Below are 144179 nucleotides of genomic sequence, written 5' to 3' on the forward strand. Positions count from 1 at the left end.
CAGCAGCAGTGTCTATGCAGGGACACATTAGTGTGTTAGCAGCAGTGTCTATGCAGGGACGTGTTAGCAGCAGTGTCTATGCAGGGACACATTAGTGTGTTAGCAGCAGTGTCTATGCAGGGACACATTAGTGTGTTAGCAGCAGTGTCTATGCAGGGACACATTAGTGTGCCGGCAGCAGTGTCTATGCAGGGACACATTAGTGTGTTAGCAGCAGTGTCTATGCAGGGACACATTAGTGTGTTAGCAGCAGTGTCTATGCAGGGACACAGTGTGTTAGCAGCAGTGTCTATGCAGGGACACCTTAGTGTGTCGGCAGCAGTGTCTATGCAGGCACACATTAGTGTGTTAGCAGCAGTGTCTATGCAGGGACACATTAGTGTGTTAGCAGCAGTGTCTATGCAGGGACACATTAGTGTGCCGGCAGCAGTGTCTATGCAGGGATACAGTGTGCCGGCAGCAGTGTCTATGCAGGGATACAGTGTGCCGGCAGCAGTGTCTATGCAGGGACACATTAGTGTGTTAGCAGCAGTGTCTATGCAGGGACACATTAGTGTGTTAGCAGCAGTGTCTATGCAGGGACACAGTGTGTTATCAGCAGTGTCTATGCAGGGACACATTAGTGTGTTAGCAGCAGTGTCTATGCAGGGACACATTAGTGTGTTAGCAGCAGTGTCTATGCAGGGACACATTAGTGTGTTAGCAGCAGTGTCTATGCAGGGACACATTAGTGTGTTAGCAGCAGTGTCTATGCAGGGACACCTTAGTGTGTCGGCAGCAGTGTCTATGCAGGGACACATTAGTGTGTTAGCAGCAGTGTCTATGCAGGGACACATTAGTGTGTTAGCAGCAGTGTCTATGCAGGGACACATTAGTGTGCCGGCAGCAGTGTCTATGCAGGGATACAGTGTGCCGGCAGCAGTGTCTATGCAGGGATACAGTGTGCCGGCAGCAGTGTCTATGCAGGGACACATTAGTGTGTTAGCAGCAGTGTCTATGCAGGGACACATTAGTGTGTTAGCAGCAGTGTCTATGCAGGGACACATTAGTGTGTTAGCAGCAGTGTCTATGCAGGGACACATTAGTGTGTTAGCAGCAGTGTCTATGCAGGGACACATTAGTGTGTTAGCAGCAGTGTCTATGCAGGGACACATTAGTGTGTTAGCAGCAGTGTCTATGCAGGGACACATTAGTGTGTTAGCAGCAGTGTCTATGCAGGGACACATTAGTGTGTTAGCAGCAGTGTCTATGCAGGGACACATTAGTGTGTTAGCAGCAGTGTCTATGCAGGGACACATTAGTGTGCCGGCAGCAGTGTCTATGCAGGGACACATTAGTGTGTTAGCAGCAGTGTCTATGCAGGGACACAGTGTGTCAGCAGCAGTGTCTATGCAGGGACACATTAGTGTGTTAGCAGCAGTGTCTATGCAGGGACACATTAGTGTGTCGGCAGCAGTGTCTATGCAGGGACACATTAGTGTGTTAGCAGCAGTGTCTATGCAGGGACACAGTGTGTTAGCAGCAGTGTCTATGCAGGGACACATTAGTGTGTTAGCAGCAGTGTCTATGCAGGGACACAGTGTGTTAGCAGCAGTGTCTATGCAGGGACACATTAGTGTGTCAGCAGCAGTGTCTATGCAGGGACACATTAGTGTGTTAGCAGCAGTGTCTATGCAGGGACACATTAGTGTGTCGGCAGCAGTGTCTATGCAGGGACACATTAGTGTGTCGGCAGCAGTGTCTATGCAGGGACACATTAGTGTGTCGGCAGCAGTGTCTATGCAGGGACACATTAGTGTGTCGGCAGCAGTGTCTATGCAGGGACACAGTGTGTCGGCAGCAGTGTCTATGCAGGGACACATTAGTGTCCCTGCATAGACACTGGCTGCTTGTGTTGATTGATACCTAGTGGGTCACACATCATCTTAACCTATTGGCGCAGCTCAGCGGGAACTGAAACTATTCCCATTGGCGGCACATTGGCTCCTTACTGCACGTGTAGTCTCCTCAATTGGCTCGTGACTGCATGTGTAGTCAGTGAGTGGGATAGCAGTGAGTTTGCAGTGCGCGCAGCAGTTAGTCAGACTCGCTGAGCTCTAAGGGTGACAGCTTAAATGCTGAGCTGAAGTCAAAGGGTTTGTTTTTTTTGCAGCTAGTTCCCAGTAGTGCATTGCTGCTCCTGGTCTTGATATATGGATAGGAAGTGGAAGCTTAAAAATGCTTGATGATGAAATGCTAGGGTCTTTATCTAATATTCCACCAAATATTCAGAAACTGTGTTCATCCCATCAACCTCATACATCCCATTAAAATAGTAAGTAGCTATTGGTGTTATTAATTCTTGCACATACTTACTGTTACTTGTAAATACATTTCGTTATTATATAATTTATGTATGTGTCCGTATCTCTTAAAGCAAGTTAGTTTAACCTCCTGTTTGCTTGTACAACTGAATTACTGTGTCACAAAATTATGTGGGTCTAAAAAGTGTGTCACCAACATGAAACGTTTGGAAAGCTCTGATCTAGAGGATCAGTATTCAAACAATGCCTGCTCAGAGAGCTGCCGGTGGTGAGTATTGCTTCAGAGAAAAGTTAAAGTGATGGTAAATCCTAAAGTATCAGCAAGGCTGACTAAACCATGGGACTAAGTAAGTCCAATGGACCCAGGAAGCACTTGATAAAGGGGCAGCACGTCATTGACTGAGTCAGTCACTGTCAGACCCAGTGACAGAGACACAGAACTGGTCAGGGGTGACATTCAAGGTGGGGCAAGGGCATCTCTTCCCTTACTACCTTCTCACTTATTGCGCAATTGTGCATAAGCATTAGTTGCATGCAGGCTTAGTAAGGTCAAAGGCAAGGCTAGTAGGTTGATATGCTAATCAGTAATGTTACTACTTGGGGGGGGGCATCATTTTACTCTCGGACCCAGGCGGCACAATATCTTGAGCAGGCCTGCATATCAGTGCTTTAAATAAAAGGGACCTATAGTCAGGAAGTTTATATAAATGTATGAAACAAGTATTATTATTGTGTTGCAACATTATTCTTTTTTTCTTCAATGAGGTGGAATTCTTACCTCAATGAAAAAATGAGTTTTGCTGTGGGCGGCCAGAGGCGCACAATTTAGGAACAAATTTGCAACAAAATAAAGGTCCTTGTTTCATACATGCATTTAAACTTCATGACTGAAGGTCCCTTTTATTTAAAGCACTGATAAATCCTAGCAGTTTTGAAACACAAGGATTTATCATCACATTCACTTTAATGTGTGTCATACAAGCCACTGCTCACAGCTTATGTACATATGCCTATGAAAATAACAGTAATAACGGTTTACTGGCAGCATTTTTGCTAATGGAAGCATATTTAAGCTATTTAAAATGTTAATACACCATTGAATTTTAACGTTTATAGCCCTTTAATGGCAAGTGCATAACTTGGATAACATTTCAATCAAGGTCTTAACTTTGTCAGGCAAGCCTCTCTCATTTAAAATAATGTGTTCAATCACCAGGCCTTCAAAGCTAAAAAGCTAAGGTCTGTTGGTCTTGATGGAAGAATAAACCCTGATACAGCAGGTTTTTCCTGAGAGGCAGACACCATGGTGAGTGAGAAGATATCTGAACTATGCAAGACCAAGTCAGAGCAATAAGAATCGCTGCTACATGTTTCTGCTGGATCCTAGCTATCGGTCTGGGGAGTAGCATCAAAACAGGAAAGATTGTTAGCTTGAATGACAAAGGCACCACTAGGGCATCCACTAGAATTGCTTGTGGATCCGAAGATCAGGGGATTTGGCACACAAATGGTGAAGCTTGTGATTCAAATGAGAGGCCATCACATCTAATTCTCCCTTCCCTAGTGCTCCACAATCTGGTCGAAAACCTTCTGATGCAATAATATAATATATGATCAGACAAAAATAAATCCTAGCAAAGGCTGCATCAGAAGAAGCAAAAACCTCAAAATGTTAGAATTTAGTAAAAGTATGCAAAGAAGATTAAGTGGACGCCTTACAAATTTGGTCAACTGAAGCCTCATACTTAAAATTCCAAGAAGCGACAACTGACCTACTAGAATGAGCAGTAATCCGTTTCAACCAAGAGGCCAAAGAAACAGCAGAAACTGTGATAAGAGTGGGAAGTGACGTCACCGGATAAGGGCGGGGTTTAGGTCCGTTATTGTCTATGTCGAAGTTACTAAGTGAGATGTAATGTTCCAGATGTGTACTTCTATGCTCTGCAATAAAATAGCTTTGTACCTTCTATACTGTGTCCTGCATCTCATGACATGGTGTCAGAAGTTCTTGCCTGCGCTTCTGTTTCCTGATTGATGACGATGTTGAAGTTTAAACCACCTGAGCCTTTTGATTTCTCTCAGCCTGCAGCTTGGCCCACGGGGCATCAGTGGTTTCAACACTTCAGGATTGCTTCCAAGCTGGACAAGGAGAGTGGTGAAATGCAAGTTAATTCTCTTTTATACTCTATGGTGAAAGATGTGGAGCCAGTGTTCAATGCCTTTGCTTTCCAAGAAGGGGAAGAATTTGACTGTGAAATAGTTATGAACAAACTCAGTGCCCACTTTGTGCCCAAAAGAAATGTGATTCATGAGAGGGCTTGTTTTCACAAACGTGCCCAGCATGTGGGAGAATCTGTGGAGTCATTTGTGCGCAGCTTGTATAAACTAGCTGAATTCTGTGAGTTTGGTGTTGCTAAAGAGGAGCAAATCAGAGACAAAATAGTCATAGGAATTGCAGATGCTAAGGTCTCACTGAAGCTACAGTTAGAGGCTGATTTAACATTGGATGGGGCTATTAGGATGGCTCGCCAGAGTGAACTGGTGAAAAAGCAAAGTGCTGATCTGAGGTCTGAGAGTATTGTGGATGAAGTGCAGCAGTTCAGGAGAGCTGCTAGTGAAAGGCACAGTGCGAGCGGTAGACCAAGGGCAACAGATAGGCACAGAAGCGGATGGGCGCAGCATGCTCGCTGCACACAGTGCAACCGTGCCCATGATCAGAGTGTCATATGCCCTGCTAAAGACAAAAGATGTAGAAAATGTAACCGAATGGGCCATTTTGAAGTGGTGTGTAAAACTGAATATATTAAGGAGATGCAGGTGGATAGCAACCAGGAGGGTCAAGGAGTGTCCTTTGTAGGGTCTGTTATTCAACAGCCTGGTTCAGAAGAAGATTGGAGGGTTACTCTTACTGTAATGGGAGCCAAAGTTGCCTTTAAGATTGACTCAGGAGCAGACATCACTGTAATGTCCCTTGCAGCATTCATAAAACTGCCTCGACAGCCTCACCTGGCGAAAGTTACAACAAAAGTCCATAGTCCTGGTGGCCGCATTGATGGTGCGGGAAAATTTCTTGCCAGCTGCAAGTACAAGCAAAGGAAATTCACCATGTGGGTGCATGTGATTAGAGGTCAGTGTGTTAACAACTTATTGAGCAGAAAAGCAGCCTGTGGTTTGGGCCTAGTAGCCAGAGTGAATGAGATTTCAGAAGATATGTTTGGTGGATTGGGGCTACTGAATTGCAACCAAGTCCGTATATCACTTAAAGGTGACGCAGTCCCATACAGCATTACCACTCCAAGTAGAATTCCGTTCCCGCTCATGCATCAAGTGGAGGAGCTTCTGCGTATGAAGAATATGGGAGTAATTGAAGAGGTTGTTGAAGCAACTGACTGGTGTGCACCCATTGTGCCTGTTGCAAAGAAAAATGGTAAAGTAAGCATCTGCGTACACTTGAAAAGGCTGAATGAGGCAGTGAAGAGAAAGAGATATGTGCTGTCGACACTTGAAGACATAGCTCCGAAATTGGCTGGGGCGAAGTTCTTCTCTACATTGGATGCTTCTAGCAACTTCTGCCGGATACCTCTAGATCCAAAGTGCCACAAACTGACTACCTTCATCATACCGGTAGGTCGGTTCTGCTTCTGCAAACTCCCCTTCGGGATATCCTCTGCTCCTGAAATCTTTCAAAGAGAAATGAGTTCTCTCCTAAGAGACCACGTGGGCATGGCAGTCTTAATGGACGACATCTTAGTGTATGGGTCTACATTGGAGGAACATGATCAGCAATTGAGCAGTGTGCTGCAGACTATTAGAGAGTTCGACTGAAGTTAAATAAAGAGAAATGCAATTTTAGGAAAGCTGAGTTATGTTACTTTGGGCATATCATCAATGGGGATGGCATCAAGCCAGACCCCGAGAAAATTCGTACTATTGAACAGATGAAAAGTCCTTCTGATGTACATGAGCTGAGACAAATATTGGGCCTTGTAAATGATGTGGGCAGGTTCCTTCCAGATTTATCCACAATACTACACCCTATCACAGAGTTGCTAAAGAAAGATGTTGCCTGGGTCTGGGGACCTTCACAGGAAGAATCTTTTATGCAGGTCAAGTCCCTGCTGGGGTCTGCCCCAGTGTTGGGGTTCTACGACCCTTCCAAAAAGACTGTGGTTAGTGCTGATGCGAGCAGTTATGGGTTAGTGGCCGCCCTCCTGCAGTTGAAATAAGAACAAACTACAGCCCATCGCCTACTGTTCCCGTACACTGACGGCTGCTGAGTCAAAATACGCCCAAATTGAGAAAGAGTGTCTGGCTGCAGTTTGGGCCTGAGAGCGCTTTCAGCGTTACCTAGTGGGTTTAGAAAAATTTAGTCTGGAGACTGACCATAAACCGCTAGTTCCTCTAATCAACTCCTATGGTATTGATAAAACACCCCTATGATGCCAGATACTTCTAATGAAGCTGCTCAGGTTCAACATCCAGGCAGTGCATGTGCCGGGGAAACAACTGGTTGTAGCAGATACACTTTCCAGGCTCCCGCTGGCTGCTGCTGAAGAATCCTCAATGGAATCAGATGTGAAGGTGTATGTAGATTCAGTTCTGGCCTCCAAATCCATTTCTTCAGGGAAGCTAGAACAAATAAGGAAAGAGACATATTTAGATACAGACCTTCAAGAAGTTATAAAGTACATAAAAGAAGGTTGGACTGAGAGTCGGGCAGACTGGATGTCTTTAAGTTCTTACCAGTCAGAAAGGTCACAGCTCACAGAGCTGGATGGGTTGGTGCTGTTCCAGGACCGCATTGTTATTCCTGTTAGCATGCGGCAGGAGATGTTAAACAGGATTCATGATGGCCACTTAGGCATTACAAAGTGCAGAGAAAGGGCAGCTACGGCAGGAGAGCTGCTAGTGAAAGGCACAGTGTGAGCGGTAGACCAAGGGCAACAGATAGGCCCAGAAGCGGATGGGCGCAGCATGCTCGCTGCACACGGTGCAACCGCGCCCATGATCAGAGTGTCATATGCCCTGCTAAAGACAAAAAATGTAGAAAATGTAACCGAATGGGCCATTTTGAAGTGGTGTGTAAAACTGAATATATTAAGGAGATGCAGGTGGATAGCGACCAGAAGGGTCAAGGAGTGTCCTTTGTAGGGTCTGTTATTGAACAGCCTGGTTCAGAAGAAGATTGGAGGGTTACTCTTACTGTAATGGGAGCCAAAGTTGCCTTTAAGATCGACACAGGAGCAGACATCACTGTAATGTCCCTTGCAGCATTCATAAAACTGCCTCGACAGCCTCAGCTGGCGAAAGTTACAACAAAAGTCCATAGTCCTGGTGGCCGCATTAATTGTGCTGGAAAATTTCTTGCCAGCTGCGAGTACAAGCAAAGGAAATTCACCATGTGGGTGCATGTGATTATAGGTCAGTGTGTTAACAACTTATTGAGCAGAAAAGCAGCCTGTGGTTTGGGCCTAGTAGCCAGAGTGAATGAGATTTCAGAAGATATGTTTGGTGAATTGGGGCTACTTAATTGCAACCCAGTCCGTATATCACTTAAAGGTGACGCAGTCCCATACAGCATTACCACTCCAAGTAGAATTCCGTTCCCGCTCATGCATCAAGTGGAGGAGCTTCTGAGTATGAAGAATATGGGAGTAATTGAAGATGTTGAAGCAACTGACTGGTGTGCACCCATTGTGCCTGTTGCAAAGAAAAACGGGAAAGTACGCATCTGCATAGACTTGAAAAGACTGAATGAGGCGGTGAAGAGAGAGAGATATGTGCTGCAGACACTTGAAGTCATAGCTCCGAAATTGGCTGGGGCGAAGTTCTTCTCTACATTGGATGTTTCTAGCAGCTTCTGGCAGATACCTCCAGATCCAAAGTGCCACAAACTGACTACCTTCATCACACCGGTAGGTCGGTTCTGCTTTTGCAGACTCCCCTTCGGGATATCCTCTGCTCCTGAAATCTTTCAAAGAGAAATGAGTTCTCTCCTAAGAGACCACGTGGGCATGGCAGTCTTAATGGACGACATCTTAGTGTATGGGTCTACATTGGAGGAACATGATCAGCGATTGAGCAGTGTGCTGCAGACTATTAGAGAGTCCGGGCTGAAGTTAAAGAGAAATGTCATTTTAGGAAAGCTGAGTTATGTTACTTTGGGCATATCATCAATGGGGATGGCATCAAGCCAGACCCTGAGAAAATTCGTGCTATTGAACAGATGAAAAGTCCTTCTGATGTACATGAGCTGAGACAAATATTGGCCCTTGTAAATTATGTGGGCAGGTTCCTTCCAGATGTATCCACAATACTACAGCCTATCACAGAGTTGCTAAAGAAAGATGTTGCCTGGGTCTGCGGACCTTCACAGGAAGAATCTTTTATGCAGTTCAAGTCCCTGCTGGGGTCTGCCCCAGTGTTGGGGTTCTACGACCCTTCCAAAAAGACTGGGGTTAGTGCTGATGCGAGCAGTTATGGGTTAGGGGCCGCCTTCCTGCAGTTGAATAAGAACAAACTACAGCCCATCGCCTATTGTTCCCGTACAATGACGGCTGCTGAGTCAAAATACGCCCAAATTGAGAAAGTGTGTCTGGCTGCAGTTTGGGCCTGTGAGCGCTTTCAGCGTTACCTAGTGGGTTTAGAGAAATTTAGTCTTGAGACTGACCATAAACCGCTAGTTCCTCTAATCAACTCCTATGATATTGATAAAACACCCTAAGATGCCAGAGTCTTCTAATGAGGCTGCTCAGGTTCAACGTCCAGTCAGTGCATGTGCCGGGGAAACAACTGGTTGTAGCAGATACACTTTCCAGGCTCCCGCTGGCTGCTGCTGAAGAATCTTCAACGGAATCAGATGTGAAGGTGTATGTAGATTCAGTTCTGGCCTCCAAATCCATTTCTTCAGGGAAGCTAGAACAAATAAGGAAAGAGACATATTTATATACAGACCTTCAAGAAGTTATAAAGTACATAAAAGAAGGTTGGCCCGAGAGTTGGGCAGCCTGGATGTCTAAGTTCTTACCAGTCAGAAAGGTCACAGCTCACGGAGCTGAATGGGTTGATGCTGTTCCAGGACCGCATTGTTATTCCTGTTAGCATGCGGCAGGAGATGTTAAACAGGATTCATGATGGCCACTTAGGCATTACAAAGTGCAGAGAAAGGGCAGCTACGGCAGTATGGTGGCCTGGGATCAGTTCCGACATTGCAAGCCATGTGTCAAAATGTGTCTTTTGCCGGGAACGCCGGCCTACTCAGAGAAGGGAGCCCTTGATTTCTACTCCGCTGCCTGCAGGCCCGTGGCAGAAAATAGCTGCTAATTTGTGCAAACTGCATGGAAAAAAGTACCTAGTCGTGATTGACTACTATTCCAGGTATTTGGAGATTGCACCCTTGAATGAAATCACAAGTCAAGCTGTTATCACTCGTCTCAAGAGCTTGTTCGCCCGGTGGGGCATACCAATGGAGTTGGTGAGTGATAACGGAATGCAGTTTGCTTCCACAGAGTTCAGTTTTTACAGCAGAGAATATGATTTTGTACATTCCACGTCAAGTCCACATTAGCCGCAGGCCAATGGAATGGCTGAAAGGGCAGTTCAAACAACAAAGTTCATTTTGAAGCAATCTGAACCGTACCTGGCCCTCTTGTCCTATAGGGCGACTCCCATTCAAGTCACAGGATTTAGCCTGGCACAGCTGATGCTAGGACGCCAGTTTTGCACCACCTTACCCTCTGTGGGTGTCTTCCAGCCAACAAGCTCTGTTCCTCGTGATGAGGTCCTTAGGAGGGATGAAGAGGCAAAAAGGGGCTATTGATTCTTCTACGATAGGAGACACTCTGTGAGACCCTTGCAGGAGCTGAATGCGGGGCAAAGTGTCAGAATTAAACTGGGTGATGAGAAGAAATGGAAGAAGCCTGCTACGGTAATTGGAAGCTCTCCAGAACCAAGGTCTTATGTAGTCCTTACTGATGGAGGGACAGTCGCACGTCGAAATTGAAAACATCTTCAGCCTGTACCTGAGAGTTTAGAACTGGATGCCTTAGTACCACTGCCCGTGGGATGCCCTGTTTTAAAAGGGGTGCCTTCCCCTCAGCAAGATCACAGCGAGGATATGTCTTTGCCTCCAGCAGACTCTCAATCACCTTCTTCTGTATCAGAGGACAGTTGATGTAGAGTTACATCAAGTGGAAGAGTGGTGAAACTTCCGGCCCGTTATCGGGATTAGCACTAGTTAGAGCAGTGACCGGAAGTATGGGCAGAATAATCCCATGGTCACTGTGGACTAGGGTTGTCTACCTGATGTTCAAGTCAGGATGTAATTCATGTTGTTTATACAGATATTTTCTTTAACCTGTTATTTGTTATATACTATACAAAATTGTTGTTGTATTCTTCTTGTATACCTTGTTATTTGTTGTATTCAAATGAAAAAAAAATATGCTTTGTCCTTTGAAAAGGGGGAAAATGTGATGAGTGGGAAGTGACGTCACCGGATGGGGGTGTGGTTTAGGTCCGTTATTGTCTATGTCGCAGTTACTAAGTGAGATGTATTGTTCTAGATGTATACTTCTATGCTCTGCAATAAAATAGCGTTGTACCTTCTATACTGTGTCCTGCATCTCATGACAGAAACTTTGTCATTTCATAGAACTAGAAAAGTTAAACATACAAACTAGAAGTTTGTCTGAAATTAGCATCAATGTAATACTTCAAATGCTCTAACAACATCCAAATTATGCAAAGATCTCTCTGAAGCATTCTTGGAATTAGGACAATAAGAAGGGACAACAAGTTCCCTACAGATATTGTCAAACTTAGTACTCAAGACTTCCTTATCCTGATGAAAGACAAGGAAGGTCACTAGAAAGAGTAGACAATTCGGAAACTCTTCTAGCAGAAGAGATCCCCAAAAGGAACAAAACCCTCCAAGAAATAAGCTTAATATTCACTTTATGCATAGGCTCAAAAGGAGGAGCCTGCAAAACCTTTAACACCAAGTTAAGGCTCCAGGTAGGAGAAATTGGCTTTATCACAGGCTTAATTCATGCCAAATCCTGAGCAAAACCATAAATGTCAGGAAGATTAGCAATCTGCTTATGAAACAAAACAGAAAGAGCAGACGTCTATCCTCTATGACTCAGATAGAGCATGCAATTTTAAACAACTTTCCAATTTACTTCCATTAACAAAATGTGCACAGTCTTTATATTTACACTTTTTGAGTCACCAGCATCTACAGAGCATGTGCAAGAATTCACAGAATATACGTATATGCATTTGTGATTTGCTGATGGCTGTCACATGATGCATTGGGAGTGAAAATAGACATAACTTTAAAATGTGTCAGAAAAAAAATCTACTAATCATAAGAAGTTCAGACTAAGTGCTATTGCATTGTCTTGATATTATGCATGTGTTGATTATGCAAATCTACTGTATTTACTGGTCCTTTAAGAACTAAACGTTCAATCTCCATGCATAAAGCTTAGAGATTTGAGATCCGGATTGAAAAGCGGACCTCGAGATTGAAGGTCTGGACGCAGAGGAAGTGGCCAAGGAGGGCAACTGGACATCTGAACCAGATCTGCATACCAGATCCTGCAAGGCCAAGCTGGAGAAATCACGATTACAGGCGATTTCTCTAGCCTTATTTTGGAAATCACTCTGGGAAGAAGTACCAGAGGAGGAAACAAATAAGCAAACTGAAATGACCAGTGAGCTACTAGAGCAAACACAAACTCTGACAGAGGGTCCCTGGACCTTAAAAAGTGCATGGGAAGTTTGTTGTTAAAAGGAGAAGCCATCAGATCTATCTTTGGGAGACCACAAAGATCCACATTCTGATTAAACACATCCTGGTGAAGAGACCATTCTAACAACTGAGAAAATCTGCTTCCTAGTTAACTACTCAAATATGAACTGCCAGGACTAGCAGGAATTAACTTCTGCCCATGAAAGAATTTGAGACACTTCCTTCATGGCTAGGGAACTGTGAAATCCATCCTGATGATTGATATAAGCCACTCCTGTGACATTGTCTGATTGAAAGCAAAGATGAGATTCCCTTTTCAATAGAGGTCAAGTCTGAAGAGTCATGAAAACAGCACAGAGTTCTAAAACATTTATTGGCAACCTCACCTCCCCTTCTGCTCTCAGAGATCCCCAAGCAGCTCCACTGTAATCCTTCTTATCCATGGGATCCTTTAAAGAGCAACTATCCTCTTTAAGAATGGTAGTTCTCTTAGCAAGAGTAGAAATAGCTCCTTCTACTTTAGGCATAGTGCGCCAAAAGTCGCGAATAGAGTCAGCAACAGGAAACTTTTTTAAAAACAGGGGAAGGGGATAAAGGAACCCCTGGCTTATCCCATTCCTGAGCTATAATTTCAGACATCTTTCTTGGAACAGGAAAAACCTCCTCAGTTGATGGAGAATGAAACTCTAGCCAATTTAGAAGACTTTGTGGGGTTGACAGCAACCGAAGGTTCAGTCATCTAAAGTAGCTAGAACCTACTTCAGTAATAAACGGAAGTGTTCTAGTTGAAATCTAAAATTTATTTCTTCAGATTCTGAAGATTTTTCTACCAAAGTGTCAGTCTGAGATTTCACCTTCAGAAGTTACTGAAGTATGCTCCTCATCAGAGAAATGTGAAAGGCTGACCAGCGCAGAATTAGAGGGGTCAGAGGCCTTACTAGCAGACAAAGGTTTAGATTTCCTCTTACGCTTACCCGAAGTAGGGTAAGCAGACAAAGCCGCCGATACTGCAGAAGTTATCTGTGCTGCAAAATCCCCTGGCAAATATACAACCCCAGGAGGTTGAGAGGACACACAAGGCACTGCCGCCCAAAAATATCGAAGACCACTGACATAATGTATGTCCCAATTTTGATCCACTAGAGGTTTTACCTCTAAAGTGCTATCCCTTCAGAACCTAGAAGGAAAATGTACTTACCTGGGAATCCAGCTGCAGGGCAGGTAACAGCTACATAGCTGTGAACGCTACTCCACTCCCCATTAGGAAACCATAGTAAAAGAAAGAACAGAGTAACTAACTCAGGCTTTCTACAAAGGGGTAGCAAAATGTTAGAAGACAGTGAGGAAGTCTTTGCTTTACTTCTAGGGTTGCACCGATACCATTTTTTTAAGACCGAGTACAAGTACCGATACTTGTTTTCAAATACTCGCCGATACCAATTACCGATACTTTTTTTTTATGTCATGTGACAGTTTACCAAGCACAATACAGACTAATTATTTAAGATTCCTTCTTTATAATTATGAAGGACTGTAGCTCAAAAGAAATGATGAAATAATAAAACAGGTTTTATTCGTCACAAAGTTCACAGAACATGTTTAGAAATAAAAATATTACAATAAAATATATTAACAACAACAATAAATAACATATAAAATTGCATCCAACCAAAAGTGCCATACAGTAAAAAATAGAACAGAATACTGTTTAATCATGGTGAACAACACTATGGGCTAGATTATATTTGACTGGTAAGCTTTACCAATGCTCTCATTACACGTCCTACTCTATTAAAGGATATGGAGTTGGAAATGTGAACAGAACATTGGTAAAGCTTACCAATCAAATGTAATCTAAATCTAGTCCTATAATTGCAGGATGAGTGTTCATTGGGATTAACTTAATTTTTCCTATGAGTACTCTTCCTGTAATTATATAAGCTAAGATGTTCCTCAGAGTACAGTATGTTTTGAACATAACTGTGCAAGATGAGAACTAGCAGTATAAAAGGCAATCTAGCAATTAGAATAATTTTTCAAAAGTTAGTGGCAAGTTCTTTTTAAGGAACAGAACAGAAGCATCTCTGCATGTTCAGCTATAAGTCTGTTTTTGCTATCAGTAAGGAGGTTCAACTTTCCAGACTACTGCATGGGGCAGAAAGATATTTTTGGGCCATTTTAGCCAGAGCTGGAAATCTCAGTTTATTAACTGCCCAGTACTTCAGGGGTTTGTCTGAACGCAGTACAGTGATCTCTCTTACAATAATACAAATAAGAGAAATTTGTATTGGCAGAACAGTAGTAAACAATTTTTAGTTTAGTCTCCACTCCAGCTTTAAATGAAATGGGAACATACAGTTTGAAAAAAAACACCACAAGATAGCATATGGGTAGTAAGTGGAGGTATCGGTTTAAGTATCGGTGCATTTGCACGAGTACAAGTACTCATGCAAGTACTTGGTATCGGTATCGGTGCAACCCTACTTCTAACTGCTAAAAGCCACCACTACTTTTACTCAAAAGAATGACGTGGACACAGCTAGACCCCAATCCTTGCTTGCAGGGAAAATACCGATAAAAGGATTACAACCTTCATTGACAGAGGCAAAGAGAATAACTAGGGATTATGGGTAAGGGAAGTTACACTTAACAGCTTTGCTAGGGTGCTTTTTGCTTCCTCCTGCTGGCCAGGAGTTGAATATCCCACTAGAAATTGGAATGGCATTGTGGACTCTCCATGTCATAGGAAAGAAATAAGTGTAAAGTTTTAGTGTCTATAAACCAATGGGCGCTGCCATGTTGTAACTTAGGTTATCTTCTCTGCTGTGGCAAATTAGGGACAGTTATAAATACACATTCGATCCTTGCCGCTTCAGTCCCTTGAGCGCTTAGTGTGTACATGAAGCGGATCTGGAATAAACCACTGGGTTTAGGCTGGAAGGGGTGCACGCTGAAACGGCCAAGCAAAGCACAAAAAGAGGGGAGTACAGCCGCACAGAAAAGAGGCACCAAAGGGCTGTAAAAATAAACAACAACTTTATTTATACAAAGTTAAAAAAAAAAGTACATAGTCACAGCCCTCCTGACTAGTTTCGTGCCACAACAGGCACTTAATCATAGGATACCATACACTGCGCAGACTCCCTATTAAAAGGGAATACAACAACCTACAATCAAGCAACAATTAAAAACATTCTTGGTAATATATACACAAACAGTATAAATTTCATAGTACTATGGAAAAAGGGAAAAACAAGAAAACAGAAAACTGGACAAATATAATATGTTAAATATTAAAAAAATAGTAATGATAATATTATCAAGTTAAAGGAACACAATAATATACTTATACAAAGGATATGGAGGCCACATCTAATATACAGGAATTTTTTTTTGTGTATGCGCACACACACACTATATCACATCTTCAAGTATAAGGCTATTTCAAACAAATCAATCAACTTAAAAATTTGAGTGTGTGCACATACACAAAGATGAAAAATCAATATGTTACATTGATATTATAGAAACAGAGAAATGATACATGTAAAAATGTATACACGTATGCACACATGTATGTATATGTAAAAAAAGGGGCTATTCTATGAAATAACTCACATCCCACTCTCTGAGTCCCAAAGGAGCTATGGTTCTTAATCTATAGATCCAATATAGCTCTTGCTTCTGTAACAATTTATATCTATCAATGTATTGAAGACATTGGTCATGTGAAATAAGTTATGATGTCTGGCCACTGCTGACTCTTTAACAAACTCCTTAGTGTCCCTAATGTGTTCTCTTACTAGAGACCTCAACTTGTAAAACCCCACAGGTAATTCACGTACTATTCCCACATTTGTACGTGCTTTTCCTTTTGATCCACTCACTATTGTCAATAACCCATGTACATACCAAACTGGCGGCTAATTTAGTGGATAAAGTAATTGGCTTTTTGGGAACAAAATTCCACTTATCAATAACATTAGCCTAAGCACTGTCAACTTCAAAAATATTAAGGTTCTTTTTCAATATAGAACACACCTCATGAATACTCTGTTGAGAAAACTTTATCCTGTGTGATAGTATTCACTATTGGATTTTGAAATCATATAATTTTGTTTGTCTTTTGACCTCATCAAAGGTATTCTCCAACTGCTTTTTATCATACCCTCTGGATTGGAGCCGTTCAATTAAGGCCCTGGCTTGCTTATCAAACAATTCATCAGAGTTTGTGTTTCTTTGTAAACTCTTTAACTGAACTCTAATGGATCACACTTAATGTGGTGGATGACACAACTTAGCATGCAAGAAAGTGTTCCCAGCTGTGGGTTTACGAAATGTGTCACTAATTATGGTACCACTCTTAACATCACCACAAAGGTTCAAATCCAAAAAGTTAACAGATTCACTTGGTGGGTCACCAACAAATCTCAAGTTGAGGTCATTACTATTTAGATAATGTAGGAAGCTCACAAAATTAAAAGGTTCTTTATCAATGAAAATTAAATCATCTATAAAAACACATATACATGATTATGCTATCTCAAAATGGGTTATCGTCAGTATATAGATAAGGTTTTCCCACCATCCTACATACAGATTTACTAAAGAGGGAGTGAATTTCGCCCCCATGGCTGTTCCGCAAATCTGTGTGTAGAATTCTGTCAAAGAAATTATGCTTCAACAAAAAATCTACTTTTTCCAATAAAAACATCTTGCTTTCCCTTTCTAAACCTGGTGTGGGTATCTAAAAAATACTTAACAGCCTTAATACCAAGAGTGTGGTATGCAGGAATACAGATAAGCTGCATGCACAACTATCCATTTAAAGCTACATTCCCATTTAATGTTAGAAATCACTTTTAATACATGGCTAGAATCTCTTAAATAGCTTTTAAGATTTTGTACAAGAGGATGGAGAATTGAGTCAATCCACTAAGAGGTGGGCTCAAATAATGACCCAATCCCAGAGATTATGGGATGACCAGGGGGGAGAAAAAAGAACATTGGAGGAATGAACACTAATGTTAAATGTGAACAGTATTTTTGTTAAACCAAAGTCCTTAATCCAATTAGGGTCTGAAAATAGACTTGTTTATACTGAGACATTTAGCGGAGGGTAATGCCCCTAGAGGATTCCCCTACCTCTGTGGGGTATAATACAAAGAGGAAGCTCACGGTCGATCAAAAACTGTACATCCAGGTGTAGAATCTAACTTAGCACTCTAGAAAACAGCAATCTTCAAGGCACATACCTGCTGTCCTCCGGGGACTCTTTCAACCTCCACTCGGGGCAATCCTTTCCTCTCAGAGTGTCAGGTGTTCGTCACATCGGGACTCCAGGCTGTGTTAGATCTGTCTCCAGAAACGGAAATGCCGGCTTCACTTCCTCCGGTGTAGGTCTTAGGCAAAGTGTGTGATCTGCGGTCAGAACCTGGCTCGCTTACAGCATCTGTGCTTGCTACAAATGGCCAAATGTGAATATTGGAAGAAAATAAGCAGCACAGACACTGGATTGATGCGAATAATGTGCAGGTTTATTTACAGGTAGCGCAAAAAGCGCTGCATGAGTGTGTAATTTTTTTTTTTTACAAATTAAATATGCACACTTGACGTGGAGGGGATAAACACCCCGGGGTTAGAATACTGATGTACAATGCGGGTGTGAAGGAGAAACAGGTAAACACGTTTCAGCACTTGGCCTTACTCATTGCCTGATTAAAATCATACAAGGTGTTCTATAAAACCAAGACAAGTAGCCCACTAAAAGGACAAGGTTGGAAAAGTTAAGGACAGTCGTCGGACTGACTAGTTTAGTATTTACTTGCAAGAACCGTACAGATTGAAATTAATACCTTGGTTGACTTAGTGCTTTATTAATAACTATTTCTGTGTTGGAAATGTAACTCTGTATTACGTTTAGTTTGGAGCTGCCAATTTGTATGCATTGTCCCATTGGTCTATCTCATGAAGGGGGAGTGCCCCGGTTGACCAATGGGTAAGTGGGCGTATGGTTTTATAGAACACCTTGTATGATTTTAATCAGGTAATGAGTAAGGCCAAGTGCTGAAACGTGTTTTCCTGTTTCTCCTTCACACCCGCATTGTACTCCATCAGTATTCTAACCCTGGGGTGTTTATCCCCTCCACGCCAAGTGTGCATATTTAATTTGTAAAAAAAAATTTTTACACACTCATGCAGTGCTTTTTGCACTACCTGTAAATAAACCTGCACATTATTCGCATCAATCCAGTGTCTGTGCTGCTTATTTTCTTCCAATAAACGACCAGGGGAGGTTAGACTTGTGGGTTTTGGGTAAATACTGAAAAATGGGTATACGAGGATTTTCAGGAACCAATGATTCCACTTGTGCTCTATCCAACAAACCCAAAGATATAGCCTACTCTAAGATCTTAAATAGTTTAGATCTAAATACATGAGTGGGATTGGTATGCAACTTTCTATACGTGCTTATATCAACAAGTTGTCTCAAACTTTCATTAACATAATCAACTTTATTTAGGACAACCACATTCCCAACCTTGTCTGAATATCTAATCACAATCTCTTTATTATTCTCCAAGGTTTTTAATGCTGCTCTTTACCTACATGTTAAATTATAAGTTTGTTTCTGTAGTTTAGTTTTTTCCTCCAACTGCAATATTTCCATTTCAATAGGCTTCTGATACAAATTCAAAGCAGAACCCCTAAACTGAATGGGGTAAAAATCAGAAGAGCGTTTGATTGGCAAGGGGATATCGCAGTCATTGGTACCAAAATCATCCTCTAAACTTTTTTACTGTTCCAAGTGATTTGAACCTTTGTGGTGATGTCAAATTAGTGACATTTCGTAAACCCACAGCTGGGAACACTATCTTGCATGCTAAGTCGTGTCATCCACCACATTTAGTGTGATCCATTCCCAGAGGTCAGTTTAAGAGGTTACGAAGAAAGAATTGTTTGAAAAGCAAGCCAGGGCCTTAATTGAACGGCTCAAGACAGAGGGTATGATAAAAACAGTTGGAGAATACCTTTGATGAGGTCAAAAGACAAAAACAAAATAGGATTTCAAAATCCAATAGCGTGAATACTATCACACAGGATAAAGTTGTTTTCTCAACAGAGTATTCTATTCAGCTTCATGAGGTGTGTTCTATATTGTAAAAGAACCTTAATATTTTGGAAGATGACAGTGCAAGTTTGTTCCCAAAAAGCCAATGACTTTAACCACTAAATTAGCCGCTAGTTTGTTATGTACAGGGGTTACTGACAATAGTGAGTGGATCAAAAGGAAAGGTACGGCCATTACCTGCAGGGTTTTACAAGCTGGTAATGGCTTTAAAAGCTCAGTCACCAATGAGGAATTTGCAAGTAAGTTTTATGCGAATTGTAGAAGCTCATTTGTAGTCTCTTTTAGAATGCAAAGTTTGTTTCCTTCAATATGTGGGTCAGACCTCCAGAGAGTTGAGGTCTCGAGTAAGAGAACACATTAGGGACACATTGATTATTCATCTCTGTGTATGTGCACACACTCAAATTTTGAAGCTGGTTGATTGATTTGTTTGAAATAGCCTTATACTTGAAGATATGATATATTGTGCGTGTGTGCATACACAATAACATTTTCCTGTATATTTGATGTGGCCTCCATATACTTTGTATAAGTATATTGTTGTGTTCCTTTAACTTGATATCATTACTATTTTTTGAATGAATTTACTATTTAACATATTATATTTGTCCAGTTTTCCGTTTTCCCCTTTTTCCATAGTACTATGAAATGTATACGGTTTGTGTATATATTACCAAGAATGTTTTTAATTGTTGCTTGATTGCAGGCTGTTTTCCCTTTAAATAGGGAGTCTGCACAGTGTATGGTATCCTATGATTAAGTGCCTGTTGTGGCACAAAACTATCTGCAGGACTAGGCAGACCCTGGGTTCCGTGCCCCACAAGCCACATATACTGAGGTGCTGTCTTCTAAACCACTTTTGAGGTGGTGGAACTTTGTATGAATAAAGCTGTTTTTTTTATTTTTAAAGCCCTTTGGTAACTCTTTTTGTACAGTTATAAATAGGTCACTAGAGTGTGCAGCCAATGGCTGTATGGAATATAACAGTGCTCTGCACTTCCACTTCTAACAGATCAATTTCAGAATGGAATTGCAGGAAAAAGGGGACAAAACAAATAATGAAAGTATATCGCAGAGTTGTTTTTATATATACAATTTATAATTTTACATTACCATCTCAAAGTGTTTAAAGGGAAAGTCTAGTCAAAATTAAACTTTCATGATTCAGATAGGGCATACATTTGTTAACAACTTTCCAATTTACTTTTATTATCAAATTTGCTTTGTTCCCTTGGTGGTATTTTAGAAAAGCAAAACCTAGGTAGGCTGAAACGGATTTCTAAACCGTGGAAAACCACCTCCTTGCTCTGAGCATTTTGAAAGTTTCACAGTTAGACAGTGCTAGTTCATGTGTCATATAGATAACATTGTGCTCACTCCAGTGGAGTTATTTAGGAGTCTGCACTGATTGGCTAAACTGCATGTCTGTCAAAAGCACCGAGATAAGGGGGCAGTCTGCAGAGGCTTAGACACAAGGTAATCACAGAGGTAAAAAGTATATAAAAAGTATATAAATGTGTTTGTTATGCAAAACTGGGGAATGGGTAATAAAGGGATTATATCTTTTTAAACAAAATTCTGGTGTAGACTGTCCCTTTAATAGTGCTAAACTAGGAGTTTCTAAGTTTTTAATACTGGATTTTTAGATCAGTAACTGTGCATATTCTTCTTTATAATAGTGTCTATTACATGCAACTATATGAAAATTTGTGTATACTGTCCCTTTAAGGTATTCATTTAGTATGTTATGTTATTTTGTAGAAATATTGAAGTACAAATAAAGACAAAATGGAAGAAAAAAAAAATATAAATCGGATGTCTGTGCAAAATATTTAACTTTTATTAAAACTTTTAATCATCCAAACTGTACAGTAACACGCAAAAGAAACATTAATGGAATACCACATATAGTATTTCGCAAATACGTAACAAGCTTTTATATAGTTACAACAATATGCAACTGGAACTATTTAGAGCAGACTTCAACAGTGCAATAAGCAATCTTAAAGGGACACTGAACCCAATTTTTTATTTTGTGATTCAGATAAAGCATGCAATTTTAAGCAACTTTCTAATTTACCTTATTATCAAAGTTTCTTCATTCTCTTGAAATCTTTATTTGAAAAAAGAAAAAGGCATCTAAGCTTTTTTCTTGGTTCAGAATTCGACAGCTGTTTTTGATTGGTGGATGAATGTATCCACCAATCAGCAAGGACATCCAAGGTTTATCACCAAAATGAGCCGACATTTAAGCTTATATTCTTCTATTTCAAATAAAGATACCAAGAGAATTATGAAAATTTGATAATAGGAGTAAATTAGAAAGTTGCTTAAAATGTCATGCTCTATCTGAATCACAAAAGAAAAAAATTTGGGTTTAGTGTCCCTTTAAGGAAACCAACCCCATAGATGTAATAATGAAATAAAGGGTCATTTCAGTCCAAACAAACCCACATCAGTACATTTCAATTCTGAATAGAAGTATTTTTGCAACACTTGTGATAGCTTATACTAGAAACATTTTGTTCTATCACTGAGGTTTTAACCCCTTAATGACCACAATGTACCCTGTATGTCACTGGTCGTTAAGGGGTTTTTCAGGACATAATAGCACAAGTCTAGCAAGAACACGCTATTAATGCCCTCCCTAGAGCAGGCTTTGTGGAATAGAGCAGTCTCAATGCTGGTGGAAAGACCGCGCTATAAAACAATCAAGTCCCAAAAAAAGGCCAGCGACATACAGGGTACGTTGCTGGTCCTTAAGGGGTTAATGTGCATATCAACTGCCAACGTGATACAAAGTGCAGGCTGGCTATGCAGAGACACTGCTAAAATGTGCAATGAGCATACCTAGATATGCACAGTAAAATCTCTCGCTGAAAAAGTGATAGCTTTTAAATACAAGTGCGTGGCAAAAAAAGAAAATGTTTTTATTCAAAATCTTTGTCTGGACAGTCCCTTTACAAGGAACATTATAGTGTAAAAACGACATGCTCCAACTGTTTAGTTTTAGTACAACTAATTCTGCAAATCTGTGTTAAACACAGTTAAAGTATTGTTTGAGAGACAGAGAATTGCTGATACTGTGTGGACATTGCAGATGATCCAATCAGCAGCTGTGTCCACTTGGGGACAACAGTTCTCTGTAGCTCAGAGCGGTACTTTAACTGTGTGTTTAACAATTGCAGTCAGAAGACAAAATTATGCAAAGTAGGGCAAGTAATTATTTGCATTATAAATGGTCCTTTAACATCTCTAAAAAGTGTTACATAATACGTACTGACAAACTAATATACAATCATTATACACAATACATACATACACATTATTTGCTTAATATTTTAGTAAGTATAGACCCTTTGACTTGGTTCAGATTAAGCACTACAAGATCAATGTGCAGGTCAGCACACAACATGCATACAAAATCAGAATCTGAATGGATAAAGCCGGCAAATGCAAAACAAACAAAATTGTTAATATTGTTTTTTAAATGCAGTAAATCATCCATAAGGCAGCAGGAACTAGAACATACTGATATTTTTAGTGCTTTATTGTTTTTTTTCCCGAGAAGCCAATAGAAGTATAGCAAACTCAAAAGTGCTTACTAAATTTGCAAAAAACTAAATCTAGATGCCTCCAATGGTGGGGTAAACATAAGATTTGATCACAGTCAGACAAAGAAAGCTTAACATACGCATTTTAAAAGATGTCATCAAAAGGAGGGAAATATTCCTCATCAGTGTTTAACAAATGCATTGCAGATTGAGAAAGGAAATCAGACACGGTTTCCTCTCCAATGGAACTGTCACTGCTGTTATGTTTCAGGCTGGATGTATTTTCAGATTTATCTTGCTGAAGAGACATGCTGATCATGGTATAGTCATGTTCTTGTATTTGGTGCAAGCTTTCATTAGAGGAGTGAGCTGTATGATTTGGTATGGATGAACTGTAACCATCAGCTAACATTTCTAAGAATCTAGTATCATCAGAGGCATATTTTGTGGAATCTGCTGTCGGAGAAAAAAGTTCTGCAAAGAATTCTGCATCCCCTGGACTACTACAAATAGATGTGCTAGAGCTCATCGTACATACAGATTCATTGTCCACATTATCTATATGGTCCTGTAGTTCCTGTAGAAAGTCATGCAAATTGCTATTATTGAGATGAGATTTAGGATTTGTGTGACCACCTTGCTTATTAGACTGAGCTTTTGCAGTCATCTCAAGAGATGCCAATTCATGTTTCTTTGCTTTTAATTTTTTTAGTAGCTTCACTCGAAGCTTTCGAATTTTATCCTCATTAGAAGAGGTGTCATTTGCTGCAGACTTACTGTCATCTAACACATTTCGTCCGTGTTTTAGCGGTTTTGAAACAGTGGGTACAAGAAAAGTTCCTAAAGGAGTAGAAGACTCATCTTTTGGGACAGGTAATTTAAGAGATGAATTATTCTTAATATCGATTAGGGATGTGTTGGAGTCTACTTTATTTTTCACAATGCCTTTGACTTTAAAGCCACCAAAATTTTCTGCTTTCTTAGCAATCACATTTACATCAGTTGTTTTTAGCAGTGGAGTTAACTTCTGATAGTTCACAGGGTTCTTCTTGCTTGAACAAGACAAACTGGTGTTCAGAAAAGAAGGATTTTTGTTTAGTAAGCTCTTCATCCAGCTGCCGACCACACCTTTTTTTGTACTGTGTGGCATTGGACAGGAAAAACCATTTGCAGATGATTTATCAGAGATGGCACTCTTTTTATCATCTTTCTTTTCATTAGCAACTGGCTTAGGATTTATGGTCTTAATCGCAAGAGATAAATGTTCAGTGTTGGTAGGTGGAGATTCACTTGCTGAAATACTAGATTGCTTTTCACCCATACATTCAGGCATAAGCATACAGTTATTAGATGTATCACTAGGTGCATTACCTGAAAAAGATTCTGTTGGAAAACCTGTAGCTTTTGATTGTACTTGTGATACAGGAATAGGAGTGTCTGGTATGACATTATCTTCGATTGGATTGCCCTGAGAGTCAACTGGAATTTCTACAAGAGTCAATGTTATGATGTCATCATCAGCATAACCCTCCATCCCTGAAAGCCAATTGGAATCACTTGGCATTGCTGCAGCATTTGAAGGTACAGATTTAGCTGGTAATGTGTTGCAAGCAGTTGGACTCAAGCCGTTATTGGGAGATGCAAGGACTTGGTTATTTGCAGTACATGATTTGTTTTCCGTATCCACTGTACAAGGTGACTTTCCTTCAGTAATTTGTGAGGACTCTCTTTCCCAAATGACAATATGGATTTCTGCAGGAGGGACAATAAAACTCTTGTGTGACTTGCAAAATGGCCCATTCAGATCATCAAACTCAAGCCAAGAATCTGAAAAGGGACACAAATGAAAATGAGTGAATACATATAAAAAGACGTCATTTACTATATCCTTAAACATAGCAACAAAAATACAAGTTGAAACCGAAAGCAAAAACAGTATATAGAAAGGTCCAAATTAAAACGCCTTGTTACCATTCAACTTTGAATAAAAAAAATTGCAGTATATGTCAATTAGCAAAAATGCTTCCAGTAAGAGCTATAACTTTTCAGCGGCACATGCACATATTCTGTAAGGGCCCAGGCACCAGTAACTACACAACAAACCTCTCAGAGTCCGTAGTGGCTTGTATGACACAAATCAAGCCTTCACTAATACTTTCTAAACAGGCACATTTCAATTTTGACCTATCCCTTTAAATCTTCTGGGCCGTTACACTGAAACCTCTACTAATTTGTCAAAAGTAGTACCATACATAAAACATTTCTGCGTACTAAAATATATATATTATATATATTATATAAATTTATATTATATTTACGGGTAAACAAATCTTGACTTTTTGGAGTTATTTTGAATATGGAAAATGGATATTACTAAGCAAGCAAACATGTAATATCCCCATAGACCACCACTTTTTTTAAACATATATTAAAACTGGTTTAACTGGTTAATGCCTCATAAATGCAACTCCTCTCAATTACGGGTCCCTTAACAATGCACGTTTTGTTCACAGAAAACTTAGAAATAGACCTGGGGGAAACCTAAATTGCCTGTTGTCTTTACACTGTGAAACTGAAATGTGTGTTCTTAAAACAAACATATTTGGTCTTTAAGACATCTACAAGCTTTTTTTTATCTCAGAACCACAAGTCACTAAAAAAGAAAAATAACGGAACAAGGCAAAGTTTTAAAAGCTTTCACTGCAAATTTATATTTAAAAAGGGACAGTTTACCCTAAACTTTTCGCCAGGTAATAATTTGTTTCCAGTGATCGATTTTACTTGCTGTAGTGTTTACAAAAAGTTCCTTTTACTTTATTCTGATATTTGAAATAGCAGATGTTTTTTTTTTTACTGTGATATCCCTACCTACTTCTTCTATACTTAAAAAGGGACACTAAGCACATTTCATGCACCTCCCTCTAATCATTGGTGCCGACATTTAACCTAGGTTACACTGCAGATATCTGAAGGAGAGTTGCTGCACATGTGCAAACAGGTCAGCACTGCATTGTAGTGAAAGATATTTCAATATGGCAGCACCCATGACTAGAGAGAGTAGGGGGTGGGGCTAACCTCAATATTATGCTTATAAAATGTATTTAGCGTTTAAGGTAAAGAAAAACTCCATTTATGCTTACCGGATTAATTTCTTTCATAGTGATGAGAAACAATCCATAACTCCTGGGAATTACTCTTCCCTGCCACTAGAAGACGCAAAGACTCCCAAACCCCAAGAGCTCTATAAAACCCCTCCCACCTCACCAGTTAGTCTGACGTACAGCTAAGAAAAAGACGTAGGAAAACAAAAATGAGCAAAATAAAAAAAACTGAGCAGGGTAAAATAAATGTGCCCAAAAACAAACCAACACCAAAAAAAAACAGGGTAACATCTTATGAATTTATCAGGTAAGCATACATTGTTTTCTTGTATACAGATGGTGAGAATCCATGATCAATTACTCCTGTGGACTAATACCAAAGATGTTAAGTCCACAAGCAATGAGAAATAAGGGTAAGAAAAAAAAGAACATATTTTCCCCCCACAGAGAAACTAAATCCACAACCCTAAATGAACCCAAATAAAAAAAAAAAAAACAGGGTAAATAATTTCTACCCCCCCCCCTTTTTATGCAACTATAATGACTGACAGGCACAAAAAATTAACCTGAGAGACAACTGACTGAAGGACTTCCCAACCAAAGGCAGTCTCAGAAGAAGCAAAAACAAAAATGTTAGACTATAGTAAAAGTATGCAAAGACCACCGAAATTTAGTCAAAAGATCTTGTGGAATGGGCAGTAAGCCGCTTAGGTGGAAGCTGTCTCACCACCAAGTAAACTCTGTGAATCAAGTTTCAAGCAAGAAGCTTAAAGAAACTGAATAAGCTAAATCCTTAGCATCCACATAGCACTTCAGGGCTCTTACAACAAAGTTATGAAAAAGCTTCTCTGAAGAACTCTTAGGATTAGGACATAAAGGGACAACAATTTCAAGACATTCGAAAACACAACCTTAGGCAAAAAGTCAAATTTAGTAAAAAAAACAAAAACAACAAAACCTTATCCTGATGAGAAATAAGAGTATCATATGAAAGAGCAGACAACAAACTCTTCTAGCAGAAGAGATTGCTAAAAGAAAGAAAACCTTCCAAGAAAGAAAGTGAAGTTAAAGTTACCTTCATGTTGATCTAGTAGTGATCGGCTTTATAAATTGATTTCTGACAGTATACAAATACAACTTTTTTTTTTTTTAAATCAGTCACGTTTTTACATTGTCCAATTAAAAATCTAGCAGTTAGGTGTCCGTCACTCGACATCATTCGCCTCCTTAATGATATGCCCTAATCCTTTTTTCTTCACATCTGAATACACATGCGCGCTCCGTTTCGCGCATGCGTAATTGCATGCAGTTGGAATTACCAGAGCTCGCCGAGTTGCGCATGCACAGTTCAATGGAGGAGTGTGAACGCCCTTTTGAGAGACTAATAGAGCGGGTGGGACCACTCTATATCTCACATACCAGAAAATCAGAAAAAAGAGATAGGGAGGAGTCACCATCGTAACGGTAGGGATTAATAAATATATATAATTTTCAAAATAATAAAAGAAAGTGAAAAAAAAAAAAGTAGCGATTAGCTTATGTAAATAATAAAGAATGCATGGATGTCTTCAAAATGTTAAAAAAAAACACACACACACAAAAAAAAAAAAAAACACTTTACCTTCACTTTAAAAGGGACATTATACACTACATTTTTCTTTGCATAAATGTTTTGTAGATCCACTTATATAGACCATAGTTTGTTTGTTTTTTAAAATGGATAGTTTTGCTTATTTTTTTATTTTCAGACTCCTAACCAAGCCCCAAAGTTTTAGGAGAATAGCGACGTATAACTACTCCAGCTTGCTTCTGTTTGTGTAAAGGGTCTTTTTATATGCAGAGGAAGGGGGAGAGTGTCTGCTATTTCCCACTTGCAGTGGGTGTTCCAGCTAATCTTTAACAGTGCTAAGCTGGAAGCTTCTAAGTACGTTTTTAAACGGTTTTATACTGGATTTTCCATGATTTTAATTTATAAATAATTGGGTGTTTGGATCAGCAATTTCATTTTGATCTATCAAATAACTGAAGGACACAGTAATATTTCAGTAGTGAAATGAGGTTTATTGGATTAACAGAAAATGTGCAATATATAGACAATATATTGACAATATATACACAAACAGGGCAGAGGACTGGCAAAAATCCTTAGTCGCCTGTATGAAGAATTTTAGAGCACGCACAACATCCAGATTGTGCAACAAATGTTACTTAAGAAGAATGATAAGGACATAGAGATGGAACAGCAAGTTCCTATCTGAAACTACTTTAAGGAAGAAAACCCAACTTCAAATGAAGAACCACCTTATCAGCATGAAAAATAAGATAAGGCACACTGCAAGGCACAGAATGGCACTCAGATTCACACCAATAAAGGAGTATAATCTAAACCCTATGGAAAGTCTTTCTACAACAGGTTTCTGAAACTGAATCAGGGTCACAATGACAGATAGGACTAAGCGTTCAATCACCAAGCAATCCGCTTCAGAGAAACGAGATCTGAATGAAGGAATGGACCCTGAGATAGGTCCTTCATCAGAAGAAACCTCCAAGGTGTAAGAGATGACAACTTCTCTAGGACTGTATACCAGGTCCTGCAAAGTCACGCAGGAGCTATTAGAATAATCTAGGGCTGTAACTATATTATTTTCATAGTTGATTAAATCGGCCGATTATTTTTTTGATTAATCGACTAATCGAATAAAAAAAATAAAAATAATTTTTTCTCTATATTTAAAATAAAAATCCACATACTGAGTGTTATAAATATAAACTTTAGACTAAAACTTGACATTAACATAACTGTTGGTCCAATATTTAAGCAGCAGAACAAATTTTTATAAATAAGCAAAACACAAACTGTTTAAAAAGAGGTAGAACTAGTAAGAGATTAACTACCACTGTTTATAACATTCTGTTATTCACTCTTTCAGAAACTTTGCATTGAAATGCAAAAAATGTCCACATGCTCCTGGCTGAGGCTGGCTCTCTTTTTTGCAGCTATTTTGCCTGCAGCAGAGAAGAGGCGCTCAGATGGTGTTGAGGTGCCTGAGATGCATAAGTAGGGTTTTCCAATTTCACCAAGGTGGGCTATTTATCTTTGTTAGCTCTCCAACAATGCAAGGGGCCTCAACAATGAAAGCCTGGACTTCATTCTAACATAAAAATATATTGAATATCTATATGCAATGGCAAACAACCAGCTATAAAGGTTAGGGGAAATAATATCTAGTCCACTCTTAAAATAACAGATATATACTAGGGGTTGAATTTGGTACATATGCCAATTAATTAAAAATATTAAAAAAAAAAAAAAAAAAAAAAAAAAAGGCAAAAGGGCTAAAGACTATATATATCAGTAACAGGACACAGCCTTACACATTTATCTATAGAGTACATATAATCAGCAATAGCAAGCGATCCACAAAAAATTGTGCAAACAGGTAATAGTGAAATCAATTCATTTAACAAATGCCATCAATTTAGGGCTAGGTGTAAATAAGCTCAGCACTATATCATGCAAAGCATAGTCCCAAATCACCTGATTTTATATAAACAATCCAAATGATGACTCCTGTTTTATTTCTGGGTTGCATATAAGCCAGGAGTAGTTGTAAACTTAAAAAGAAACTTATAGTGTCCTGAAAAAGTGAAAAGTAAAATGTCTGTAGACGTCCTTTAGGCTAAGGACATAACCATAAAACTCAATACCATGTGCAGGAGCTCACTGGAGTAAAGCACCTGGTGCTGTACACAGACCAACTAATTGCAAACCAACTAATCGATTATGAGATTCGTTGACAACTATTTTCATAATCGATTACTATCGATTATTCCGATTAGTTGTTGCAGCTCTAGAATAATCAATGCTCTCTCCTGAAGATAACGAGCAATGACACATGGAAAGAGAGCAAACAGAGGAAACAGGTATGCTAGACTAAAAACCCAAGTAACAGCCAGATCAACTATCAGGGCAGCCTGGGGATCATTTGACCTTGAACTGTACCTTGAAAGCTTGGTGTTCTGCCGAGACACCATCAGAAACAGCTCCAGCACACCCCCCCCCCCCCCCCATGTGAGGGTTAACCTGGAGAACACCTCCGGATGGAGAATCCACTCTCTGGGATGAAAAATCTGTCTGCTCAGGTGATTGGCAGATAGACAGCCATTGTGAGCTACCGCCCACTGAACAAAGCTGAGCCACCTCCTTCATGGCTAAGGAACTCAGTTCCACCCCGAACAACTGAGGTGATAGTATCCGACTGGAGCCTGAAAAACCAGCCAAGGACAACTGAGGCCAAGCCCTCAGAGCATTGAAAATCGCTCTCCACTCCGAGATGTTGATGTGGAGAGCAGACTCCTCTTTAATACAAAGTTCTTGCGCCTTTAATGAGATCCAGACTGCTCTCCAGCCCAGCAGGCTGGTGTCCGTGGTCACAATTGCCCAGGATTGTCTCCAGAAACATGCACCCTGAGACAGATACTCCTGAGAAGCCACCACTAAAAAGAATCTCTTTAAGCTGAACCAGATCTATCCTCTGAAAGAGATCCAAATGGTCACCGCTCCATTGACTGAGCATGTATAACTGCAGAGCACTCAAATGGACTCGAGAAAAGGGGATGACGTCCCTGGGACCCTCAGAGCCATTACCTCCATACAGTAGACACTGAAAGTGAAGAGAAAAATCAGCTACAGCTGGATTCCAACTCCCAACTTTGGTTACAAGATGGCTAAGCCATCTACCGGAGCACTATAGCTTGCTGTTGGCCGAACAGCAGACTGTAGAGAGAGGCAAGAGGAAGAAATCTTTGATTGTCTGACCTCCGTTATTAGATTTTCTATCTATGAGAATATTTCTAAGATCCCTCACCCTTTTAGTTGGAACAAGGGAACTTTTCCCTAAATTCCCATTCCCATGTGAACATAGAAAAGACAAGATCTCTTGAAAAAGAGCTTGCTCGAAGAAAGGATGAGGCCTGAACCATATAATGTCCAGGAGGGCACCCCTGCAATCCTCCAAGACCTAAAGAGTCTATCACTCCCATAATGGAATGACCTGAACCCAGTTCAAGGCCTCTCATACCTGGACTGCAGATACCCTAGAAAGGTGAAATCTGCCCCTGGGAGGAAAAAAAAAAACCAAACAAACAAAAAACTTAGATTGCTACTACAACACCTGGTATTCTCAGATGTCTACCATCCAAGTACTAACCAGGCCCAACCCTGCTTAGCTTCCGAGATCAGACGAGATTGGGCGCATCTCAGGGTGGTGTGTCCGTAGGCCCAAAAAACTTGACTTTTCTTTCACCATGTCTTAAGAAATAAATAAATAATACATCCATTTAGTTAAGACATCTTTTTATTTTTTATATAAAGAAAATACTTCATATACATATGAAACCTGATACAAAAGACTAAATAGAAGGGAAAAAAAAAAAAAAGGTGGCGTTATTCCTTAAAGTGATGGTAAACCAGAGCGATTGCTCAATCAAATTAGATTTAAAATAAAAAATTAGTTTAATTCATAAAAACAGTTATGCAATCTAACGTTTTCCTTTCTAACTGATGCTATTCTAATTATTGCTCCGGCAGCCCCAACATTACCATTTTTTTTTGTGGGCGGTTTTTCCTTTAGCTAATCGAATATCTGGCATTTTGCCATGTTTCATGGAAAACAAAAAAACAAAACATTCTTCTGCGCAAGTGTTCATCACGTCATTCTTAACATTAGCAATAGTTGAACGCATGCGCATCACCATTATTGAAGACTGATGCCCACAATGCTTGCGTTATGGATCATCTATTTGGCGATTCATTTTATTCCCAGTAGTGTAAAATCCTGCATATCGCTTGCGCAGAAGGTCAGTTTAGAAATTCTCGGCTTTGGATATAACATATATAACAATTAATTGCGTGAATCATTGTTACATTTTAGCCCGACAATTTGAATAGAGCATGCGCTAATTACGTAATATTAAGCATGTCATCATGCATAATTAAACAGCGGGTGGGACAGAAATCAAGATCACACTTCCTGAATAAGGAAGTTGGATGGGGGTGGAGCGTGTAAATTATCGTGAATTTTATAAAGTAAGTGTAAAACTCTATAATGAACTATTAGATTTTTAAAAATAATATAGCGACTGAAGCTTACATAGTATGAGAATTGTACAGGATTTTGATTGAAATTTTTTTACCATCACTAATTCATAAATGCTTGTATTATTATTATCATCAACAGGTATTTGTAGAGCGCCAACAGATTCCGCAGCGCTATAAACATTTAGTATAGAGGATAACATTTAAAGGGATCAAATGGGTAGAGGGCCCTGCCGAGAGTTGCACTTTTGTAGTCGGCTCTTATGAAAGCAATCTACAAACAGTTGGGCTCATAGGCTTACATTCTAAGGGGTTCAAGGGGAAAGCGATGGAGTTAGGAAAGGTTAGTGTTGGTTGTATGCATGCCTGAATAGAGTCTTTAGGGAGCGCTTGAAGCTGTTAAAACTAGGGGAGAGTCTTGTGCAGCGAGACAGAGTTTCCTAGGATGGGGGCCAGTCTGGAGAAGTCCTGTAAATGGGAATATGAGGAAGTAACAAGAGAGGAGGAGAGTAGGAGATAGTGAGCAGAGCGAAGGTGACGGAAGGGAGAGTATCTAGGGACAAGGTCTGAAATGTAGTGGGGAGCAGTGCAGTTGAGGGCTTTAAAATGTCAGCGTGAGGATTTTGTGTTTAATCCTGGAGGCAAGAGGAAGCCAGTGAAGGGATTGGCACAGAGGTGCAGCAGATGAAGAGCGACGTATAAGGAAGATAAGCCTGGCAGAGGCATTCACTATGGATTGTAAAGGAGCTAGGTAGACCAGAGAGAGGAGGGAGTTGCAGTCGTCGAGACGGAAAAGGATGAGAGAGAGTGGATTAAAAATCTTAGTTGTGTCTTGTGTAAGGAAATGTCTAATTTTAGAGATGTTTTTAAAGGTGGAAGCGACAGGCTTTAGCCAAGGAGTGAATGTGAGGAGTGAAGGAAAGGTGTCAGTCAAGCCTGACTCCAAGACATCGGGCATGCGGGGTAGGGGTAATGATGGAATTATCAACAGTTATAGAAAATTGGGGGGTGGAGATTTTGGAAGAAGGGGGAAAAGTAAGGAGTTCAGTTTTGGAGAGATTTAGCTTAGAGAGAGACATAAAACCCAACATTTTTCTTTCATGTTTCAGATAGACAATGCAATTTTAAACAACTTTCCAATTTACTTCTATTATTTAATTTGCTCTCTTCTCTTGTTATCCTTTGCTGAAAGGTTTATCTAGGTAAGCTCAGGAGCAGCAAATAAACTAGGTTCTAGCTGCTGATTGGTGGTTGCCAACCGTCATTGGCTTACCCGTGTGTTCAGTTAGAAACCAGTAGTGCATTGCTGCTCCTTTAACAAATAATACCAAGAGAACGAAACAAATTAGATAATAGAAGTTAATTAGAAAGTTGTTTAAAATTGTATTCTCTATCTGAATCATGAAATAATTTTTTTTTTTTTTTTGTCCCTTTAAGGTAGTGAGAGGACATCCAAGATGAGATATGAGAAAGACAGTCTTGTAAATCTAAGTCTATATTAGGCCCTCTTAGATTCAAATTATTATTATCAGGTATTTGTAGAGTGCCAACAGATTCCGCAGCACTATAAACATAGGCGGTATACAAAATGACATTTATAGGAATCAAATGGGTTGAGGGGCCTGCTGAGAGTTGCACTGTTGTAGTGTACTCTTATGAAGGTGACCTACAAACAGCTGGGTTCATATGCTTACATGCTAAGGGGTTCAAGGGGATAGCAATGGAGTTAGGAAAGGTTAGTGTAGGTTGCATGTGTCCCTGAACAGTAGAGTCGTTAGGGAGCGCGCTTGAAGCTTTCAAAACTAGGGAAGAGTATTGTGAAGAGAGACAGAGAGCTCCACAAGGTGGGAGCCAGTCTGGAGTAGTCCTGTAAAAGGGAATGCAAGTATGTAACGAGAGGAGGAGAGTAGGAGGTTATGAGCAGAGCAAAGGGGAAGGGAGGAAGAGTATCTGGAGACAAGGTATGAGATAAGGGCGAGCAGTGCAGTTGAGGGCCTTGTATGTCAAAGTCAGAATTTTGTGTATAATCCTGGAGGGAAGAGGAAGCCAGTGAAGGGATCGGCAGAGGTGTGCAGCAGATGAAGAGACATGTAAGGAAGATGAGCCTGGCAGAAGCATTCATTATGGATTGTAAAAGGAGCAAGGCAGCAGCTAGGGAGACCAGAGAGGATGGAGTTGCAGTAATCAAGGCCAGAAAGGATAAGAGAGAGTGGATTCAAATTTTGGTTGTGTCTTGTGTAAGGAAAGTTCTTATTTTAGAGATGTTTTTAAGGTGGAAGAGGCAGTTTTTAGCCAAGGACTGAATGTGAGGAGTGAAAACAAATTATGCTTACCTGATAATTTAATTGCCATCGAGGGGAGGAGAGTCCACGGCTTCATTCATTACTGTTGGGAATCAAAGAATCTGACCACCAGGAGGAGGCACAGACACCCCAGCCAAAGGCTTAAATACCTCCCCCAGTCATTCTGCCGAGGGAACCAGGAACAGTAGGAGAAATATCAGGGTATAAAAAGGTGCCAGAAGAGATTAAATTTAGGTCCGCTCCACGGAGATACAGGCGGGAGCTGTGGACTCTCCTCCCCTCAATGGAAATGAAATTATCAGGTAAGAATAATTTATGTTCTCCATCTAAAGGGGAGGAGAGTCCACAGCTTCATTCAGGACACTGAATGAAACCGGGAGGGTAAAAGGCGGAACCTAATTTGAGGGCACCACAGCCTGCAAAACCTCTCTCCCAAAAACAGCTTCCGAAGAAGCAAAAACGTCAAATTTGTAAAATTTTGTAAAAGTATGTAAGGCGGACCAGGTAGCCGCCTTACAAATTTGCTCCACACAGGCATCATTCTTGAAGGCCCAAGACAAAGCCACAGCTCTAGTTGAATGAGCTGTGATCATCTGCGGAGGCTTATGTCCCACTGTCTCGTAAGCCAAGCGAATCAAGCACCTCAACCAAAAAGACAAGGAAGAAGCAGAGGTGTGACGAAAGGCAAAGAATGACTGGGGGATGAGGGAAGTGGGGGAGGTATTTAAGCCTTTGGCTGGGGTGTCTTTGGGAATTAAGAACCTGGCCACCAGGAGGAGGCAAACAGTAATGAATGAAGCTGTGGACTCTCCTTCCCTTTTAGATGGAAAGAAAGATCTGAGTCAAGCATGACCCCAAGACATCGGGCATGCGGGGTAGGGGCAATGATAGAGTGGTCGACAGTTATAGAGCAATGGGGGGTGAAGAAATAAGGAGCTCAGTTTTGGAGAGATTTAGCTTAAAAAAAGGACCAGTCAACGCTCCAGGATACCATAATGAATGTGTCCAAAATATAAAAATATGTATGTAGAGCTGTACCTGTGTAAGTTGCATCTTTTAATCTTTAAAAACAATCGGTTTGAATTATTTTTTAGCTTTTCCCATATAAGTATATGAAGTTTTCTGCCTCTACGCATGCGCAACCGGAAGTGGCGACGTCACACATGACATCACTGGCACAACGGGACCGCGCTTCTTTGGAGCAGTGCACATAAAATATTGTGCACTGCCCACATAAGCAGAAGAGCACCTCCGTGCTATTATTGTGCAAGTAATGTGGAGTTCTAGTGCGACACAACAGTGTTTATTGCAGGATGCCTGTGTGTCTTCCCTGTAACAGTATTATTAGTATTATGACAGCCTAGCTTCTCGTATTTGTTAAGAGGGACATTTTTATATTAATTATATCACTACTTTCTTTTAGTTCAGGCTACAGCCAAAGTCTTCAAAAGAATGTTTGAATTATTCGTGTTTATTTTATTTTATATAATTTACTATTAACCTTGTAAACAGCATAAAACCAATAAAAGATCTCTAGATAACCCCCATGACACTATTGTCGCAGCTGTGAAAAAGTTATAAAGCGAACTGGCAGCCACGCTCTGCAGCAAGTTATATTGATGGAGTAATGTGAAGCCAACTTATTCGTACTCACGGCGGCCACAGTAGAAGCTACCAAAAGTCACCAGAGACCCCCAAGCAAACTGACAGATTGCAAGAGCAGCCAATGAGAAGATGCGCTGATAAGCAGAGACCGGTACCTTCAGCCAATAAGAAGAGGTAAAGCTAAAGAAGGGCGGGATTTAGCTCTGAGGAGAGCTAGACACCAATTTAAATACGAGCCGCAAATTGCCCAGTGTAACAGCTGGGGCGCCTTGGAAAAGAATGGGTCTTGGCTGCACGAGGCTGACAGGCACCAAGCTTGTGTAGTGAGTTTGTCACCTGTGGTCATTATGCAGTGATGCAGGGAGCATTCACAGGGGGCTGATGTGATCGCGGGGGGAATTGATGCGCACGCATGCACAAAAGAAAAATTATATGCTAATTAGCGATCTTCTGATATGCCGATAAATCTTGTCCACTAAATGAGGCACATTCTCCTCAGGGCAGGGGCGGTCATTATGCTGCTCCATAATTGAAAACACTGGAAATTATGTGTAAGTTTTCATAAAAGTTTACATTTACTATGATGTTCTCATGCATCAGATACGTTGTATTTTAACTTTACTATGCACTGGTACTCTTATTTTGGGTTGGCTTTTTGCTACGGTTGACTGGTCCTTTAAGGTAGTGAGAACATCCAGGATGAGATATGAGAGAGGTTAGCAAGAAGATAGGTCTGGTGCAGAGAGGTAGATTTGGGTGTCATCGGCATACAAATGATATTGAAACCCGTGGGACTTTATTAATGAACCTAATGATGACGTATAGATTGAAAAGAGAAGGGGACAGAGCATTAAGGTACCCCAAAATAAAGTGGTAACTAGGCAGACGATGCCCCAGAGAAGGCTACACTAAAGGTACGGTTAGACAGGTAGGAAGAGAACCACGAGAGAGAGCTGTGTCGCAAATGCCGTTGGATTCAAACTATCTAAAAGATAGATCCACCTTTTTATCATGCATTTGTTGATTATGCAAATCAACTGTATTTACTGGTGCTTTAACTTCCAGAAAAACAACTCTCGTCCGAGGAACCAAACTCCTCTTTGGAAATTGAATATTCTAACCATGCTGTTAAAGAAACAGTCTGCTATTGTGACATTCTGCTAAATGTAAAGATGGAGCTTGACCCAAAATATTGTACATGTAAGGAAACACTGCCATGCTCTGAGTTCTGATTAGAGACAAAAGTGTACCCAGAACTATTGAGAATATTCTGGGATCTGTAAGACAGACAAAATTGTAGAGCACAAACTGAAAATGTTTGTCTAGTACAGCACACCTTAGAAACTGATGTTACCTGTGAATTGGAAACAAAGTTAAGGATCCTTTACATTTATTGTGGCCAGAAACTGACCTTGCTAAACAAAAGGCAGCATAGTCCAAATAGCTTCCATTTTGAAAGTAGGAACTCAGAAAATTGTTTAAAGCTTTAAGATCCAAAACTGGTCTGAAAGTCCATTGCTTTAGCACAATGAAGATATTTGAATAAAATCCCACCAATCACTCCCATTTATTCTAGAGCTAGAACCGACTGAAGAAAAAAAAACTAACAAAAAGCTGAGCCTTCACCGGATTCTTTATAACATTGGACAGAATAAACCTTCCTCTGGGAGGCCTTCTACTGAAACCAATCTGGTAACCCTGAGAGACTATATTTAGAACCCAGGGATCCTGAATAGACTTAAACCAACCCTCCTGAAAAAAGCACAACCCTACCAAAGCCTCTGGGTAGGGGGCTGCACTTTACGCAGACCTGGATGAAGGAGAAGATTTTTTTGGATTGCTTAAATTTATTCCAGTTTGAACTAGGCTTCCAGACAGAGCCAGATGAACTTGGTGCTAGATTTATGAAAGGCTAGGGAACTCTGTATGGGCTTCGTCTAATTGCGCGCCCCAGCTCGCCTCCGGAGAAGCGCACGTGCGCCTGAATTCATAAAAAAAAATAGTCGTAACTTTGCGAAGGCGAGCTGGGGCGTAATAATAAATTTTGCCTGTCGCAAAAAGCATTTACTCCCTATTTATCACAGCACATCCCTATAAATATTTACCCCGCCATGTTTGAAAAAAAATAAAAATGTTTTTTAAGTAACTATTTAGCTTATATTTATATTAGATAATGTTTCTGTGCCGTTTTTGCCATATGTTGATAATTTAAGATCACAAGATCAATATATATATATATATATATATATATATATATATATATATATATATATATATATATATATATATATATATATATATATACATACACACAGATGGCCCTCGTTTTACAACGGTTCAATTTACACCGTTTCAGAATAACAACCTTTGTTTCCAGTCATGTGACTGCTATTGAAAAGCATTGAGAAGCAGTGCATTTATTAAAATAGCCAGTAGGTGGAGCTGTCTGTGTTGCAGCAAAGCCAAGCAAGCTGATATTTATCAGTTTAACCAGACCTGAGCTATTGAGCAGATTTCAAAGGAACAAGATCTTCCTGTCTATAATTCAGTCCAGATTGGAATGCATAGAAAGAACTGTTTGCAGAAAAATGCAAGTGAAGCCTGTGTTGTGCGATTATTTTATTAGGTTTATTATGCTATTTAGCAAATGTTTTTGTTCATTTAACTTAGTTTAATTATATATTCTGTGTTGTGTGATTATTTTATTAGGTTTATAATGCTGTCTAGCATTTAAAGTCTTCATTTCAAAGATTTTAAAATAATGTATTGGGTGTTACTTATGACAATTTTGAGAGGGGCCTGGAACCTATCTACCTCACTTCCCATTGACTTACATTATAAACTGGGTTTCAATTTACAACGGTTTCGATTTAAAACCATTCCTTCTGGAACCTAACCCCGGCGTAAACTGAGGGCTACCTGTATGTATGTATGTATGTATGTATGTATGTATGTATGTATGTATGTATGTATGTATGTATGTATGTATGTATGTATGTATGTATATATATATATAATATATATATATATATATATATATAATATATATATATATATATATAATATATATATATATATATATATATATATATATATATATATATAAATATAATATATATATATATAAATAAAAACACTTGGTACCATATGCGCCTGCGGAAGCGCAATTTTCTGGCAATAACAGTCTCTTCTTGGTGCTGAGCCTTTAAAAAAATTAGTTAAAAGAAGAAAGTACTGTATCACAAGATGTAAAAACATGTATTATAATGGTGTTCGCCTCAGTCTGTATGGCAAAATATACAACACGCAATTGAAGCCGAAATTTCAGTTCCCCATCGGCGCCAAGCAATGAAAAATAAGAAACTGTGCGTATTTGTAGGTCAGGCTGTTAAATTACCCCTATTATTAAATGTATATTGTTGCACTCGGGAGCGCGCCCGTGCACCTAGGCGAATGCAAATGGAGCGTGAAGAGGTTTCTTTCAGAATTGCGCAAATTATAGGCGCAGAGTGCTTTGCTGAATATGACGATCAGTTCGTATGCGCTATTTTGGACGGAATTATAGGAGAATGGCTTTAATAAATCTAGCCCTTAGTTTCTGAGAGGAGGAATCAGATTTCTAATCACCATTATGACAAAATGAATAAACTATTAAAAGCTTTTGATTTACCTATGGACTTCTTGTCCTGAGAAAGAAAAGCTCCCTTACGTCTAGTAACAGAGATAATAGAATCCAAACATCTTACCCTGAAAAGTGAGAAATAAAAGCCTGGATTTAGAAACCATATCAGCAGACCAGGACTTTAAAAGGGACAGGAAAGCTAATATTTTTTTTCATGATTGAGATAGAGCATATACTTTTAAACAACTTTCCAATTTACTTTTATTATGTAATTTGCTTCATTAGTTAAGTATCCTCTGTTGAAAAGCATAGCTAGGTAGGCTCAGCCTCTGTGTGCTATACATGCCAAAAATTATAACAAAGAAAATAAAAAAAATAAAAGAACCTATCTGGCTAATAGGATGCCCAAATTAAATAAACGGTGCTTACCAATAGACATCTCCTGGAATAAACCAGCAGAAAGCCAAACCAGTGCTGAAATAGATCAGCAGAGGATCTGGAATAGGAGTATATTGACGACCCAACAGGAGACTGCAAAGAAGAGATCCCTGCGACACTTGTCGAGGGCTTGTGACCAACTCCCAACATGTGAAAAAGATGTCACTACCCATACTCCAAATACATCCCTCCAACACACACTGCACTCTGAGGGCAAACTGCCTCAACTCAGTCTGAGAACCCTCTCACTGAAGAATAACACACATCTTCATTCTTCACCTTCCTCCAACAGAGGCAAAGACTAGACTAGTTTACCAGTCAGGAGTGAGGAGTGTTAGAGCTCTTGGGATTTGGGAATCTTTGCCTCCTACTGGCACGGAAGAATAATTCCTAGGAGTAATGGATCATGGACTCACCACCTGTATGACATAAACCTGTGTAATCATAGCCAGTAGAATAAATTACACTCCCAGTAGGAGGTAGAAGAGGTAAGCAATAAAATGCTAATTTCCAACTGTTCTAAGTATTGGGTTTTGATTTACAGAGATAATAAAAAAACATGTGTGTGTACAGATTTCCCTGGGTTGTGGTTTGAGAGAACAAAACCAGCTATTCCAGTAATAAAAATAAACCTAAAGGAACATTTGCTCATATTTTATACTGTGCAGCTGGTATAACAAATAATTAGAAACACAGCCTGAACTTCAAATGGAGTAGTAGATTTGTTTCTGACAAATTTCAAAGTTATGTCCATTACCACCACTCCTGTATCTTGTGACAACCATCAGCCAATCAGAAATGCATATATGTATATCTTGTGAATTCTTGCACATGCTCTGTAGGAGCTGGAAACTCAAAAAGTAGAAATAAAAAAGACTGCACATTTCGTTAACGGGAGTAAATTGGAAAGTGGTTTAAAATTGCATGCTCTATCTTAAGTTAAAGGGAAATGAAACCCAATATTTTTCTTTCATGATTCAGATGGAGAATACAATTTTAAACAAAATTCCAAGTTGCTTCTATTATCTAATTTGCTTCATTATTTAGATATCCTTTCTTGAACAGCAATACAAAATGGGTGAGCAAATCACACAAGGCATCTATGTGCAGCGACCAATAAGCAGCCCCCAACATATTTAGATATGCTTTTCAACAAAGGCTATCAAGAAAATATAGCAAATTAGAAAATAGAAGTAAATTGGAAAGTTGTTTAAAAATGTATTCTCTATCTGAATCATGATAGAGGCATGTCATTTTAAACAACGTTCCGATTTACTGTTATCACCAATTTTGCTTTGTTCTCTTTGTATTCTTAGTTGAAAGCTAAACCTACGACGTTCAAATGCTAAATTTCTTAGACCTTGAAGGCCGCCTCTAATCTAAATGCATTTTGATAGTTTTTCACCACTATAGGGCATTAGTTCATGTGTTTCATATAGATAACATTGAGCTCATGCATGTGAATTTACTATGGAGTCAGCTCTGATTGGCTAAAATGCTTGTCTGTCAAAAGAACTGAAATAAGGGGCAGTCTGCTGAGGCTTAGATGCAAGGTAATTACAGAGGTAAAACATGTATAATTATAACAGTGTTGGGTATTCAAAACTGGGGAATGGGTAATTAAGGTATTATCTATCTTTTAAAACAACAAAAATTCTGGTGTTGACTGTCCCTTTAAACAACTTTCCAAATTACTTTTATCATCAAATTTTCTTTGTTCTCTTGGTATTCTTTTTTCCAAGCTAAACCTAGATAGGCTCAAACTGATTTCTAAACGGATGAAAACCGCCTCTTAGTGTATTTTTGACAATTTTTCAGTTAGACAGTGCTAGTTCATGTGTAGTGTATTTTTGAAAATTTTTCAGTTAGACAGTGCTAGTTCATGTGTACCATATAGATAACATTGTGCTCAATTCTGTGGAGTTATTTAAGGGTAAGTACTGATTGTTTAAAATGCATGGCTGTCAAAAGCACTGAGATAAGAGGGCACTGCAGAGTCTTAGATACAAGATAATCAGAGGTAATAAAGTATTACTATCACAGTGTTGGGGAATGGGTAATAAAGGGATTAAAATGTTCAAGTAGACTTTCCCTTTAATGTAATCTTTTATTTAAAGATATTTAAAAAGCTAAATACTGCTCCTTAAACAGATGTAGTAATTTATAAAAACAATTTCAAAAATCTTACCATCATTTTTAATCCAGGTTGAAAAATGGTTGGCTTGATACTGAATCACAGCACTAACTTTATATGTGTATTCTTCAAATTGAAATGAATAACTATTTAGATCATTATGGGGCAATCCTTCCACAAAGTGAAGCATAAATATAGAATGTATCCTACAAAAAAAAAATAAAAAAAAAATATAAATAATAATAATAATAATGTGACCATCAAAGAAAACAGTAAACAAATCAACGTGGAAGTGGATACCACAAATAGATTTGCAGTTTAAAAAGGAAAGAACCCCCCTTCCAAAAAAAAGAGAGATCACTGAAAAATTATCAGTTTCCCTGGTTTTCCTATTTATAGGTATGTGAGTAAAATGAACGTTTTGTTTTATTATATAAACTGACATTTCTCTTAAATTCCAAATAAACATTGTCATTTAGAGTATTTGCAGAAAATGGCAACTGGTCAAAATAACAGAAAATATGCAGTGTTTTTAGACCGAGAACAATGCGAAGAAAAAAAGTTCATATTCATTTTTAAAAAACATTTATCTTTGTAAAAGGACGCATGAATCAAGCCACGTACAAAGTTATCCTGGAAGAAAAACTTGCTTCTGCTCTGACAAGGTTTCTTAACTCTGAGGATTGATTTTTTTCCCCAGCAGGACAATGCTACATGCCACAAAGCCAGATCAATCAAGGTGTGGATGGAGGACCACCAGACCAAGACCCTGTTCATGGCAAGCCCAATCTCCAGACCTCGACCCCACTAAAAACCTCTGGAATGTGATCAAGAGGAAGATGGACGGTCACAAGCCAAAGGCCAGCTGCTTGAATTTTTGCGCCAGGAGTGACAGTCACCCAACAGCAATGTGAAAGACTGGTGGAGAACATGCCAAGACATGAGCTGTGACTGAAAATCAGGTTATTCCAACAAATATTGATTTCTGAACTCTTGCCAAGGTAAAACATTAGTATTGTGTTTAAAAACTAATATGAACATGTTTTCTTTGCATTATTCAAGGCCTGAAAAACAGAATTTATGCTTACCTGATAAATTCCTTTCTTCTGTAGTGTGATCAGTCCACGGGTCATCATTACTTCTGGGATATTACTCCTCCCCAACAGGAAGTGCAAGAGGATTCACCCAGCAGAGCTGCATATAGCTCCTCCCCTCTACGTCACCCCCAGTCATTCGACCAAGGACCAACGAGAAAGGAGAAGCCAAGGGTGTAGTGGTGACTGGAGTATAACTTAAAAAATATTTACCTGCCTTAAAAACAGGGCGGGCCGTGGACTGATCACACTACAGAAGAAAGGAATTTATCAGGTAAGCATAAATTATGTTTTCTTCTGTTAAGTGTGATCAGTCCACGGGTCATCATTACTTCTGGGATACCAATACCAAAGCAAAAGTACACGGATGACGGGAGGGATAGGCAGGCTCTTTATACAGAAGGAACCACTGCCTGAAGAACCTTTCTCCCAAAAATAGCCTCCGAGGAAGCAAAAGTGTCAAATTTGTAAAATTTGGAAAAAGTATGAAGCGAAGACCAAGTTGCAGCCTTGCAAATCTGCTCAACAGAGGCCTCATTCTTGAAGGCCCAAGTGGAAGCCACAGCTCTAGTAGAATGAGCTGTAATTCTTTCAGGAGGCTGCTGCCCAGCAGTCTCATAAGCTAAACGAATTATGCTACGAAGCCAAAAAGAAAGAGAGGTAGCAGAAGCCTTTTGACCTCTCCTCTGACCAGAGTAAACGACAAACAGAGAAGACGTTTGTCGAAATTCCTTAGTTGCCTGTAAGTAAAATTTTAGAGCACGGACTACGTCCAGGTTGTGCAGTAAACGTTCCTTCTTCGAAGAAGGGTTTGGGCACAAAGAAGGAACAACAATCTCTTGATTGATATTCCTGTTAGTGACTACCTTAGGTAAGAACCCAGGTTTAGTACGCAGAACTACCTTATCCGAATGAAAAATCAAATAAGGAGAATCACAATGTAAGGCTGATAATTCAGAGACTCTTCGAGCCGAGGAAATAGCCATTAAAAATAGAACTTTCCAAGATAACAACTTTATATCAATGGAATGAAGGGGTTCAAACGGAACGCCCTGAAAAACATTAAGAACAAGGTTTAAACTCCATGGTGGAGCAACAGTTTTAAACACAGGCTTAATCCTGGCCAAAGCCTGACAAAAAGCCTGGACGTCAGGAACTTCTGACAGACGTTTGTGTAACAGAATGGACAGAGCTGAGATCTGTCCCTTTAAAGAACTAGCAGGTAAACCCTTTTCTAAACCTTCTTGTAGAAAAGACAATATCCTAGGAATCCTAACCTTACTCCAAGAGTAACCTTTGGATTCACACCAATAACAGAATTTATGTTTACCTGATAAATTACTTTCTCCAACGGTGTGTCCGGTCCACGGCGTCATCCTTACTTGTGGGATATTCTCTTCCCCAACAGGAAATGGCAAAGAGCCCAGCAAAGCTGGTCACATGATCCCTCCTAGGCTCCGCCTACCCCAGTCATTCGACCGACGTTAAGGAGGAATATTTGCATAGGAGAAACCATATGATACCGTGGTGACTGTAGTTAAAGAAAATAAATTATCAGACCTGATTAAAAAACCAGGGCGGGCCGTGGGCCCGACACACCGTTGGAGAAAGTAATTTATCAGGTAAACATAAATTCTGTTTTCTCCAACATAGGTGTGTCCGGTCCACGGCGTCATCCTTACTTGTGGGAACCAATACCAAAGCTTTAGGACACGGATGAAGGGAGGGAGCAAATCAGGTCACCTAAATGGAAGGCACCACGGCTTGCAAAACCTTTCTCCCAAAAATAGCCTCAGAAGAAGCAAAAGTATCAAACTTGTAAAATTTGGTAAAAGTGTGCAGTGAAGACCAAGTCGCTGCCCTACATATCTGATCAACAGAAGCCTCGTTCTTGAAGGCCCATGTGGAAGCCACAGCCCTAGTGGAAGGAGCTGTGATCCTTTCAGGAGGCTGCCGTCCGGCAGTCTCGTAAGCCAATCTGATGATGCTTTTAATCCAAAAAGAGAGAGAGGTAGAAGTTGCTTTTTGACCTCTCCTTTTACCAGAATAAACAACAAACAAGGAAGATGTTTGTCTAAAATCCTTTGTAGCATCTAAATAGAATTTTAGAGCGCAAACAACATCCAAATTGTGCAACAAACGTTCCTTCTTCGAAACTGGTTTCGGACACAGAGAAGGCACGACTATCTCCTGGTTAATGTTTTTGTTAGAAACAACTTTTGGAAGAAAACCAGGTTAGTACGTAAAACCACCTTATCTGCATGGAACACCAGATAAGGAGGAGAACACTGCAGAGCAGATAATTCTGAAACTCTTCTAGCTGAAGAAATTGCAACCAAAAACAAAACTTTCCAAGATAATAACTTAATATCAACGGAATGTAAGGGTTCAAACGGAACCCCCTGAAGAACTGAAAGAACTAAGTTGAGACTCCAAGGAGGAGTCAAAGGTTTGTAAACAGGCTTGATTCTAACCAGAGCCTGAACAAAGGCTTGAACATCTGGCACAGCTGCCAGCTTTTTGTGAAGTAACACAGACAAGGCAGAAATCTGTCCCATCAAGGAACTTGCAGATAATCCTTTTTCCAATCCTTCTCGAAGGAAGGATAGACTCTTAGGAATCTTAACCTTGTCCCAAGGGAATCCTTTAGAGTCACACCAACAGATATATTTTTTCCAAATTTTGTGGTAAATTTTTCTAGTTACAGGCTTTCTGGCCTGAACAAGAGTATCAATAACAGAATCTGAGAACCCTCGCTTTGATAAGATCAAGCGTTCAATCTCCAAGCAGTCAGCTGGAGTGGGACCAGATTCGGATGTTCGAACGGACCTTGAACAAGAAGGTCTCGTCTCAAAGGTAGCTTCCATGGTGGAGCCGATGACATATTCACCAGATCTGCATACCAAGTCCTGCGTGGCCACGCAGGAGCTATCAAGATCACCGACGCCCTCTCCTGATTGATCCTGGCTACCAGCCTGGGGATGAGAGGAAACGGCGGGAATACATAGGCTAGTTTGAAGGTCCAAGGTGCTACTAGTGCATCTACTAGAGTCGCCTTGGGATCCCTGGATCTGGACCCGTAGCAAGGAACCTTGAAGTTCTGACGAGAGGCCATCAGATCCATGTCTGGAATGCCCCACAGTTGAGTGATTTGGGCAAAGATTTCCGGATGGAGTTCCCACTCCCCCGGATGCAATGTCTGACGACTCAGAAAATCCGCTTCCCAATTTTCCACTCCTGGGATGTGGATTGCAGACAGGTGGCAGGAGCGAGTCTCCGCCCATTGAATGATTCTGGTCACTTCTTCCATCGCCAGGGAACTCCTTGTTCCCCCCTGATGGTTGATGTACGCAACAGTCGTCATGTTGTCTGATTGAAACCGTATGAACTTGGCCCTCGCTAGCTGAGGCCAAGCCTTGAGAGCATTGAATATCGCTCTCAGTTCCAGAATATTTATCGGTAGAAGAGATTCTTCCCGAGACCAAAGACCCTGAGCTTTCAGGGATCCCTAGACCGCGCCCCAGCCCATCAGACTGGCGTCGGTCGTGACAATGACCCACTCTGGTCTGCGGGAGGTCACCCCTTGTGACAGGTTGTCCAGGGACAGCCACCAACGGAGTGAGTCTCTGGTCCTCTGATTTACTTGTATCTTCGGAGACAAGTCTGTATAGTCCCCATTCCACTGACTGAGCATACACAGTTGTAATGGTCTTAGATGAATGCGCGCAAAAGGAACTATGTCCATTGCCGCTACCATCAAACCTATCACTTCCATGCACTGCGCTATGGAAGGAAGAGGAACGGAATGAAGTATCCGACAAGAGTTTAGAAGTTTTGTTTTTCTGGTCTCTGTCAGAAAAATCCTCATTTCTAAGGAGTCTATTATTGTTCCCAAGAAGGGAACTCTTGTCGACGGAGATAGAGAACTCTTTTCCACGTTCACTTTCCATCCGTGAGATCTGAGAAAGGCCAGGACTATGTCCGTGTGAGCCTTTGCTTGAGGAAGGGACGACGCTTGAATCAGAATGTCGTCCAAGTAAGGTACTACAGCAATGCCCCTTGGTCTTAGCACCGCCAGAAGGGACCCTAGTACCTTTGAGAAAATCCTTGGAGCAGTGGCTAATCCGAAAGGAGGCGCCACGAACTGGTAATGCTTGTCCAGGAATGCGAACCTTAGGAACCGATGATGTTCCTTGTGGACAGGAATATGTAGATACGCATCCTATAAATCCACCGTGGTCAAGAATTGACCTTCCTGGATGGAAGGATTGTTCGAATGGTTTCCATTTTGGACGATGGAACCTTGAGAAACTTGTTTAGGATCTTGAGATCTAAGATTGGTCTGAACGTTCCCTCTTTTTTGGGAACTACGAACAGATTGGAGTAGAACCCCATCCCTCGTTCTCTTAATGGAACAGGATGAATCACTTCCAGAAGATAACCTTGGGAGACTATTTCTAGCGCCCAAGGATCCAGAACATCTCTTGCCCAAGCCTGAGTGAAGAGAGAGAGTCTGCCCCCCACCAAATCCGGTCCCGGATCGGGGGCCCGCATCTCATGCTGTCTTGGGAGCAGTGGCAGGTTTCTTGGCCTGCTTTCCTTTGTTCCAGCCTTGCATAGGTCTCCAGGCTGGATTGGCTTGAGAAGTATTACCCTCCTGCTTAGAGGACGTAGCACTTGGGGCTGGTCCGTTTCTGCGAAAGGGACGAAAATTAGGTTTATTTTTGGCCTTGAAAGACCTATCCTGAGGAAGGGCGTGGCCCTTGCCCCCAGTGATATCAGAGATAATCTCTTTCAAGTCAGGGCCAAACAGTGTTTTCCCCTTGAAAGGAATGTCAAGCAATTTGTTCTTGGAAGACGCATCCGCTGACCAAGATTTTAATCCAAAGCACTCTGCGCGCCACAATAGCAAACCCAGAATTTTTCGCCGCTAACCTAGCCAATTGCAAGGTGGCGTCTAGGGTGAAAGAATTAGCCAATTTAAGAGCACGAATTCTGTCCATAATCTCCTCATAAGAAGAAAAATTACTAATAATCGCCTTTTCTAGCTCATCGAACCAGAAACACGCGGCTGTAGTGACAGGGACAATGCATGCAATTGGTTGTAGAAGGTAACCTTGCTGAACAAACATCTTTTTTAGCAAACCTTCTAATTTTTTATCCATAGGATCCTGGAAAGCACAACTATCTTCTATGGGTATAGTGGCGCGCTTGTTTAGAGTAGAAACCGCCCCCTCGACCTTGGGGACTGTCTGCCATAAGTCCTTTCTGGGGTCGACTATAGGAAACAATTTTTTAAATATGGGGGGAGGTACGAAAGGTATACCGGGCCTGTCCCATTCTTTATTAACAATGTACGCCACCCGCTTGGATATAGGAAAAGCTTCGGGGGGCCCCGGGGCCTCTAGGAACTTGTCCATTTTACATAGTGTTTCTGGAATGACCAGATAATCACAATCATCCAAATTGGATAACACCTCCTTAAGCAGAGCGCGGAGATGTTCCAACTTAAATTTAAAAGTAATCACATCAGGTTCAGCTTGTTGAGAAATTTTTCCTGAATCTGAAATTTCTCCCTCAGACAAAACCTCCCTGGCCCCCTCAGACTGGTGTAGGGGCCCTTCAGAAACAATATCATCAGCGTCCTCATGCTCTTCAGTATTTTCTAAAACAGAGTAGTCGCGCTTTCGCTGATAAGTGGGCATATTGGCTAAAATGTTTTTGATAGAATTATCCATTACAGCCGTTAATTGTTGCATAGTAAGGAGTATTGGCGCGCTAGATGTACTAGGGGCCTCCTGTATGGGCAAGACTGGTGTAGACGAAGGAGGGGATGATGCAGTACCATGCTTACTCCCCTCACTTGAGGAATCATCTTGGGCATCATTTTTACTAAATTTTTTATGACATAAATCACATCTATGTAAATGAGAAGGAACCTTGGCTTCCCCACAGTCAGAACACAATCTATCTGGTAGTTCAGACATGTTAAACAGGCATAAACTTGATAACAAAGCACAAAAAACGTTTTAAAATAAAACCGTTACTGTCACTTTAAATTTTAAACTGAACACACTTTATTACTGCAATTGCGAAAAAGTATGAAGGAATTGTTCACAATTCACCAAAATTTCACCACCGTGTCTTAAAGCCTTAAAAGTATTGCACACCAAATTTGGAAGCTTTAACCCTTAAAATAACGGAACCGGAGCCGTTTTTATATTTAACCCCTTTACAGTCCCTGGAATCTGCTTTGCTGAGACCCAACCAAGCCCAAAGGGGAATACGATACCAAATGATGCCTTCAGAAAGACTTTTCTATGTATCAGAGCTCCACACACATGCAGCTGCATGCCATGCTGTTCTCAAAAACAAGTGCGCCATACCGGCGCGAAAATGAGGCTCTGACTATGATTAGGGAAAGCCCCTATAGAATAAAGTGTCTAAAACAGTGCCTGCCGATATTATTTTACAAAAAATACCCAGATTAAATGATTCCTCAAGGCTAAATATGTGTAAATATGATCGATTTAGCCCAGAAAATGTCTACAGTCTTAATAAACCCTTGTGAAGCCCTTATTTACTGTCTGAATAAAAATGGCTTACCGGATCCCATAGGGAAAATGACAGCTTCCAGCATTACATCGTCTTGTTAGAATGTGTCATACCTCAAGCAGCAAAAGACTGCTCACTGTTCCCCCAACTGAAGTTAATTCCTCTCAACAGTCCTGTGTGGAACAGCCATGGATTTTAGTAACGGTTGCTAAAATCATTTTCCTCATACAAACAGAAATCTTCATCTCTTTTCTGTTTCAGAGTAAATAGTACATACCAGCACTATTTTAAAATAACAAACTCTTGATTGAATAATAAAAACTACAGTTAAACACTAAAAAACTCTAAGCCATCTCCGTGGAGATGTTGCCTGTACAACGGCAAAGAGAATGACTGGGGTAGGCGGAGCCTAGGAGGGATCATGTGACCAGCTTTGCTGGGCTCTTTGCCATTTCCTGTTGGGGAAGAGAATATCCCACAAGTAAGGATGACGCCGTGGACCGGACACACCTATGTTGGAGAAATAGGTATTTACGCCATATTTTATGGTAAATCCTTCTGGTAACAGGCTTCCTAGCCTGTATTAAGGTATCAATAACTGACTCAGAAAACCCACGTCTTGATAAAATCAAGCGTTCAATTTCCAAGCAGTCAGCTTCAGAGAAGTTAGATTTTGATGTTTGAAAGGACCCTGTATCAGAAGGTCCTGTTTCAGAGGTAGAGACCAAGGTGGACGGGATGACATGTCCACTAGGTCTGCATACCAAGTCCTGCGTGGCCATGCAGGTGCTATTAGAATCACTGATGCTCTCTCCTGTTTGATTCTGGCAATCAATCGAGGAAGCATCGGGAAGGGTGGAAACGCGTAAGCCATCCTGAAATCCCAAGGTGCTGTCAGGGCATCTATCAGGACTGCTCCTGGATCCCTGGATCTGGACCCGTAACGAGGAAGCTTGGCGTTCTGACGAGACACCATGAGATCTATCTCTGGTTTTCCCCAACGTCGAAGTATTTGGGCAAAGACCTCCGGATGAAGTTCCCACTCCCCCGGATGAAAAGTCTGACGACTTAAGAAATCCGCCTCCCAGTTCTCCACTCCCGGGATGTGGATTGCTGACAGGTGGCAAGAGTGAGACTCTGCCCAGCGAATTATCTTTGATACTTCCATCATTGCTAGGGAGCTTCTTGTCCCTCCCTGATGGTTGATGTAAGCTACAGTCGTGATGTTGTCCGACTGAAACCTGATGAACCCCCGAGTTGTCAACTGGGGCCAAGCCAGGAGTGCATTGAGAACTGCTCTCAATTCCAGAATGTTTATTGGCAGGAGACTCTCCTCCTGACTCCATTGTCCCTGAGCCTTCAGAGAATTCCAGACGGCACCCCAACCTAGAAGGCTGGCGTCTGTTGTTACAATTGTCCAGTCTGGTCTGCTGAATGGCATCCCCCTGGACAGATGTGGCCGAGAAAGCCACCATAGAAGAGAATTTCTGGTCTCTTGATCCAGATTCAGAGAAGGGGACAAGTCTGAGTAATCCCCATTCCACTGACTTAGCATGCATAGTTGCAGTGGTCTGAGGTGTAAGCGTGCAAAGGGTACTATGTCCATTGCCGCTACCATTAAGCCGATTACCTCCATGCATTGAGCCACTGACGGGTGTTGAATGGAATGAAGGGTGCGGCAAGCACTTTGAAGTCTTGTTAGCCTGTCCTCTGTCAGGTAAATCTTCATTTCTACAGAATCTATAAGAGTCCCCAGGAAGGGAACTCTTGTGAGTGGAACGAGTGAACTTTTCTTTTCGTTCACCTTCCATCCATGTGACCTTAGAAATGCCAGTACTAACTCTGTATGAAACTTGGCAGTTTGAAAGCTTGAAGCTTGTATCAGAATGTCGTCTAGGTATGGAGCTACCGAGATTCCCCGCGGTCTTAGTACCGCCAGAAGAGCACCCAGAACCTTTGTGAAGATTCTTGGAGCTGTAGCCAATCCGAATGGAAGAGCCACAAACTGGTAATGCCTGTCTAGGAAGGCAAACCTTAGGTACCGGTAATGATCTTTGTGAATCGGTATGTGAAGGTAAGCATCCTTTAAATCTACAGTGGTCATGTACTGACCCTCTTGGATCATAGGTAAAATTGTCCGAATAGTCTCCATCTTGAACGATGGAACTCTTAGGAATTTGTTTAGGATCTTTAAGTCCAGGATTGGTCTGAAAGTTCCCTCTTTTTTGGGAACCACAAACAGATTTGAGTAAAACCCTTGTCCCTGTTCCGACCGTGGAACTGGATGGATTACTCCCATTAACAAGAGCTCTTGTACACAGCGTAGAAACGCCTCTTTCTTTGTCTGGATTGTTGACAACCTTGACAGATGAAATCTCTCTCTTGGAGGAGAGTATTTGAAGTCCAGAAGGTATCCCTGAGATATTATCTCTAGCGCCCAGGGATCCTGGACATCTCTTGCCCAAGCCTGGGCGAAGAGAGAAAGTCTGCCCCCCACTAGATCCGATCCCGGATCGGGGGCCCTCAATTCATGCTGTTTTAGGGGCAGCAGCAGGTTTCCTGGCCTGCTTGCCCTTGTTCCAAGACTGGTTAGGTCTCCAGTTTTGTCTGTAGCGAGCAACAGATCCTTCTTGCTTTGGGGCAGAGGAAGTTGATGCTGCTCCTGCTTTGAAATTCCGAAAGGAACGAAAATTAGACTGTTTGGCCTTAGGTTTGGCCCTGTCTTGAGGCAGGGCGTGGCCTTTACCTCCTGTAATGTCAGCGATAATTTCTTTCAAACCAGGCCCAAATAAGGACTGCCCTTTAAAAGCTATATTAAGCAATTTAGACTTAGAAGTAACATCAGCTGACCAGGATTTTAGCCACAGCGCCCTGCGTGCCTGAATGGCGAATCCTGAATTCTTAGCCGTAAGTTTAGTTAAATGTACTACGGCCTCCGAAATGAATGAATTAGCTAGTTTAAGGACTCTAAGCCTGTCCGTAATGTCGTCCAGAGTAGCTGAACTAATGTTCTCTTCCAGAGACTCAATCCAGAATGCCGCTGCAGCCGTGACCGGCGCAATGCATGCAAGGGGTTGCAATATAAAACCTTGTTGAACAAACATTTTCTTAAGGTAACCCTCTAATTTTTTATCCATTGGATCTGAAAAAGCACAGCTATCCTCCACCGGGATAGTGGTACGCTTAGCTAAAGTAGAAACTGCTCCCTCCACCTTAGGGACCGTTTGCCACAAGTCCCGTGTGGTGGCGTCTATTGGAAACATTTTTCTAAATATCGGAGGGGGTGAGAACGGCACACCGGGTCTATCCCACTCCTTAGTAACAATTTCAGTAAGTCTCTTAGGTATAGGAAAAACATCAGTACTCGCCGGTACCGCAAAATATTTATCCAACCTACACATTTTCTCTGGTATTGCAACTGTGTTACAATCATTCAGAGCCGCTAACACCTCCCCTAGTAATACACAGAGGTTTTCCAGCTTAAATTTAAAATTTGAAATATCTGAATCCAGTCTGTTTGGATCAGAACCGTCACCCACAGAATGAAGTTCTCCGTCCTCATGTTCTGCCACCTGTGACGCAGTGTCTGACATGGCCCTAATATTATCAGCGCACTCTGTTCTCACCCCAGAGTGATCACGCTTGCCTCTTAGTTCTGGTAATTTAGCCAAAACTTCAGTCATAACAGTGGCCATATCTTGTAAAGTTATCTGTAATGGCCGCCCAGCTGTACTGGGCGCCACCATATCGCGCACCTCCCGAGCGGGAGATGCAGGTACTGACACGTGAGGCGAGTTAGTCGGCATAACTCTCCCCTCGTTGTTTGGTGAAATTTGTTCAATTTGTACAGATTGACTTTTATTTAAAGTAGCATCAATACAGTTAGTACATAAATTTCTATTGGGCTCCACTTTGGCATTGCAACAAATGACACAGGTATCTTCCTCTGAATCAGACATGTTTAACACACAAGCAAATAAACTTGCAACTTGGAATACAATTCTATTAGAATATTATTAAAAACGTACTGTGCCTTTAAGAAGCACAGAAGATTTATGACAGTTGAAAATTAATAAATTGAAACAGTTATAGCCTCAATCCTTGTAAACAACACAACTTTAGCAAAGGTTTGATCCCATTAGCAAAAGACAACTAATTCTGAAAGCAGAAAAAAATTACAGAATAAACGTTTTTTATCTCAGTCAACTATAATCTCACAGCTCTGCTGAGAGAAATTACCTCCCTCAAAACAAGTTTTGAAGACCCCTGAACTGTGTAGAGATGAACCGGATCATGCAGGAAATACAATGAGCTGCTGACTGAAATTTCTGATGCGTAGCAAAAGCGCCAAAAAACGGCCCCTCCCCCTCACACACAGCAGTGAGAGAGAACAGAAACTGTCAGAAAAAAGATCAAGCAACTGCCAAGTGGAAAAATAGTGCCCAAACATTTATTCACTCAGTACCTCAGCAAATGAAAACGATTTTACATTCCAGCAAAAACGTTAAACATAATTTCTTAGTTATTAAAAAGTTTTATGTATTTCTTACAGTGTAATTCCAGTGAAGTACCATTCCCCAGAATACTGAAGTGTAAAGTATACATACATGACATTATATCGGTATGGCAGGATTTTCTCATCAATTCCATTGTCAGAAAATAAAAGCTGCTACATACCTCTATGCAGATTCATTTGCCCGCTGTCCCCTGATCTGAAGTTTACCTCTCCTCAGATGGCCGAGAAACAGCAATATGATCTTAACTACTCCGGCTAAAATCATAGTAAAACTCTGGTAGATTCTTCTTCAAACTCTGCCAGAGAGGTAATAACACACTCCGGTGCTATTTTAAAATAACAAACTTTTGATTGAAGATATAAAACTAAGTATAATCACCATAGTCCTCTCACACATCCTATCTAGTCGTTGGGTGCAAGAGAATGACTGGGGGTGACGTAGAGGGGAGGAGCTATATGCAGCTCTGCTGGGTGAATCCTCTTGCACTTCCTGTTGGGGAGGAGTAATATCCCAGAAGTAATGATGACCCGTGGACTGATCACACTTAACAGAAGAAAACACTGCATCTCTTGTTATTTTGACCAGTTGTCATATGGACAAATATTATGTCAAATCTGGAACACAGAAGATACTGACAGGGATGTAAATGTTGCTATGCTCCCCAAAATCACTCATCAAGAATAGAATATTTACATCTAATATAGGTGTTAAAAGAAAACTGATGAGCCAAAAAATAAAAACCTGACATGCTATAACCAGGTAAGATTTTCATCACAATGACAGCACATGGAGCAGACCAGCATTGTGATGAATGTTAACTACAACTTATATGTCACACCTACTTTTCCAAAACCATTACACGTTCCTGAGCTGAATTTTGGCAGTTGTTGCAAGGTGCTCTGTGAACAGCATTCAGAGGGTGCCATTCCTGGGATATATTTGTAAAAGTGGTTAATGTTTTCTGGCATCTGGAGAAGGAAACAAAAAGGCAATTCATAAAAAAAATTTAAAGTGTGCCAATTAGAATTAGTACAATTTTTGTACAGTAAGGTGAAAACATACACACACATATACACATATATACTTGATGATTAATTCTAAAACTTAATTTCAATAGAAATTGAAACAAACTTATTTAAATGTTAATAAACGTCATTATTATTAGTATTATTATCAGATATTTATAAAGCGCCAGCAGATTACGCAGCGCTATACAAGTAATAATGGAATATTACAGGGATGCATTACATATACAAACAAACAAGTACAATATTGGGGTACATTACAGTTGTAGGTGCAATAATTGTGTTATACAAAAAGAGAGGAATGCCCTGCCCTTGAGCACAATCAGTAGTAGTTCACTTTAAATACAAAGTCATCATAATTTACACAAAAACAAAACCTCCTGCCTTGGTTTTAATTAATTAAACCCCACTTATTTTCAAACAGGAAAGTTCTTTTTAAGGTAAATCTCGTGTAAGTTGGGAAAAATGTTAACATTTGCTAATTAAATTCAAACTTAAAGGGACTGTCAAGTCCAAAATAAACTTTCATAATTCAGATAGGGCATGTAATTTTAAACAACTTTCCAATTTACTTTAATCACCAATTTTGCATTGTTCTCTTGGTATTCTTAGTCAAAAGCTAAACCTAGGTTGGCACATATGCTAATTTCTTAAACCTTGATGGCCGCCTCTAATCTGAATAAATTTTGATAGTTTTTCACCACTAGAGGGCGTTAGTTCAGGTGCGTCATATAGATAACATTGAGCACACGTGAAGTTACCTAGGAGTCAGCACTGATTCGCTAAAATGCAAGTCTGACAAAAGAACTAAAATAAGGGGGTGTTCTATCATTCCAGCAAATTCATCAGACTTGCGTACGGAAGTGACGTTCCGTCAGCTGTCTAATGAAGAAAACGCACTGCGCAATGCGCTACACTTTCTTTCTAGCTTTTACCATCACAACTCAGCTGATTTTTGGACAGCGGTGGGCAGGCGGGCGCACGCAGCCATCAGATTGTTGGACAATTATTTTAGCAAAATACTACCACATTTGCAAATATATATATATATATATATATATATATATATATATATATATATATATATAAGGGCTGCAACAACTAATCGGTAAGTTTTGATCATAAAAATAGTTGTCAACAAATCTCATTATCAATTAGGTGGTCAGTGATTAGTTGGTCAGTTGCACAGCACCAGCTGCTTTAATCTGACAATCTACTGCAACTAAGATTGTGCAAAAAAAAATTGAATTTATTTATTTTTTTAATCTTTTTTCTATCCGATTAATCGGACAATAATTATCTGATTAATTGGATAGAAAAAACAGAATTTATGTTTACCTGATAAATTACTTTCTCCAACGGTGTGTCCGGTCCACGGCGTCATCCTTACTTGTGGGATATTCTCTTCCCCAACAGGAAATGGCAAAGAGCCCAGCAAAGCTGGTCACATGATCCCTCCTAGGCTCCGCCTTCCCCAGTCATTCGACCGACGTAAAGGAGGAATATTTGCATAGGAGAAATCATATGATACCGTGGTGACTGTAGTTAGAGAAAATAAATCATCAGACCTGATTAAAAAACCAGGGCGGGCCGTGGACCAGACACACCGTTGGAGAAAGTAATTTATCAGGTAAACATAAATTCTGTTTTCTCCAACATAGGTGTGTCCGGTCCACGGCGTCATCCTTACTTGTGGGAACCAATACCAAAGCTTTAGGACACGGATGATGGGAGGGAGCAAATCAGGTCACCTAGATGGAAGGCACCACGGTTTGCAAAACCTTTCTCCCAAAAATAGCCTCAGAAGAAGCAAAAGTATCAAATTTGTAAAATTTGGTAAAAGTGTGCAGTGAAGACCAAGTCGCTGCCTTACATATCTGATCAACAGAAGCCTCGTTCTTGAAGGCCCATGTGGAAGCCACAGCCCTAGTGGAATGAGCTGTGATTCTTTCAGGAGGCTGCCGTCCGGCAGTCTCATAAGCCAATCTGATGATGCTTTTAATCCAAAAAGAGAGAGAGGTAGAAGTTGCTTTTTGACCTCTCCTTTTACCAGAATAAACAACAAACAAGGAAGATGTTTGTCTGAAATCCTTTGTAGCCTCTAAATAGAATTTTAGAGCACGAACTACATCCAAATTGTGCAACAAACGTTCCTTCTTTGAAACTGGATTCGGACACAAAGAAGGCACAACTATCTCCTGGTTAATATTTTTGTTAGAAACAACTTTCGGAAGAAAACCAGGTTTAGTACGCAAAACCACCTTATCTGCATGGAACACCAGATAAGGAGGAGAACACTGCAGAGCAGATAACTCTGAAACTCTTCTAGCAGAAGAAATTGCAACCAAAAACAAAACTTTCCAAGATAATAACTTAATATCTACGGAATGTAAGGGTTCAAACGGAACCCCTTGAAGAACTGAAAGAACTAAATTGAGACTCCAAGGAGGAGTCAAAGGTTTGTAAACAGGCTTGATTCTAACCAGAGCCTGAACAAAAGCCTGAACATCTGGCACAGCCGCCAGCTTCTTGTGAAGTAAAACAGATAAAGCAGAAATCTGTCCCTTCAAAGAACTTGCAGATAATCCTTTCTCCAAACCCTCTTGTAGAAAGGACAGAATCTTAGGAATTTTTACCCTGTTCCATGGGAATCCTTTCGATTCGCACCAACAGATATATTTCTTCCATACTTTATGGTAAATTTTTCTAGTTACAGGCTTTCTAGCCTGAATAAGAGTATCAATGACAGAATCTGAGAACCCACGCTTTGATAAAATCAAGCGTTCAATCTCCAAGCAGTCAGTTGGAGTGATGCCAGATTCGGATGTTCGAACGGACCTTGAACAAGAAGGTCCCGTCTCAAAGGTAGCTTCCATGGTGGAGCCGATGACATATTCACCAGGTCTGCATACCAAGTTCTGCGTGGCCACGCAGGAGCTATCAAGATCACCGAAGCCCTCTCCTGATTGATCCTGGCTACCAGCCTGGGAATGAGAGGAAACGGTGGGAACACATAAGCTAGGTTGAAGGTCCAGGGCGCTACTAGTGCATCTACTAGAGTCGCCTTGGGATCCCTGGATCTGGACCCGTAGCAAGGAACCTTGAAGTTCTGACGAGACGCCATCAGATCCATGTCTGGAATGCCCCATAATTGAGTTATTTGGGCAAAGATTTCCGGATGGAGTTCCCACTCCCCCAGATGAAATGTCTGACGACTCAGAAAATCCGCTGCCCAATTTTCCACTCCTGGGATGTGGATTGCAGACAAGTGGCAGGAGTGAAGCTCCGCCCATTGAATTACTTTGGTCACTTCTTCCATCGCCAGGGAACTCCTTGTTCCCCACTGATGGTTGATATATGCAACAGTCGTCATGTTGTCTGATTGAAACCTTATGAATTTGGCCTTTGCTAGTTGAGGCCAAGCCTTGAGAGCATTGAATATCGCTCTCAGTTCCAGAATGTTTATTGGGAGAAGAGATTCTTCCCGAGACCATAGACCCTGAGCCTTCAGGTGTTTCCAGACCGCGCCCCAGCCCACCAGGCTGGCGTCGGTCGTTACAATGACCCACTCTGGTCTTCTGAAGCTCATCCCTTGGGACAGGTTGTCCAGGGTCAGCCACCAACGGAGTGAATCTCTGGTCCTCTGATCTACTTGGATCGTCGGGGACAAATCTGTATAATCCCCATTCCACTGTCTGAGCATGCACAGTTGTAATGGTCTTAGATGAATTCGCGCAAAAGGAACTATGTCCATTGCCGCAACCATCAAACCTATTACTTCCATGCACTGCGCTATGGAAGGAAGAAGAACAGAATGAAGTACTTGACAAGAGCTTAGAAGTTTTGATTTTCTGGTTTCTGTCAGAAAAATCTTCATTTCCAAGGAGTCTATTATTGTTCCCAAGAAGGGAACTCTTGTTGACGGGAATAGAGAACTTTTTTCTACGTTCACTTTCCACCCGTGAGATCTGAGAAAGGCTAGGACAATGTCCGTATGAGCCTTTGCTTGTGGCAGAGACGACGCTTGAATCAGTATGTCGTCCAAGTAGGGTACTACTGCAATGCCCCTTGGCCTTAGCACCGCTAGAAGGGACCCTAGTACCTTTGTGAAAATTCTTGGAGCAGTGGCTAGTCCGAATGGAAGTGCCACAAACTGGTAATGCTTGTCCAGAAAGGCGAATCTTAGGAACCGATGATGTTCCTTGTGGATAGGAATATGTAGATACGCATCCTTTAAATCCACCGTGGTCATGAATTGACCTTCCTGGATGGTAGGAAGAATTGTCCGAATGGTTTCCATCTTGAACGATGGGACCTTGAGAAATTTGTTTAGGATCTTGAGATCCAAAATTGGCCTGAATGTTCCCTCTTTTTTGGGAACTATGAACAGATTGGAGTAAAACCCCATCCCTTGTTCTCCTAATGGAACAGGATGAATCACTCCCATTTTTAACAGGTCTTCTACACAATGTAAGAATGCCTGTCTTTTTATTTGGTCTGAAGACAATTGAGACCTGTGGAACCTTCCCCTTGGGGGTAGTTCCTTGAATTCCAGGAGATAACCTTGAGAAACTATTTCTAGCGCCCAAGGATCCTGAACATCTCTTGCCCAAGCCTGAGCGAAGAGAGAGAGTCTGCCCCCCACCAGATCCGGTCCCGGATCGGGGGCCAGCATCTCATGCTGTCTTGGTAGCGGTAGCGGGCTTCTTGACCTGCTTACCTTTGTTCCAGCCTTGCATCGGTCTCCAGGCTGGCTTGGTTTGAGAAGAATTACCCTCTTGCTTAGAGGATGTAGAATTTGAGGCTGGTCCGTTTCTGCGAAAGGGTCGAAAATTTGTTTTATTTTTAGCCTTAAAAGACCTATCCTGAGGAAGGGCGTGGCCCTTTCCCCCAGTGATGTCTGAAATAATCTCTTTCAAGTCAGGGCCAAACAGCGTTTTCCCCTTGAAAGGGATGTTAAGCAATCTGTTCTTGGAGGACACATCCGCTGACCAAGACTTCAGCCAAAGCGCTCTGCGCGCCACAATAGCAAAACCTGAATTTTTCGCCGCTAATCTAGCTAATTGCAAAGTGGCGTCTAAGGTAAAAGAGTTAGCCAACTTAAGTGCTTGAACTCTGTCCATAACCTCCTCATAAGAGGATGCTTGATTGAGCGACTTTTCTAGTTCCTCGAACCAGAAACACGCTGCTGTAGTGACAGGAACAATGCATGAAATTGGCTGTAGAAGGTAACCTTGCTGAACAAACATCTTTTTAAGCAAACCCTCCAATTTTTTATCCATAGGATCTTTGAAAGCACAACTATCTTCTATAGGGATAGTGGTGCGTTTGTTTAGAGTAGAAACCGCCCCCTCGACCTTGGGGACTGTCTGCCATAAGTCCTTCCTGGGGTCGACCATAGGAAATAATTTCTTAAATATAGGGGGAGGGACAAAAGGTATGCCGGGCCTTTCCCATTCTTTATTTACAATGTCCGCCACCCGCTTGGGTATAGGAAAAGCTTCGGGGGGCACCGGGACCTCTAGGAACCTGTCCATCTTACATAATTTCTCTGGAATGACCAAATTGTCACAATCATCCAGAGTAGATAACACCTCCTTAAGCAGAGCGCGGAGATGTTCCAATTTAAATTTAAATGTAATAACGTCAGGTTCAGCTTGTTGAGAAATGTTTCCTGAATCTGAAATTTCTCCCTCAGACAAAACCTCCCTAGCCCCTTCAGACTGGTGTAAGGGCATGACAGAACCATTATCATCAGCGTCCTCATGCTCTTCAGTATCTAAAACAGAGCAGTCGCGCTTTCGCTGATAAGTGGGCATTTTGGCTAAAATGTTTTTAATAGAATTATCCATTACAGCCGTTAATTGTTGCATAGTAAGGAGGATTGGCGCACTAGATGCACTAGGGACCTCCTGAGTGGGCAAGACTGGTGTAGACATAGAAGGAGATGATGCAGTACCATGCTTACTCCCCTCACTTAAGGAATCATTTTGGGCAACATTATTATCAGTGGCATCATTGTCCCTACTTTGTTTGTCACATTCATCACATATATTTAAATGGAGAGGAACCTTGGCTTCCGAACATACAGAACATCGTCTATCTGATAGTTCAGACATGTTAATAGGCATAAACTTGATAACAAAGCACAAAAAACGTTTTAAAATAAAACCGTTACTGTCTCTTTAAATTTTAAACTGAACACACTTTTTTACTGAATATACGCAAAAGTATGAAGGAAATGTTCAAAATTCACCAAAATTTCACCACAGTGTCATAAAGCCTTAAAAGTATTGCACACCAAATTTGAAAGCTTTAACTCTTAAAATAACGGAACCGGAGCCGTTTTTACATTTAACCCCTATACAGTCCCTGGTATCTGCTTTGCTGAGACCCAACCAAGCCCAGAGGGGAATACGATACCAAATGACGCCTTCAATAAGCTTTTTCAGTGGATCTGAGCTCCTCACACATGCATCTGCATGCCTTGCTTCTCAAAAACAACTGCGCATTAGTGGCGCGAAAATGAGGCTCTGCCTATGACTAGAAAAAGCCCCCAGTGAAAAAGGTGTCCAATACAGTGCCTGCCGTTTTTTTTAAACAAAATTCCCAAGTTTAAAATAACTCTCCAAAGTTATAAACCATTAAATATGCTTATAAAGTAATCGTTTTGGCCCAGAAAAATGTCTACCAGTCTTTAAAGCCCTTGTGAAGCCCTTTTATTCTTATATTGAAAATTAAGAAAATGGCTTACCGGATCCCATAGGGAAAATGACAGCTTCCAGCATTACCAAGTCTTGTTAGAAATGTGTCATACCTCAAGCAGCCAAAGTCTGCTCACTGTTTCCCCCAACTGAAGTTAATTCCTCTCAACAGTCCTGTGTGGAAACAGCCATCGATTTTAGTAACGGTTGCTAAAATCATTTTCCTCTTACAAACAGAAATCTTCATCCCTTTTCTGTTTCAGAGTAAATAGTACATACCAGCACTATTTTAAAATAACAAACTCTTGATAGAAGAATAAAAACTACATTTAAACACCAAAAAACTCTGAGCCATCTCCGTGGAGATGTTGCCTGTGCAACGGCAAAGAGAATGACTGGGGAAGGCGGAGCCTAGGAGGGATCATGTGAACAGCTTTGCTGGGCTCTTTGCCATTTCCTGTTGGGGAAGAGAATATCCCACAAGTAAGGATGACGCCGTGGACCGGACACACCTATGTTGGAGAAAATAATAATAAATAAAAATGTTTGCACAATACCATGTGCAGGAGTTCATCGGATTGAAGCAGCTGGTGCTGTGCAATTAACCAACTAATCTCTGACCACCTAATTGATGAGATTCTTTGACAACTATTTTTATGATCAATCTTACCGATTAGTTGTTGCAGCCCTAATTATATATATATATATATATATATATATATATATATATATATATATATATATATATATATATATATATATATATATATATATATATTAAACCTGCCATAAACTGCAGCTAAGAAACATGCCCAATAGCTGCAGTTTGTGACGGGTTTAATTATTATATATAAAGGCGTTTGTAAACGTGTTATTAACAAGTGTTAAATGCCTATTGGTGGTAGAGGATCCCTGGGACATAACTTCCAACAATTTATATACAGTGCAATGTCAAGTGCTAGAGATAAATAATATTGCCGAACTAAGTCATAGATATATATCTAAGTAAATTTATTGTCCAAAAATTATTTTGGATAGTGTCTCCTGTTTGTAGTGAAAAAAATTTATCTGCAGCAGATTTATTAATATCTGTATGTTGTGTTCAAAACACACCAAGGCTGTTAGTAGCACTGTTCGATTTCTGCAGGAAGAGCCTAACATCATATCTGACAAAAAAAAAAAAAAAAAAGAAGTGTGACTATCTTTATTTCACCAGTTATATAACAACGTAAAATGTAGCTAAGTTTGTTCAAGGGGTTAAAATAAGCACACAATTCTGCAAATCCAAAACTATGCAGTCAGTCAGTGTGAGAAGCACAGGTCACCTACACCTTATAGATACATTACACTTATCAAAATATACAATACACAATTCTCTCTCTCTTAAAGGAACATCACCCTCGTATTTGTGTAAAGCACTAATGTTTTTTTACCAGGACATACTCCTACATAAGCCTCTTCAGATTTTTTTTCTCCTCAGCCGAGACCAATTAGGGGCAGATTGATATAAATCAACTACTACAATGATCAAGCAATCACTATGTAGCATGTAGTAGAGTTCGACTTCTACAATTAAACCTCATGCTATTTGAAAAATCATACATTTTTAAAATGAATTGCAGGAAATTTTGAAAAAAATACTGTAATAAATTTAAATTACAGTATATTTTCTATATATAATTATTACTATCTATAATATAACAACGCTCTGTTGGCGCTCTACAAATAACAGATAATAATAACGTAAAATGTAGCCAAGTTTGTTCAAGGGGTTAAAATAAGCACACAATTCTGCAAATCTAAATTATGCAGCCAGTCAGCGTGAGAAGCACAGGTCGCCTACACCTTATAGATGGTATATTACACTTATACACTCAAAATTAACAATACACAATTATTTCTCTCTCTTAAAGGAACATCACATTCGTATTTGTGTATGTGTAAAGCAATAATGTTTTTTTACCAGGGCATAGTCCTACATATATCTATGACGAAGTTCGGAAATATTATTTATCTCTAGCACTTTACATTGCACTGTATATAAATTGTTGGAAGTTAAAAGGGATTAGCTATGTTTTTAAACAACAAAAAATTCTTTTGTTGACTGTCCATTTAAGTAAATGTGTTCTCTCATAGGTTGTGTGCTAGGTATTCTACTGCAACATTGCTAGCAAACTGAAAGGTCTTCAACTATATGAAGGAGCCAACTGCTGATTGGTGGCTGAACATATGCCTTGTGACATTGGTTTACCTGATGTGTTTGGCTAGCTCCCAGCAGTACACTGATGTTCCTTCAACATTGTATACAAATAATGAAGCTAATTTAATAGAAGTAAACTAGAAAGTGGTTTAAAATTGAATTCTGTATCTGAATCATTAAATAATTTTTTGGGGTTTCATATCTCTAATCTTTTGGAGGAATACCAGGTTTACACGATTTCCCCTTACTTCTAGACGGAAATCTTAAATGGCAATACTTCTTTAAATCAATATTGTTGAGGCTGATGCTTAAGTTCCCTTACACCACTGTGCACAATATTACCCCCTTAATGTGCTTCCTATGACATGAATGAGCAAGACTAGCTATTTCAAATAGAAAAAGAAACTCAAATATAAAGGGATACAAATAAGTCTAAATTGATGCAGTATTATACAGTACAATATTGTATTAATTCTGGGCACCTATGCATCAGTACTGTTGTACAAAACTGGAGAATGAGGTAACTAAATAAATATTAAAATACTCCAAATGAAGTGTTTATGTTAAATTGACCCCTTTGCCCTTTAATCATGAAGTTCACCCTTACTTTTCTTTCTGTTTGTGTCCACAGTGTTTACATGCAAACTTCCAGTAGAAGGAGCAAACAAAAAGCTTCTCCACAGCTGGGTCCTGCTGCAAAAGTAAAGGAAATGCAAAGACAGGGCTTTCATGGACTCCTAGAAAATCAAAAGCAAGAAAATTATTAGAACAATATCATCATGATGGGTATTTCTTAAATGCGAAGAGATCTACATTGTTAACCTGTTCAGCACCAGACGGGAGCTTAGATACATGGGTAACATCATTAATAACATTGAATGTGCATTAAATTATTAACCCCCTAACGACCAACGACGTATGGGGTACGTCCTGCAAAAACAAAACAAAAAGTTAACGACCAAGGACGTACCCCGTACGTCGTCAGTCTTTGAAAGCGGGGAAGCGATCCTGATCGCCACTTTCATGTTATTACAGTGATGCCTCGATATCGAGACATCAAGCAATAACTTTTTTTAGCCATCAGATGCAGACTTTCTGCCAGTACTTAAGATGGCGGGGGCAATTGTGGGGTGGGGGAGGGAAGAGAGCTGTTTGGGAAGGATCAGGGGGTGTGATGTGTCAGGCGAGAGGCTGATCTCTACACTAAACCTAAAAATTAACCCTGCAAGCTCCCTACAAGCTACCTAATAAACCCCTTCACTGCTAGCCATAATACACGTGTGATGCGCAGCGGCATTCTAATTACCAAAAAGCAACACCAAAGCCATAAATGTCTGCTATTTCTGAACAAAGGGGGGATCCCAGAGAAACATTTACAACCATTTGTGCATCATTGCAGTGAGAAACCTAAAGTTTGTGAAAAAGTGAACGATTTTTTATTTTTTTATTTGATCGCATTTGCCGGTGAAATGGTGCCATGAAATATACTAAAATGGGCATAGATCAATACTTTGGGATGTCTTCTAAAAAAATATATACATGTCAAGGGATATTCAGGGATTCCTGAAAGATATCAATGTCCAATGTAACTAGCGCTAATTTTGAAAAAAGGTGGTTTGGAAATAGCAAAGTGCTACTTGTATTTATTGCCCTATTACTTGCAAAAAAAGCAAAGAACATGTAAACATTGGGTATTTCTAAACTCAGGACAATTATATATATATGGGGGGGGGGGGGGGGAACAGAATTTATGTTTACCTGATAAATTTCTTTCTCCAACGGTGTGTCCGGTCCACGGCTTCATCCTTACTTGTGGGATATTCTCTTCCCCTACAGGAAATGGCAAAGAGAGCACCCAGCAAGAGCTGTCCATATAGCCCCCCCTCTGGCTCCGCCCCCCCAGTCATTTGACCGACGGTTAGGAGAAAAAGGAGAAACTATAGGGTGCCGTGGTGACTGTAGTGTATAAAGAAAGACATTTTTCAAACCAGGACGGGCCGTGGACCGGACACACCGTTGGAGAAAGAAATTTATCAGGTAAACAAATTCTGTTTTCTCCAACATTGGTGTGTCCGGTCCACGGCTTCATCCTTACTTGTGGGAACCAATACCAAAGCTTTAGGACACGGATGAAGGGAGGGAGCAAACCAGGTTACCTAAACGGAAGGCACCACGGCTTGCAAAAACCTTTCTCCCAAAAATAGCCTCCGAAGAAGCAAAAGTATCGAATTTGTAAAATTTGCCAAAAGTATGCAGAGAAGACCAAGTCGCTGCCTTACAGATCTGATCAACAGAAGCCTCGTTCTTGAAGGCCCATGTGGAAGCCACAGCTCTAGTAGAGTGAGCTGTAATTCGTTCAGGAGGCTGCCGTCCGGCAGTCTCATAAGCCAATCGGATGATGCTTTTCAGCCAAAAGGAAAGAGGTAGCAGTAGCTTTCTGCCCTCTCCTCTTACCAGAATACACAACAAACAAGGATGATGTCTGTCTGAAATCCTTTGTTGCTTCTAAATAGAACTTTAAAGCACGGACCACATCTAGATTGTGTAACAAACGTTCCTTCTTTGAAACTGGATTCGGACACAGAGAAGGAACAACAATTTCCTGGTTAATATTCCTGTTAGAAACGACCTTTGGAAGAAAACCAGGCTTGGTACGTAAAACTACCTTAATCTGTATGGAATACCAGATAGGGAGAAGTACACTGCAAAGCAGATAATTCAGAAACTCTTCTAGCAGAAGAAATAGCAACCAAAAACAGAACTTTCCAAGATAGTAACTTAAAGGGACAGTCTACACCTGAATTTTTATTGTTTTAAAAGATAGATAATCCCTTTATTACCCATTCCCCAGTTTTGCATAACCAACACAGTTATAATACACTTTTAACCTCTGTGATTATCTTGTATCTAAGCCTCTGCAAACTGCCCCTTTTTTCAGTTCTTTTGACAGACTTGCAGCCTAGCCAATCAGTGCCTGCTCCCAGATAACCTCTTGTGCACAAGCACTGTGTTATCTATATGAAATACATGAACTAACACCCTCTAGTGGTGGAAAAACTGTTAAAATGTAATCTGAAAGAGGTGGGCTTCAAGGTCTAAGAAATTAGCATATGAACCTCCTAGGTTAAGCTTTCAACTAAGAATACCAAGAGAACAAAGCTAAATTGGTGATAAAAGTAAATTGGAAAATTGTTTAAAATTACATGCTCTATCTGAATCATGAAAGTTTATTTTGGCCTAGACTGTCCCTTTAATATCTATGGAATGCATGGGTTCAAACGGAACCCCCTGAAGAACTGAAAGAACTAAATTTAGGCTCCAAGGAGGAGTCATAGGTCTGTAGACAGGCTTAATTCTAACGCCTGTACAAACGCCTGTACATCTGGCACGGCTGCCAGACGTTTGTGTAACAAAACAGACAGAGCAGATATCTGTCCTTTTAGAGAACTAGCTGACAAACCTTTATCCAAACCCTCTTGGAGAAAGGAAAGAATCCTAGGAATTTTAATTTTACTCCAAGAGAATCCCTTGGATTCACACCAACGGATATATTTTTGCCATATCTTATGGTAAATTTTCCTAGTTACAGGATTTCTGGCTTGAACCAGAGTATCTATAACTGCATCTGAAAACCCACGCTTAGATAGAATCAAGCGTTCAATTTCCAAGCAGTCAGTTGGAGAGAGACTAGATTTGGATGTTCGAATGGACCTTGTACTAGAAGATCCTGCCTCAAAGGTAGCTTCCATGGTGGAGCCGATGACATTCACCAGGTCTGCATACCAAGTCCTGCGTGGCCACGCAGGAGCTATAAGAATCACAGAGGCCTGCTCCTGTTTGATCCTGGCTACAAGCCTGGGAAGGAGAGGGAACGGTGAGGGAGCTAGGCTGAACGACCAAGGCGCCACTAATGCATCCACCAGTGCCGCCTTGGGATCCCTGGATCTGGATCCGTATCGAGGAACCTTGGCGTTCTGGCGAGACGCCATCAGATCCATATCTGGAATGCCCCATAGTTGAGTTAACTGGGCAAAAACCTCCGGGTGGAGTTCCCACTCCCCCGGATGAAAAGTCTGACGACTCAAATAATCCACCTCCCAGTTGTCCACTCCTGGGATTTGAATTGCAGATAGGTGGCAGGAGTGATCCTCCGCCCATTTGATGATCTTGGATACCTCTTTCATCGCCAAGGAACTCTTTGTTCCCCCCTGATGATTGATTTACGCTACAGTCGTCATGTTGTCCGACTGGAATCTTATGAATTTGGCCTTTGCTAGGTGAGGCCAAGCCAGGAGCGCATTGAATATCGCTCTCAGTTCTAAAATGTTTATCGGAAGAAGAGACTCTTCTCGAGACCATAGACCTTGAGCTTTCAGAGAGTCCCAGACCGCGCCCCAGCCTAAGAGACTGGCGTCGGTCGTGACAATGACCCACTCTGGTCTGCGGAAACTCATTCCCTGAGACAGGTGATCGTGAGACAACCACCAGCGGAGAGAATCCCTGGTTACCTGGTCTACTTGAATCTGGGGAGACAAGTCTGCATAGTCCCCATTCCACTGATTGAGCATGCACAGTTGTAATGGTCTTAGATGAATTCGAGCAAAAGGAACTATGTCCATTGCTGCAACCATTAATCCTACTACTTCCATGCACTGAGCTATGGAAGGCTGAAGAATAGAGTGAAGAACTTGACAAGCGTTTAAAAGCTTTGACTTTGACCTCTGTCAGGAAGATCATTTCTACAGAATCTATTATTGTTCCCAAAAAGGGAACTCTTGTTGACGGGGACAGGGAACTCTTTTCTACGTTCACCTTCCACCCGTGAGATCTGAGAAAGGCTAGAACAATGTCTGTATGAGCCTTTGCTTTGGAAAGAGACGCCTGGATTAGAATGTCGTCTAGATAAGGTGCTACAGCAATGCCCCTTGGTCTTAATACCGCTAGAAGGGACCCTAGCACCTTTGTGAAAATTCTGGGGGCAGTGGCCAATTAACACCACATACTCTTTACCATCCCCGTGGAGATGCTACTTGTTCAGAGCGGCAAAGAGAATGACTGGGGGGCGGAGCCAGAGGGGGGGCTATATGGACAGCTCTTGCTGGGTGCTCTCTTTGCCATTTCCTGTAGGGGGAAGAGAATATCCCACAAGTAAGGATGAAGCCGTGGACTGGACACACCAATGTTGGAGAAAAAAAAACAAAACATCAAAAGTAAATTCTATAGGGCAGGGCTCAACAGACCCAGGAGTCAGAGAGCCACTGGCTACTAGAATTTCCCCCCCTGGCACCTAACTTTGAGTTATTCTCCGTATAGTATCTAAAAATACCTCTGTCTGTCTCCTAAATTTTAAACGGATTTGTCGACCCCTAGTATAGGGTCACTCATACTAGATGTCCTGATATACTAACGTTATAGATGGCTCCTCTTGATTTACAAGATACATTGAATAGGTATTTACAGTTCAATATTCGCTTTATTGTAACTATTCACAGTACTCTATAAAAAAATCCTAACACATCTACTTATTTCTTCTGCAACCATATGATGGAAATATCTTCAGTGACAGCAAAAGGTTGAGATTCATTACTAATGACATAATACAGCTGTCTCTCCCCTTCCCATTAAATTTCCTTGAAATGTTTCCCTAAGCTAAAGCGGGGGGGGAAGCACAACCATGTAAAAACGGAAGTACAAAAGTGACATCTTAACCAATTGTAGATAACTTTATAGAGATTCTCATAGAGGGCGATATATGTGTTTGGAATTGAAAAAACACGAAACTCTTTGTTCAACTGTTCTGCAAAAATCTTAAAACATTTGTATTCTTGACGACATATGGCTGTTAAAATTATTTTAAGCCATTGTTTGCTCCACTTTTATCAGTTGGTTAATTTTTCACATTATTAAAGGGACATAATACTCATATGCTAAATCATTTGAAAGTAATGCAACATTACTGCAAAAAGCTGACAGGAAAATATCACCTGAACATCTCTATGTAAAAAAAAGAAGGTATTTTACATCGCAATTTCCTCAGCTCAAAAGAGAAAGTGCAGTGTAAACAGTTATACTTCAGCTGCAGGTAAAAAAAGAAAAAAAAAAAAGAAGAAGAAATGAACAGCAGCCAATCAGCTGTCATGAACTCTTTTACTGTGCTCTCATGAGATTTCCCTTAAATCTTAAGAGATTTAATAGTAAACTTCCTTAAACTGAATAGGGGAAATAACGTGTTCATGAGGCTCGCTCCCTTGCAGGTCCCGGGACATATTGATTTGCTGCTTCAAGTCCTTTACAATTGGGTAGGATTACTTTAGACATTGAGGTAAAATCTTTCTTTTTTACATAGAGATGTTCAGGTGATATTTTCTAGTCAGCTTTTTACAGCTGTGCTGCATCACTTTCAATGGTTTCAACATTTGGGTATCATGGCCCTTTAAGTCAAAATCACCAAAAGGCAAGACTGGTAACCCACCAAGAAATTCTAGCTGGTTAAGTAGTGATCTGAAAAGTTGTCATCAATATTTTGCAAGTGGCAATCTGGGAACTCTATGTTGTAAAGAGTGTGTGTTTACCTATTTAAACCCTTTGTCAAAGGTAAATGCTTGCTAAGAAAGTTGGCAGCTCCTGAGCAGGATGAGGGTGAAAAGCAAAATAAACTGGACTATTTTTTTTAAAGAACTCAGATGGATGTACGGTTATACCAGACATTATGAACTATCTGGAACAGGAATGTTATTTATATTTCTTCTTTTGGTGCTGGCTTTGGATGTCCTTGCCTACCACACCTACTAACTAACATCATGAAGAGGAATTTTAATCTTTATGTATTAAAAAAGAGTAACGCTTGTGAATAATGAACTTATTCAATGCCAACTTCACTGGGAAATTTACAGGTTTTGGATCAGGAAGATTAATGGAGTTACAAATTAGCACGATACTAACTTTCAAGGAATCTATTTTTGCTTGTGAAATTTTTTTTTAAAAATTAAAGGACAAACCTGATAGCCATTTTAGTGTTCTCCCCAAGACCCATTTAATGGGCATTACCACCCGGATGATTTCACTGACCACCTGGCTAAAATTAAGGCCAATATTAAGCTAAAAGCTAATATTACATTTTTCATTGTTTGTTGCACAAATTATCATCAATTCAATTTATGCTAAATGAAGTAATTAATTTGTGCTTTGGAAATCTAAAGTAACATTTAAAAATGACAGAAAATGTTATGACCTTGCAAGGTATTACACTACTTCATAATACCACCTGGCTAATAAAGTTTTCTATGGAGAACACGCCATTTGATACTTTTATGCTGATAATTTCATATTTTAAGTACACTTTGTCTACATAATTTGTAACTCGAAAACAAAAACACACATTTTTTTAAAAAAAATACTATTAATACCCTATAAAAACAGGACCTAACGTTATGTGAACATGGCGAGGACTAGTTTAATAATTAATGTCAGATTTGTTACTATTTCGTTTTCACAATTCCAGGGAAGAGTATCTATGAATCTTGTAATTCTACTTACACTAAAATGCAGTCCATAAGTCCAAAAATGTTAAGTCACTTCCAAGATATCTGAAAGGAATGGTATTGCCTATTTAAAAATATGAAGCAGCAAAAAGGTCCCCTGGTGCTGAAGGGGTTAAATTGAGTCAGTAACACAGCTATATTTAAATTGAAAATCCATAAAATGTATGAAGTCAAAAGGTATCTACACCAAGAAGTGAATACTCAAACATTGAGGGGAAAAAAAAAAAATCACTAATATATATATTTCAGAAAAAAAAAGCAAGCTACAAAATGGTTAAGATTATTAACACTTTACATTCCACGCAAACATTTTATCTATATACTTTGATTCCTCATTAACATAATTAAAATCTGTACAGAAAAAAAAAAAACTTACCCAATTTACATTTTAAAATGGGCTTTAATCTATTAAAAATGTCACTTCTAATTTTGTTCATACACCTCTCAGCTGAAGCAAGCTTCTTTGCATGCTCTGCAAAGTACAAAAGGGGAACAATTTTAACAGTAATATGCATCAGAGATAAAACAGTAAACTGAAACATACTGTACTTTTTTTGCACTTTAAAAGCTTGATATTCTAAAGCTAGAGAGATAAAGAACAACATTCTAGATTTAATTTACTTCCATCAGCTACAAGCATGCAAGTGTCAAATCAACATTCAGGTAACCACACACAAAATGTATAAATAATGCATGGAATAAAAAAAAAACATTCCAGCCGCTCCACCTTAAAACCTGACCTTTATTTCATTGCACATGTGACAAAAAAGAATAGACACCACCTTAAAAGGGACAGTATACACCAGTTTTCAAATAGCTGCATGTAATAGAAACTACTATAAAGTAGAATATACAGATACTGATAAAAATCCAGTATAAAACCTTTTAAAAACACTTAGAAGCTCCCAATTTAGAACTGTTGATGAGGTTAGACACCCACTGAAATTGACTGGAAAGCAAAAAAGTAGACACTCCCCTCTCACAAAAGACCCTTTACACAAACAGGAGCAAGCTTGAGTCTGTAGACATCCATCTACATCTAAAACTTTGGGGCTTGTTAGTAGTCCGAAAATCAGCACAATGTTATTTAAACATAAAGGGACACTGTACCCAAAAATTTTCTTTTGTAATTCAGACAGAGCATGCAATTTTAAGCAACTTTCTAATTTACTCCAATTATCAATTTTTCTTCATTCTCTTGCTATCATTATTTGAAAAAGGAAGGCATCTAAGCTTTTTTTTGGTTTCAGTACTCTGGACAGCAGTTTTTTATTGGTGGATGAATTTATCCACCAATCAGCAAGGACAACCCAGGTTGTTCACCAAAAATGGGCCGGCATCTAAACTTACATTCTTGCATTTCAAATAAAGATAGCAAGAGAATGAAGAAAATTTGATAATAGGAGTAAATTAGAAAGTTGCTTAAAATTTCATGTTCAGTCTGAATCACGAAAGAAATTTTTTGGGTACAGTGTCCCTTTAAGTAAAACTATACATAAAAAAACCAAAACATGTATGGGTTATATAAATGGAGCAGCTACAAATAAAATAAGTCTAGTGTACAATGTCCCTTTAAGACTCTGCATAAGTGTATATATGTTTTAGGAAACAATAGAAAATATGTTTTGTTTTTTTATATTTTATTGAAACTTTAGTTTCAAAGGTAGCCCTGAAATGAATGTCTAGATCTTTGCAATGAATTCATTAGCAGCTATAAAAGTGTGACTATCGAATATGATTGTATTAAAGGGACAGTCTAGTCAAAATTAAACTTTCATTCAGATAGGACTTTTTATCAACTTTCCAATTTACTTTTATCATCAAATTTGCTTTTCTCTCTTGGTATTCTTAGTTGAAACTAAACCTAGACAGACTCATATGCTAATTTCTAAGCCCTTGAGGGCTGCCTTTTAAATTGCTTTTCAACACAGACTGAACGTACACGTGGGCCATATAGATAACACTGTGTTCAGGCACAGAAAGTTATTTAATATTTAGCACATCACAATGCTAAATGCAAGTCAATAGACAGTCAAAGTCATGTGATCAGGAAGCTGGAAGAAGGTTCTTAGATACAAGGTAATCACGGAGGTAAATAGTATATTAATATAACTGTTGGTTGTGCAAAACTGGCAAATGGGTAATAAAGGGATTATCTGTCTTTTAAAACAATAAAAATTATATTGTAGACTGTCCCTTTAACAATGGGCACAAAAAATAAAATTAAAAAAATCATAGCGCCTTCCACCAAAGTGAGCCACCCAAATATGCAAGCCCTTAAAAAGAGATAGTGTACTGTAAACAATTATCCAATTTTATGTGTTCCCAAAGATCCATTTTGGATTGTATTTGTTTAAAAATCGCTCTATTACCTTTAATTGCCTTTTCCTGTTTTATCCATATATCTCAGTACTTAAAAAGGGACAGTCTACTCCAAAATGTTTGTTTAAAAAGATAGTCCCTTTATTACCCCCCTTCTTGAAAGCAATATTAGCGCTCCACTTAGTAACACCAGCACACACTGTGCTCTGATATTACAAGTTCACAGCAATGCAAAAGCGAGCTTGCGTTTGCATTGCCCTCACAAGAGCACGCTTTTATAGGCTCAAATGGGAGCATCGTGCAGCAAAGGGGGCAAGTAGCACAGCGACGGCAGCAATTTGTAAATATATATGTGTATGACTATATACACATAGATTTGTGTATATACATATATTAAAGGGACAGTCAACAACAGAATTTGTTGCTGTAAAAGATAGATAATCCCTGTTTTGCATAACAGTATATAATACAATATCTACCTCTGATTACTAGGGTTGCACCGATACCATTTTTTTTTAAGACCGAGTACCCGATACTTTTTTTTATGTCATGTCAGTTTACCAAGCACAATACAGACTAATGATTTAAGATCGCTTCTTTATAATTATGAACTGTATCTCAAGACATTTTGAAATAATAAAACAGTTATGTGCTTTACTGAACATGTTTATAAATAAAAAAATATTACAATAACATAACAAATAACAGCTGCAGCAGCTGGGTCTGGAAAGCTACAATTTAAAGGGGTGATTACTGGATGCAATTGGGTTGTAGGGTGCCTATATAACTCATCAGACATTTGTACTTAATACAAAGTAATATAATTTAATTCTGAAAATATTGGGGAATGAATATCCCAGTAATCCCCTTTGAGAAAAATGGGGCATTTGCATTCTACTGACTCAACAGAAAATAGGGCTGGTCTTCATATTTTTCCAGGGCTGCCTTTTATTCCCAGTCCAGCCCTGGTTAAAGGACCAGTAAACACAGTAGATTTGCATAATCAACAAATGCAAGATAACAAGACAAAATCACTTACTCTGAATTTCAAATGAGTAGTAGATTCTTTTCTAACAAATTTTAAAGTTATGTATATTTCCACTCCCCCTGTACCATGTGATAGCAATCAGCCAATCACAAATGCATATACGTATAGTCTGTGAATTCTTGCACATGCTCAGTAGGAGCTGGTGACTCAAAAAGCGTAAATATAAAATACTGTGCACATTTTTTTAATGGAAGTAAATTGGAAAGTTGTTTAAAATGACATGCTGTATCTGAATCATGAAAATGTTATTTGACCTGAGTGTCCCTTTAAGGATGTTCCTCAGAGTACAGTAGGTTTTGAGCATAATTGTGCAAGATGAGAACTAGCAGTATAACAGGCAATCTAGCAATTACAATCATTTTTTTTAAGTTAGTGGCAAGTACTTGTTAAGGAACAGAAGCACCTCTGCATGTTCAGCTATAAAAGTCTGTTTCTGCTATCAGTAAGGACGTTTGATGCTAAGCTAAACAGTCTTTCACTTTCCACACTACTGCATGGGGCAGAAAGATATTTTTGGGCCATTAAATCTTAGTTTATTAACTGCTCAGTACTTCAGGGGTTTATCTGAATAAGGTACAGCGATCTAACCCAGGTTGGCTAAGGCTTCCAGCTGTAAAGTAGCAGCTTTTGGAGTACTGCTCTGACGTACAATAATACAAATAACAGCAATTTGTATTAGCAGAAAAGAAGGGAACAATTTTTACTTAAGTCTCCACTCCAGCTTAAAATAAAATGGGAACATGCAGTTTGAAAAACGCCACACGATAGCGTAAGGGTAGGGAATTGGAGGTATCGGTTTAAAGTGAATGTAAATTTTGATGCTTAAGTACCCGGTTTTTAAAAATTAATTAATTAAAAACAGGTGCACTTTAATTAAATATTTACATTTCACTCCTGTTGTGAAAAAAACAAACAAAAAAAATGTAAATTTTGATGCTTAAGTACCCGGTTTTTAAAAATTAATTAATTAAAAACAGGTGCACTTTAATTAAATATTTACATTTCACTCCTGTTGTGAAAAAAAACAAACAAACAAAAAAAAAAACACTTACCTTTTAAACTTGACAGCTGTTCCAGCTTCCTCCGGTCGTCGCAAGCCATTTCTGATGTCAGAAATGATGGATAGGTCATCCTCCAATCAGGCTCCCCCCCGGGGGAATCGGTGTCTGATTAAACGCCGTGATTGGAGGAAGCTGGATTCCTAATTTTTGACCCAGGAAGAGGCTTTGCGACGGGTGGAGGAAGCTGGAGCTGCTGTCAAGTTTAAAAGGTAAGTATTTCACAACACGAGTGAAATGTAAATTTTGATGAATAAAAGTGCCCGTTTTTAATAAAAATTTTAAAAACCGGGCACTTTAGCATCAAAATTTACATTCACTTTAAGTATCGAGGCATTTGTACGAGTACTCATGCAAATACTTGGTATCAGTGCAACCCTACTGATTACCTTGTATCCAAGCCTCTGCAAAATGCCCCCTTATTTCAGTTCTTTTGACAGACTTGCATTTTAGCCAATCAGTGCTTACTCCTAGGTAACTTTACGTGCATGAGCTCAATGTTATCTATATGACACACATGAACTAACGCCGTCTAGTGGTGAAAAACGGTCAAACTGCATTCACAGAAGAGGCGGCCTTCAAGGTCTAAGAAATTAGCATATGAGCCTACCTAGGTTTAGCTTTCAACTAAGAATACCAATAGAACAAAGCAAAATTGGTGATAAAAGTAAATCCCACCAACATTGAAACCCAAAAACTGCCTAGTGCAATTATTTTTAAATAAACTATAAATGCCCTCTATTTTGAGGGCATTTGGGGCACTTTTAGAAAATTAAACAGATCTGAAAATTAACCAGAGATTAGAGCGCTAATTGCTACTGTAAGCTTGTACTTGTAATGGCTGGTTATCTATTGCATACCTGCAAACAAGCAAATTTGCCTGCTTGCGGACGTGCGATAATTTAGCGCTCCACTTGTAATCAGTGTTCCCTCTAAGTTAAACTTTGTGTGCGGCCCAGAAGTGAAATAGTTCATAAGATAATCATACCTTGCAGTCTGCATTGTGCAGTGTTTGCCAATTGTCACTGCTGGGCTGCACACAAGCTTAGAGCGAACACTGCTTGTAATCTAGCCCTATATTCGGGTATAATACATTCTATATGGGTTTGCATAAACAAAACAATCTGTAGGATAACCTTTGTGTGCCCTGTTGAGTAGAATTATATTACTGGGGCAATGTAGGCAGTTAATTTACAACCTCCTCTGCCCCTTCTCTACAGTCTCTAGGGTGCCTACTCATCCTCATAGCTCACATCTTTACACAGAGAGTCTCAATTTGAGGAGTGTTACTTTTTTATGCCTATACAGGGTGGGTTACAGTGAATGTAAATTTTGATGCTAAAGTGACCAGTTTTTAAAAATTAGATTAAAAACAGAAGCACTTTAATTCATCAAAATTTACATTTCACTTGTACTTACCTTTTAAACTTGACAGCAGATCCAGCTTCCGTCGGTCAGCGCAAGCCATTTCTGATGTCAGAAATGATGGATCGGTCATCCTCCAATCAGGGCTCCCCCCCCACCGGGGGAATCAGTGTCTGATTCAACACCGTGATTGGAGGAAGCCGGATTCTTCATTTTAGACCCAGGAAGAGGCTTTGCGACAGGTGGAGGAAGCTGGATCGGCTGTCAAGATTAAAAGGTAAGTATTTTAGCACAACACAAGTGAAATATAAATGTTGATGAATTAAAGTGCCCGTTTTAAAGCAAACTTTTAAAAGCCGGCACTTTAGCATTAAAAAATTTACATTCACTTAAAAAAAAATAAAAAAAAAATGTATACCTGAGTGCCGTATTGGCGTTAAGAGGAAAAATATGACCCTGTGCCTGCACTGGTGGAATAAAAAATAAATAAATATATAAGTCTCCATACTCTCTCTTTCCCCAAATCCAAAAGTTTTTAATATTAAAAAAAACTAACATAACATCACCACAAAAGCTATTATGGTGCTATATGGCTGCCCAGGCCAGGTAATGAAAGCTAAACTGCAATCAATGTTGAAGGAAAAAAACAAACAAAACTGTGCTAACCAAGCAGCGAACCATCTCTGCTTCTATAGCAGACAGTTGCTCTGGCAGCAATTCCTCAGCTCACTCTGGTTGCAGAAAATGAGACCGTATAAATTACTTCTGTGTGTACAGCACTGCGCTTGTGCATCTAAGAATACTGTGAGCGGAGGCACAGATGAGAAGCTTTGAACCACATCATACAGTTAATGCCCATTAACTACTAGCGCAAAAGTATGAGATTTTTAACATAAAAAGTTAAATTATGTGTAGTTAAACTTTACAATATACTTTAAGTTTCTTTTTCATGTAATTTAATTGATTTTCTAAATAGCACTGAGTTTCTATAAAATAAAGGGTGCCGCCATGTTTGAACTGACGCTGCACTTTATCTTTTTCCCTTACCATTAGGGACAGATATAAAACAGGCAAAAAGAGACTGTCCAAAAGGGGATTCCACACAGCTTTGTTTGCTCAAACAGAGATAAATAGAAAACTAGTTCAAACAAGAAGCACTAAAGCAGAGCTGGACAAACCCAGGAGCCAGGAAGCTACATGCTCCTAGAATTTTATCAACTTTTTTTGGTTATTCGCCATATATCTATATACAAATACCACTGGTCTGGCTCCTAAATATTCTTACTGGCTCCTAAACTTTAAACAGATTTGTCAACCCCTGCACTAAACTACTTTATGGAAACTAAACATTTACACAACCAATATATAAATATAATTTTAGAAATGCATTTACATATTCTAAGGCTAATCTTTGCTTTAAATATATAATGTCTAGCATGTATTTAACATTTATAACATCCCTTTAATTTCGAGGGCGCCAATAGATCTCAGGTGCACAGGAAAATCTAACACTGGTTTACTGGATCACCATATAAATAGAAAAATGAATTAATATGTTCTAAAGAATAATTACAAACTGCATAATTGTTAGACAAGCATCATTCATATTACAGTAATTTTTGTATAGTAACTAAAAATATAAATAAATCAAAATTGAAAGCTTTTATCACAGACAAAATAAGTGCTCAGGGACACGGAATCCTATTTGTTTTTCATGATTCAGCAATTTTTATCAAACTTTCTAGTTTAATTCTATTATCAAAGTTGCTTTATTTGCTTGTCGCTGTTTGTGGAAGTAATGCACTACTGGGAGCGGAACACATCGGGTAAGCCAATGACAAGAGATATATATAGGCATCAATCACCAGCTAGCTCCCAGCAATCCATTGCTGCTGCTGAGCCTACCTAGTTATGTTCTTCAACAAAGAATATGAGAAATTTGGTAATAGAGCAAACAAGTTTATACAATTTTCTTCTACCTGAACCATGAAAGTAATTTTGATTAGACTGTCCCTTTAAAATGCATTAAAAGTATTTTACACACTCCTTTACTTTCACTAAAAGGGACATTAAACCCCAAATTGTTTTCATGATTCAGATAGAGAATACAATTTTAAACAACTTTGCAGTTCACTTCTATTATGGAATTTGCTTTGTTCTCTTGCAATCCTTTGTTGACAAGCTAGTTAGGCTCAGGAACAGCAATGCCCTACTGGGAGCTAGCTGCACATATATGCCTTTGGTCATTGGTCACCCAATGTGTTAAGCTAGCTTACAGTAGTTTACATTGCTGATCCAACAAAAGGATATGAAAAATGTGTTGGGTCTTATTTTTCTTAAAAGAATATGGATACAAATAAACTGTATGCATTAAAATGAATATTTTAACTAATGTTACCACACAAGTGCTCCCGATCTATGATTTTGCATGGTTCATACATTCAAATAAGCTTTTGTTTTTAAATCTGTGTTAAAGATGCAAACTGCCAAACAGTAATATGATCTGCAATATTTACCTCTCTTGCTTTTCAGGACACTAGATGTCAGCAATGAACTGGCTTCATAATATTTTTTGTAGAGCTGGTGAACTGAAGAATTCTCATCAGCACTTTCCATGCTCACATTATGCTTTAGAGTTGTTAAATGCACTAAAGCAGACATGATGCAATCCAGCCAACACAGAGAGTATTTGTTCCTCCACTGAATATGATTATGGTGGGTATCAGATTGCACACTGTTTGTAGGTGAAGAAATCTTTACACTATTGGACTGCGGCTGTAGAGAATCTTTATTTTCAACACTACCCGTGGGCTTCTGCAGGTTTTTTTCCAGAGTGAGCTGCCCAGGCAAAGAACACGTATCTGCCATATCTGATTTGATACATTCTTGGTCAGTTACTTCCATAACCTCATCTTGTTTTATATTTTTAAAATCCTCATTAAGATCATCTTGTAACACAGAACATGACTCAGACATTTCACATTCCATTAAGGAAGAATCCATAACCCTTTCAGATTTACTAGAATCTGGCACTGTGTTCGCACAAGGCATTTCATTCAAGGTATTTTTGTCTATTTGATTTTCAGACTGCAACAAGCTGGCTGGCAGTGAAGTATCACATAGTCTTTCCTCTTGGATAAGTACCATTTCTGGTCCTTTAATTGCAGAATCTGGTGACAGAGCCACATGAACTGTTTCACTGCACAAAGAACCTGACATTACTTCAGGTTGCTGTTTAAGATTTGTGCTCTCCAACACACATGTTGAGAGTGGATCAATTATACTTTCTGGACACCTCTGTTCAAAGAAAGGTGGTTTTGCAACTAAACTCTCTGATGGAGATATAACCTGAGTCATACTATTGATGTTTTTTATATCTGCTTCTTCACACAAGGAAGTGGCTGTTTCCATCAATGTACTTTCCTCAACTTGCTGCTCAGGTAGAATATCTTGTGACAAACTGGTTGAAAGTGAAGAATCAAGTACATTTTCTTGACTGTCGTGCTCTGTAACGGGTGTATTTATATCACAGTCTCTCTCAACCACTTCTCCGTTGGTCAGGGTATTAGACATTTCCATTTCTTCAACTTGCTGCTTAAAGTGAGGGTCCGGGGACAAGCTGGTTGAAAGGGAACAATCGTTCACAGCTGCATGACTGGATGACTCAAACATTTTTGGAGATTTACCAGTGCTGTCTTCTGTAAGAGCAGTTTTAGCATCATCTTGAAGCTTAGTGTCCTGCAAAAAACTGGTACAGGACGAAGTATTCAACTCCCCCAATTGATTGTCCGGTACTAGAAGACCTGGTGCAGCAACTGCACAGTTTAATCCATGAACTACTGATAGTTGTAAACTGTTTTCTTCAACATCATTACAACTAGGAGTCGACATATCCACCAATGTTCTGTCTTTTACCATATTTTGCTGTTCAGGAAGATTTTCCTTCAATAAATGTGCTAATGAAAGCTCATGCTTATTTACATCTACACTTTTTTCCATCTTTACACAAGTTTCTTGGCTCTCTTGTTTTTCATGGACATTTAATATTCTATGTGGACTTGACGATTTGCAGACTGGATTTTTAGCCGTTTCCAGACACACATGAAAACCATTCTGAATAGAATTGGTCACGTCCAGAGATTTGTCTTGTGCTGCTCCTTCATGAAACCCATTTGGAATTCCCTGCAACACATCTTGTGAACCAGAAAGTTCACAAAGTGGTACTTCATATGCAGATTGAGATATATGGTTAACATGTAAGCCAGATATTTCACAACGTAAAGTCATTTCCACAGTGCTCTGCTCCTGAAGCATTCTGTCCTCCTTAGCACCATTTTGCAAAGGTTGACAATTGCTTGGTTTCTCATTTGGTGTCTTAGAAGCTTTCAGACCTTCATATCTTCTGAGAGAATCATCAGGGAGATTTAACCCACAGAGAGGCGCATCAATCTTTAATTTCTTCGCATTAATGTTGGAGGTTAGTGATGTCTCCAATATGCTCCGTTTTCTAGATTTAGTTGAAATGTGGTGCTTCTGTAAGTCAGCAGTATTTGCAATTATGTTATCCAAAGGTGTGTATCCCAATGGATAAATACACTAAAAAAAAATAAAAAAAAAAATGATATGTTACATAAGTTAATTCAATGGCTAATTAAAATGTATGCAAAATTAGCATGACAATAAAAAAAACTACAACTGAGCAAAGCTGTAATTGCTACAATACGTGGTGCTTATAGGCTACCAACTGAGAAGGTTATTACAACTTTTTTTTAGACTACTACAAAAGCAGGGGGGGTATGATTACAAAATTATCAGGATCCAATTATGGAATAACAAATATACGTTTTTTTAATATAGCTAAAACCAATGCTGTACAAAAGTTAAAATAATGGGCATACCTGAGAATTACCGCACAGGAAAATGGACTGAGAAAAACTAATGCGATAAGTCTTGAGGGACTGTACGTGGCCTTTGGACCTGCATGCGGGGCAAGTTCCATCTGTAATAAAAGTGCTGGATTCTGAATTCTACGGAAACAAAATTAAAAAATGTAATCCTGCGCACAAGATAAACAAACAAGCAAAGACAGACAACCCTTTAACAGAACTTTTTAAAAATGACTAAAACAATCTTTCACCCATAATAAGAAACAGCTGAACTGTTTACTCATTAATACACACTTCAAATAAAAAGAACATGATAGAGCTTATTAAAGGGACATTGTACAGTACAATAATTCCCAATAATCAATTTTTGCCTGCTGGATTGCATCTACAAATAGCTGCTTGCGGACATCTTCATGGAAGCACAAATACTGCATTATTCTATATAGAAAAGCTAAATAAACAAGTAGCAGCAGTGGGCACCAACAGCCCACCTGAGGGGTAGGTCATCTACTTGCCCAGATACACTGTCCCTTTAACCCCTTTCATGCCAAAATATAGATTTAATTATTGCTCTCTCATTATGCATGAAATGGATTTGATTAGAATGTCCCTTTAAAGAGACAATGTACACCAAGTTGCATATAACTGCATGTAATAGACACTACTATAAAGAATAATATGCACAGATACGGATCTAAAAATACAGTATAAAACCGTTTAAAAACTTACTTAGAAGCTCTCAGTTTAGCTCTGTTGAAAAGGCTAGACAGGGACACTTACTGAAACGGGGTAGAAAGCAAAAAGAGCAGACCACCCCCCCACCCCCGCATATGAAAAGACCCTTTACACAAAACAAGAGCAAACTGGAGTAGGAAGACAACAGTCTACTTCTAAAATGTTGGGGCTTGGTTAGGATGTTATTTAAAATTAAGAGAAACTATACATTTTTACAGAAAACAAAAACCCTGTATGGGCTATATAAATGGATCATCCACAAAACATTTATGCAAATAAAAATAGTGTACAATGTCCCTTTAACAGCTAGAAAAAAAAAAAGTTTGTGTATATATATATATAATGCTTTTCTGACCACACGCATAAACAGACTAGTGGTAAATAAACGTATTACCCATAATACGGTTTTGATATTTGAGAGCGTTTACTAACAAGTGTGATTCCTATGACCACTAGCCTTCAACAAATGTAACAGCAGAATTCAGCAAGTATATAAAACTATTAATGAAGACATGCTTTTTACCGGAAGCAAGACCGGGTGACATACATTATATGAAAAGTATTTTGCTCTTATTTAATAAGAAGGAGAACAAACTTATCTTTACACAAACAAGTTTGCATTATGAACAATCTTTCGCCTTTTTTTTTTTTTTATAGATTTCCGTGGAAGAACAAACAAGGAAAAAAAAAATGCAGAAAAAAGCGTCACTGACTTTTCCCATGTACCCCACCATGTGGAGTGAAGATTTCCCTACAACAGACACTTGTCCAACCACTGACACTGTAGATCCAGGTGTTTCAGAAGCCATCTTGCTGACCCATTGGTTAATTTTTGTCATGTCACATGTAACCTGCCAGCACCGTTTAATGGCATGTCAAAGAACCCTGAAAAACAAGTGGATGAAAAAAACAAACAGAGAACAAAAAGTTATTCACAGAAGACTCAAGGCTTTAATAACTCACTAGGTAGTGAAGCAACTCAGACATCTGCATATGCCAGGCCGTGTAATATTAGCACAGCAAACAATTGAAATATAAAATTTAAGAGACAACGAAAGAGGAAAGAGAATAAAAAAAAAAAAAAAAAAAAAAAAAAAACACACAAAAGAAAGACTTTCCACACAGTTCCACAACAAAATAAGGTCTAAAACACCAGTTAGGTATTTAAAATAACTGTAAATGGTAATTTATTCATTTAAAAGACTATCACCCAAAAGTGAATAGGGGATTAAAAAAAAAAAACACCTCAATCATCAAAATACTAGTGTACACAACCATATTTATTGTTAATAAATATTGCCATGTTTTGGGCTTTCATACCTTGGTGGTTGTTCTTGGCAGCCACCAATAAATTAATTCCTAGAAATGAGTTTTATTAAAAGCAACGCAAACCCCAATTTCTTTCTTTTAGGAGTTAGATAGATCATGCAATTTTAAACAACTTTCTAATTTACTTCAATTTTTTATATTGTTTGTTGAAAAGCAGGGCAGAAAAAGCTCAGGAGCAGGAATGTGTATGGAGCTTATATGGAAGCAGTTTTGCTGGAATGCTATCCATGGCAGCACAATTTCCTGCCATAATAGTGCTTTAGACTCCTACCTAGGTATCTCTTCAACAAAGAACACGAAAGCAATGCAAAATTGAGAATAGAAGTAAAATTGGAAACTTTTTAAAAATGGCATGCTGTCTCAGTCACAAAAGAACAATTTTGTGTTTTATCTCTCTTTAAACATCAAATTTAATTTTAACTTCAATATCAAATTAAACAGCTTTAGCATTTTTAGCTACTGTGATGTTAAAGTGATGGTAAACACTAGGATTTAGCATTGGAACAAATAAAGGGGACTTTCATTCATGAATTATAAAATACTTCATGCTCAAAGCTCCTTTGTTTGAAGCGATCGCCGCACTGAGCTGCCAAGGCAGCCCACTGGCAGAACGCGGCTTTCCCTATTTGGCTGAGAGGTGACGTTTCCACCTCTTAGCCAATAGCCGTGCAGGAAATCCAGCTTGGCGACGCATATTTCACACATAATTTAGCAGTTTGCATCTAAATATATATTTACTAATGAGATATTTGAAATGTGCATAATGTACTATCACATTAAGACACAGGTGAGATCTTATTTCAAAGGGCAGACTCACGAGGGCCTTGTAACCCCCCACACCAGAGGGACATGGGCTTCCGCACAGTGTGCCCTTCAAATTTAACATGATAAAGCAGGTCAAAACACAGGAATGGACAGCACTCACAGACTGGACTGGGTACACATCCTAAGCCACAGCAAACTGCACAGCCCTGAACACTGACAGACAGCTGCAAAATTCCCAGAAACCCAGGCAGTTAACTCCAGAGCAGCCTGGGTGACAGGTTTGCAGGGGAGCATTACAAACATTAACACAACGAAAACCTGGCACTCGCCAGCAAATTCACAGTAATGTTTAAAAGCAAAACTGGGGGAAGTTGGTTACATTTGGCGCCAAAGGATCAAGCCCAGGACCACAACAAGGTCTCCCCCTTCCTGGGACCCAAAACCAGCACCCACACAACGCATACTTCCAAACAAACCAACTGGGATCCTCACACGGTGACACAGGCTTTTGTAACCTCCCCTATGTAAATACAAAACACAGGAATGGACCACACTCACAGACTGGACTGGGTACACATCCTAAGCCACACCAAACTCCACAGCCCTGAACACTGACAGACAGCTGCCAAGTTCCCAGCAACCCAGGCTGCTCTGGGGTTAACCGCTTGGGTTGCTGGAAACTTTGCAGTTGTCTGTCAGTGTTCAGGGCTGTGGAGTTTGCTGTGGCTTAGAATGTGTACCCAGTCTGAGTGCGGTCCATTCCTGTGTTTTGTATTTACATAGGAGAGGTTACAAAAGCCTGTGTCACCCTGGGAGATTCCCAGTTGGTTTGTTTGGAAGTATGCATTGTGTGGCAGCTGGTTTAGGGTCCCAGGAAGGGGGAGACCTTGTCGTGGTCCTGGGCTTGATCCTTTGGCGCCAAATGTAACTGACTTCCCCCAGTTTTGCTTTTAAACATTACTGTGAATCCCAGAGGCAGAACTTTTATTCACTTTCTGCGATTAGATTTTTTTAGTGAAATTTTTTCTGCAGGTCATTTTTAAATAAAATTCAATTTTAAATTAGACGGTTACACAAAGGCACCAGTTCAATTGCAATGTGTTGGTTAACTGAAGAATAAAGCCATTTTTAATTTTTATAATATAATTGCATTGCAAATTAGCTGCATACAAAGATATTTTAAAATGCTTCTTGAATAAATCTGTTTCCTTTTCTCTTAGTCTAACAGAAATGTAGTAATAAAAAAGATGCAATGCTCATACGTACGTATTGCATTCAGAATAAACAGCTTTGCAGACTGGGAAAGGCTAGGGGGCGGGTTTGAAAAAATCTCTGAGAGACAGTCAACAAGCAATGTGCTGCATATTTGACTGCTCACTTCAAACAGCACTCTACTCTGGATGCACTGTGTTATGGAAAACTTACACAGTGCAGCCAGAGCACAGCTCTGTTTGAAGAGAACTCTCTTATGTTGAGCAGCACTACAAAGTTTAAGCGCCTACAGTTCCTGCATGTGTCCTGCTCTTTCTGCAGACATGCTGCATTTTCTGCGATGACATCTCAGATCACTATATGTTCTGCCTTGGGGCTGTGAATCTGCTGGCGAGTGTCAATCTGCTGGCGAGTGCCAGGTTTTCTGTGTGTTGTGATGATAAAGCAGGTATTACTTTAAAGAGACCTACAATTTGTAGTTCATTAGGAACATCAATGCATTCTAAAGTGCAAGCAGGACCACTCTACTATATAAAATATAAACAATCAAAATTAAATATTTAATCAATGCTTTCAAATTTGTTCCTCACTTTGTGCAGCCATCAATCCAACCATCTAACATCCCAAGGGTGCTATCAAAAAGAAAACAAAAAAAGCTTACTAATGGCAAGGGGCTTGTCGAATAGTGCCTCACATAATGTGATTAATATGTTGTATTGAAGTAAAAGGCATTTAACCCCATATGGCTATCTCATCCCAAATTACCACATATTACTTAACACGTTATCTTAGCACAGGGCTTTTCCAATCTAACCTCATGACTCCTTAGCAGGCCAGACTTTCAGGATTAACTTGGGTGAGAGCAAGTTAATAACCATGTTTACTAATCAGCTGATTATTTCACCTGTGCGCCAATTCAAATATCCTGAAAATCCAGCCTGTTAGGGAGGCCTGAGGATAGGTTTGAAAACTGTCTGCTTAGACTAAAGGACCGTTAGTTTAGCAAGGACAAACAGGTCTTAAAAGACAAGATTAGTGTTCGATTTCCTTATTTTTCTGCAGGCAGTAGAATAATGCCACAACTAAAATGATGTGTATAGGTGTTTCATGCTCTACACCTCAAGTAGAAAAGTGTTTTTTTGTAAAACCATGTTTAAAAACAAGTAACTTAGAATATGCGTATATGTTGCAAGAGAACACTGACAGCCACACACTGATGTCCAAGCAGTTCTGTGCTACAGCATTGTGTTTTCTCTCACAAGTTATATTCTGCCATACAAGACTACCACTAGAATCAAAATCTCATGTATTCATTACAGCAAAACATTAACACAAGGACAACTTACCTTACAATCACTGATTTGGAACCTACCTTATAGATGGGGGGAAAGCTATGTTTGTTGTCCATATAAGACCAACTGCAGCCAAAGCCCATGCATCAACTATTTTTCAGCTAAACCGGTAGCATAGTTTTTAATGCAGTCTGAAAACTAGTTATTAAGGAGTCTCTCCAATGTATATGTGCTAAAGGGACATTCTAATGATTTGTTATACAAAAACTGTTTAAAAGTTTATGCTTTCATATACAAAATCTGTCCCTCAGCTGCCCAACCAGCAACAACAAAGTGCTTGATGCCACTGCATTTGCCAAAAGTAGTTACATCTGCCTTATACAGAGGATGAACAACAGTGGTGCCATTATTAAAAAGTGAGAGCACAGCTTATATATCTCCATTTTATCAGAGGTAAACTATGTCTGCACTCCTAATCTTTGAAGACTTGCTTGGATTGAGGTTCTTTTTGACTGCAGTATTTTTTTCTCTTTCCTATCTGTTTGCCTCATCAAGTTATATCCAGGAATTGTGATGTGGATTCCAGACGACAAGTAATACATCTCAATTGACCACACAAAGGATACTCTACACGAGAATGCTCTGGGGCCCATTTATCAAGCTCCGAATGGTCTTGGGATATCTTCAGACTCGCCAGAAACAGCAGTTGTGAAGCAGCGGTCTAAAGACCGGTGCTCCATAACCTTGTCCGCCTGCTCTAATGAGGTCGGACAGGAATCGCCACAATACAACCCGATCAAGTACAATCGGGTCGATTGGCAGCAAGTCTGCAGGGGGCGGCGTTGCACCAGCAGTTCTTGTGAGCTGCTGGTGCAATGCTGAATACGGAGAGCGTTTTGTTTACCGCACTCAGCGATGTCTGTCGGACCTGATCCGAACTGTCGGTTCAGGTCCGACAGACATTTGATAAATGGGCCTCATTAACTTGAGTCGTGTAGTATTATATGCACCTGCAAAGATTTGCAGAAGTGAATCCTGTATGCATAAATTTAAACTGTTGATAAAGCTGCTAGATTATATATATATATATATATATATATATATATATATATATATATATATATATATATATATATATATATATATATATATATATATATCTCAAATGTCTAAATTCCTGAAAATCAAAATGCAAAGAACAAAATCCCAAAATTATAGAATCCCTAAATTTAAAAAACCCTATAGTTACGATGTGCTGTGATGTCCCCATCTTCACTATCTTTTTGCCTCCACCTGGGGGTTCATATCCCAAGGTTTACTTGGGGTGGACGGCAGGGCACCCCCCCTTGAACCCTCCAGGCAGAGGCTGAATAGCCAGTTTAACCAGTGATCACTTTTGGAATGTGGTTTTCTAAGGGTTGGTAATCTTGCGGGATTTTATTGTTTCGGGATTCTGGTTTTCGGTATTTTACAAGTTAGGGATTTTATTTTTTATGCATTTTAATATTCGGGATTATGTTGTGTCGCCATTTTTAAGTTTCAGTATTTAGAACTTCGGGATTGTGGCGTTCTGTCTTATATACTTCGGTCTTTTGATTTAGAGATATATATATATATATATATATATATATATATATATATAAATAAAAGATATATAAAAGGGATGCACCGAAATTTCTGCCGCAGAAAGTTTCGGCCGAAAATAGCCTTTTTTGGCTATTTCGGTTTTCGGGTTTTTTGCCTGTTATTTTCGGTAAAATTATTGTGTATCAGGTTTCAAATTTGATGCTAGCCTAGAGCTGCTGTTTAAGTTTATTACTTGACTTACTGTTCTGCATATAATGAGTTTTCTAGGACTATACTTTATTTGGATAATTGGTAAAAAAAACAGTTAAATATGATTCTGTTACATAGAACTAAATGAAGAATACAGTATATTGATATATATAATTGTTTTAAGTAAGGAAACATTTTGGCCGAAAATTGCATTTTTTTCTTTTTTTTTTTTTCTTGGTAAAATTATTGTGTAGCATATTAATTGTTTTAAGATATTTTTGTCCAATTTTAGTGTATTACTTTCAATAAAAGTGTGGGCTTTTTTATTGGCTCTAATTATGCAAAAAAAAAAAAAAAATTAATTTGAAAAAACACATTTTCGGTATCAGTTTCGGTTTTCGGCCAAGTGCATCCCGGATTTTCGGATTCGGTCCAGAATTTCCATTTCGGTGCATCACTAATATATATAGATAGACAGATATATAGATAGACAGGACATATAGATAGATAGACAGGACATATAGATAGATAGACAGACATATAGATAGATAGACAGACATATAGATAGATAGACAGACATATAGATAGATAGACAGACATATAGATAGACAGACAGACAGATAGATAGACAGACAGATAGACAGACAGATAGATAGACAGACAGATAGACAGACAGACAGACAGATAGACAGACAGATAGATAGACAGACAGATAGACAAATAGATAGATAGACAGACAGATAGACAGACAGATATATAGATAGACAGACAGATATATAGATAGATAGATATATATATAGATAGATATATATAGATAGATATATATAGATAGATATATATAGATATATAGATATATATATATATATATAAAAATATAAATAAATAAATGTGCAGTCTAAAACAGAATGCACAGGCGCTTAATACTTTAAAACAACTTTCCAGTTTATTTTGCTTAATTCGCTTGGTATAATTTGTTGAAGGAGCAGCAATGCACTAATGGTTGCTAAATGAACACATGGGTGAGCCAAAAACAATAGGGATACATATGCAGCTAGTACACCCAGGTGCTTTGTTGTTCCTGAGCTTACCTAGACAAATCCTTCAACAAAGGATAACAAGAGAAGGAAGCAAATTAAATAATAGAAGTAAATTGGAAGGTTGTTTAAAATTGAATGCTCTGTCTGATTCATGAATTTCTAATTGCAATTTACTGTCCCTTTTACACTTAATTTGTACCACATGCCCATATCCAGTTGCAATCTGAGTTTACATGAGCACTGATAGCTAGGTACACTCCGTGCACAAAATGTATGCATTCAGCTCCCGTAAAATATAAAAAATTTGATTGTATACAATTGTGAGCGGGACCCTGTAATCCTTCAGACCCAGTTTGTCTAAAATGTATTGCCTATACGGTGGCTCCTGTGTAGTGCTGCATTCCATTGGTTGCATTACAAATAAAGATAAGGTGGGTGAATGTGATGCCAATATAATTTTTTTATTTTGTACAGTACTCTAAACTGCTGTGCACAGGCTACCATTCATAATTATATGGTTATAGGGACACTACTCAATAATGGATATAGTGTCTTTAATTGTGTTTTTTTCCTTCCACCTTGTTTAGCATGTATTGTATATGACGTGTGGGTTGATTAAGTAACAATTTATTGCTTGCATCTTCAAAAGGGAATTAAAATAAAACCCTAATAGAGCATTTTTCCATGTCACGTGAATTTTATAAGATTCCATGTCACGTGAATTTTATAAGATTCCATGTCACGTGAATTATAAGATTCCATGTCACGTGAATTATAAGATTCCATGTCACGTGAATTATAAGATTCCATGTCACGTGAATTATAAGATTCCATGTCACGTGAATTATAAGATTCCATGTCACATGAATTTTATAAGATTCCATGTCACGTGAATTATAAGATTCCATGTTACTTTGATATATATTTTTCTGTAATTACAATATATAAGGGAATATTTGTGAATATTAACAGCAGTATCATGTATTTACAATGGTGTAATCATTATATTATATATTCGCAACTGTGTTAGCTCAAATATATATTATATTTCAAACTCTGTATATGCGTTACCTAGATGCTGTCTGTATATATCCCTTTAAATATTGTTGATGTTCTATAGCCAATCACGTTGCAGGGAGTGATTTAAATACTTGTGGGTGTCAGGAGATACAGGTCTATGAATAAGGCAGTGCTTTGCCGAAACGTGCAAGACCGTATTCCCCTGCCCTATGGTCTTGTTTTTAAGCTCTTTGGCTTGACTGCTTATGCTGTAAGTATCTACTAACGAATAAATATTTTTGGACATTTCTCTCTGTGCCCAAATCTTTCTGTTACTTATGATCCTTTATAGGCCTTGCAGCTGTAAAATACACATTTTTCACCAAGCCCTACCTCTAATAACTCCCGCAAAGCCTCTTTACCAATGGCACAACATGAGGGGGGTAATGGCTTGGGGAGGAGTTAATGTTACTTGATTTAATGAGCTAATGCACCCGGAGGTGTCAGTAACATGGTGGACAGATTCAGAGCCAAGTGGCTGGGCATCTGTGTAAACATATGTAAACCTACTCTGAAGCAGCTTTCCCCGGAAAAACACACTCATATCTTAAAGTGATGACTAAATCTTACAAGAAGTTAAATATTACATCCTTGCATTATATCTGTGCTTAGTAAGACTGTGACTGAAATGGTTAAAAAGCCTGTGCAGTTTATTATACTCACAACACTGCAGGACACTGTGAAGAGTTTTTTCCCAAGCAGTGACATTCGCTGCTCATCCAATGTTTGTGCAAGCCATACGGCAAAAATCAAGCCCTGCCTCATAGGGCTTAATTATTGCCGTAGGGCTCACACAAACAGATGAGTGGTGAATACGTCACCAACTGAAAAAAGCGATCTTCACAGTGGGCTGGCAGTGGTGGCCTTTTATAAACTAAGGAAACTTATTAACACTTACAGGTACATTTTACTATAACAAATATATGTTTTTTTTATTTGATTTTTTTTACACAAGGATTTCATATTTAACTTCGGTAGTTTAGCGTCCCACACACAACAGGTTCCCAGCTGCGGTTGCGGCGCCCGGGAACGATATTTGAAAAGAACGATCCGTTCCAATACCTGCCCCGGCCGCCACTGATGGGAACCTATCCATGCCCCCCCTTACCTTTCAGAAGTAATTCCCATGGTAATGTGTACGTTTCTAAAGTAATTCCCATGGTAAAAATATTACATGTTTAGGTAAATGTGGAGTTGATTGCTCTGTTACAATTTAGTTCCTGTGCTCCACAACCGCCCCTGGGAACCTACCCATGGTGTGTCGCCCCCACCCCACGGCGGGATGTGGTACCTTACAAATTTGGGACACTAAACTACCCCTTAACTTCATGTAAGCCTTAGTTTACCATCACTTTAAAGGGATACTAACTTAATTTTTTTATTTCATGATTCAGATATAGCATGCAATTTTAAGCAACTTTCTAATTGACTCCAATTATCAATTTTTCTTTGTTCTCATTTTATCTTGATTTGAAAAAGCAGTAATGAAAGGTTAGGAGCCGGACCATTTTTAGGTCGGCACCTGAGTAGAGCTTGCCGATTGGTTTGCTACATTTAGCCACAAATCAGCAAGTGCTAACCAGGTGCTGAACAAAAAATGGTCCGGCTCTAAAGCTTACAGTACTGCTTTTTCAAATCAAGATAACATGAGAACAAAGAAAATTGATAATAGGAGTAAATTAGAAAGGTGCTTAAAATTCCATGCTCTATCTGAATCATGAAAAAAAAAAAAAAATAGGTTTAGTATCCCTTTAAGGATAGCCAAAAGCTGATGGCTCCTAAAGATAAGGGCTGGTTCCTATATTTTAACAAAAATAATTGTCGAGCCCTGCTCTACAGAATATAAACCTAATCAGTCAAGCTTTCTATGTAGAAATATGTTCTACATAGATAAATCTGCGCACAGAATGGCAATGATATGCTCTGCTAATAAGGTGCCTCTTCCTACACATGGAGGAAATGCGAAGTTTGTTTTGCCCAATGAGGGTAATAAGCATGGTTTACAATGTATCCCTCTTCACAGCATGATAATGCTATGTTCTGCAAGGGACATTTGTGTATATAGTGGTGCTATTCAACAGCTCACGAACCTACACAAAGCGACTTTGTCACTTACAGCAGGTTTTCTGTATACAGCGCAACAGACCCGTAGTGCCTATTTATCCAACCTGATTTTGATCACAAATAATACAGTAAAGCGCAACCGTCTGATAACCTTACCTTATATATAAAAGTCTTCGCACCACTTCGCGGTAAACTGCAAACAGCTCAGAAATCGTGAACGCGTGACTTACGCTTGACAAACGTTTAGAGTATTTCCGGTCGCGGCAAGCGTGAATGTTAGCGTCACTTCCGCTGCCGTACCCCAAACTGTCGCTCTTGCTATGACACGAATTTAATGGACGCCATTTTTACTCTGGGCAAAGTCATGGCACGCTATACATTTACTATTTTACAGAATCATGTTTTCGATGACTGTCTGGCTATAATTTTAAAAGGGACACATAAGCCCCTGACCAATAAATATGGGCATGCTAGTGGAAGAATAAAATGCTGTAATACATTTATAACAGTTTCACTTAAAAGGATAATAAACAGTGCCTCCTTTTCTAAAACAAATGTTAAATCAAAGAAAACGCAACAACAACAAAACAAATCACAGCAAACAACTTACTAGTTTTCTTTCAAAATGGAACATTTTTTAAACGTTAGTTTCATTCTTGCAGTTCTGAGCATGAGAACATTTGGCTACATGTTTATTTAGTCGATTCACTTATACTAAGATTAAAAGTGGCAAGCTAATGTTAGCACACCCACAATATTTCAATATCGCACCCATGCCAACTTGTGCTATTTTTACAAGTTGAAAGTAAACACGACCACACAAGCATAAACTAAATTTGCACTTATTGCTGAAGTCCTTGCATAACAGTTAGGGCTAAATAAAAAGTTGCTCCAAACACAACATAAACACATTAAAATAAAGTAATACACAATATCAAATAAAAATTATTCACAGAAATAATAAAATAAAAAAGTTATAAGGGTTAAAAGGTATATGGTATATCACAAGGTATTTGAATGAAAAGGGGAATTATGTGTATATATATATATATAGGCTTACCATAATTTTTAGAGGTAAAACTGGGACCACCTGGTGCGGTGCCAGTGGGGGTGTGGTCAGGAGCGTGGTCAAGGGGGCGTGGCAATTACCGGTCCTTTTAAAGTAGTAGCTTTTATGTGTGTAATGTTTTGTGGATATTCTACCCTTCCTCAGTCAAACAAGTGAATCATACAGTTTAAATAGACCATAACACCATCCCCTAGTGAAAAAGGCACCATTACGTTGTTATGGCAAATAAATCATTAATCTAAATCTCAGATTCTAAATAATGCCAAACATCAAGCATAATTATCACTTTCATAATTATTAATTTCACAATTTAATATCTGCAGTGTAATATATGCTTATGTGTCTAATTAAGGAACAGAGCCAAATACTGATAAGGCATAAATACAACATTGAATGAAAGTAAAAAAGAAACCCGTACCTGCTAAAGCTGTTTAAGAGGCTACTCTATACCATAATGCAGGAAGATTACAGCCAAAATGCTAACCTGCATGAAGTAAAGCAAGATCCAGGCCAAAAATCCTGCCTGTCTGTACTTCCTATTCATACCCATATGATTCCCCTAAAGGTGTATTACCAGCAATGACACCAGGGGTCCGGGGGGGGGGTTAAATTCTTAGAAAAATAAACCAAGTAGTACTACAAAATTAAAAAAAAACCTATGCTGCTCACTCAGCCTGTATTACTAAATGTAAACTTTGAAGGACACGAACGTTAAGCTAAGCAGGGCTGTATGTAACAAAGTACCAGCATCCATCTATGCTGGAGAGTCACAGTCCAGTCATTTTGAATAATGTGTCCGGGTAGGTGGCAACCCTACTGGGACAGAATGAACAACTGGGTGGGACACTGGGACAGCGCCTCCAAACCGGGACAATCCCAGTAAAAGTGGGACTTCTGGTAAGCCTATATATATACATATACATATCTAAATAGGTGTGTATATGTATCTATACATGTGTATATCTGTGTACACATACTTTCCACTCAAATACCTGAAAACATGAAAAAGAATGATTGTGTTTTACTGTGTATGTACTGTAAATATTTTACATTCCAAATGTTCTTCACATAGAGGAAAATATTCTATGTATTTTTAAATAGATATTCCTGTATTGATATATATTTTACAAATATATCAGAGCTCAAAATTTCCACTATTTACTAGCCATTGGAGAGTGAAAATTTAATGGTGGCGGGTGAATGTTAATGAGTGAATGTTGAATCACGGTCCAACGCTTGGGTTCATGTTGTAAGTAGCAAAGTTAGTATATTTGCAAAATGTACACTCCTATTGCAGCATTGACAAACACACATTTTTGGCTATGTGCTAAATATATTATCTGAAGGGATATTATATATCCTAGAAAGGGCAAGGCTATGTTATCATTTAGGGCTGTAGGAACACCATTAGTGCTTAGACTGAGTGGGTAAACGAGGGCAGAGAGAGAGAGAGAGAGAGAGAGAGACAGAGAGAGAGAGATTGCAGAGGAAAAGTAAAAATGGAGCTTTATGAGTGAGTGAAGAAGAAAAAAAGAAAAGAGTAAAATGATATGAGAGAGGGGAAAGAGTGTAAAGAGAAAATATGATAATGTAGGGAAATCTTAAACAGATACTCTAAGGGGGCACACTCACACAATAAATGGTGATAAGAAATCAAGTGATCAATAAAATGTAACAGTGATTAATTTTTTTCAACAGTAGTGTTAGAATACAATTGCTTTAAATAATGAATGAAAGTGCTAAAACCAATAATTGCAGGAAATAATGAATTCAAATAATGAGTTCAAAGTGCCAAAACCACTAATAATATATGTGGTTTTAAATCATATGTAATGTCCAATAAGATGTAAATATATAAGGATTTGCATACAAAGAGAGAAGCGCTCTACCAGCAACGAACAACAGCTCATTAGCTAGTTCTATGGTATTTACGACCCGGAAGCAGCCTCTTTTAGGCCAGTGTGCTTTCCACAAAGGAAAACTTTCCTTAAGTATATCAGTCTGATCCCGCCAAGTAAAGTCAGTCTAGCCCCAAAACACCAGGCAATTCTCCTCTGAACAAGGAACATGACAACCCTAGACGATCGTTTCAGCCTCCTATGGGCCTCGTCAGTGATGAGCAGCCACATTCCTCTAAGCACACTGGGCAAGGAGTCCAAGTCTGGTTTCCCCCATCACCCATAAGGAGACTTCCCCAGGGTCATATTAATTTGCATACAAAGAGAGAAGCGCTCTACCAGGAACAAACAACAGCTCATTAGCTAGTTCTATGGCGATTTACCACCCGAAAGCAGCCTCTTTTAGACCAGTATGCTTTTCACAGAAGAAAACTTTCCTTAAATATATCAGTCTGATCCCGCCAAGTAAGGTCAATCCAGCCCCGAAAAACCAGGCAATTCTCTGAACAAGGAACATGACAACCCCAGACAATCGTTTCAGCCTCCTATGGGCCTCTTCAGTGAGGTGCAGCCACATTCCTCCAAGCACACTGGGCAAGGAGTCCAAGTCTGGTTTCCCCCATCACCCATAGGGAGATTTCCCCAGGGTCAAATTAATTTGCATACAAAGAGAGAAGCGCTCTATCAGGAACAAACAACAGCTCTTTAGCTAGTTCTATGGCAATTTACTACCCGGAAACAGCCTCTTTTAGACCAGTGTGCTTTTCACAGAAGAAAACTTTCCTTAAGTATATCAGTCTGATCCTTCCAAGTAAGATCAGTCCAGCCCCGAAATACCAAGAAATTCTCCTCTGAACAAGGAACATGACAACCCCAGAGAATCGTTTCAGCCTTGTCAGTGAGCTGCAGCCACATTCCTCTAAGCACACTGGGCAAGGAGTCCACGTCTGGTTCCCCCATCACATATAGGGAGACTTCGCCAGGGTCACTGACGAGGCACATAGGAGGCCAAAACGATTGTCTGGGGTTGTCATGTTCCTTGTTCAGAGGAGAATTGCCTGGTATTTTGGGGCTGGACTGACCTTATTTGGCAGGATCAGACTGATATACTTCAGGAAGGTTTTCTTCTGTGAAAAGCACACTGGTCTAAAAGAGGCTGCTTCCGAGTGGTAAATCGCCATAGAACAAACCACTGAGCTGTTGTTCACTCCTGGTAGAGCGCTTCTCTCTTCGTATTCAAATTATTATGACCCTGGGGAAGTCTCCCTATGGGTGATGGGGGAAACCAGACGTGGACTCCTTGCCCAGTGTGCTTAGAGGAATGTGGCTGCACCTCACTGACGAGGCCCATAGGAGGCCGAAACGATCGTCTGGGGTTGTCATGTTCCTTGTTCAGAGGAGATTTGCCTGGTATTTCGGGGCTGGACTGACCTTACTTGGCAGGATCAGACTGATATACTTCAGGAAAGTTTTCTTCTGTGAAAAGCACACTGGTCTAAAAGAGGCTGCTTCCGGGTGGTAAATCGCCATAGAATAAGCCACTGAGCTTCTCTCTTCGTATGCAAATTATTATGACCCTGGGGAAGTCTCCCTATGAGTGATGGGGGAAACCAGACGTGGACTCCTTGCCCAGTGTGCTTAGAGGAATGTGGCTGCACCTCACTGACGAGGCCCATAGGAGGCCGAAACGATCATCTGAGGTTGTCATGTTCCTTGTTCAGAGGAGATTTGCCTGGTATTTCGGGGCTGGACTGACTTTACTTGGCAGGATCAGACTGATATACTTCAGGAAAGTTTTCTTCTGTGAAAAGCATACTGGTCTAAAAGAGGCTGCTTCCGAGTGGTAAATCGCCATAGAACAAGCCACTGAGCTGTTATTCGTTCCTGGTAGAGCGCTTTTCTCATCGTATGCAAATTATTATGACCCTGGGGAAGTCCCCTATGGGTGATGGGGGAAACCAGACGTGGACTCCTTGCCCAGTGTGCTTAGAGGAATGTGGCTGCACCTCACTGACGAGGCCCATAGGAGGCCGAAATGATTGTCTGGGGTTGTCATGTTCCTTGTTCAGAGGAGAATTGCCTGGTATTTCGGGGCGGGACTGACCTTATTTGGCAGGATCAGACTGATATACTTCAGGAAAGTTTTCTTCTGTGAAAAGCACACTGGTCTAAAAGAGGCTGCTTCCGGGTGGTAAATCGCCATAGAAAAATATTATTATATATTTTAACAAAAATAATTGTCGAGCCATGCTCTACAGAATATAAACCTAATCAGTCAAGCTTTCCATGTAGAAATATGTTCTACATAGATAAATCTGCGCACAGAATGGCAATGATATGATCTGCTAATAAGGTGCCTCTTCCTACACATGGAGGAAATGCGAAGTTTTTTTTGCCCAATGAGGGTAATAAGCATGGTTTACAATGTATCCCTCTTCACAGCATGATAATGCTATGTTCTGAAGGGACATTTGTGTATATAGTGGTGCTATTCAACAGCTCACGAACTTACACAAAGCGACTTTGTCACTTACAGCAGGTTTTCTGTATACAGCGCAACAGACCCGTAGTGCCTATTTATCCAACCTGATTTTGATCACAAATAATACAGTAAAGCGCAACCGTCTGATAACCTTACCTTATATATAAAAGTCTTCGCACCACTTCGCGGTAAACTGCAAACAGCTCAGAAATCGTGAACGCGTGACTTACGCTTGACAAACGTTTAGAGTATTTCCGGTCGCGGCAAGCGTGAATGTTAGCGTCACTTCCGCTGCCATACCCCAAACTGTCGCTCTTGCTATGACACGAATTTAATGGACGCCATTTTTACTCTGGGCAAAGTCATGGCACGCCATAAATTAACTATTTTACAGAATCATGTTTTCGATGACTGTCTGGCTATAATTTTAAAAGGGACACATAAGCCCCTGACCAATAAATATGGGCATGCTAGTGGAAGAATAAAATGCTGTAATACATTTATTAACAGTTTCACTTAAAAGGATAATAAACAGTGCCTCCTTTTCTAAAACAAATGTTAAATCAAAGAAAACACAACAAAAAAAAAATCACAGCAAACAACTTACTAGTTTTCTTGCAAAATTAGCTCTTCTCACTGTAGCCACTTCCCCAAGTGTAAGAGTGGAACATTTTTTAAACGTTAGTTTCATTCTTGCAGTTCTGAGCATGAGAAAATTTGGCTACATGTTTATCTAGTTGATGCACTTATACTAAGATTAAAAGTGGCAAGCTAATGTTAGCACACCCACAATAATTCAATATCGCACCCGCGCCAACTTGTGCTATTTTTACAAGTTGAAAGTAAACACGACCACACAAGCACAAACTAAATTTGCACTTATTAAGTTAGCGTGGCTGAAGTCCTCACATAACAGGGCTAAATAAAAAGTTGCTCCAAACACAACATAAATACATTAAAATAAAGTAATACACTCATATATACACACTATCTAATAAAAATTATTCACAGAAATAATAAAATAAAAAAGTTATAAGGGTTAAAAGGTATATGGTATATCACAAGGTATTTGAATGGAAAGGGGCATTATGTATATATACATACATATACATATCTAAATAGGTGTGTATATGTATTTATACATGTGTATATATGTGTACACATACTTTCCACTCAAATACCTGAAAACATGAAAAATTATGATTGTGTTTTACTGTGTATGTACTGTAAATATTTTACATTCCAAATGTTCTTCACATAGAGGAAAATGTTCTATGCATTTTTAAATAGATATTCCTGTATTGATATATATTTTACAAATATATCAGAGCTCAAAATTTCCACTATTTACTAGCCATTGGAGAGTGAAAATTTAATGGTGGCGAGTGAATGTTAATGAGTGAATGTTGAATCACGGTCCAACGCTTGGGTTCATGTTGTAAGTAGCAAAGTTAGTATATTTGCAAAATGTACACTCCTATTGCAGCATTGACAAACACACATTTTTGGCTATGTGCTAAAAATATTATCTGAAGGGATATTAAATATCCTAGAAAGGGCAAGGCTATGTTATCCTTTAGGGCTGTAGGAACACCATTAGTGCTTAGACTGAGTGGGTAAACGAGGGCAGACAGAGAGAGAGAGATTGCAGAGGAAAAGTAAAAATGGAGCTTTAAGAGTGAGTGAAGAAAAAAAAGAAATGAGTAAAATGATATGAGAGAGGGGAAAGAGTGTAAAGAGAAAATATGATAATGTAGGGAAATCTTAAACAGATACCCTAAGGGGGCGCACTCACACAAAAAATGGTGATAAGAAATCAAGTGATCAATAAAATGTAACAGTGATTTATTTTTTACAACAGTAGTGTTAGAATACAATTGCTTTAAATAATGAATGAAAGTGCAAAAAACAATAATTGCAGGAAATAATGAATTCAAATAATGAGTTCAAAGTGCCAAAACCAATAATAATATATGTGGTTTTAAATCATATGTAATGTCCAATAAGATGTAAATATATAAGGATTTGCATACAAAGAGAGAAGCGCTCTACCAGGAACGAACAACAGCTCATTAGCTAGTTCTATGGCATTTACGACCCCGGAAATAGCCTCTTTTAAGCCAGTGTGCTTTACACAAAGGAAAACTTTCCTTAAGTATATCAGTCTGATCCCGCCAAGTAAGGTCAGTCCAGCCCCAAAATACCAGGCAATTCTCCTCTGAACAAGGAACATGACAACCGTAGACGATCGTTTCAGCCTCCTATGGGCCTCGTCAGTGATGAGCAGCCACATTCCTCTAAGCACACTGGGCAAGGAGTCCACGTCTGGTTTCCCCCATCACCCATAGGGAGACTTCCCCAGGGTCATATTAATTTGCATACAAAGAGAGAAGCGCTCTACCAGGAACAAACAACAGCTCATTAGCTAGTTCTATGGCGATTTACCACCCGGAAACAGCCTCTTTTAGACCAGTGTGCTTTTCACAGAAGAAAACTTTCCTTAAATATATCAGTCTGATCCCGCCAAGTAAGGTCAGTCCAGCCCCGAAAAACCAGGCAATTCTCTGAACAAGGAACATGAAAACCCCAGACAATCGTTTCAGCCTCCTATGGGCCTCTTCAGTGAGGTGCAGCCACATTCCTCTAAGCACACTGGGCAAGGAGTCCACGTCTGGTTTCCCCCATCACCCATAGGGAGACTTCCCCAGGGTCATATTAATTTGCATACAAAGAGAGAAGCGCTCTATCAGGAACAAACAACAGCTCTTTAGCTAGTTCTATGTCAATTTACTACCCGGAAACAGCCTCTTTTAGACCAGTGTGCTTTTCACAAAGGAAAACTTTCCTTAAGTATATCAGTCTGATCCTTCCAAGTAAGATCAGTCCAGCCCCGAAATACCAGGAAATTCTCCTCTGAACAAGGAACATGACAACCCCAGAGAATCGTTTCAGCCTTGTCAGTGAGGTGCAGCCACATTCCTCTAAGCACACTGGGCAAGGAGTCCACGTCTGGTTTCCCCATCACCCATAGGGAGACTTCCCCAGGGTCACTGACGAGGCCCATAGGAGGCCAAAACAATTGTCTGGGGTTGTCATGTTCCTTGTTCAGAGGAGAATTGCCTGGTATTTCGGGGCTGGACTCACCTTACTTGGCAGGATCAGACTGATATACTTCCGGAAAGTTTTCTTCTGTGAAAAGCACACTGGTCTAAAAGAGGCTGCTTCCGGGTGGTAAATCGCCATAGAACAAACCACTGAGCTGTTGTTCACTCCTGGTAGAGCGCTTCTCTCTTCGTATGCAAATTATTATGACCCTGGGGAAGTTTCCCTATGGGTGATGGGGGAAACCAGATGTGGACTCCTTGCCCAGTGTGCTTAGAGGAATGTGGCTGCACCTTACTGACGAGACCGAAACGATCATCTGGGGTTGTCATGTTCCTTGTTCAAAGGAGAATTGCCTGGTATTTCGGGGCTGGACTGACCTTACTTGGCAGGATCAGACTGATATATTTCAGGAAAGTTTTCTTCTGTGAAAAGCACACTGGTCTAAAAGAGGCTGCTTCCGGGTGGTAAATCACCATAGAACAAGCCACTGAGCTGTTGTTCGTTCCTGGTAGAGCGCTTCTCTGTTCGTATGCAAATTATTATGACCCTGGGGAAGTCTCTCTATGGGTGATGAGGGAAACCAGACGTGGACTCCTTGCCCAGTGTGCTTAGAGGAATGTGGCTGCACCTCACTGACGAGGCCCATAGGAGGCCGAAATGATCATCTGGGGTTGTCATGTTCCTTGTTCAGAGGATAATTGCCTGGTATTTCTGGGTTGGACTGACCTTATTTGGCAGGGTCAGACTGATATACTTCAGGAAAGTTTTCTTCTGTGAAAAGCACACTGGTCTAAAAGAGGCTGCTTCCGGGTGGTAAATCGCCATAGAAAAAAACAGTGAGCTGTTGTTCGCTCCTGGTAGAGCGCTTCTCTCTTCGTATGCAAATTATTATGACCCTGGGGAAGTCTCCCTATGGGTGATGGGGGAAACCAGACGTGGACTCCTTGCCCAGTGTGCTTAGAGGAATGTGGCTGCACCTCACTGACGAGGCCCATAGAAGGACGAAACGATCATCTAGGGTTGTCATGTTCCTTGTTCAGAGGAGATTTGCCTGGTATTTCGGGGCTGGACTGACCTTACTTGGCAGGATCAGGCTGCTATATTTCAGGAAAGTTTTCTTCTGTGAAAAGCACACTGGTCTAAAAGAGGCTGCTTCCGGGTGGTAAATCGCCAAAGAACAAGCCACTGAGCTGTTGTTCGTTCCTGGTAGAGCGCTTCTCTCTTCGTATGCAAATTATTATGACCCTGGGGAAGTCTCCCTATGGGTGATGGGGGAAACCAGATGTGGACTCCTTGCCCAGTGTGCTTAGAGGAATGTGGCTGCACCTCACTGACGAGGCCGAAACGATCATCTGGGGTTGTCATGTTCCTTGTTCAGAGGAGAATTGCCTGGTATTTTGGGGCTGGACTGACCTTACTTGGCGGGATCAGACTGATATACTTCAGGAAAGTTTTCTTCTGTGAAAAGCACACTGGTATAAAAGAGGCTGCTTCCGGGTGGTAAATCGCCATAGAACAAGCCACTGAGCTGTTGTTCATTCCTGGTAGAGCGCTTCTCTCTTCGTATGCAAATATATAAGGATACAATGCTGAATTGCCCCAAAGAATATGTTAAACAATGAAAGGCAGCTCCACTTTAATAGATCAGAAATAATACTCTAAAAAAGGGGCGAAAATAAGGTAATGCATTAAAATACGGCAGCTAACAACAATGGGTGGAATAATAATGGTGAAAATATATATGGATAGATAAAATTTAAAAATATGAAAATATATGTGAGAAATGTTTGAAAATTGTATGAAAAAATTATATATGAATTGTAAGGTATATGGTGTGTCTGTGCTTGTATTAAAATATTGCTGAGGCAGCATTTATATTGAAGTATATGTTATGTCAATGAAGTGAAACCTAAAATCGATGATAAAATGCTATGTAAACCAAAAGTCGATACCAGTGCCTAGTTTTTTAATCTGATGTTGTTTGTCCGTGTGGTATGGAACATCTCGTAATAAAGGAATATCAAAAATATGTGTGACTGGCTGTTGGGAGTATGTTGGGCATAGTGTGAAACATCTCCATCATAATGGGCGTGTAAGTGGAGTGAAAAATTATTAAACATTTGTATCCTAATCCTGAATGTCTATTATCAAATAAAAATGTAATAAATGTGTCTATGTGAATTCTAGACATTGTGAAAGACTAGTGTGATCATAGAAACAGTGTGCTTGAGTAAAACGGCCCAGATTGGTCGGGTTAATATGCTCTAAGTGATGGGGGCAAAAGGGGCTAGTGAAAAACTAAAAAGATGCAAGAGAGAAAGACAATGTGGAGGTGTGTCATTGGATGTGTGTATTTGTAAGTGCAAATAGCATGAAGGCCTGGTGTGACAATGGATGAAATATGTGTATTGTGTGTAGGTTAATCGGCCACAAAAATAAGATGGAAAGGAAAAAGAAAAATGTGTAAGTGATCATGGGGAGTGTGTTGTGTTGAAAAAAAGTAAACAAAGTCCCAAGAAAAATTACTATTCTAATTCTGTTTTTTTGTTGTTGTTTTTTTTGCGTTTCAAATAACTTTATTAAGAATCAATCAAATATACAGCATGTTTTTCAAGAAAGAAGAAAGGCAAGCCCTCTCCTCCCTCCCTTTGAAATAACTCATTCAAGTTATCATCACATTGTGCTTCACAAATCTGCATCACTGTTTTTAACCTTATTTCTTATTATTCCTTATAAAAATATCTACTAATGTCCATCCGTAGTGCCTGTTTTCTTCTGTGTCCATTAGCCGAGTCAGAACAGTCCGTGTTCGGCTGGTTTGTATCATGGCAAACATCATAATACTTAATGGTATAACCAAAAAGCAAACAACAACACAAGTCAAGAAACTGCACAGAGTCAGTGCATTTATCTTCTACTGATAAGCCTTAATCTTAACTGAGTGTACCTAATGTGCCCTACCCTCTTTTACTTCCGTCTCAACATTGGACCCTGATTTCTAACCTTTATAATGTTATGTTTTGGTGTTATTAATCCCTTGGTCTATCACGCCTTTGACATTCCCTCCACTGCATCAGCATAATCTCATGAGTGTCTAATGTGCCATTCTGTATCTTTCCAGGTGTAGCAAGGTGTCTACCTGTCGTTTCCATTCCTCAACTGTTAGTATTATGAGATTATCTAGCATGTGTTCATCCAACCTCCACAGTAACGGTTTTACTGGCACGCTCGGCCATCTGATTGTGCACTGCACTGGGGTATGGTCCGACCATGTGGTCGGCATTATGGTAGAGTCTTCTACCAATGCTAGCCCTATTTGGTCTGTGATAATGTAGTCAATTCTAGTGTAAATGTGATGCGGGTGGGAATAAAATGTATAATCCCTTGTGTATGGATGTATTGTCCTCCAGACATCATGCAGTCTGAGTTGGTGCATCTAAGTGTGTAGGACCTTTATCACCTTTTCAGGTGTACTGGTTCTACCTAATGACATGTCTCGTATCGGATCCAGTGGTAAGTTAAAGTGTCCCCCAAGTAAGATAATGCCTTTCGAGTGTTCCAATATCAGTTGAGTAATCTGTTTAAACAGCATTTGCTGCTCCACATTCGGCAAATAGACATTCACTAGTGTAACTTGGGTGTTAAAAAGTAGGCCAATCACTAGTAAGTATGAGCCATTGGGATCCCTAATGATGTGTAATGGGCAGAAATGGATGTTTTTTCTCATGAATATACCCCCCCTTTTTTGTATGACCTGAAGCCAGGAATGCAGTTTTTAACCTATTGTTGATAAACTTAGGTTCTTTTCCCTTTTTAAAATGTGTTTCTTGTATGTACAGTATGTCACCAAGGTCTTTATGCATCTGTTTGAAGGCTATTGAGCGCTTCTCCAGATTATTGAGCCCTTTCGCGTATATGGTCAGTAATTTTATTGGCCTTGGTTGCATAGTGGGATTTTAAGTTTTAGCACTGAACCACAGGCTGTAAGTTGCTGCTCTGTGTCAATAAGGGCTATTCCCCAGGGATATAGGTCTCTCTAAGATGTTAGTTATGCTGTGTGTTAGGTTCTCTGGGTCACTGGGATACAAGATAACAGTATTTTATGAATTATGTGAGTTGTGTTGTAGGAGATGGGGCACTCCCCTGTGGTGTTGTATTCGACTAGTGCTTATGTAAGTGTTTGTTCTCTGAAGCTTAACTTGCTGCAAACACCTATACCTCTTGTCAATTAAATTCAATAACTTACAGTATTTAACACAGATACTAACTTGTGCTGCAATACAATGCAATACAAAACAATACAATTCAGGCAGTATCCCTGTCCCCAAACCTAGCCTGTAAATAAGAAAGAAATATAAAACATTGTTAGCATACGACCTTGTAACATCCATTTGGATTCAGAGTTCCTGCTGCTATCGTCTCTTAGCTATCAACTGCTATGTTATGTAACAACCTCGTTATCTTCAGCTACAGTCACTTCAGGCTGAGGTGCTTTGGCTGTAGTATCTAATGTCCTTTTTGAAGATGGGTGTGGGCTGTGTTCACGAGGTGGTAATCTTGTTTCAGTGTGTTTCGTATTTTCCTGCGGTTGAATGTTGAGCTTCAGGGCCTCACAAAAGTGTGGGAGATCTTCTTTGCTTTTAAGGATAGTCGTTGTGTTCTTTCTGTTTGCGATGATGCTGACTGGGAAGCCCCATCTATATGTAATCTTTTGTTCTCTTAAGGCATTTGTGATGTAGCTGAGTTCTCTCCTTTTTTGAAGGGTAGTTGGGCTGAGATCCTAGAAGATTTGGATGCGGTTACCCGCATGGGTGATGTTTCGTTTCATTCTGGCATGCCGCATTATTTCTTCTTTATCTTTGAAATGAAGCAACTTGATTATTACATCTCTCGGTGGTGCTTTGGGTGGTGGTTTCACCCGTAGTGCTCTGTGGGCTCTTTCAAACACCAGGTCTAGTGCACCGTTGTCTCCTTTAACCCTTCTGAATAGATCCTGCAGGCACCCCTCTAGTGCCGCTGGCTGGATTGATTCTGGAATGCCCCTTATCCTTAAGTTTTTTCTCCTGTCGCTGTTGTCCAGATCTTCAACCTTTTCTAGTAGGTGTTGTACGGTCTCTTCTTGGTCGTATGCCAGTCGCGACATATATTGAATATCTGTGTCCATAGTGTTGTGGCTCTCTTCTAAGTTGGTGACCCTCTCAGTTACTCGTGATAAATCTCTCTTCAAGTCTCCATACCAATTCTTTACTTCTGTTACTATTTCTTTAAGGTCATTCTTAGTACAGAGTGGTAGGAGATCCTCTTTTGTGAGACCAGTATTGTTGTGTATCAGGGGTGATATTTCTACTGAATCTTCTTGTTGCATGTCATTACTGGAGATTGTTAGTGTGGAGTCTAGTGGCGGATAAATTGGTTTCAAATATTGCTGCAGCATTCTGGAACACTGAGGGCTGTCAGGTTTATTGAGCTTGCGGCCTGCCATTTTTCTTGTGCCGTGCAGGTAAATGTTAAAGAACACTGTAAGGGGTTAAAAGGATTATATGTTTGTTTGAGCTTACACTGATCTAGGTTTTTCTTTCCCTTTCCACACTTTTTTCTTTTGTACTTCTGTGGGGTAGCAGTCTATACAGATGTTTATAAATGTCTGTATTTCAGCAAGCAGTGTCTTTTCCCTGATAGCTTCTGTACTTCGTCAGTTTGCCTCAATCCTTATTTTGCTTAAAACAGTTTGTCCTGTTGATCTGCACGTTTTTGGCTGTGTGGATCCACTACCTGTGCAGCAGATTAAATATGTGTGGCTTGTTTCAGGGGAGGAGAAAAATAAACAAATATGCCTGTCCTTTAATTTGTTTTTCTCTTTTTTTTTAAGGGTATCCTAGTACTTTTTACTGCGTTGCGGTTTGGCTCCTTTCCCTCCTCTACCCATGTCTGCCAGGGTGATGGTTCCACCTTGTGCGCTATTATTATTTGTTTATGGTGCCAACTTCCTTTGAGTATAATTAGCCCCAGATTGAAGTGCACCCGTTTGTACCCAGTGAGCTCTGGTGTGGAGTGTTGTGTGCCCAACTTACTGTGTTGTTCTCTTTGACTTTTGTAGCCTTCGGTTGTGTGGCCTTGTCCCACGCTCCTCTCTGATGCAGCAAGTAACCTCCGCTATCGCGTGGCCACGTAGTGTCGCGTCTCCGGTTCTTAGTATCGGTCCTCCTTGGCTGCTGTTCCCTCCGCTGGCTCTGCACCTATGATGTGTTCTGACGGTGAGTGCCTTCAAGCTGTTGCCGTGATGTGCCTGGGATAGTATTCTGTACGCGTGGTTGCCCTCTCTTAATGGCCGGTGCTCCTGGATCTGTTACAGCCACCTCTTTAATTTTGCCTCTGCCGTTCACTATTTTCTTCTCAGCCAGTGTTTGTGAGTTGCAAGGTGTTAATGAACTCTGATGTTGTAGTTGAGAGGTGCCGATGCCTGTTAATTAGCTAGTTTGGGATACTAGGGCTTGGGAGCTGTTTAATCACACAGCCATCTTCCTGACGGGATAAGCTCCGCCTCCTTCTAATTCTGATTTTAAAGAGAAAATATGGCCTGAGAGATAAGGGAGAGGGTAAAAAGAGAGATTGAAGAGAAGAAAGAGGGAGTTGAGAAAGAGAGTTAAGAGCGAGCTGGGAGAGATGATAATTATTAAAAGAAAACCTCCAGATCTGCTAAAATCTTCCATGACTGTCAGCACTCTTTCTCCATTCTTTCACTTAAACAACTTCCTTTTTCTATCCAGCTGTTGTCTTACCCAGAACCACCAAGTTCATGTTGCTAACTGCTATGCACTTAATTTTGTTAATCTATTGCTGTATGTAGCAGTATTTAATTTGTTAAGGTATAAAATAAAATGGCTAAACATATGCAAAGAGGGGGGGAGTAGTGGGTGTGGTTGGGCCGGTAGTGGGAAGAATCAGAAGGGGCGAGTAAAATTTTGGCCTGGCTAGAATTTTAACTCATTTGATCATCGTTTCAAATTTTGAATGTTTATACAACATTCTAACATTCGTTTCATGTATTCGAATTATGCAATATTCAAATTCGAAAAATTCAAATTTATATCACCAAGATTACAAGTTTTGCGGTATAGTGTGGTACGGCTATACCGCTGAAAAATTGTCCATTGCGCGTGGAATGGCAGGTCTCCCGTATTACAAGTCGATGCGGTATAGCTATAAAGCAAGCGTTTTAGCCTGTAACGCAACGATCCATTCTGCACTAAAAAAAAAATTTCATAGCGCCTGTTATACAGGTTGTGTGGTCCGGTTAAAATGCTTGTGTTATAGCCTATACCGCCCTGATCCATACCGCGATCTGAGACCAGTAGTTATGGATTTTTCAAAACAACAATGTTTCACAAAACTCATAACTAAAATGTTACAAAGTACACTAACACCCATAAACTACCTATTAACCCCTGAACCGCCACACTCCGGTATCGCAAATACTATAAAAACCTATTAACCCCTAAATCGCCGCCCACCCACATAGCCAACACTAAAATAAAGTATTAACCCCTAAACCCCCCACCCAACCAACCCCCCAAAATAAAAAATCTAAGTCTAAAAAAAAAACTACGCTACCCATTGCCCCTAAAGGGGCATCTGTATGGGCATTTCCCTTAAAAGAGCATTCAGCTCTTTTGTGCTCAAAGCCCTAATCTAAAAAATAACCCACCCAAAAAAAACCCAAAACCTAACACTAACCCCAGGAAATCTATTCATAGTTCCTGAAGTCCTGACATCCATCTTCATCCAGGCGGCGAGAAGTCTTTATCCATTGCAGGGGCATCTTCTATCTTCATCCTAGTGGCATGGAGCTGTGGAGGTGTGGAGCATCGTCGCCGGCAGTGCGAACATCCAGCGTGGAGGATCCTCTTCATACGATCACTGCCGTACACTGAAGATTGAATGCAGGGTACCCGTTTAAAAATGGGGTACCTGCATTCCTATTGGCTGACATTTTCAAATCAGCCAATAGGATGAGAGCTACTGAAATCCTATTGGCTGTTCAAATCAGCCATTAAGATTTCTGTAGCTCTAATCCTATTGGCTGATTTAAAAATGTCAGCCAATAGAGATGAAAGGTACCCCATTTTTAAACAGGTACCTTGCATTCAACCAGCGGTTTAGGGGTTAATAGATTTATTTTGTGTCGCGATGTCGGGGGTGGCGGATTAGGGGTTAATCATTTTATTTAGTGTTGGAGATGTTGGGGCGGCGGATAAGGGGTTAATCATTTTATTTTGTGTCAGCGATGTCGGAGTGGGGCGGCGGATTAGGGGTATTTAGACTAGGGGTTTATGTTAGGGTTTTAGGTTTTAACATAACTTTCTTTTCCCTATAGACATCAATGGGGTTGTGTTACAGCGATCGCCATTCCGCGATCACATTTGTTAGTTTTTATCTAACACTTCCTCTTTATTGATGTCTATGGGGGAAAGTGTGCACGAGCATGTCAACTCCGGCCTTGGGTTTTGTGCGGTATGGAGCTTATCGCACCATACCGCACAACAAGAGAAGGTTTTTTAGTAACTTGTAATGGCAGCGCTATGGAAAGTGCGATAACGCTATTTTTTTGCGTTATTTACGCACCCAGTATAGCACAGAACTTGTAATCAAAATACTTGAAATAGAAACATTTGAATTGATATATTTGTATCTATTATGTATCAATTTACTAAATTCCCTACCACATGAACTATTGAACTTCTGAATAGTATTTGTTAAATCGAATTTTACATTCGAAATTTTGAATGTGGACATTCGATCTAATTATGAACATTCGAATTCGAAAGTGACATTCGAAAACTGTAAACTTCAATTATAGAATTTTTGAGAATATTCGTTCTTGTCAACATTCGATTATGTAAATCGAATTTCTACAATAACATTCAAATTTGAATATAAACACATACGTCCATCCCTAGCTAGTAGCTTACAACCTGAAATTTTGAGCCCTCTTTATATATAAATAGAACATTTTTCTTCTATGTGAAGAACACTGAAATGTAAAATACTCATAGGGGTCTGTTTAACAAAGGTCTGTCGGACCTGAGTGCAGATCAGGTCCGACAGACCTCGCTGAATGCGGAGAGCAATACGCTCTCCATATTCAGCATTGCACCAGCAGCTCTTGTGAGCTGCTGGTGCAATGCCGCCCCCTGCAGATTCGCGGCCAATCGGCTGCCAGCAGGGGGTGTCAATCAACCCGATCGTACTCGATCGGGTTGAACTGTGGCGATGTCTGTCCGCTTAGGTTATGGAGCAGTGGTCTTTAGACTGCCTCTTCATAACTGGTGTTTCTGGCGAGCCTGCAGGCTCGGCAGAAACATGAGCCCTCAAGCTCCATTCGTAGCTTGATAAATGGGCCCTATTATACTTCTCGGGTATACCGCACTTGGTTAAATGCAGTCAGGTTAGCACACAAGCGATAGGTGTTTTTTTGTGTGCTCTCCATTGAAATATATGGGGAGAAGAAGTTAGCAAGGTTGCGATATCCGTGCGCATTAAAGTTTACCTCTGGCAGTTTTGTGCGCGAGCACAAGAGCTAGATAGCGGGCCACTTGTAATCTGGCCCTGTGCTAGATAAGCTTCCGGTAGACATCACAACCTCCTTGTAGAGCAGGCACACACGAGGCTCAGGTGAGGGGAACGGGTCATGACCGTACAGTAGAGGGCTGCACACCGGACCTGCACTTCCAGCCATAATTCTCCCTCACATAGCCTAGACCTCCCAGTCCATGAAGCATAGTTGCCAACATTTGCAATAAAAAATAATTCCAGGGACACTTTTCAGCAGAGCATGCACGGTTTGCATAGTCCAGCCCACTTCAATCCACCCTAAAAACAAGCAAATAAAATTCTAGTAGTATAATTTATCCATACTGATTGCTTAAAGGGAAAGGAACGTTAAAATGAAAATGTCATGGCATGCTCTGGGAGTTCCGGGGGAGGAGTCCAGGTGTGTGGACACACGGTGCACCTGTGCTGAACTATCCACCCTACAAGCTCTTGGCGAGTTACTCCCGCCTAAACCATTGTCCCTAGGCGGCTTGTTTAGCGTGAAACATACCGCTACTGGAACTCTGCTAGTGCCAAGACATTGCACTATAGCTGCATGCTGCAGCAATTGGAAGCTCCTTTTCGTGGTACCAAGTACTTTTTTCAAATAAAGTATTAAGCAATGTGACACACAAACATTGAAAGGATCGAGAGCTCCTGCACATATCTAATACAACAAGCAGCCTCTTCACCTGCTTACCCTCACTGCTGTCGAGAGAAGCCTTGCTGCTGGTCACCAGGCTCTGCCCTGCTGTACAGACCGAGTCGCTGTTTGGGATCCTTCACAGGCAGGTGCAGACGACCTGGACTGAAGCCTACGGGGGCTCCCGAAACACTCTGGGACCGGGTGTCTCTACCCGACATTGTCTGAGATGCTACTCTGGCGCCCACCGGCTCCTCCTTCTTCATTGTCTTAACGAAAAGGCTCGGGCTGTGTGAGCCTTGCAGGGCTCTGTCGCTATTCCAGTCCCTCTAGCCTGCTCTTCTGAGAGGGGGAAAGCCTGCTGAATCCCGGTGCCTGACTGGCTGCACTTGTTGGCCTTCTTGGTGACCCCTCCCACCGATGCTGCGAGAGGGGTAAGGATTGCTGCTACCTGCTTGGGCCTCGCTGTGGCTGCTAATTGCTTCCCATAATACACATTGTAGAGAACCCCAGCTACAGCAACCGGGAGATGGTTACTGGTGTCTCACAGCTTGAGTGACGTTCCCCCCTCCACCAGTGCTGCGCAGGGGGGGGCAGCTATCGAGGAAGATCCTGTCTTCAGTATTGGTTATCCTCAGTCCAGAGTAGGAACTGGTAAAGTAGTTAACCAACCTGCTGTTATATCTTTCTGTTGCCAAAGTTTAATGGACTCTCTAACTTACTAATGTATGGACAATCAATTGAGCTTGCTCAATATCTCCATATACTGGACATTTATTTTTTTTTGTTTTTATACTAGTATAAGTTTAATGCAATTTTTTACAAAACCTCTAAATTTGGTAAATACAGAAGGAATTTATAAAATCTTGAAAAAGATAAGAATGTTGTGAAATCATACATTTATAACTATTTACCATATATTGTCCTATATCTGGTTTCACCTCCTGAGTACAAACTCAAGTCTTACCTCATATAGTATAGTTAACACAAGGGTCCCTAGAAGAGCCAGATTTAATTGTAAAGGCTAGATATATCCAGCTGTATAACTTCTTCTTAGATAACCCCCCCCCCCCTTCCCATACATAAACTATTGGAGGTGTAGCCCCTTAAGATTCCCCAGGAACACCATATTGGAAACACTGATACTACACAAGTTTCTTTTAAGCTGATTGTGTGACTAATCAGGCTGTGCTAGCTTGTGTTTTCTTTTTCTTAGAATACTGTTTTTGTGTAATTGGGCAAAAGATATGTTTACCTGTCTGCATGATTAAATTAAAAACTACTAGGAGGGGAAGTAAAAGGTAGAGATTACAAAGATAAATCTCTTGAAACTGAAGTCTTATACTAGTGTAAATCATGATACTGTTAGAATAACAATTTTCAGGAGTGTATTTTCTATTTGGCAAAGTTAAAGGGAAATTCCCTTTAACCCCTTAGTGACCAGAGCACTTTTCCATTTTCTGTCCGTTTGGGACCAAGGCTATTTTTACATTTTTGCGGTGTTTGTGTTTAGCTGTAATTTTCTTCTTACTCATTTACTGTACCCACACATATTATATACCGTTTTTCTCGCCATTAAATGGACTTTCTAAAGATACCATTATTTTCATCATATCTTATAATTTACTATAAAAAAAATGATAAAATATGAGGAAAAATGGAAAAAAACACACTTTTTCTAACTTTGACCCCCAAAATCTGTTACATATCTAAAACCACCAAAAAACACCCATGCTAAATAGTTTCTAAATTTTGTCCTGAGTTTAGAAATACCCAATGTTTACATGTTCTTTGCTTTTTTTGCAAGTTATAGGGCCATAAATACAAGTAGCACTTTGCTATTTCCAAACCATTTTTTTCCAAAATTAGCGCTAGTTACATTAGAACACTGATATCTTTCAGGAATACCTGAATATCCCTTGACATTTATATATTTTTTTTTAGTAGACATCCCAAAGTATTGATCTAGGCCAATTTTGGTATATTTCATACCACCATTTCACCGCCAAATGCGATCAAATACAAAAAATTGTTCACTTTTTCACAAATTTTTTCACAAACTTTAGGTTTCTCACTGAAATTATTTACAAACAACTTGTGCAATTATGGCATAAATGGTTGTAAATTCTTCTCTGGGATCCCCTTTGTTCAGAAATAGCACACATATATGGCTTTGGCGTTGCTTTTTGGTAATTAGAAGGCCGCTAAATGCCACTGCGCACCACAAGTGTATCATGCCCAGCAGTTAAGGGGTTAATTAGGGAGCTTTTAGGGAGCTTGTAGGGTTAATTTTAGCTTTAGTGTAGTGTAGTAGACAACCCCAAGTATTGATCTAGGCACATTTTGGTATATTTCATGCCACCATTTCACCGCCAAATGCGATCAAATTAAAAAAAACGTAAAATTTTTCACAATTTTAGGTTTCTCACTGAAATCATTTACAAACAGCTTGTGCAATTATGGCACAAATGGTTGTAAATGCTTGTCTGGGATCCCCTTTGTTCAAAAATAGCAGACATATATGACTTTGGCGTTGCTTTCTGGTAATTAGAAGGCCACTAAATCCTGTTGCGCCTCACACGTGTATTATGGCTAGCAGTGAAAGGGTTAATTAGGGAGTTTGTAGTGAGCTTGCAGGGTTAATTTTAGCTTTAGTGTAGAGATCAGCCTCCCATCTGACACATCCCACCCCCTGATCCCTCCCAAACAGCTCCCTTCCCTCCCCCACGCCACAATTGTCCCCGCCATCTTAAGTACTGGCAGAAAGTCTGCCAGTACTAAAATAAAAGGGTTTTTAAAAAAAAATGAATTTTTTTTAGCATATTTACATATGCTACTGTGTAGGATCCCCCCCTTAGCCCCCAACCTCCCTGATCCCCCCCAAAACCGCTCTCTAACCCTCCCCTCTGCCTTATTGGGGGCCATCTTGGGTACTGGCAGCTGTCTGCCAGTACCCAGTTTACAATAAAAAGTGCTTTTTTTTTCTTTGTTTTTTTTTTTCTGTAGTGTAGCTTCCCCCCCCACCCCCCACAGACAAACCCCCACCACCTTGCTGATTATTTTAATTTACAATATTTTTATCTTTTTTATTTCCATATTTTCTGCAGTGTAGCGGTTCCCACCCGCTCCCTCCCGTGCACGCGCCCGCCCCCACCCTCCCGTGCACGCGCGCGCGCCCGTGCGCGCCCCCAGCCACCCCCGCCCACGATCCCGCCCCCCTTCACATCAACAGGGCCATCGATGGCCGCCACCCGCCTCCCGGTCCGGCTCCCACCCACCAACGCAGGTAGCCACCGATCTCCGGTGCAGAGAGGGCCACAGAGTGGCTCTCTCTGCACTGGATTACTTAAAAAGGTTATTGCAGGATGCCTCCATATCGAGGCATCACTGCAATAACCGGAAAGCAGCTGGAAGCGAGCAGGATCGCTTCCAGCTGCTTTCCACACTGAGGACGTGCAGGGTACGTTCTCAGGCATTAACTGCCTTTTTTCTGAGGACGTACCCTGCACGTCCTCAGTCGTTAAGGGGTTAATGAAGATGGTTTCAGCCCTATTTTCCAAAGTATCAACTATGTAAATATTTTTTCTTTTGATTCTTTTTTCCCCTTTTTTGGAATCTCATGTTAGTGCAAACCTTGATACTGATTGAAGTTATATTCTCTAGAATTGTATTTTGTAGTTCTTAAGGACAAAGAGAAAGGCCCCCACGAAGATGGTTTCAGTTTTTCTTCTGAAACTATTAACCTTGTAAATAAATATAGACTCCAGAAATAATAGCCCTGTTTATATAAACATTGGTGGAAAGTAATATATTTAGAATATACCAATTTTTCTTATAGACAGTGGCTTTTGGTCATCCTCTACTCTTGGAAGGTTCATAAAGATTTAATCTAGCTAAAAAGGGCTAGGTTTCAAATTGAGAATAAAAGATACATTACAGCGGCAACTTTAGGTACTGATTCTTATTCTTTACTGTTCTTTTTTTCTTCTTCCCGCCCATACACTAAATCACTCACACTCGGTTGCAGACCCTTCACACTCCTCTCACCCCCACGCACCACACCTTCCCTCCCTACCCCCCACTTAAAAGAGAAGAAGAGAGGGAAAATTCCCTATTGTTTTTTTTTTTTTGTTTTTTTTCTCACTCAATTCTAATTTTATTACACTAACTACTACACCCTGCACTCTTTTATAATCACAATCACATGGATAAATTTTTATATCCTCACTCTAAAAACACATCTTCCCCAATGGCGGCTAAACCAAGAGATAAACGGAATAAGGCTACTGCAGACCCTCCCGCTGAATTACTATCATCCACTAGCAATACTCAAACAGTACCTGAATCTATAGATATCCAGTCTCTAGTCCTCAGTATATCAGAAGCTCTATCACCTAAATTTGAAATGCTAAGAAATGAGATCAAATCAGACATAACACATTTAACATCAGAAGTAAGACAATTTGCAAATAGGCTTACAGAGGCAGAACAAAGGATATCTGACCTCGAGGACAATATGATAGAATACAATGTTAAAACTGAAACCTCAAGTAATATCCTTTTAAAATTACAAAACAAAATCGAAGACCTAGAGAATCGGGCACGTAGGAACAACCTCAGAATAATAGGTGTCCCTGAGGAAAGACAATATGAAGACTTATTTAAATTACTCACGGTAACACTCCCACAGCTCTTAAAGATCACAGAGAACTTTCCTAAAACATTTGTTGAAAGAGTGCATAGAATTGGCCCTGTCTATTCTTCTAAAAATGCCAGACCTAGGCCAATCATTGTCAAATTCCTAAATTACCAAGACAAGCTTACATTCTTGCAATCTTTTCATAAATGCCAGCCCGTATTCTTAGCGGACGCTAAAATCCTGTTTTTTCAGGATTATTCAATGGAGACAGCTAATAAAAGACGGGAAATTACACCAATCTGCACAAAGTTCATCCAACAGGGAATAAGAGCTAACATCTTGTACCCTGCTAAACTTAAGGTATATACAGAAAATCAATCAATTGTTTTTGATACTCCAGCGGAAGCTGGAAAATTCTACGCTGAAAAATTTGCCACAGATTAATAGACCATAATTGATATACATGTCACATTGAATTTAATTATTGTTTAAACATGAATAAGGATCCTTCTAAGAAGGGTATTGAGAGACTAGAAGGTTCCAGTTCTCTCAAAGGTCCTCCCTCCCTCTAGTCACCCCCCCCTTTTTTTTTTCTTCTTCTCTTAAATAATTAATAAACACGCCAAGTAGAATTAAGATCACTTCATGGAACATAGGCGGCCTCACGTCCCCCATTAAAAGGAAAACCATATTAACTTACTTGAAGAGAATCAACACCTCTATTGCATTTTTGCAAGAAACTCATTTGAGAACTGAAGAGGTTCTCAAGCTTAAATCTACATGGGTTCAGGAGGTTTTTTTCTCTCCAAGCATCAAGAGGAAGGGGGGGGGGGGTCGCTATCCTAGTAAGTAAAAATATTAAGTATCAAGTAATACAAACAGAAACAGACTCTGAAGGGAGATTCATAATTTTGAAAATTAAAATTGATAACACACTATACACACTTTGTAACATATATGCCCCAAATGTTTTTAATTTACCTTTTTGGGAAGTAGTACAAGCTAGGCTCATGACATGTGCTGAGGGATACCTGATAATGGGTGGAGATTTCAATATGACCCCTAAATGCCCGCTAGATAGGCTAAGACAGGACCGCGTGCCAAAAAAAACTAAAAGAGATAAATTGGAATCAAAACTTTTCTCCAGAATAATGGTAAATTTAAAGGTTCGTGATATATGGAGACTTCAAAATCCTAATTCTTGCGAGTACACGTGCCTCTCAAAAGCACACAAGTCTCTCTCAAGAATAGATCTCCTTTTACTGGACGAGAGGCTATGTAAGTCACAGGTGCGGGCTAAAATACTCCCCATAGCTATCTCTGACCATGCGCCAATTTGTTTAGATCTTCAGTTACATAATCGCGGGCAAACAAATAGACGATTCTTTTTTCCAACTTATCTTGCCACAGATCTCAAATTTAAAAATTGTCTAGAAGCTAAATTTAAAGATTATGTTTTTCTAAGCCGTGACTATATCTCACGTCCTTTACTATTCTGGGAGACGGCTAAGGCAGTGTAAGGTGTATAATCCCACGGGGGGGTGTCAGCGCAGGCCAAAGCCTGGGGCCTAGTGTACCACCTGAGGCATATGTAGATTATCTGATAAGGGCCCCTTAGAATGACTCAGACCACGCAGCATTATGATCGAAAGCCAATTCTGTTTATTGCACAGTGCAAGCCTTTCTTATAGTGACATACAGGGTTAAGGGGATGACACGTTAGGACCGCGTCATCTTACACAGTTATACAGAGCAATTTACAAGGAAAAACTGGAACATGAGTTTCTCATAACAATATTTACAGAGTCATAACAAACTACCATCTGCAGAGACAACCAAGTGTCTAAAGCCTCTTGTTTACATTATCTTATTCTATCTTACTTCTAGGCATTAGGCCAGGGTACATTGGCAAGGCCGAATAGCTAAAGAAACTCATAACATGCATATAATTCTCACTGCATAATACCCCAGTATAATAAAGTCTATTCATTACAAAATGGCTGCGAGGAACAAGATGGCTGCGAAGAACAAGATGGCTGCCATCAGGTTCATATTACCCCTAACATACCATCCTTTTATTCTAACAGAATAACATAAAAATAGACAGGCATAGAAAATTAGTAAAGCCTTATAGTATGGTAACAGAACTCTATAAGAATACTAAAGAGAAAAATATTTGCATGTCGTGATATACTTTTATAGGCTAATTGTCACTGCATATAGGTACAGTCCCTCCAATACCTTCCATCTATCCTCCAGCCCTCCCAAAACTACCGGTCTACCAGCACAGAGACCCAACCAGCCCCCCATCCACCCCCAAACAACGCTGCATCTTCTATCTCTCCACCTGCATTGCTAGCACCCCCCAATATGTCCAACAGTTCCTTTTCCACAGTAAAGCATGACATAGCAACAGCACAACTGTCTCTAGGTGGCCTCTGAATACTTTAAGAACAGTCTTTGTCCATTTGAGAGCGCTGCACCTTGACACTTTGCTATAATACAGTTCTCCAACAGTTCATTTGCAGTAGGGGTGCTTATCCACGGTTCTTCCGCAGGGAGATACTGGAAATCTGATGGTTTGTTCATGGGGTGGACAAGGCAACCAGTGGATACCCATGGCAAGCAGACACTCGAGTCACAGGGAGTCTAGGAATCAAACAGAAACAGTACAGGATGAGTACACACCGCAATACAATCACAATTATGTCCAAATAAAACGTCACTTTCATCCTATGTCATTTAAAATCAAACAAAACATTGTTGATATATAATACAACCTAAATACATTGACATTTCTCAGAGAATAATTTACAACTTCTCTATACACTTTTAAATGATACTTCATGAATACTACGCAAGTGAAAACCTGTCAGACTTCCTCAAGGGCCTGAATGTTTATGCTAAAACTTATGCTAAGGCCTGCCCTGTAGTAAGAATGGGAAAAAAGAAAACAGTCAATGAAAATAAATGAATTTCTTTACAATATCACTTTGAACTTCTAAAAAATAAAAGAACCTTGTGTTGCTTTATTCTGGATGGCTGCTATCTATAATGCTTTTAATTCTCCAACCTAAATTCTCTCACACTCCTATATGAGGAAAGCATACAAACAGAACATCATTTAAAACTACAAGCTCTTTTAAAGGTAAACACATCTTTATGGTAAGAATTACTCTCTTTGACAAACATCAGGAATGACCAAATTCACCTTGCAGATACCATACTAATTAAAAAAAGGGGAAAAAATACCTTTGCTTTCATAAACTATAATTATGCTATTCCCTGAAACATTTCTCTGTATATTTACTATAAACTTCTAGCTTAGACGTGTCCTCCTTATGTTCTAAAGGGTGAAGGGTCTAAAATATTATGCTATGTTGCAGCATTTTCCTTGAACATATTTTCTTATACTCAGTGGGCCATTCAATAGAGTACAATACTGCAAAGTTCACAGTTACCTTTATCTAAAAAGTTACTATGTTAAGCACATAAACTACAATGTGCACTAATACCAATGAAGCATATGATTTCTTATACCTAATATGATCAATAAAAATAAAACAAATACAAGAGAATACAAAACAAGCAATATAAGGAATGGAGTTAAAACAATACTCCCCTAATTTAATTGGTTGATCCTGTAACAGCATAACAGGACTTCCATATTGAGCGGTAAGGCACAGTCCAGAGAAGGATAGTCTTTATGTCCTGAAGACACACATCAGAGAAAACAGTCATGGATTACCCAGAGTCCAGTTCTGGGGCTGGTACCAGCATGCAAAGCAAAGAATGGATCCAAAGATAGATCAGTAACTTTTTTTTTTACTGCAGTATGATGGTTAAAACAAGCTTGACAAAAGGTCTTTCATCTTTATCTTTTCTTTCTTTAAAGGTTTACTTGCTTTCAATCTTTAATCTTTTGAAGAGTGCACTTATGGAATTTTGCCTGTACAGATTTTACCTAAATATGGAAACTCAAAAATAATTCAGTTAGTGTGTTTCAATCTCTGAAGACAGCATACTCTCATCCTGCAAATACAAATATAGTGTTAAGAACCACATAGAAAAATAAAACATTTTAGGCATCTGAAATTAACACAATAACATTGTACGAGGAGATTCAAAACGTTTTAGGTTCACCTCCTAAAAATAATCACCTCCATTACATAAAGATATTCATCAATACTCATCAATACTTCCCCCATGTTTGCGTAAAACATCTCATGTGACACGCAAACACAAGATAACAAGAAACTAAACGATAAATCATGCACTCCACTCCTGCAGAGACAATTCTCAATAGCAAGCAAAATGAAATACACTTCACAATTCAATATGCTGTCCACAAAAGAGAAAAACATAACAAACAATGAAAACCAATCGTTCTTGTCTTACACAAAACGAAACATTAGCTGCTGACACAAATTTCAAACAACCACAATTAACTTAGGCCTAGATTTAGAGTTCGGCGGTAAAAGGGCTGTTAACGCTCCGCGGGTTTTTTTCTGGCCGCACCATAAATTTAACTCTGGTATCGAGAGTTCAAACAAATGCTGCGTTAGGCTCCAAAAAAGGAGCGTAGAGCATTTTTACCGCAAATGCAACTCTCGATACCAGAGTTGCTTACGGACGCGGCCGGCATCAAAAACGTGCTCGTGCACGATTCTCCCATAGGAAACAATGGGGCTGTTTGAGCTGAAAAAAAACCTAACACCTGCAAAAAAGCAGCGTTCAGCTCCTAACGCAGCCCCATTGTTTCCTATGGGGAAACACCTCCTAAGTCTGCACCTAACACCCTAACATGTACCCCGAGTCTAAACACCCCTAACCTTACACTTATTAACCCCTAATCTGCCGCCCCCGCTATCGCTGACCCCTGCATTACACTTTTAACCCCTAATCTGCCGCTCCGTAAACCGCCGCCACCTACGTTATCCCTATGTACCCCTAATCTGCTGCCCTAACATCGCCGACCCCTATGTTATATTTATTAACCCCTAATCTGCCCCCCACAACGTCGCCGACACCTACCTACACTTATTAACCCCTAATCTGCCGAGCGGACCTGAGCGCTACTATAATAAAGTTATTAACCCCTAACCCGCCTCACTAACCCTATCATAAATAGTATTAACCCCTAATCTGCCCTCCCTAACATCGCCGACACCTACCTTCAATTATTAACCCCTAATCTGCCGAGCGGAGCTCACCGCTATTCTAATAAATGTATTAACCCCTAAAGCTAAGTCTAACCCTAACACTAACACCCCCCTAACTTAAATATAATTTACATCTAACGAAATAAATTAACTCTTATTAAATAAATGATTCCTATTTAAAGCTAAATACTTACCTGTAAAATAAATCCTAATATAGCTACAATATAAATTATAATTATATTATACCTATTTTAGGATTAATATTTATTTTACAGGCAACTTTGTAATTATTTTAACCAGGTACAATAGCTATTAAATAGTTAAGAACTATTTAATAGTTACCTAGTTAAAATAATTACAAATTTACCTGTAAAATAAATCCTAACCTAAGATATAATTAAACCTAACACTACCCTATCAATAAAATAATTAAATAAACTACCTACAATTACCTACAATTAACCTAACACTACACTATCAATAAATTAATTAAACACAATTGCTACAAATAAATAAAATTAAATAAACTATCTAAAGTACAAAAAATAAAAAAGAACTAAGTTACAGAAAATAATAAAATATTTACAAACATAAGAAAAATATTACAACAATTTTAAACTAATTACACCTACTCTAAGCCCCCTAATAAAATAACAAAGCCCCCCAAAATAAAAAATTCCCTACCCTATTCTAAAATACAAATATTACAAGCTCTTTTACCTTACCAGCCCTGAACAGGGCCCTTTGCGGGGCATGCCCCAAGAATTTCAGCTCTTTTGCCTGTAAAAAAAAACATACTATACCCCCCCCCCAACATTACAACCCACCACCCACATACCCCTAATCTAACCCAAACCCCCCTTAAATAAACCTAACACTACCCCCCTGATGATCTTCCTACCTTGTCTTCACCATGCCAGGTTCACCGATCCGTCCTGGCTCCAAGATCTTCATCCAACCCAAGCGGGGGCTAGACATCCACTGAAGAAGTCCAGAAGAGGGTCCAAAGTCTTCCTCCTATCCGGCAAGAAGAGGACATCCGGACCGGCAAACATCTTCTCCAAGCGGCATCTTCTATCTTCTTCCATCCGATGACGACCGGCTCCATCTTGAAGACCTCCAGCGCGGATCCATCCTCTTCTTCCGACGACTAGACGACGAATGACGGTTCCTTTAAGGGACGTCATCCAAGATGGCGTCCCTCGAATTCCGATTGGCTGATAGGATTCTATCAGCCAATCGGAATTAAGGTAGGAATTTTCTGATTGGCTGATGGAATCAGCCAATCAGAATATAGTTCAATCCGATTGGCTGATCCAATCAGCCAATCAGATTGAGCTCGCATTCTATTGGCTGTTCCGATCAGCCAATAGAATGCGAGCTCAATCTGATTGGCTGATTGGATCAGCCAATCGGATTGAACTATATTCTGATTGGCTGATTCCATCAGCCAATCAGAAAATTCCTACCTTAATTCCGATTGGCTGATAGAATCCTATCAGCCAATCGGAATTCGAGGGACGCCATCTTGGATGACGTCCCTTAAAGGAACCGTCATTCGTCGTCTAGTCGTCGGAAGAAGAGGATGGATCCGCGCTGGAGGTCTTCAAGATGGAGCCGGTCGTCATCGGATGGAAGAAGATAGAAGATGCCGCTTGGAGAAGATGTTTGCCGGTCCGGATGTCCTCTTCTTGCCGGATAGGAGGAAGACTTTGGACCCTCTTCTGGACTTCTTCAGTGGATGTCTAGCCCCCGCTTGGGTTGGATGAAGATCTTGGAGCCAGGACGGATCGGTGAACCTGGCATGGTGAAGACAAGGTAGGAAGATCATCAGGGGGGTAGTGTTAGGTTTATTTAAGGGGGGTTTGGGTTAGATTAGGGGTATGTGGGTGGTGGGTTGTAATGTTGGGGGGGGGGTATAGTATGTTTTTTTTTACAGGCAAAAGAGCTGAAATTCTTGGGGCATGCCCCGCAAAGGGCCCTGTTCAGGGCTGGTAAGGTAAAAGAGCTTGTAATATTTGTATTTTAGAATAGGGTAGGGAATTTTTTATTTTGGGGGGCTTTGTTATTTTATTAGGGGGCTTAGAGTAGGTGTAATTAGTTTAAAATTGTTGTAATATTTTTCTTATGTTTGTAAATATTTTATTATTTTCTGTAACTTAGTTCTTTTTTATTTTTTGTACTTTAGATAGTTTATTTAATTTTATTTATTTGTAGCAATTGTGTTTAATTAATTTATTGATAGTGTAGTGTTAGGTTAATTGTAGGTAATTGTAGGTAGTTTATTTAATTATTTTATTGATAGGGTAGTGTTAGGTTTAATTATATCTTAGGTTAGGATTTATTTTACAGGTAAATTTGTAATTATTTTAACTAGGTAACTATTAAATAGTTCTTAACTATTTAATAGCTATTGTACCTGGTTAAAATAATTACAAAGTTGCCTGTAAAATAAATATTAATCCTAAAATAGCTATAATATAATTATAATTTATATTGTAGCTATATTAGGATGTATTTTACAGGTAAGTATTTAGCTTTAAATAGGAATTATTTATTTAATAAGAGTTAATTTATTTCGTTAGATAAAAATTATATTTAACTTAGGGGGGTGTTAGTGTTAGGGTTAGACTTAGCTTTAGGGGTTAATACATTTATTAGAATAGCGGTGAGCTCCGGTCGGCAGATTAGGGGTTAATAATTGAAGGTAGGTGTCGGCGATGTTAGGGAGGGCAGATTAGGGGTTAATACTATTTATGATAGGGTTAGTGAGGCGGATTAGGGGTTAATAACTTTATTATAGTAGCGCTCAGGTCCGCTCGGCAGATTAGGGGTTAATAAGTGTAGGTAGGTGTCGGCGACGTTGTGGGGGGCAGATTAGGGGTTAATAAATATAACATAGGGGTCGGCGATGTTAGGGGTAGCAGATTAGGGGTACATAGGGATAACGTAGGTGGCGGCGATTTGCGGTCGGAAGATTAGGGGTTAATTATTTTAAGTAGCTTGCGGCGACGTTGTGGGGGGCAAGTTAGGGGTTAATAGATATAATACAGGGGTCGGCGGTGTTAGGGGCAGCAGATTAGGGGTACATAAGTATAACGTAGGTGGCGGTCGGCAGATTAGGGGTTAAAAATTTTAATCGAGTGGCGGCGATGTGGGGGGACCTCGGTTTAGGGGTACATAGGTAGTTTATGGGTGTTAGTGTACTTTAGGGTACAGTAGTTAAGAGCTTTATAAACCGGCGTTAGCCAGAAAGCTCTTAACTCCTGCTATTTTCAGGCGGCTGGAATCTTGTCGTTAGAGCTCTAACGCTCACTGCAGAAACGACTCTAAATACCAGCGTTAGAAAGATCCCATTGAAAAGATAGGCTACGCAAATGGCGTAGGGGGATCTGCGGTATGGAAAAGTCGCGGCTGAAAAGTGAGCGTTAGACCCTTTAATCACTGACTCCAAATACCAGCGGGCGCCCAAAACCAGCGTTAGGAGCCTCTAACGCTGGTTTTGACGGCTACCGCCGAACTCTAAATCTAGGCCTTAGAATGCAACACATATTCTGACATTCGCTGAAATGCAACACACTCAGAACATGACAAACAATTGAAAACATCCACTATGTACAAAACTTTAATATCACACAAAGAAAGCAATCACAGCAGATGCCCAAGAAACTTAAGTTGCAGATTGCACAAATAAAATTGCGCTTATTTGGGAAAGATCAGATAACCACAGTAGCCACTGTTAAAGGGACATTCTAGGATAAATGAAAATTCATTATTCAGATAGGACTTTTAATTTTAACCAACCTTCCTAGATTAAACCAAACATAGGTAGGCTTATATGCTAATTTTTTAAACCTTTGAGGACTGCCTCTTATCACAGGCTGTATAAATCTCATTACAACACCAGGAGACAGAATACACGTAAGCCATCTAAATAAAACCAAAACTGTGAACAGATAAATTAGCTAGTTATATAAATGCAGTAGAATCAGATAAACTGTGCATCATTTGTTTTAGGGGTGTTTATTTCTAGACACCTTATAGACCACGGCTTAACTGTTAAGCAGCAATCAAAGTCATTGCAATAATAGTGGTAGACTAGTTAATAACCAAATAACTATATATTTTAAAGTGTCACTGAAATCACTTCATTAAATAATATCTCATTTATTTATTGAACGCAGTGGGGGTTATTTTAAATAACAAAGAGTTATATCTGTGAGATACAGTTTGACAGCCACAGAAATAAAATTATCATTTTTTAAGCTATATTCTATGACAGAATATAATATAAATACTTGTTTCTTTGTAGTGAGCAATTTATAGTTATCATTTTTTATAACATAGAACACCAGTACTGCCGCTTTAAATGTACAGTGCAAATTGTTCTCTCTGTAACAAAGCCAAACACAAGAGAGAAACTTCTTTTCTTTTTTTTTTTTTTTTTAAAGAAAACCAAAACATGCACAGTGTTATCAGTCTTTCTCAAGGATAGTGAGGCAAGCTCAAAGTTTCATTTCTACTTAAAGGAGAAAACACTGTTTACTGCTTAAAAATATAAAATTCACACTAAAACTTGATAAATGCTAATTAGTTTAACCACAACAAAATTATTGGATTTAACGTTGTATATAATTTGATATTCCCCATTCTGCAGCTCTCCAGCCAAATATAACAACCGCATATAACACAAAAAAAATAAGCTTTCTGAAAAAGAAATACTAATACAATTTCCCCTTTAAATTAATCCCAATGATCCTTATAATAAAAAAATGTATACTGACGTTCATTAAATAGCCTAAACAAGCATAAGCAGCATAAGAACGCACTCACAGTGGGATGCAGGCTAATTAAAGGGACATTTTAACCAAACGCAAAAATAATCTTTAATTGAAACTGCTAACACAGTGAAATGTACTAGTGTTAGGCTTACAGTAAACCTCATCGTCTTTTATGTAAATATTCCCTTAAATTCTCAGATGTTATACCAGTTTTCCTGTATCCCTTTAAATATTTTCTCTCCTGTTTTTTCTGGGGTTTTTTTTTCTTTTCTGTCCGCTAGTCTCACGGATCCCTCCACTAAAATTGTAGACAACTTATCACTTCAGTTTGCATTACAGAGAGAATTAAGTTATGCTGTAAAAAAAATATCTGCTATCTGAACAGCAAATTTAAAATAAATATATACAAAGAAAGGTCTCTAAAAATATATTTAGCAAACTACTAATACAGGGTTATTGCACTGGTTCTTTAAATAATAAAATGACAATTTTCTATTGCTCCGTCTATGCACTGAGCTCTGATTTTCCAGACAAATATAAGATAATATGCCGCTTGTATAACAAGTCATGGACAATACATTAATAGCAACACCTTGTTACAGTGAACCGTCCCTTTAAGGACTAACCATTCATCACGCAAATTACATATGTATATCCTAACCATAATTTAGGCTGCTTGTATGATTTACCACACCAATTTCACCTCTGTACTGTAGCATGACCTGCAGATTAATTTACTTGCAACAAAAACGGACGCCCTTTTAGAAAAACTTTCAATTACAGCCTATAAATATATTTCATTGTGTGCACCCACGCCGTGCACAGACGTTATAAATACAACATACGTTAACCCATTAATCATACCAGAAACGGTTTCATATTTACCAGAGCGTGACAAAAAATCACACACCATCGCACTTTCAAAGCCGTTACTTCACTTGCAAAAACAATATCATATCTTTACATGCCGAACAACAATTATCACTTAAAACTAAAACTGCATATGAATACCACATACTTAAAACATGCTGGTGACTTTAAAATACAGGTATATAAAATAACATTACAAAATATCTTCTTAAAACGTCTGATTTCCCAACAGAGAAACATAAGGAAACATTCTTACGATACAGACACACAAGTTCATTCCATCTCGCATACCAGAGATTCACTCCCTTTTTCCTTTTCTCAGAAAAACATCTAATTTATAGCGTACGACATACATATAAAATTTACCAGATTACCCTATCACCAAATCCAAAATGCATTCTTTATTTTTCCGAAACCCCACAAAATGGCCACTTTTGCAGGGTTTGAGACAATCATTTTCAAATAATACATTCTGTCCCTGGTCCAAAGTAAATCTGTTACACGCATACCACAGTGAGAACCTACAGACCATCACACATTATGCATCTCAATATACAAAATTTCATTTTTGTTACTGCAAGCAAACAAAAAAAATCTTACAAACGGAGACAGGATTTCTTTTCTCTCTTTTTTTTTTTTTTTCTTCTGAGCTATGTGCGCGCTCAGTGGTGGCCCCCCTTCTTTGCCTGCTACATTCTTTAACACAGAGATTTCTCTATTTATCAAACAGCAGTACTTACTGACAGTGTTTTTAAAAAAATATTTCTTTCTTTTGCAGAAACTATTAACTCTTCTTTTCTTTTACCTTATACATGTAATTTTCTCTGTGCAATCTTATCTATGAGCAGTTCCCATTTCTCAATACAATAATAGCCACAATAATAACATGCACAGCCACTTAATATTTTCTACGCACAGCATAATTTTATATAGCAGCAAAAGCAAGCATCAGATATCAACATGAGCTTCAGGTGGGTAGCAAAACTCTATTATGGGAATGAATATGGGAAACTTCAACACACGTGAGACTTACTCACTGCCAAGTTGCCCGGGGGACCTTATCTTAAAAAATCCTCCCGTCGACTGGCATACATATATTACTTGCGCACTTATCACCGACAGGACTCACAATACCTGTCGTGTCCCAGCACAGGACTGATTACCTGTCTGGAGGGGTATCACAACTGCCGGCAGGACTATAACCTCCGCAAACCTGTGCTTCAACCACAGGAACCCCTTTAACCTTATATCATTATCATATATTACACCTTTTTTTAAAAAAAAAAAAAAAAACACAAACAACTAAATTTAGGTTGAGATTCACAGAAGGAAAGCATGGTAAAAGCACTCATACTTACGCACTGCGAATCCCACAAACTGCCACCAAGAATTGTAAGGTGTATAATCCCACGGGGGGGTGTCAGCGCAGGCCAAAGCCTGGGGCCTAGTGTACCACCTGAGGCATATGTAGATTATCTGATAAGGGCCCCTTAGAGTGACTCAGACCACGCAGCATTATGATCGAAAGCCAATTCTGTTTATTGCACAGTGCAAGCCTTTCTTATAGTGACATACAGGGTTAAGGGGATGACACGTTAGGACCGCGTCATCTTACACAGTTATACAGAGCAATTTACAAGGAAAAACTGGAACATGAGTTTCTCATAACAATATTTACAGAGTCATAACAAACTACCATCTGCAGAGACAACCGAGTGTCTAAAGCCTCTTGTTTACATTATCTTATTCTATCTTACTTCTAGGCATTAGGCCAGGGTACATTGGCAAGGCCGAATAGCTAAAGAAACTCATAACATGCATATAATTCTCACTGCATAATACCCCAGTATAATAAAGTCTATTCATTACAAAATGGCTGCGAGGAACAAGATGGCTGCGAAGAACAAGATGGCTGCCATCAGGTTCATATTACCCCTAACAGGCAGTATTAAGAGGGGAGATTATAGCATATAACGTGAATAGAACTAAAAAACTCAAGCAAAGGGAGGGAGACATGGCACGAGCGGTTTCTAATGCATATAACCTCCACTTAATTCTAAACTCTCCACAGAGCTGGGCTAAATACATTTCTGCGATACAAAATAGAGACTCTTTTTTTGCTTTACAAAACAACACAGAATGATGCTAGGGTCCAGTCAAAATTATACCGGTATGGAAATAAGACGGGAAAATTATTAGCAAAACTTCTTAAAATTGAAAGGGGATCTCAATCGATAGATTATATAAACACTGAAGCTCAGATAGTCAACACGACTGAAGAACTTCTACAATTATTCTCTAAATATTATTCTGAATTATACTCTTTTCGAAAGTCCAGTATACAGATACGGGATGAATTCTGGAATGGAATCACATTTCCCACATTACATCCTGAGAATTTACAGGACTTATATGACCCAATTACTGAAGTAGAAGTATCTAAAGCAATTTTAAAATTACCCCACAATAAGGCACCAGGCCCAGATGCACTACCGAATGAATTTTACCAAGCTTTAAATACTACTATCACACCATACCTAACCACCCTATTCAACTTCCTATACATAGAAGGAGAGGACCCAACTCTTGGTTTTTCTGCGTCTTATACCACTTTGATACTGAAGCCAGGGAAGGACCCAACAAAAGAGGAATCATATAGGCCCATTGCACTACTCAACACCGACTTTAAAATTTTAACCTCAATACTAGCGCACAGACTCCAAATTATACTGCCCACTATTATTCACACAGACCAAGCTGGGTTTATACAGAATAGAAATTCTGCCTCAAAAATACGCGAACTTTTTCTGCTTATTGATTATTTCAGAGAGCTTGGACCTCGAGAGGTGGGGGGGGGAGGGGACACCCATGATAAGGCAATAATATCAATAGATGCTCAAAAAGCTTTTGACTCAGTCCACCATGATCATCTTATCCATACTTTACATAAATTTGTATTGAAAGAAAACTTTACAAAATTTGTTAGTAATCTTTATCAAAATGCTACTACAAAGATAATGGTCAACGGAAATATGTCACAGGATATAGAACTACAACGTGGCACTAGACAGGGGTGTCCTCTGTCCCCCCTCCTCTTCGATCTTGCCATAGAGCCTCTTGCTATTGCCATAAGACATCAAATTGATGGAATAAAGGTGGGCAGGAAAGAGACTAAGATTGCTCTATATGCGGACGATGTTCTCATTTATATGACTAATACAAGATCAAATATACCTAAACTTTTAAATATAGTACAACAATTTGGGTCCTTCTCAGGATATCAGGTCAATAATGCAAAATCCGAATTATTCTGGATCACTCAGACAAAAGACTCAATGGCAAAAATCCCTTTTCATATAGCTCACAATTCTTCCTGTTATTTGGGAATTAACATCTCTCATGATCTAGATACCTGGTATTCTCTTAATTTTATTCCAATAATAAATAAAATCAAAGAATCCCTCAAAAACTGGCAAAACTTCCCTTTATCCTTATCAGGACGAATAGCTGCCTATAAAATGATGCTCTTACCCAAACTTTTATACATGATACAGAATATTCCTCTTTTTATTAAACGGAAAGATATTGATTTCCTTAATTCCATTCTCAGATCATTTATATGGCAGAATAGAAAACCTAGGATTTCTCTTCAAAAATTATCTCCTCCACTGAAATATGGTGGTCTTGCGCTCCCAGATATACGAGCATATAATCAAGCCTTCCTAGCCCGCACAGTTATGGATTGGGTATATTTAAAGAATTATGTAACAGACAATGACCTGGAAAAAAACATAACCTATCCTCTAAAACCAATAGCACTGATACACATTGACCCCAATCAGATTCCGAGTCAAATCAAGAAGTTAAAATCTATTTATAATCCTATTCTTGCGTGAAAAAAGATATGTGCTGTATTAGAGGTAGAGCATCATGTTTCTCGGCATATCCCATTTCTGGGTAACCCTCAGTTCGGAGATGGAATACAGGTAGGAGTATTTAGGAAATGGAAAATAATAGGCCTTAGCAATATACACCAGATTCTTGATTTTGAAAGAAGATGTGTCAAATCATTTGAAACTTTAAGATCAGAATTTAATATACCATATAAATTTTTTTTTGCTTATCTTCAGGCAAGACACTATGTCTTAAATCTCATTCATAAATATGGATGGAACTGGTCCCTGGATTGTGTTGGGAATTGGCTTGCTGTTGTCAAACTGGGACGCATGTCAATTGCACCTGGATACCATTTATTGGTATCAGTAAAGGGAACAAAAAACGTTGAGGCAACTCAGAACAAGTGGAGTGCGTTGATCAAACAACCCTTAGATCCTCCATTGCTCCACCTATCAATACAAGAGACTGCTTGTGCCACTCTCTCCGCCTCTTGGAGAGAATCCCACCTTAAATTGCTATATATGACCTACTTTACCCCTGAAAAAGGATATAGATGTGGGAGTGGTAGTTTTAATTCTTGCCCAAAATGTTCATTTCCGATGGCAGACCTCCAGCACATGTTATGGGCCTGCCCAAAAATTAGGAACTTTTGGTTCAAGATTCAATTCTGGCTGAATAAAATAATAGCTCCTTCCCGTATAATTTTGTCATTAAAAATAATAGTTTTTTTATCCCATCTAAACGAAGAAAATAATAAGAAAATTATTAACATGACTATCTTGGCAGCAAGACATCTCATTTTTAGTAAATGGAAACAGACAACAATACCTAGCATAGCAGAAACTAAAAATTATCTAAAAAAGCAATATATATTGGAACAAATAGACACAGACCTAAATAATGATCGAGATATTAGAAAACTATTTTTGAAATGGTCACTGTTTATTAAAGATCTGCCATCTAGTGAAGTAGATTTCCTAATTTACCCTTTTAGGAATTCAGAACTGGTTACGCTTGGCAACTGGTAATAATTAAATTTCCCTTTTCCTTTTTTTTTTTTTTTTTTTTTGAGGTAATAGAGGGTTAGGCCAAGGACTAGAGGGGGGGAAACGTAGGGAGGAGGAGGAAAATCAGAAAAGAATTCCAATTCAGAATACGTAAAGTATAATTTTTTGCTTTCTGTGTTTTTTTTCTTTCAAATATGCCGAAAATATACAGCTTAAATTATTTTGTTTATTATGTATTTCTAAGCTTCTCATAATATTTGTACCTGTTTCAAAATATTCTGTTGAATGAAATTGTATTCTGGAAAGGATTTAAATAAAATATAAAAAAAAAATAAAAAAAAAAATGAAAATGTCATGATTCAGATAGAGCATGTACTTTTTAAATTCACTTCAACTTTGTTCTTTTGTGTACCTTTGTTAAAAAGGATATGTACATATTGTCAGCAACAGCAATGCACTACTGGAGCTAGCTGTTGATTGGTGGCTACACAAACTTGTGTTTTGTTATTGGCTCGATGTGTTCAGCTACCTTCCCGTCCGTATTTCACTACAGCCAGTTTTTTGAGGGACCCAACAGTAAAACAGTTAAAGGGACACTAAACCCAAATTTTTTCTTTCATGATTCAGATAGAGCATGCAAATTTAAGCAACTTTCTAATTTACTCCTATTATCAATTTTTCTTCATTCTCTTGCTTTCTTTATTTGAAAAAGAAGACATCTAAGCTATTTTTAAGCTATTTTTTTGGTTCAGAACCATAGAAAGCACTTGTTTATTGGTGGGTGAATTTATCCACCAATCAGCAAGAAAAACACAGTCGGCTAGATTACGAGTTGTGCGGTAAGCTTAAAGGGACACTGAACTCAAAATTTTTCTTTTGTGATTCAGATAGTGCATGCAATTTTAAGCAACTTTCTAATTTACTCCTTTTATTAAATTTTCTTCATTCTCTTGGTATGTTTATTTGAAATAAAGAATGTCAGTTTAGATGCCGGCCCATTTTTGGTGAACAACCTGGGTTGTCCTTGCTGATTGGATAGCACCAATAAACAAGAGCTGTCTATGGTTCTGAACCAAAAAGTTGCTGGCTCCGTAGCTTAGATGCCTTCTTTTGCAAATAAAGACAGAAAGAGAAGGAAAAAAACTTTGCCTAGATTTAGAGTTTTGTGTTAGCCGTCAAAACCAGCGTAAAGGGCTCCTAACGCTGCTTTTTACCGCCCGCTGGTATTTAGAGTTTACTTACCGACACTCAAAAATTTCCTAACTCTGAAATCATTACCGACAACCCAGACCCAGGAGTTAACATCTAACGACAAAATAAACATCCACGAATCACAAAACAAATATTACACAAAGTACACTTACACTCATACAAACACTACACTATATTTATTTTTCATTTTTAATATTTTCTCGTCAAAATAGAAAGGATCTAAGTCGCGAGATCTCTGGTGTTAGAAAAAAACAACACATATCCATTTTGCCAATGACTTACATTGACAGATGGGAAAATACACTCATATAGCTACATCTAACTAATAATATTATCACATACATACACTCATCGATACATACAAACAATATACACCACATTACATACACAAAGAAAAATTTGATTACGAAATAAATATGATTTAGCTACTTTTTCACACAAGACCATGACGTCACTCACTTTACGCTCAAAACCAGTCTTGGATTTTATTTACACACATATTTTTCTCCTCCATTGACTTCTATGGGGAAGACGTGCTCGTGCACGAGACAGACAGATTTCCCTAACGCACGCAAAAAGCGTATACAAAAAAACTCTAAATACCAGCGCTAGAATTCTGAAACTAACTCATGTTTTTCTGCGTTAGCCCCGCTATGACAAATAGATCAAGAAATTGCTATTTCCCTAAGGAGTTATAGATTTTACTTATGGCAAATTCACAACAACATTAAATTGTTTTATACTTTTACATTAAATCAACTACAAATCACCATCACTAGTAACAAACATTTTCAACAAGTACATCAGATTTAAACGGACAGAAAAATAATTGGAACATTTCAGGATTCACAAACAGTAGACTATTGGAAACACCTATCATTTACCTTTATTATAGCATTTCATTTATTCAACTCATATGTTTGCAGCAACAGCATATCTACATAGGCTTAACACATGATCATTCATGGATGCACATACATTTCTTTTTCACCATTCACTCATACATGTGCATTCATATGATGGGGGAAAAACACATTACATTCTCTCTATGAATCAGGAAACAGAAAATAGGGATTTTACTGTACCTTTAAAATTATGATTCGCTCACAATATACCATTAGGAATTTCGTACAATAAGAACATCATTAGAACAGATTACAGCTGTCACTTTTTGGTAAGAAACAACAATGCTATACTGCTTTATAGAAGTCAGCATATGTGGGAGACAATCACAATACATACGTATAGATGTACATAACACGCATCACGCAACCACAAAGCACACATTTATATTTTAATCAGCACACAATAACAATGTAGTAAAATACAACAACACAATGAGGATTTCAGAACTACACAGGCAGGTTGATAATATGATGACGTCATTAGAAGATTCAACCATACACATTACAGAACTTTAGCACTCAATACTACAATACAACATATACATAAACAAGAGTTTGGAACATCATTATTATGGCGATTTTAAAGGGATGCGTACTAAATATTGTCAGCTCACAAATCACTTATATATACAATACTACAGATGACAGCTGGAAGTTCAGAATTATTAGTGCGATTTTAATGGGTCGCGTACAATATTGACATCTCGCCAATCACTTATATATACAATACTACAGATGACAGCTGGAAGTTCGGAATTATTAGTGCGATTTTAATGGGACGCCTACAATATTGACATCTCGCCAATCACTTATATATACAATACTACAGATGACAGCCGGAAGTTCTTCAGTATTAGTGGGATTTTAATGGGACGCGTAGAATATTGACATCTCGCCAATCACTTATATATACAATACTACAGATGGCAGCCGGAAGTTCTTCAGTATTAGTGCGATTTTAAAGGGACGCGTACAATATTGACATCTCGCTAATCACTTATATATACAATACTACAGATGGCAGCCGGAAGATCGTCATTATTATTGCGAATTTAAAAGGACGCGTACAATATTGACATCTCACTAATCACTTATATTTACAATACTACAGATGGCAGCTGTTACTTTATCGTTTACAGATCAGAAGAAGTGGAGGAACCAGGCGCCAACTAACGGAGGCTTGGTGTGGTTAAATCAAAGAGTTGAAAATACAAAATTTATTGCTAATTAAAACAATATCAGAAATAAATACAATAAAACTTCTAAGCTATGGATCCAAGACTGTATACAGGGTTAAAATTGTTACAATAAAATATGTCAGTACAATAAAAAATACAATAGGTTCATTTAGGCAGAGATTGTGTTATTAGAGAAGGCAGGAGAGTCTCCACAAAAAATATATCCTTTGAACTTTGAATGAAAACCTGCTGCGATCAGAGGTTATAAAAAATGTCCATAAGTTGATGTCCAGTGAAGTAGATATAAGTGTAAAAATAGGTGAATAAAACAACAGTCAAACGTTAAATATTCAATATTCAATATCAGTCCCTAAGTGGTGTCCTTATGTTATAATCCAAAAGATAAAGTCCAAAAATAACATCAAATCCAAAAATAATAGTAAAATCCAAAACTGAAATCCAAAAAATCCAAAAAATAAACTCCAAGACTTACAAAAATTACAAAATAGTGTCCAATGTAGAAATGAGTGTGACACAATATGCTATTTCAGCACCAAAAACAAATAACTTCATAAAAAACTTCAAAGAATGTTCCAAAAAGAATTCTAATGTGATAATATGGGTGAAAGTATCCACATTTCTTTCAATGGGTCAATAAAGAATAGGAAGAAAACCTCCTTTCTCCAAAAATCATTTAAAAAACACCTCCTCTCTCTATAATACCTTCTATCCTTCTGTCAACTAACTCTCTCACATGTAGATCTGATTTCACTATGCAAGATAAAATAGCACAGCGTAGCTATCAGAAGTAAGAAAGTCTGATAATATTTTAATAAAAAGAAGAAATAAGAATGACGAAGTTAAGAAACACCACATCCACACTTTCTATTGAAATCCAAGATCCGATTACAATTCTAAATAATAACATTACAAATATCAAAATGTTCAAGGAATGATAATAAAAGTAAGACCAGCTCCCTCATTTGATCGTTTTTAACAATGAATTACGAAATACGTATTTCTGAGTATATAAAAACTACAGATCACACACTTCTAATTATATCCTATCATAAATATGGCTAACGGTGACGTCATGACCAATGGGATAGTCTGAAAAACGGCACTTTCGTTAAACAACCAATGAAATGACCCAAAAAACGGTGTGGTTAAAATCCACTTTGGAGTCCCATATGAAACATAATATAAAGATAACTGACACGATTTTATTATTATAGATGTATAATTAGAAGAAAAATTCACAAATATCCGATATAAAGCTGCAATTTACGGCAGCCATCCCCAACCGGAAGTGACGTCACGATTATACGGAGGTTTAAAAAAAACCCTTCTTTAAGAACACTGACATATTGAATTCAATCCTATAAGTGCACATATGATACACAATTGACTTTTATGGCTCCATTAAATTTGAGGCTTTATTAAAAGGAGTATTTATATTCCTAATCTATACACGAAACCGGAAGTGACATAGATGTCTACTTCCGGTCAACTACAGACAAACGCTATAAAAGGCCACTAATGAGTACAAGAAACCAGTCTTGATAAAGGCCTAAGAGAGGCTGAAACACGTAGACCTTGTACTGGTAAGTTTGATTCTACTGGAGCACCCTTTGAAAAACCTGCTACACATTGTATCTATTTCTTTTCTCCGCAGGTACTTCACATCAGTATTTTATATTTTGATTTTTGCTATTTTTTGTTTTGATTCACATTTTTCACTATGGCCTGTTCTCCCATTGTGTGAGTTGACCCCCTCAGGCCCATTTATCAAGCTCCGTATGGAGCTTGAAGGGCCGTGTTTCTGGCGAGTCTTCAGACTCGCCAGAAACACAAGTTATGAAGCAGCGGTCTAAAGACCGCTGCTTCATAACCCTGTCCGCCTGCTCTGAGCAGGCGGACAGGAACCGCCGGAAATCAACCCGATCGAATACGATCGGGTTGATTGACAGCTCCCTGCTGGCGGCCGATTGGCCGCGAGTCAGCAGGGGGCGGCGTTGCACCAGCAGCTCTTGTGAGCTGCTGGTGCAATGTTAAATGTGGAGAGCGTATTGCTCTCCGCATTTAGCAAGGTCTTGCGGACCTGATCCGCAGTGTCGGATCAGGTCCGCAAGCCCTTTGATAAATGGGCCCCCAGGTGTCTAAAGGTCTGGAATATAACATACTTTTCACCTCAGGATTAAATAGTTGGAGTTTATTTGTTTTTGTTTTTGGTGCTGAAATAGCACATTATGTTACACTAACTTTTTGCATATATTTAACGTTCTTTCACCCACATTATCACATTGGAATTCTTTTTGGAACATTCTTTGAAGTTTTTTATGAAGTTTATTTGTTTTTGGTGCTGAAATAGCATATTGTGTCACACTCATTTCTACACATATTTTTCACCCACGTTCATCACTTCGGCATTTTTCTTCAGACATTGGACACTATTTTGTAATTTTTGTAAGTCTTGGAGTTTATTTTTTGGATTTTTTTGATTTCTGTTTTGGATTTTACTATAATTTTTGGATTTGATGTTATTTTTGGACTTTATCTTTTGGATTATAACATAAGGACACCACTTAGGGACTGATATTGAATATTGAATATTTAACGTTTGACTGTTGTTTTATTCACCTATTTTTACACTTATATCTACTTCACTGGACATCAACTTATGGACATTTTTTATAACCTCTGATCGCAGCAAGTTTTCATTCAAAGTTCAAAGGATATATTTTTTGTGGAGACTCTCCTGCCTTCTCTAATAACACAATCTCTGCCTACATAAACCTATTGTATTTTTTATTGTACTGACTTATATTTTATTGTAACAATTTTAACCCTGTATACAGTCTTGGATCCATAGACTAGAAGTTTTATTGTATTTATTTCTGATATTGTTTTAATTAGCAATAAATTTTGTATTTTCAACTCTTTGATTTAACCACACCAAGCCTCCGTTAGTTGGCGCCTGGTTCCTCCACTTCTTCTGATCTGTTTTACCACTGGTGACAGCTAGGGTTTCACCATTTTCCGGGCATAGTGGTGTCAGTTGGCGCTTACGTAGAAACTCTTTTTTAACACTTTATCGTTTACAAACAATATTGCAGCAACATTGATCGATCACATTCTATGCCATTATACACAAGTATGCACTTTCATTCATGTTAGCATGGATGTGTGCTTTTTACTATAAGATCACGTTTATTAAGTATTTATTACGCATATGAACAAACATTACGAAGATGCACTGTATGTGTGATATTTTACACTTTCACATTGCGATTCATTGGGGGAAAACAACATTTCAGCAAACACCGAAAAAAACGCCCACTTTGAAAGCATTCGCGCCGCTCACATACAAACAAGTGTATACAATCAGCAATCATTACGAACTCTCTACCATTGGACTAATTGCACTATAAATCCCCCAAACAACATGGCCAAAGCGTCCATGGTGATCGACAATGTATCAATTCGCTTCTGTGTTTTTGCATACCTTGTTACTCCTTGCATTGTGTTTGCTCTGCTGTTTGGCCTTGTGGTGCTAAGCTTGGCAAATATGGATGACGATCTGATAGACGCTGCCGTTGGTGCTGTTGCCCAAGTAACGGTTGATAGAATCAGGCAGCCTCGGCGGCTCCGAGTGAGACAAAGGGCTCGTCTGGTTAGAGGTCCTCGTGTCTACAGGGTAAGACCCACCTTGGAAAACATGAGTGACTTCGAGGTTTATGACAAGTATAGGCTCAATCGCGAACAGCTCATTGGCATTTACAATGTTCTTAAACCTCATCTGGAGCCACGTATACGAATAAGGACTGCTGTCCCTGGCATCACTAAGATGCTAAGTTGTCTATACGTCCTGGCCTCCGGGAGTTTTCAATCAGGAGAGATGTACATGCATGGCCTGTCTCAAAGTACATTCTCGGTGGTGTTTGATCACTTTCTGGACGCCATGGTACGTATCAGTAAGCATTACATAGGATTCCCTCAGAATGATGGTGATTGGAGGCGCCTGAAGAGGGAATTCTTTGCAATAGCTGAATTGCCCAATGTCTTGGGAGCAATAGATTGCACCCACATTGCGCTGCATGCTCCAGCTGATGACTTGCCCTTTCGAAATCGCAAACATTTCCATAGCCTCAACGTGCAGTATGTTTGTGACAAACGGATGAGGATTATGCACGTGTGTGCGAATTTCGGTGGGGCTTGTCATGATGCCCGCATCCTCTCTCTGTCCTCCCTGTGGCGGCAGTTTGAGGAAAGACAATTTCCTCCTGGGTATTTCGTTGGTGAGTATTTGTGCACAACATGGTTAATTAGTTAGACAATTGCCACTGTAGTCTTAAACTGTTAGTGTAATGTGCAGATAGAGGATGCAATTTAACCATTTCTTTATCCTTCAGCAAATGTCTAGTTTTAGCTCCAAACAGATATGTAGCATGTTCTAGCTTAAATGATCAGATAGAGAATGCAATTTAACCATTTTTTTTTTTTTAGCAAAGGTCTGGTTTATGCGAAATACGCATATGTAGCATGTCTTAGCTGAAATGGGCAGATAGAGAATGCAATTTAACCATGTCATTGTCTCTTTCCGCAAATTTCTAGTTTTAGCTCAAAACACATATGTAGCATGTTCTAGCTTAAATGGTCAGATAGAGAATACAATTTAACCATTTATTTTTTGTTTTAGCAAAGGTCTGGTTTATGCGAAATACGCATATGTAGCATGTCTTAGCTGAAATGGGCAGATAGAGAATAATATTTAACCATGTCATTGTCTCTTTCCGCAAATGTCTAGTTTTAGCTCAAAACAGATATGTAGCATGTTCTAGCTTAAATGGTCAGATAGAGAATGCAATGTAACCATTTATTTTTTGTTTTAGCAAAGGTCTGATTTATGTGAAATACGCATATGTAGCATGTCTTAGCTTAAATGGGCAGATAGAGAATGCAATTTAACCATGTCATTGTCTCTTTCCGCAAATGTCTAGTTTTAGCTCCAAACAGATATGTAGCATGTCTTAGCTGAAATGGTCAGATAGAGAATAATATTTAACCATGTCATTGTCTCTTTCAGCAAATGTTTAGTTTTAGCTCCAAACAGATATGTAGCATGTTCTAGCTTAAATGGGCACATAGAGAATGCAATTTAACCTTTTTTTTGTTTGTTTTAGCAAAGGTCTGGTTTATGCGAAATACGCATATGTAGCATTTCTTAGCTGAAATGGGCAGATAGAGAATAATATTTAAACATGTCATTGTCTCTTTCCGCAAATGTCTAGTTTTAGCTCAAAACAGATATGTAGCATGTTCTAGCTTAAATGGTCAGATAGAGAATACAATTTAACCATTTATTTTTTGTTTTAGCAAAGGTCTGGTTTATGCGAAATACGCATATGTAGCATGTCTTAGCTGAAATGGGCAGATAGAGAATAATATTTAACCATGTCATTGTCTCTTTCCGCAAATGTCTAGTTTTAGCTCCAAACAGATATGTAGCATGTTCTAGCTTAAATGGGCAGATAGAGAATGCAATTTAACCATTTTTTTTTTGTTTTAGCAAAGGTCTGGTTTATGCGAAATACGCATATGTAGCATGTCTTAGCTGAAATGGGCAGATAGAGAATGCAATTTAACCATGTCATTGTCTCTTTCCGCAAATGTCTAGTTTTAGCTCAAAACAGATATGTAGCATGTTCTAGCTTAAATGGTCAGATAGAGAATGCAATTTAACCATTTATTTTTTTGTTTAGCAAAGGTCTGGTTTATGCGAAATACGCATATGTAGCGTGTCTTAGCTGAAATGGGCAGATAGAGAATAAGATTTAACAAGAATATTAATTTTAAATTAAAACATTTGTTATTGGATTTTCGTGTACACAAATTGTTTTAATATAATGAAACTTTTTTTTAAACAAATTTTGTTCTGTTCATAATTTATAGGTGATTCTGGTTACATGAGCCGGCCTTGGCTCATTACGCCGTTAAGTAACCCTACTGATGAGGCTCAGGAGCGCTACAATAGGGCGCACAAGAGGACTAGGGCTGTAGTCGAGAGGATGTTTGGGCTCCTCAAAATGAGATTCAGATGCCTTGATAGGTCGGGAGGAGCCCTTCAGTACAGCCCTAGGAAGGTGGCGAAGATTGTTATAGCCTGCAGCGTCCTGCATAATATTGCACTGCGGGCTGGGATGCTGCAGGCCGTCCAGGTGCCCCGAAACCTCCTCAGAGATGAGGAGGACGATCCTATTCTAGAGGGGCCATTCCGGGAGGGGCTCAATGTCAGAGCAGACATCATCAACCGCCACTTCAGACGGTAAATAATAGAAGTTAGATAGGAGTATTGTCAATATGTGTGAATTCTAGGGAAATGACAAGTAGAGAATTGTGCAAATATGTTAGGATTGCTCATTAAATGATTAAAATGTTTTAATTTATTACTATAGGTGATGCTCTGGTCATTGGGTCCTGTAACGACTTTGCCACCTGGCTTTTAAAGACAACATCAGCTGGTAAGTATAAATGTATGGACTGTGGCTGTCCGGAATTTTGCACAAAAATACATCATATGGCATACATTTTCAAAAATAGTATTTAGTTTACACATTACTTGAAATTGGGATACTCAGAAAGGGATCCTCTAGCATGACTATGGTTCAAAGTCAGATTCAAAGTCACACATTAGAGGTTCGGTCTGCTCAATATGACTCATCTTCACACTTGATTGATAGAAAATAACACAAGATGCTACACACGCTTAGTAAGATAGTGACAGAAATCGTTTAAGAAATGGGGGGTGGGAGAGGGGTGCCAAACTAATTCACACACTTGTATTAATATTTTTTTTCACATATTTTCTGCCATTAAGGTAGAGGACTTCATCTAAAGACTGAAAGTGAAGAATTCCAAGAATGAAAGTGAAGAATTCAAAGACTGAAAGTGAAGAATTCCCAGACTGAAAGTGAAGAAATACAAGACTGAAAGTGAAGAATCCAAGATTGAAAGTGAAGAATACCAATGGGATCATTCAACATAATGAATGATAGGAGCACCAGGCACTTGTAGTGGTTTAATAAAATTTAACTTTTATTCTGCTTGTAAGCAGTTTGCAGCAATTAGCAATAAAACAAGTTCAATTCAATATTCAGACAGCATGGTATGACACAGGCAGTGTCCCAGCTTACGCGTTTCGGCTATCGCCGTAATCATAGCTTGTGGGAACTGTGTCTGTGAATACCATTTAAAATACATACAAAGTTTCTATTGGTTAATTAACCTTCTACACACCTCTCAAACTGCCCTATCCTTCACCTGCTGTGTGTTGACACACACATCCCTTAGCAGCCTACTCATTGTATTGAGTTTTATTTATCTAGTATACATACAATTAACCTTTTAGTTTTTAAGTTTCCTATTGGTTTTAAATTCATGTTCTATTTGTTGTAATATCATTCTGCCATACACAAATTTTTAATATGGTAGTTTCTTATTCAGTTCTTGTTTTTTCTATATTTTAAATTTTTAATTTTAAATAGCACTTGGTACATTTATTTGGAGTAGCCTGTACTGTGAGCTAGCTCAAATTAGTAATACTTTTTACCTTTTAATTAAATATCTTGATTTTAATTATAACTTTCTATTGTTTTAATAAACATTATAAGACTCTTTGTAGCTTTTCTTTTCAACTGTGTTGGAGACATTGCTTCAATTAAATATCTCTCATTTATGGGATTGTTATCAGTATTTGTATATACTTCCAATAATATTGACAATTCTACATTGTGTATATACATATGAAACCACTCACATTTTTAATTTTTTAGATTTGTTAAATGTTATTTTAGTTGTTCAAATAGTGTTTCGGTATATAAAAGTTACTATACCATTATTTGTATTGGTTATTATTTTTTCTTAAAAAATTTTTTTCCCTTCAAAATAATTATAGAATTGTAAGTTTCAAATTCTCTATGATCACAATTGTAATGGGAGGCACAGAGTTTTAGACAGCTTAACCCTGTTGCCAATAGTTTATTATGTCATACTCTGAGTTCATGCCTAGGGGCCATCTTGTTTTTAATCTATGGATCCAAAAAAACTCTCG

The 144179-nt window shown here is 39.3% G+C and overlaps 1 protein-coding gene and 1 pseudogene across 3 annotated transcripts; both read right to left on the reverse strand.

The window, feature by feature from the left end:
• Nucleotides 1-21010: 21010 nt before the first annotated feature.
• On the reverse strand, nt 21011-93887 carry USPL1 (ubiquitin specific peptidase like 1). 3 transcript variants are annotated; one of them, XM_053708472.1, is made up of 9 exons: nt 93787-93887; nt 83810-83981; nt 82374-82502; nt 79992-82071; nt 72059-72154; nt 64749-64878; nt 55055-55180; nt 42101-42252; nt 21011-24573 (listed from the first exon to the last, which is right to left on the reverse strand). In XM_053708472.1, the coding sequence occupies exons 2-9, from the start codon at nt 83933-83935 to the stop codon at nt 22892-22894; spliced, it is 4521 nt and encodes a 1506-aa protein (XP_053564447.1). In that variant the 5' UTR covers nt 83936-83981; nt 93787-93887; the 3' UTR covers nt 21011-22891. The 3 variants fall into 3 exon arrangements, with proteins under 3 accessions (XP_053564447.1, XP_053564446.1, XP_053564448.1); XM_053708471.1 differs by lacking the exon at nt 93787-93887 and having other exon boundaries at nt 83810-85610; XM_053708473.1 differs by lacking the exons at nt 72059-72154; nt 93787-93887 and having other exon boundaries at nt 83810-85611.
• LOC128654862 (uncharacterized) lies at nt 31010-31128 on the reverse strand (annotated as a pseudogene).
• Nucleotides 93888-144179: the final 50292 nt, after the last annotated feature.

The sequence above is a fragment of the Bombina bombina genome, chromosome 3 (genome assembly GCF_027579735.1).
Source record: "Bombina bombina isolate aBomBom1 chromosome 3, aBomBom1.pri, whole genome shotgun sequence".
Taxonomy (NCBI): Eukaryota; Metazoa; Chordata; class Amphibia; order Anura; family Bombinatoridae; genus Bombina; species Bombina bombina.

What these genes read in the sequence shown, in the direction of transcription:
- USPL1 (XM_053708472.1), bottom strand. Translation starts at nt 83,935, where the DNA reads ATGACAAAAATTAACCAATGGGTCAGCAAGATGGCTTCTGAAACACCT. An exon ending in GGACACAAACAGAAAGAAAA is followed by an intron (nt 55,181 to 64,748) that starts GTAAGGGTGAAC and finishes TTCCTTCTCCAG; the next exon opens with ATGCCAGAAAACATTAACCA. An exon ending in AACCTGGATTAAAAATGATG is followed by an intron (nt 24,574 to 42,100) that starts GTAAGATTTTTG and finishes GTCCCTTTTCAG; the next exon opens with ATTCTTGGCTTGAGTTTGAT.